Source organism: Tachypleus tridentatus, chromosome 6 (genome assembly GCF_004210375.1).
Source record: "Tachypleus tridentatus isolate NWPU-2018 chromosome 6, ASM421037v1, whole genome shotgun sequence".
Taxonomy (NCBI): domain Eukaryota; kingdom Metazoa; phylum Arthropoda; class Merostomata; order Xiphosura; family Limulidae; genus Tachypleus; species Tachypleus tridentatus.
In genome coordinates this window covers 58,283,275-58,405,170 of record NC_134830.1, presented here as the reverse complement: position 1 = coordinate 58,405,170, position 121,896 = coordinate 58,283,275, and the positions used below count along the sequence as shown (strand labels likewise).

Here is a 121,896-nt window from a genome sequence, read left to right as displayed (position 1 = left end):
GTTTAATTGTTGCTCTTGATACTAGATTTTTAACTTCGGAAACTCCCTTTTTAATGGAATGCGTACTATGTCAGTAAAAATAGTGTGTAGCGCTTTTATTCAATGTTATCATGTTTTTCAAGGGAGAAAGGCTGTTTGTGCTAGTAATTACTAATCGTACCATTCATATATCATTAAAAAAGTGAACATTTTCTATAAAAAAAAAAAGAAAGATTTTTTGAGGTAGTATTTCACTGGAAAAGTGTTAGGATTGTGCTGATATAAACTGTAAAGTTTTTCTGTATTATATTTTAATGTACAATAAGTTATTATATAATACACTAATAGTTTTTAAGAACTTCATTTTTGGTACTAGATGTAGGTGTGTTTTTTTTATAGCAAAGCCACATCAGGATATCTGCCGAGTCCACCGAGGAGAATCGAACCACTGATTTTAGTATTGTAAATCCGAGGGACTTTTGGTACTACATTTACAACTTTCACAAGGATTGTACGTGTGGGTTTGGTTATATCTTTATTGTTCTGTAAACTACGGTTATTTTACTAATTGCCTAGATCTTGAATATCTAAAATTGGAAAATGTTTAATGAATTTTTATTTGTCGTATCATTCAATAGATGGCGCTATATTAAATTTAGTTTTTCGTTCACATGCATAAATACATGCCATGTCCGTTATAAGAAGATAATCCGTTATATTTTGTTGCAACATACTTACGACTCGTAATTAATACTGCAACGAAACCTGATGGATTCAATCTTTTGTTAAAAATTTTAGTAACACAACATTTGTACCGTAACAATAGTTACAATGAAACTTTGTAATTTTCATAACATATATGTTATTTAACGATTAGGGGTAAGGCTTCATTTGTTTTGAAATTCGGTCAAAGACATACAAGACGATAGCCGCCCGTAACTTAGCAGTGATAGGCCATAGGGAAGACAACAACTAAACCCACCCACCGTCAACGCTTGGGCTAACGTTTTTACTAACGTATTGTTAATAAAACGTCTTCGAGCATATTCGGTGGCGTGGAGTCGAACTCCTAATCTCCAGACCATGTCAAATCGCAGAAGAAATAACCGCTATAAACAAACAAAAATATTTTTATGTTTTTAATATTTTATTATGCACACCTACAGGCACCATACATTCATTCAATTGTATCACCGCACACACAAAAATACTAACAGATTTTAGAACATCAGATACTTTTAAAATACAAAACTTAAATGGGGTGTAAAGTGTTTTTTATATATATGTCAACGTATGCGTGTATATATATATATATATATATACATGCGTTTAACATTAAAACCAGCTTCGGAAAACAATATTAATAATTTAGTACCGCTATTCTCATAACGAGTTGTTCTACATAACTATTTAATTTATCTACACACAAGTTTATTACTATACACGTCTAGAAGAAGCGTACATATTTTCCGCCTAAAATTTCCAGAAAGAACAGCTGTAAAATTTTACTCACGCTAAAAGTTTTCAACACTTCATACTTCTGTCAATATATCTAAACTACTTTCTAATAAATAATAATAATTAAGTTCAATTAGTGTGATCTTGCACAGTTAGTTCTTCCTGTTAATTAACAACTTCCTTTACATACGGGCATCAATTATAGGCAGATGTCAAAATAATTTTACTTGATTATATACTTTTTCCTTACTAATTTATTAATAAAATGGAAGCAACAGAAATAAAAAATACCAAAAAGTGTATGCGGGCTTTATTCACTTCAACTTATAACAAGTAATAATAGTTTCAAAAATAAATTTCAGCTTTTAAAAAGAAATTTAAATTTCCCAGCAAAGCCGCATACATACTTGTAATCAAGCATGGCAGTAATCTGATATGTCAGCAGTTTTTTGTTCCCGAGTAATACTTTACAGGCCTGTACTAGAATTTTCATTTTATTGTGTATTATTATTTGTATAAGGATATGTAAATATATGAGTAAAAAAAATAACCAAAAACACGTATAATATATAAAGCACAGAATTATTTGATCACGGTAATACTAAAATCGAGTCGAAAATATTAATTACAGATTGGATGAATTGGCAATACATAAATGCAGCGATAATAACAAGGTTAAAAACGCCACTTCTCTATGTTAGGAAATGTTTAAAATATGAGTAACACTTGTAACACAGATAAAAAATAATAAACCTAAAAAACATTCAGTTGTTAAAACATATTTTCATGTTTGCTGTTTTGTTTCATTTTACGCCTTTTTTAAATTTCCCTGGAAGTTGCCTCTAATGAAACACACATCACTGAAAAAAAGCATCAATGTTAGCTGGAAACGCTGAATGTTTAGGCACAAAAACGATAAATAAACCAAATAAAAACTTTCAAACCCGTTTTTACACTCTACACTTAACCAACTGATGAAATTTAAAATGCCAGTATAATTAAAATTACCCTACCCAAATAATTTTTATCATTCCAAGTTTGTAAAGTGATTTAAAATATAAAACGGTGGATAACAAGTGAAATACTATAGAACACGTACAACGATGAAGATTTTTTCAATATGTGTGTGAAAAATTCTAGAAAATAAGCGAAACCTTGTTTTAAATGTTATGCCATAACTTGTACAACACTTAAACTGACAAATGACAGTTTGTTTTCCAAGTTATAGGTTTGAAGTGGGCCTGATAGCTTTAATAACTTCTTTCCGAAACTTTCACATACAATACTGCTGTCAATATCGTGTAGCTGAAAAATGCTATTATATATACTATTATTAACAGAAACCTCAAACTAATAACGAATGAAACGACTGAAATAACTGTAAATGTATTTGTAACATTTTGTTTATATTTACTAACACAAAATAATTAATTTAGGATAGTATGCTCAAGTTAAATTCAAACATTTTTATCCTTTACTATTAAATATTATTGTGCATATAACAACTTGATATTGCAGAACACATTTCAAAATACTTACTAATGGATTACCGTTTTCACCGTGTATCAGTTACAATAGCTAATCAGTGCTAAAATCACAAAAACAACAACTTTTGATCACTGGAATTGTACCTCCACCAAATATACCTAATTTGAAGAACGTGTGAGTGAAGAAAAATGTACAACAACATATGAACTGAACAATATTTGTTATATCCAGTGCAAGTTACCCGATACCAAGCTCGTTCCATCAGCTGCAGGATACAACAGACATAGTAGTGATAGAGATATTATTTATATCGTCAAATTGAATAATTTTTATTTATTTGTTGTTAAGCATAAAGACTCACAATGTATTATCTGTGCTGTATACATCATGAGTATTAAAACCTGATACAAAGCATTTTAAAGCCCTAAGAATTACCAATGAGTCAATACAAAGTCATATTGCAGGAAAAACAGGTGTTATGCCATGAATAATGTTAAAAAAGGAGATGTTTTTATGAGCAATTTACAAATGGAATTATGCTAAGGAGTAACCACAGAATATTATTTATTTTAACATTAGCTATTTATTATTACTTGAATTAACTTCACTCATCATTCAATTATCATGTCCTTCTTGGAAAGGATTTAACATGTAACTGCAAACAGAAGACTTCTTTCCAAAAGCTATCAACTGATATTGTTATTCAGCCTAAAGAGTGTCATCCAGACACTAATATGACAAGATAATTTTATCAAGTTAGAAACTTTCTGATAGCCTGAAATATATCACTCTTCAAAATTACTGAAGGTTAATTCTATTTAAGCTCATAAGAATGAATATCTTCCTACGATATATGCCGAAATTCGTTGTATATGAGCTACGTATCGTTGATTCTAAATAATTTAAGTAGGTAAAAAATCATAACACAGTAAACTGCCTTCAATGTCAATAACCTGTATCAGTGCTAGTGTAAGCATATGGAAGTCATCTAACAAACTATACAAAAACCTCTATATCAAGAAAAAGGTATTGATTCTAAGTCCACATACACATTAAGTCAACTTGCCTACTTACTTTAATGTTATTGCTTATTAAATATGTGGAAAAACAAAATACGACCATGCAAGTTTCTTTAACACTTCATCAAATGTCTTAACACTAACTTATGTTCTCCTTCAAGTTAAAACATATACAGTACCATGATCAATAATAAGTAGACATTTGTTTGTAATCTGAGTGTTTGCTTGTTTTATATTTTAAGGTTGACTTTGTTTGCCTATGCAGCTGTGGCAGAAAACCCATATCTCAATAAGAAAGCTGAAAAAATGATGATGGTGGGGAATGTTGAGCATTCAATACAAGGGATGCATCTTTCACTAATGAATAACACATTAATAATTAGTGTGCACGAAATGCTGTTATAATTAAACCTGTTAACTGCCACAGAAATAGCTTCATTTAAAAAATAATTACAATCAACCCATGCTAAATACTTTTTAAAATAAAAAACATAGGTAAATAAAACAGAAAAAAAAGTGTTATTTGTAGTACATAAAGGGCTTTTGAATAATAAAACATGCACACAACATCCATTTAACCGTAAAGTGATTATATATGTGGTATTATGTTAGAGAAAATGAGGAACAAATAGTTTGCTACTTTAGAGAAGTACCTTTGTACATAAATTATTTATATCTGGTGCATTATACATAATATTTAATTAAAAAAACGCATATACTCCCTGTCCAGCAGGTTTAAAAGAATGGGCATTTCACTTCAGACCACTTTCTACACCATTGTGGACACTTTCAGAAAGGTTTGCAAAAGAAATATTTCTTGATTTCTTGTTAGATATTATCATCAGAGTATGCTATACAAAAGATATACAGGTACATATAACACTAAAACAGAAACAGCAAATAAAGCATTGATATTTTCATTAAAACTATCTCATTTCCAGTTACAAACCTGCATGAAGAATATTAAAACCACAATAAAGAAAAAACAAAAATTCTCTTATAAACAACTTTAGCTTAAACAGTCTATTGAAACAACTAAATTAAAAAAAACAAACTAAAAATAATTTTGTAAATTTAAAATGGTTATTGTCCATGAGCAGGGGCATAGATCCTGGGGGGGTATATGCCCCCCTTCATTTTAGGTGGGGGGTATGGTGCATACAATCATCCCATCCTTCCCTACAGTTTGGTCTGTTGAATTGTTTTATTGCATCACAGGCCTACAAATTGTGTGTTTGTTTTTGTGATTCTCATGTTCTTACCAATCGAATTACATAATTAGGCCTAGGTGTAGGCTTTTTCAGTAGCCAAAATGTACATCTTTAATATAGGCGTGCTTCTAAGTTTTTCAATCTAAGCGATAGTTCGTAAGTATCAGTCAGTAAGCCTAAGTATACATGCAAGTATCATGGCAACAAGATTACTCTGTGACTGCATGCTTACAGTTTTCAGATTCACATAATCAAAGATTACCAATTTGCAAATTGAACAGTCCACATAAATGGTTGCAAAAATCATCCTCCCCATCGAGTGTAAAAAATCTACGCCCTTGTCCATGAGATACATGTCCAAAAGTAAGAATCTCATGACACGTATTTCAACATATTTGAAAAACTTGTTGAAGTAATGTGCAAAATCAACATTTCCTGTGAAACTGTGAATAAAGAGAAATTAACAGGATTTGAAAAGCTCTTTGGTTCATTAAAACAAGTAACTTAACCTTAAATAAAATATTGTTAATCTTTTAAGAAAACAGTCAAAATTTCAGTCCACTTGATTTAACTAAGACAAAATGGTTTGACTAAAAAGTAACTTGTATTGTGCATCTTAATTTACCCTTTCTTTTAGCAATAGAATAGCACACATGCAACATATTTTTCATTATTTTGCTGAAGATTTCTTTTTTTATAGTTTGTCTTCATAAAGGAACATACATTCACATAAACATTTTATATTGTAGAAAAAACAAACAAATATAATACACTCTTATCTTCACGTTTAATTCATATAAGCAATTTTCTTTTAACCAGACAAAATTGGTTTGAGAGATTTCTCACCATGCCTATAAATTTTGTCAGGTCAGGCAAACATAATAATTGTTTAAATTTACATACAAATTTCACTTTAATTAAAAAGGTCATGCTAAACATTCCCTTTTATCACAATCCAATAAAATTTTATGGTCAATCTTTCTGAAATTTAATTTAATTTTTGTTATCCTTTTCAGGAGTTTAATGGTAATTATCATAGCACCATCTGATAAGTCTCATCTTGCAAATTAATCTCTTTGTTAACAAACTTTGCATTGTTAAGCAGAACATACTACAAAAAAAACAAAAAACAATCACATTCACAAAATTAACAATTCACACACTGTTTTGGGTGAAAGTTATTGTCTTCTAGTTAAATGAGTGCTTTCACTTCGTTTCGGAGGAGGTGGAGGTGCTTTCTTTTTTGCCATAGGAGTTTGCCTTGAGTGCCCATCTGTAGATTTATGGGAGTGATGATGATGATGGTGGTGGTGGTGGTGTTTTGGATGTTGACTGGTATGGCAGGAATCAGGGAAATCAAGAGGTGCATGGGTGACAGTAGAACTTTCAGGGGGCAAAAAACAAGGGTCTCTAAAACCCATTATTTGATGTGGAGTTGCTGTAAGATCAATTGATAATTGTTGGGCAACCTTCCACTTCTTTTCCATCACGCGTTGCAAATCACGTATAAAATATTCGGGAGGTGTAATAATTGGCTGTAGTTGTCCTTGCCCACTACAGCTACCCTTGAAATTAAAGCTTTGTCTACAGTTGGAGTCTGATGTGATAGTCTGGTGGTTTCACTTCTTATAGGAGGTTCTGGTTTTTGGTAAATGTTGGGTATCTGGGTAGGGCTGCTAATATCAGAATTTGGGAGCTGTGGTTGAGTATTACTTTGATAAAATGAAATACCTTTCTTCTGAGATCCATTTTTAAACCTTTTTGGACGTTCTAAAGACTGTTGCTGAGCTACAGCACTTGGTGAAATTCCACAAGAGCTAGTTTCAAAAGTGTCTTCCTTCTGTTGTGGCTTTTGGCTAGGTCGAAAAGAACTGTTACCTTGACCTTGCTGCTCATCTGCCAGGGCCTGAGGCAAAGAGGAGTAAGTACAATCTTCTACAGATGACCTATATTCTTTGCCATGTTGTTTAGGTTTTGGTGGTATAAGGGGAGCATTCTGTGAAGATTTTAAATCATCTTGACTTGTTGGATAATAACCCTCTTGGAGCAACACACTTTCTTCTGAGCTCTGTATATTTGCACTAGGAGGAGGGGGTAAAGAATTTATGCTGGATGTGCTTGGCCAACTAACCTGATCACCCAACTGAAGTGGTGGTGGGGGTGGGGGTAAGGAGTCCAAACTGAGAGTACTACCTTCACTGTTGAAAGCTTCTGGTGGAGGGGAAGGTAAAATACCTCTTGGGACAATTTCTTCCCTAGTTTCAAGCTCTGGAGGTGGTGGAGGAAGTGGCAGGTCATCAACATCACTGAAATTGTTAACTAGCATTTCTTTATAACTGTCAACAGAGGACATTTTGACACTAGCACCACTAGCAATTGCCTGAAGTTTCTCAACCTGCTTTGTCAAGGTGCCCGAATCAATGGAATGCTTTCTTTGAAAAACTTTTGACACATCATTCTCCTCAATTTTATCCTCAGTATGAGATCGTCGTAAGCTCATTCTGGTTATAGAATTTCGGCCAAGAGTGTTGTTCCCAGTGCTGTTACTTTCCTGAACTGTGTTCAAATTGACAACATTGTTACAAGAGTCATCAGACATGGACTGTTTGGCTATGGTGCGAGTTGTACTAGTAAGAGGAATTTTTGGTGCCATGCTTGGCTTACGTTTAATGGTCCCAACAGGAAAATCAGCTTCAAAGGCTATTTGGTCATTTGTAGGAGTACTTACACTAGAACATCCACTACTACTGCTACTGGCACTAGACTTAATAGAGTCTCGTCGAATGACCGAACTTCGGTGTGGGCGACGTTCAAAGGCTATGCGATTTGCTACCAAACCAGACCCTTGACTTTGTCTGAACTGTGAGTTTTTTCTGACTGATAAATGGGACGTTGTCTTTTGTTCAATAATTGAAGGCTCCCAACAATCAGGGACTTCCATTCCACTGGAGGTAATGGAGAGTGTTTTAGCCATAGAACTGACAGAAAAGCTGCGTGCATGAGCAAGTGTATCTAAGTCGTCTTCATCAATATCCCTTATTATACTGTCATAGTTTTCCTTCAGTTGGTGACCATACTACAGTAAAAAACAAAAAAGCTAGTATAACAAGCACCCACTTACTACCAATAAATGCCAAACATTTTGTTATTAAGCTAAATTCTAATTAATTAATATTATAATCCAAGATAATACCAGAATAAAAAAATGTTACAGTTAAAGAAATCCTCACAGCATTCATCTTTACTAGGCATTATGAAAGCTACTTTTTGTTGTTGTCATGCTCTAACATTTAAACTAACAGCAAAAGGCTTAAGAATAGTAGTATCCTTTTAAGATGTCATAAAAATTAAGGAGAACACATTTTAACATTTGTAAAGAGACAGAAAGCAGCTCCTTTACCTTAGCTATTCGTATTCCAGTCATCCAGAGCTTCAAAGTACGGGAATCTTCAGCACACAAAAACTTGATACTCCTGCAATATTTTATCTGGATTTCTGAATTCTAATGAATAAATTTAAAATATTGCAATACATTACAATTAATCTCAGTACAAACTTAGACACCACATTTTGTAATATACTACAAGCACTACTATCAGTTATAATAATTTGAAAAATACGAACAAAAAATTTACAAATGAAACAGCTAGTTTTTCTCATTTCACTAATCTGCTCTTTCTCACCCTTTGATCATAGAAGTAAATTTTGAAGGAGTGAGGAGGTACTAAAAATAAAAAAATTACAGTTACATTTATACTACACATAATGAGTAAAACATTGAACTGAACAAGTCTGATGTGTTAGAAAAACAAAACAAATCACCTTTATAGCAAATCCAAAGTCAGTGGGTGACTTGTATTTTTTTCTCCAATTAAAACCTCTGTACACATTGTTTTCTTCAAAACTTGTTAGACACACCAAGTCTTTGGAGAGCTATTCAAGAAGCCAACAAAATCATCACTAACACAATTAATAAGCATTTCAGAAAATCCTACTAAAATAAAATAGAGTGTAAAATGCAACAGGTAACTCAATGACAAAGTACTACAACTTCAGTGGTAAAGGGAAGTTTCACAATAAATAAATTACAATATTACTCAAACAAAAATAGAAAACATCTTCCTCCATAATTACAAATATTAAAAGATGCTGTTATCCTATATTAGAAAGAAATATTTATGGGACTATTCATTTAAATTTGATCAAAACTGATGATATTATTTTTTTATTATAATTATACAATGTATTAAAATAGGGAAAAATTCAAAACAAGGAAGTGGCTTTGGGCTACAGGAAGTGAGCTCACAAATCAAGTTCAAACAGGAAGTCCAAGATTTCATAACCTTAAACCCCCCTCATCATAATAATAATAATAATAAAACAAGCTAAAAGTCTAGCATTTCTGCAATATTTAGTTTATAACAGTTTTTTATTTTATCTGAACAAGCACTGTAAAGAAATTAGGTATCAGGAATTAGTGTTCACTAAGTAGCTTGACCTACATCCATGTAAGAGAATACCATTAGTTTGTTCTCTGTTAGAAAACTTACACTTCTTTTTGTATTCAGGAAGAAACCACTATCCTTAATCTTTCTAATACATATTTAGTTATGATAATTTTTTGGGTATCTTTAATTATATGTGTATTCAACGCTGCTTTTTTAATTAATCTTCAAACCTCACTTTTCATTTCACGTTATTAACACTTAAGTGTAGTTTCTCTTGACCTTTTTTTTTTTTTTTTTTTAAATACATTTTTGACTCCTATACACCTATAATTCTTGCTTCTGGAAGTACTGCACTGGAAATGAGATACAATTATAACAATATATCAAAAGTTACTCAAAAAAACTTCTGGAATTCCATGGTAACGTGCTTGATAACATTTAAACTTCGCTTAGTCTCACACTTTACACAGTCATTCCTAGTTAGCTTCTCAAAAAGAAATTTCCATCCTTCAAAATCATTCAGGTTATAGTTTTGTATTGTAGTTTTGACTCAAATTGATTTCTTGAATTTACTTCTTTTTCTAACATTATGTATACAAGTAAACTATGTATGCATATATGAAAACAGAAAAAAAATTGGTATAATACATAAGCAGTTTTATAAGAGTGTAGTGTTCTAATAGCAAAAATATTTATTAAAACATCATGTTTACAAAAGGCCAATAACTGCTAATTAACATGCAAGTGATCATTCGTTATTAATCCATGCTTGAAAGTTTCACTTCACAATGAACCATAACCTGATGCAAAAGTGTATAAATATATATATTGAAAAACAAATAAAATATGTGTGAATTCAGTAGATACAAACCATTTATTAATTTCAAAATCATCAATAATGTGCCAGCAGTAAAGTTTTAAACATAGCAATGTACATTTGTGGGAGATAACACCTACCTTTGATTTTCCTTTAGGATTATAATATAGTCCTGTTGCTCGCAAGACGAAAAAGTACTTTTTCCATGCTTTTTTCCCATCACTCTTTAAAAAGAGGCTGCCTTCTATCTCTGGAACTGCTATTCTAGTTGCTGAGAAAAATTCCTGCAAAAAATAACAAAAAACATGTTCTCATAGTTACATTTTTAAACTTCTTTCTCTTGGAAATATAATTATTTTGTCATTCTAAACTTGATTTAAAATATCAGGTTTTATGTCTAATTAATGTGTTTTTTTTCTTTTCTTTTAAAGTGATTATGTATTTATAATTCTCTCATTACTTCGCAGAAGAAAAATGTAAAACTTATTCAGAAATTTTTCATTTTGTTTATTGAAATTTGCACAAAGTACTTGTAGGCTACCTACACAAGCCATGTTTTAATTTAAGATAACAGACTAGAGGTAAGAGCAAGAGGTCAACATCACCCTCTGTCAACTTTTGGGCTATTCTTTACAAAATGAATAGTAGGAATGACTGTTACATTTAACAAAGGCACATACAGAATCACATTTTGAGTTTACTTTCAGATTAAGATCCTTATCACACAACTACAGATTTACATTATAAAATAATACACAAATATTTCTCAGAAGATTTATGGCAGAAAAGCTAATATCAATGAGTGGTATATCTTTCAAAATAAAACAAAATATTTTAAGAGATACTAAGTTTGCTACTTTAACCAAAATACTATATTTTACTAAGTAAATTAATTTTGGTAATTAGTAAACTAAAAAAAAAAGTAAAAGATAAACTTTTATAATTATAAACACAAAACACAAAATAATTTTTGTTGTTTTAATCTAACTTAGAAATTTTATTTATAACTAGTAATGGTATTTATGAATTGAAAAACCACTTGACTTTAAAGATATGTGAACCACTTGTAAAAACAAATAAATCAATGTGTTAATATACAATGCTAATAGCTTTCACTCAGAGAAAAAAAAATTCTATACAATTAAGAGAATTTAATTTTCTATGTTACAAAAATCGAAGCTTATAAACAGTGATGCATACATTGCTATAACTCATGAAATGTTTTAAATGTTACACAATGCCCTACCTCAAGTAACGTAGCCTTGCCTTCATCATCCATATCAGGACTTTTCTGTGATGATGTACCACCAAGAAGATAATCCTGGAAAACAAACATACTTTCATTGCTACTTTTGAAAAACTTTATGAAAAAAAAATATTAATTTGGTAAAATCCTACATGTGTATGAAAGATGTGCAGCAGTAGGAACTAAATACTGATGTTATATATATTTTAATTGTTTTAATTTAAATATGTGTTAGAAGAAATGTGAAACCAAGTCAGTTTATGAAGCATTAACTTCAGTTTTAGTTAGATGAATACCAGTAAAAGTAAAGTATTTACATTAGTATTAGTTATTATATATATTCTTTTCATTGATCAGTTAGCAATGCAATTGTACACATTTATTTTTACATTAGTGGATTAACTTGTGTTGAAAGTGAAAATGTTATTTGTTAACTAGGGCTTACAACTTGTGTCAAAGTTAACATGTGTTGTAACAAACACTAAGGAGGAAAGAAACTAATCAATTATAGTTAAGTGGAATGAGCATCGTATTATTTTCCCCAAAATATTAAAAAGAATTTCCACAATAAAATAATACATCGGAACAATACTTGTACAAATATTTTTTGTTGATCTATATTAATTACAAAATAATATCTTGAATACACTTAATAATAATAATATTTCATTCATATCCAATATTCCTCCTCCAGAACATAACTCTTGAAACTAAAATAGTTTCCATATTATTCCTATATTATTCTGAACTAGACAATTATAGTTTTAAATTCTATTTTGGGACAACTATAAAACCATAGAATTGGAAGGTCCTACAACACTAAAAGGTGTTTGATAATGCTCCAAATAACATTCAACCTTTGATTGGTTTATTTTGAATTTCGCACAAAGCTACACAAGGACTACCTGCACTAGCCGTCTCTAATTCAGCAGTGTAATACTAGAGGGAAGGCGGACAGTCATCACCACCCGCTGCCAACTCTTGGACTACTCTTTAACCAATGAATAGTGGGATTGACTGACACATTATAATGCACCCACGGCTAAAAGGGCAACCATATTTGGTGTGATGGGGATATGAACCCGTGACCTTCTGATTTCAAAGTTGAGTGCCTTAACCACCTGGCCATGTCGAGCCACAACCTTTGATAATAATGGGCACTTAATACAACTGCACATTTAAGCCAAATGCTGAATTACTACTAACAAAATACTTTAATTTCAATGTACTTAAATAATATTATTTCTATTTATTTTCTTAGAAGTTCATTTGTTTTTATTAATTCTTCAATTTAGAAATTCATGATTGAAATTATAAAATTTAATGATTTGTAACAATTTCTAACAATGCCTTCCACCATTAGATTTTTGCTTTTTAATTTTTACAATATCAGTAAGAAAATTCTGAACACCGTGTTTGTTTGTTTAGAATTAAGAACAAAAATACACAAGGGGTTATCTGTGCTCTACCCACCACATCTATCAAAACCCAGTTTATAGAGGTGCGAGTCCACAGACATACCACTGTGCCACTGGGGAGCAATTCTGAACATTTGTCTTCATTTATAAATAAAAATGACTAACTTTAAACCATATATAAATAATTTATTGCTTTTGTTTGTAATTAAACACAAAGTCACACAGTGGATTATCTGTGCTCTGCCCACCACTATGAGTATCAAAATCCAGTTTCTAGCATTATAAGCCTGTAGACATACCACTATGCTACTGAAAGGCAATTTAATGCAACTAACATTTTTGTTTATACTGTAACTAAGTCATAGTCAACCCACAAACTCAAAAGCACTTGTACATTTTAATGAAAACACAAGCCACAATGTTGGTCGGAATTAGTAATTTTGATATTTATTGACTTTAACTATTTATATGCAAGTGTTCAGTAATTTATCAGAATACATACCTCTGGATTTAAAAAAACCTCATATTTTTCTTCTTTCTTCAGAAACAGCAGTTTGTGTGTTGCATCTTGAGTCCACATTAATATGTTCTTCACCAAGTTTTCATGATCTTCATAGATTCGATCTACAAAAATTCATAAAATATGAAACATACAATCAAGTATTCTAACTTGAAACATTAATTCTTGAATAGTTCTTGAATGAAATAAGCTTTGTAGGTGACCCTAACCATGCTATGAAGAATTTTCACTCTGAGTATGGAATATCATATGCCTGATACCTACTGAAAAAAATAACAACACGAAAGTTTCGTGCAGTTCTAATTAACTATTTCTTTACTAAACAGTATATATCTGTGAAGGATAAATTTTCACAATGGGGTTTATTCAAACTGGATCAATTTCAGAGTTGGATTATTCATGTCTCAACTTCAGGGCCTTTGCTATTTATCATTTACATGAAGGATACCAATGAAAAAATATTTAATAAATTACCTAAATTTTCCTATTATATCAGCATCTTGGGTGTTGTTGTCCATGAGAAGAATGCTGCTGCTTTACTAAAGGATTATTTGGTTAAATGGGCAAATAAATGGCTTTTAATTATAGTAAATGTAATATGATGTGTGTTTATCATAATTTGGATTATAAGTATAATTTTAATGGGAATAAACTAAACAGAGTTATGAAAGGAAAATATTTTTGTGTTCTTGTTGGTCAGTCTCTTAAGTCATCCATGCAAGATGCTGTTGTTAGAGGTAGACCAAATTGGATTTTAGATTGTATCTACATAAATGTTGAATAGAAATCTAAAAAAAGATTATATTTCATTATAGAGGTTACTTCTTAAGATACATTTGTAATATTGTATTCAATCTTTAGCTCTTTACCTAACGAAGAATACTTAATTGTTAGACAGGGTTCAGAGAAGGGTTACTAGGATGAATGACAACTTGGATGAGAAGGTTATTATAAGTGGGATAGGTTAAGATCTCTGAAACTGTTTTTGAAAAAGAAAGATGAATTATGGGGACATGAATGAGATGTTCAAAACTGATAAGAGAACTAAGTGTGGATGCATCATCTTTTTCATATGTAATGGTGAGAACAGTAGGAATAGGGGGGGGGGGACAAATATAAATTTTTGCAGCATCCAGTTGGTCTTTCAAATGGGTTGCTTTCAAATGTAGTGTCAGTAACAGATGTAAAGGATTTTAAGAGAAGGCTTGAAAAACATGAGGGATGAGTTGTTTTTTTTTAAATAGTTCAGCTTATGGAATGAAACAACCTAGATGAACCAACAAGATCCTTATTGTCCTTAAATGTTATAACTGCTTTGTCTGCAAGCTAAAGATTGTATATCAAAACATATGCAGACTTTTGTTAGGTATTATATAAATAATGACTCAAACAATATTTGATTCATAGTATATGTACTGCCATCATGAATATGCTTATGACTGAATAAAGACACACACATGCCATAGGCAATTTCAAGGAAGAATATTGATGTACTGAGATTTACATAGATCCAAAGAATTCAATGTTCCTCAAAGAACTTAGAAAACCATGTATAGCAGCATATCTATGAAACCTTTCCATCCAGTTTCACTCAACTGTGAAATATTTTATGACTAAAACAATTTTTTTCTATCTATAATTATAATATAATAATAAATTAGTTGGTACAAAATATACAACTAAAGTCAGAAATATTTCTTTAGGGAATCAGTTTTTTTTGTTGTTTTTTTTTTTTGAGTTAGGGATATTATAATTTTGAATAAACAGTGTCATAAAAGTACATAAATAATTCTAGAATAATTTCTGAATGTCAAAAAAGTATAATAAAGAAAATTCCTGTTGTTAATTTACTGTTTAAATATGGAACTTCATATGTAATACTTTATCATGTGGAACAACCACCATAAACATTGTTATGCACAAGTGTTAGCTGATATGCAGTAAAAATATATTTATATATATAAAATATAAAATGACAAAAACATATACTTCAAAAACAGAAAGAATAAAATAGTGTTTACAGTAAATGTTCAAACTTATTTATTTCTGGTGCAAAACAAAGACCTTTAACTCAATGACAGCTGATTCGCCACATAGGATACAGTATGCATCTGACAGTTAAGTGTATGTTTATGTGCTGTATACAGTGTAAGGATCACAAAAAATTTCATGCACATTTAAAGTAGCCACGGTCAAGTAGTTAAATTCACATGCATATGGAACATTAAGGTACTCAATAATTCATGTGTTTAACATAAACTTGTGTATGATGACATTATCAGGTGGACAACAGCCCTCCATTAATAGGAGGCAACATAATCTACAAGCCCAAATACTGCTCCTGTGCCCTTGCACATGAGATAATTTCATTCCTAAAAGAAGCAAGAATAAAAAAGGGCTGCACCAAAAGTGGGGAGAACATGTGAGGCTGTGTGAGGAGGTATCTATTCAAAACACATATTCAAATTAGGAAAATATTAACTTCCAAGACAATATCTCATCTTTCCACACAAAATGCTAGAATCACACATTGAATTGATGGAGGGGCAGGTGCAAAATTTAAATCTAGATTAGCTTCTTTCAGAAAGTGCCCAATGGGAAAGCCCACAGAATGTGACACCTGCTGGTAGAGGTTCCATAGGAGCACACCAATAGGGGACTGCAACTCATTTTGATTAGGGAATACTCTTCACCCATAATGAAAAGGAGGGGTAAATGAAGAAGCCTGAAGTGTCACAGGGATATGCAGAATGCGACCATGAAGAAAAGAGTACCTACACACAAGTGGTCAGCAAGCCAATACATGTAGTGTGATTAGGGAGTTATAAAACCAAACTGTGTATGCTCACCTCAACTGAACAGGCTCTGATTGCAGAAGGAGGGCATATTAGCTGTTTGGAAGGATAATGCTTACTACAATGTCTGGGTGATCACTGCCTTACTTCTCATCATATTGTGCTATACCAAATTAGTGAGGATTCTTCATGGTCCACCTCTTCAGCAACTAAAAAACTGGTAACTGATAAAGGTCTCCTGTGTAACATTCAAATAAAATGGAGGAAAATAATTCATACTGGGGAGACCCAGAGAAATACTTAAATCCCCATCAGATGCTTGTTGAAAAGACCTTATACTTGAGGCAATGCAATGGGTGACTGGAAAACCCTATTTTAAAGAGGTGGCAAGTGCAAGTCAAAGAAATAGACAGATACTTTCCTGGTGCTGGTTTTTTCCATGACAGTCCAAGGAAATGGTATGGTCTGAATCAGACAATATAGTAAATATGTATATCACAAGGACACCTCTAGTAACCTTGTTGAACACTCTACCTCAACACTGTAAGAACCAGGACAGATAGGATGAGCCCATTCCATTACCCCTGGCCCAATGCAGGTTTTGGAAAGTAAGACAATGTTGAAAACAACACCAGCCACCTGCTGATATGCTGTTCAGCAGAAAAGACGAAATATACTTACCCTTCGTAAAGATAGTGTGAAGTCTGAAGGATAGTGATTGGAGAGAGACAGAACAGCCAGATAATGAAAATAATGAGAGGTGAACATATGCAGAATTACTCGCATGCCAGCCTGAAGGAACTTGTTCAAGGATCAGTTAATATAAAATGCAAGAGAATGAGAGAGAAAACTCCTTGAACCAGACAAGGAAGATGACCTAAATATGAGCAAGCACAGAGGTGAGAAAGATAAATGAAGGAGGTTAGAGGGAAAGTATGGGTATCTTCCCAAGTCACAGAAGTCTCATGAAAAAAGGCTCAGTTAGGATAGAGAAGCAAATTTGGTGAAAGAGAAGAAAAGAAGCATAGATGGCATAAGCAACTGAAAGGTAACAACTGGAGGCAAGAAGGAGAAGGAAGCATGGTCTGAGAGAAAGATAGTATAAAGAATAATAAAAAAAGCAACAGATCAAACTGGTCATGTGTTAGAGAGTAAAATCATACAAAGCACCCATTCACATATGGAAATCAATTGAAGAGTTTCATGAAAAACGAATGACAGGACCAATATGTAGATGAAAAGGGAAGAGAACACGAGGTGGTAAACAGGAAGAATGTAAAGGGAATAGCAAAGTTAGTCAATAACTAGTTATGGTAGAAGAATAACTAAGGATGGTGAAAGAATGTATGGGAAGTAGTGATGAAATGGATATACAACAGAAACCATGAGTGAAAAGAAAATACACCTTGAGAGACAAGTGGTATAAAGAACAAGAAGGGATGAAAACACATGAAGATTACGGTAATGCTTAGAAATTGGACAAGAGGCTTGAGGGAAGAAGGAAGGACTGAATCATTGTAGTCAGGAAGAGGGAATAAATATGTGGTTTATAAGCATGGTTGACAGTACTGCTCAACAACCAACAAAGGTTGAATAGCCAAATTAAACAGGCTGAAAGAGGGCAACAGAAACAGAAAGACAGCCCAGAAGGAGAAAGTTATGGATGAGCCAATGACAAAAAAATCAGCTGCCACTTTCAATAGACAAAGTTGACAGATGACAGGAATGGGATAAATAGTTACAAAATCAGAGAGTCCAATCTTGTGAATAATAGAATTTAAGAATCTCATGTGTGAAGAAGGGCAATCCTGGGAGAATTTTAGAAGGGAGTTAACTGAAGGCTAATGACAAGTCTCATAGACAGATGCATGAAGAAACAGGATTCTTCTAATAAATTTAATATCCATATTAGAGTGAGGAGTAATGTGGTTGTGAGAATACGGTTTGTTTAAGAAAACACAAATATTTCTGACTTTTATTTTATTAAAAAAATAGTTACTAAAACATAGTAGCACACTGACATGAGGAAAAAAGAAACTTACCTAATTGTAAATCAAAATTTCTTTCTACAACTGCCCACTGAGGATCCATTTTTGTATGGATTTTTTCAGAAAGAAGCCGACACACATGTGCCACTGTCATTCTTTCATCAACCAATAAACTTTTGGCACAGTCATCATCAGTATAAGCTTTGATGAATATCTGTAGAACATGAAAGGTTTGTCAGCATCATCAGTGTCTTATTACAGATAATGTTGATACTCTTACAACAAGTGGCTATTACCAGAAAGATTGTTTATTTTAGGATTTTGAGCAAAGTTACACATATCTATCTTAAATTTTTAACTGATAGACTAAAAGGAAGATAGCTAGTCAACAATACCCATTACCCACTCTTATATTCCCCTTGTATACTGAATAGTGAGTTTTGGCCATTGCTCTTATAGTGCACCTATTAAAAAGATGTATAGCACATTTTCAAGGGAGTGATATGTAAACCACATATGCAAACCATCAGACTAATGCTAGAAATGTTAACATGCAATTTTAGAATAAATTTATCCTATCGATTAGGACATGCAATAAAAATAAGTTAATATCTCTAGCTTCAAAAATCTTAAAAATTGCTTAATTTAGAGTAATGTACTCCAACTAAATAAAGGACAAAAAAATCATAAACTATTGTAACAATAACTAATACATTATTTGCAATTCATATAAGAATCAGTTTGAAAACTTCTAGAAATAGGATTAACCTGATGTTCATATATAATTTAAAAAAAGTATAAATACCTAATAGCCATTGTTTTACTATTACTTTCTTCATAATACAGTTATAATTTAATACTTGAATGATTTCATTGAAAAATAAATTTCTATTTTTTTGATATAATGTATTTATTTGATTTCTTCTTAACCACAGATGATTTACAATGCCAATCAATGCAAATAGATATTAAAGAATGCAACTGTAAATATTTTCACATAGTCTTTTTAAGGCATTTTTTGGAAAACAATTTAATGAGCAAATGCATGAAGACCATGAGAACTTACTTCTGAGTTCTTAGTAACAGTAATAAATAATATAAAATAATATCATACAGAAGATCAGTACGTTATATTAAAATGATTCTATACCCTCAACATATCATTACATTCCACATGTCATATCCAGTCATGTTCTAACTGATGGCCATGCATCTTAATAAAAGCTTTGCAATGCAGTTTCTATTGCAAAAAGTCTGTCATGTCAAAAATGCAATGATACTCCCTGCTTTCTATCTATAACTTAAACTAGTTAGAGCAAAAGGATTACAGTTTCCCAGTATCTGTTTTAATGACAACACCAGAAAGAGTGCAACAGGTGACCACAAAAAAACTATTTTCAAAATCAAACAGCCACTGATTTATTCAATCAAAGGGGCAGCAGGAATGGGCAGCATTCCTCTTCAGATTTATCCATGTAAATCCATGGGTTAGTGCAGTTCAGAATGAGCATATTAATGGAGCAAATATATTGTAAGGAAAAATCTACAAGCAGTTGGAACACCCCATTTCAGTAATGTGTGATATTACCCATGGGTATATATCTTGGTTATACAGGGAAGATTAGAGATATAAGAAGTACACCTGGACAGACAATGCTGGCTACTAAACAGAATCCAAATCATAAATGAGACATGTCCCTGGAGGAAAAAACAATTATATATATATATATAAACAAAAGATAACTTACCCAGTCACAGAAACAATTGGCAGGCAGCACCCCAACAATGAAGAAACAGCTATCCAATGAAGATAGGGGAAATGAATGTTTGAGTTGGAGGCCATATGCCTGACTGAAGAACTTCCTCTAATGGATGATGGAAATAAGTTTCCAATAAAATTGAAAACTGCTCCATTGCAGAGTTCACATGTGAATCCATAGAGTGCAAAACTTCCACAAAAAAAAACTGATGAAAAAATAAAGCCATCCTGAAGCCATTATTTTATCAGAAGGTAGATAAAGATAAAGCAGCAAAACTATATGTGAAAGGACAGAGCTGAGCTGAATACAATAATAGCACTAAAAAAGTGTAAGAATGAAAAGTTTATCCCAAAAAAAAACCCTCATAGGATTAGTGGAACACCTCAGAAAGGAGATATGTGTTGGACAAATACTGTAGAAAATCTACAAGGGTAAGACACAGATAAGAAAATGAACATGTGATAAATATACTCTTAAAAAAAAAAAAAAAACGCAAAAGGGATACTTTTTTTATTTTAAAGAGAAATATATACGTTACAAGCTAAGAGTATGTGATGTTACACGTGTTAAGGCACTGATTGTCAGACCAAAATGACAATAAAAGTTGTGCCCTTTGAAAACGGATTTGAAAACAACGGATTTTTCGCGAAAACACATTCGTGACCAATAAATTTGTTTGAGAGATCTGCATGTTCTGCAAGTGCAACATGTGCAAAATCCCTATAAAAGTGACGGGCTCTCGGTTTCCATAGCTCAGTGTTAAGCCACCGACACGCAATACAGTTATGCCAAGACTGACTGAAGCACAACGCAACAACGCCATTGGTCGCTTGGAAGCAGGCGAATCTTGATCAGATGTTGCCAGAGCTGTGAATGTCCACCCAAGCACCATCACAAGGCTATGAAATCGTCACCAACAACATGGATCAACTCGTGACCGTCCACGATCTGGCAGACCTCATGTGACCACGCCCGCACAAGATCGCTACATCCGGTTATGTCACCTTCGGGATAGGACCACCACTGCGACGTCTACTGCCTCAACCATACCAGGGCTGCATAGGATTTCCGATCAGACCGTACGCAACCGTCGACGAAATTCTTGGGCCCCATGTGCAACCCATCATGGTGAACGTCAGCGGCGTTTTCAACATGACAACGCCCGTCCTCACACAGGCCGACTCACCACTGTCTTCTTGAGACACCACAACATCAACGTTCTTCCCTGGCCCTCCGGATCACCAGATTTAAACCCCATCAAAGATCTTTGGCACGAGTTGGACCAACGTCTGCGACGGCGACAACCTCAACCGCAGACTCTACCTCAGCTTGCAGCAGCTTTGCAGGCTGAGTGGACAGCCATTCCACAGGATGTGATTCGTCATCTCATCCCTTCCATGGGCAGGAGATGCCAAGCAGTTATTGATGCTCACGGGGGGCATACTCCTTATTGACATTGAGTGACGTTAAACTTCAACTAGTGAGCGTGGACTTCGCCTTTGCAGACTTTGGATGTTCAGCAGTGAATGTGCAAAGTTTCACACATGTCATACAGAACTACCCGGAATAAACTTGTTAACAATTTGTCTCAAATTTTGCCTTTTGCGTTTCTTTTTTTTGAAGAGTATAGATAGGATTATAAAGGACAGTTTCACACATGAGCAAAAGTAATTCCCACCGTTCAAGAAAGGGTTAATCAGCTTTCTGATAAGTTAGAACACAATGGTCAGAAGTCCATGGAGGATGAAACATGCTGATATCAGCTTTCAACTAAGAAAGAAAATGCTCGGCATTAATCCTGATGTGAAGAAAAGGAAGGAAAACAAGAAACTGTGATGAAGGGCACCATGTAAACAAGAAAAGAAAAAAAGTATCACATGAAAAAGGTGTAAGTAATACAAAAGAACAACACCCAAGAAAGCTTATCCACAAAGGCAGAGTTAGGCCCAGTAGATTTCATAGGAGATACATGAGAAGGTACAGCATGAGAAAGAAGAAGAAAAAAAACTGTTAAAATTCCTCTCATCATGAACAGGTTTGGACAATGCAAAAAGAACCCAAATCTTGTCAGGAAAAAAGGGACATGTCATATAATGATCAAACTCCCAACAAACGGTAGAAGAAAAATCCTCAGTTGAGACTCCCAGACCTGATACCAGTAATGGCACTCAAAATAGCAGTACTAAAATTAGAACTTGTAAAATACAAACTTCTTAAACCACGAAGAAGTTGAAACTGCAAAGAATAATAAAAAAAGTAAGTTACTGAGGCACTCTAGTACAGAAAAATTAACTGTAGCAAAAGAATAAATTGTGAAAATCATTACTTCATAAAAAAATATAATAAAATAAACATGTGAAAAGAACACAAGTGAAAAATGTATGCACTCAATCACAGCCTAAAGAGAAGTGATAGTTTGATAGAATGGAGTTACATGCATCAGAAGGACATATTACACTCCTTTTGGTAGAGGGTTGTCTCATGCAATATGCAGTTGAGCAACATTGATTGTGGGGTAGGTGGAAGTTCAAGGCTTGTTGCATGTGAAAATATTTTTACATATTGGGTGCAGCACTGAACAGGAATAGCTCTTCATGTAAGGGGGGATAATATATCTTTGAACACAAAAGAATGTTTTCAATTAAGCATCAATGTGTGGGCTCTGTCAAATTGAATGGCAGCTTCTATCTGTGTCTATTAGGTTTTCAAGCAGTCTCTGATTGGTATTTGCTAGTTAATGGAAACTGTGTGTACACATACCTGGAACCATGCATATTAGCAAAATTCATTTGAACTTTAAGGTATCATAACACCAAATAAAAGAAGGTATGAACAATTATTCATGCACCTACACAATAAGAACCAAAAGTATTCACATTAATAATAAAATAATAAAATTTGGAAAAGAAAACACCAAAATGGTCAAATATGACAAAGTAATTACGGGAAAATAAGTAAAACTTAACAAATGATACAGTGTTATACTATATAGTGTAACAAGAACTTAAAAGTAACAGCTGGTAAAACTAATGGTGGTCACAGTATTACAGTATTATCTTAAATAATTAGCTACAAAATTTATATGCAGTAATGACAGTTTTGATGAGGCCTTGACATTCAGACCTATGTTATATTTCAATATGTAATTTCCACATATACTATACAACCTAAAAAATATCTGAATCCAATCAGATTTCAGGAGACAGACATTAAAAATCCAGCCATTTATCCCATTCCCTAATGAATACATATGTGATACTGACTTCTGTGGGATTCTAGGGCAATGGGTAAGTAATTTAATACAATGAAAAATAATTGTTGTTTTGAAATGTGAAGTACACTATCTCCTCTCAAGGAAATAGGAGGAGGACATATTCCTTTGCCCTGAATGTAAGCTACACCTACTTCTAATGTTTACATAGTTATTAGTAACTTGGAGGTTAAAATAAAAGTTAATATCACAAGAAACTCACTCTTTTGATATGAGATTCTTGAATCTTCTCCATAGCAAGCTTGATTTTCTCTGACTTTGTTCGAGCCTGATCATCCTTGAAGAACCAGTGCTAATTATTAATCAAATAATTTACACTCTTAACTATATGATTATTCTGAACAAGTTTACACTATTTCACATGATAAAATTAAATTTACTATGCAGCTTAGTGAAGTTCAATGTTAAAGAAAAAGTTTCACATGATAATGATAAACAAAAACACAAACAACCTGGTGTTTGGGACTGCTGTTAAAATCATTGCTGTTTTATCTTTTTTGTTTTAAAAGTGATTTATAAACAATGGTGATCTTGTATTGTTTTTAAATTGTTACAATAATGAACTCATGATGGATACCTTTCAGTGTTGAAGTTTTACTGAAATAAATGTTAATACCAAAATCAAGTCTTATAAGTTTCACTGAAAGATATTTATTGTTAGTGTACCTGAGTTGATACATCCCAATATTTCAGTTTTAATCAGTCACTGGAGAGATTTGTTACTTATGTTTCATATTACAATTTATATTAATGAAAGTTGAGAAAATTCAGGTATCTTGTTGGCATAAAGTAGTTTGTTTTTGGCTTCATTGTCATTTTGTTATTAGTGGTGTGTTGTATTTTCTCGTAAGTTTCAGGTGTGTGCCTCCAAGGTGAGGGTGGGGGGCACTGCTTTAAATAATGCAAGGTGTAAATATAAACTGCAATCATTGTGGTATATCAATTATGCAACAACTAATACAAATTTATGCAAAACAAACAAAGCAGATGTACATTATGGAAATGAATTTCAAGCACCTGAATATGTTTAACAAATGATTCTTTGTTGAATGTAATAATAGTTACAAAGTTACAAGTAATTATAATGCAGACACCTGCATACTCCATTTCCTTTAGTTTCATTACTTAGTTAATAAACTTATAAAATACTTTTGAATATCATTATTAAGGGTGTCTTTATCAAGGTTAATTTGTATTATTAGCTTGGCATATGGCTTTAATAGAAATAACTTAAATCTCCTAAGTAGGTTAAACCTCATAAGATATTAGGTATACAAGTCAAAATATTGTTCATTTATTAGTCACTCTTTAGTTCTGACACATAAATTTGCTTATTTAATATAAGAATGGTAAAATTAGGGGACACAAGGAAGAAGTCATCTTTAAGCAACACAGATTTATTTCTCTAAGATCTTAACCTCTGGAAAAGAATATCTTTGGATATGGTGGATGCAGATACTTTAAGGAAAGAAAGCTTGATAAATATTTGAATTCTTTTAAGAATTTAGTTTAATCTATCGGATACGAAAGAAAATAGACCCAAAGCTTCCTTGTTGTCCTTTTAATGTTACGTTATGAATAAAGCACAAACAGCTATCATCTCAAAAATTTTTATTTTGTAAGATTATAGAAAACAGCATTTTATCCTAAAATCTGACAGGAATTAAACTACATAAACATGGGATACTTTTGTGTAACAGAAAGAGATTGATGTTATTTTAAAAGTTGGTGTTTGACATTATTAAACTTTTCATATGACTAACAATTACACTCATTTCGCCTATGGTCACTTCACTTTTGGTAAAACTGCAGTGATTAGCTGTTATGTCTCATTCTTGTTTCTACAATTTATAATGCAGTCTATAACCAATAGAAAACTAAAGCATTTTTATACCATATCTTTATTTCATTAATGTTAAATTGGAAAATTTGTAACTAAATGTTGAAAACAAACTACACTTGTTATAATAATTATGAAGTAATCATAACTTTAAGGCCCAATATTTGGAAAACAGAAGAGAAATAACTTCTAATGAAACTTAAGATTTATCTGGACTTAAGTAGGTTTTCTTGTAAATTTTATGTTGTTTTTGAAGTTATTAAGAAGAGAACAAGAAATAAAAAAACTAAAATATACAACTTTTAAAAGTGAATTAGGTTACTTTAATGTTCCTATATTAGTATCAAGTAAAAGTTATGAACTTTGTGTTGGTTTTTGTTTCACAATGTAATAATTTGTTCACCTTTTTCCAGATTATAATGTTGTTATTTTTTAATTTATTCCTTTTAGGAAGTTTCCTACCCCCATAATTATGAGGCTGTTCTAAGATACACAAACTATATATAGATGTTTCTAACAGTTTCTTGCATATTAGTTCTAACTGTCTAAACTCTATAATAAGAGGTTTACCATCATGCTTGTAAATCTCATACCAGAAAATCCAATATTACATTGTGAAGTTAGAAGTTGATTAAGGAACCATTTGATGTCTACAAATGGTGACTTTTATGGAGTAAGTGAAGTGTTACTATACCATAAACACAACTTTATTGTTCAACTTGCATGAGATGTTGCAATAGTACTAGAGATATAAAAATACATTTACTAACAAGAATATTTATATCAAAATTAGGTTACATTTAATTATGCTTTGTTTAAACTATTTAACAATATAAATTATACAAGTGTTTACACTTAAATAGATATTTCATGAGAAAATTTCATTTCACTATAAAGCCAGATAAAACTAATTACCTGTGATAAGAGTGCAATCTGGGGTAGATGACCACTCCGGCCACAAATATTTTGACTAGTTACATCACTCCTGTTTACGCCAGCTCCTGAAGAGGCAGATGATTCTGAAGACAGCATTGAAACATTATCAGAGAAAGCTGAATCATTATCTGGACTATCTGTTCTGAGACCAAAATCTTGTTTCTGAGCTCGTCCCGTTTCATCTATCACATCTCCATGAGATCCTCCAATTTCATATTTTGTCTTAGTCCCCCCTGAACTAGAACGATTATGTCCAGAATGGCGAGAAATTTGTTGTGTGGCTCCCTGAATCTCTAGTGTTGCTCCAGAAACACAACTGGATAACCTCAAGCTATCACTACCTCCTGAAATGCTCCTTGCATGGCCTCGGTGCATTTCCTTGTCAAAGTGAGACCCAAGGGCACAAAGTTCTCCTAATATTGCATCAAGTTCTACATCCTGGCTGGCTAAAAGTTGGAAATTACACAAAGGCATTTGAATGCTACATCAGAATAAATCAAGCCAATAAACTTCTGCATCAAAACATCTCTAACAGTGTCCTTTTTTAATACTTTTTCAATTGTTATTTATTACTTTTTAATAAATATAACATATTAAAGAAATTCAAACTGAATACATTAAAAAGTTATAATTTGAAATAAATAAACTTCCATTAATGAATTCTGATTCTAAGGTATTTTAAATTATAAAGTTGACAGTCAATGCTGTGAACAATTATTTATAACAGATTTACCAATTATGTAACTAAGATCAGTATACAAATTTTCCTATTTTTCTGATTTTATCTTTCATTTTTCTTTGCCCAGTTAGCAACACAGATTTTAATAAAACTGTATTACTTCTCAAATGTAACTTCTAAGATCCTTCATCTAAGAACTTCTTTTTAGTTATGATAATGCTAATAAATCTGTAACTTTTCAAATTATCACAAATATTAACTCTTAAAGCATGTTACTGTGATTAATGAGTTGCTTCTATTAAATATTCATTTATGAGCAACAGTTGAATGACCAATCATTTGCACTTCTGATTACATGAATGACCATCAGACATCCACATCTGCTTAACTGTTAAATGAACAGGGTGACTGATGTTATTTTGCAAGGTTTTTTTTTTTTGTCTTACTGTAAATGTTACAAATTCAGACTACCCTTTAATCATTCAGTGTAGTATGCAATTTAAAAGGAAGTAGCAACATAAATTTATATTATACTAATTGTAAAACAGTGGTTCACAAGCATAATGGTTTTGTTTTAGGGAACATATAGTACATTTCCCAATATAAAACTCCATTCCTTATGCTTATGAATCATTGTTTGTCAATATAATATTATATTAGTATAATGTTCTTTCATATTCAACTATAAACCTTGTGTGTTCAATACCTACATTCTAGGTTGGCCATGGACAATCTGTAACTGTCCATTCTTGGGGAAGGCTTTGGAAGATTCTGTTTACCTGTTCCTGTACTCTTATGACCTGACTCATTATCCACACCCTGTAAAATACAAAAACGTGTATTTATATAAGTTTATCCTTATAAAGTCTAGCTTCAATTCAGCAAAAATGAGTTTAATATTTAATGGTCAAAAAACAACATATTTTAAGTGTCAATAGACTAACATTTTTTTTAAAATAAAAATAGAAAATGCTTTAAGTTTACAGTAAAATTCAGAGACAATTGCAAGTTATATCCAATACTTTGATTTTTTGCTTGTAAAATACAACTGTGTGAGTAAAAAAAACTACTAGTCTGCTAAAAACAGTCTGTGAAAACCTTATTCTGTTACAGGCATGAATGAAGTTTCCATTTTCACAGCATATCTCTGAAGTGAATTATTGATAACCAGTTATTACTATAGCATTATTCCATCTGTGGTGTTTTCCTTACTCATTAAATTGTTAGACTCTTATTAACATTAACAATAACAAATAGTTTTTTTGAGTATCTATTGCCAGGTTATTAAAACACTATGGAGTACTCTGGGAAAAAATTATGAAAAATTTGAATTTTTCAAAAAAAAGAGTGAAAATTTAAAATACAAAGATTATAAACTCCATAATTAAGGTATGATGCTGTGAAATAGCTACGCCTACTTTCATTTTGCTGTAGTCTTGTTGACAATTTCATTTGTTTTCCTTCTATCATTTAGTTCAATTACAAATTTTTAGTTATATCAAAGCATTAACTCACCCTCTAGGTAGATCATAATTTTTTGCATTATGTATTTATTATGAAACTGATGCAAGCTTCACCTAGTAATGACTTACTAAAGTTTTGAACAGTTATGCAAATTTATGGTAATAGATAATCACATGAGATGTAACCTCATGGTCTAACCACTAAATAAAAACTCTTCTTTGATCATAACAAGTTAGTTCATAAAATATTTTTCGAATTACTGCTCAATATTGTTAATAATCTTGAGAAATGGTTTAATTTTGGAACTTTTTTTGGAAATAATATTTTTTATAATTTCTTCATTTACTGAAACTAATAGCACTGAGATTTATGTTATATTGCTTATTAATATTCTTATTTAGTCCTAGCCTAACACAGATTTACTAATTAGTTTTTGTAAGAAATAAAATTTGGAAGTTTGTTTGAAACTCTTATTTTAAATTTCTGTTGTATTTTAATCAGTTGTTTTTGTTTGACCCCATTGAAGTTGAAGCAGCATTTTGTTTTAGGCTATTACAATATGATTTACAAACTGCATGTTAATTCAAAATACAAAGACTGTATAACAAATAACAAACTACACAGTAATTTAGAGTTGGATATGATTTACAACACGTCCATGCTAAGTTAGAATAGACTCTTTCATATAAACTTCTCAACTCAGGAATGATATAACCTACAACCCACATATTCAGATATTTTATGAAGAAAAACAGGCACTACCTGGTGAGCATTCTTTTTATTTCTTCAATATTTCACTTTATGCCTTTATCAAGAAGTAGACACCCAACAACAGTGCTTTCCAAACCTTTTCAGATCACAGCACATTTTTTGTGGCACATCAAGCATTTTGAAAATAATCAGTACTCAAATCACAAGAAATGACATTTATTTCAAATTGAAACATAAACAGACTACAGTTTCAATGTAAAATGTGAGCTTCTTTCAACAAACATAACTGTTTAATTTTTGAAATTTTATAAATGTATTAAACTGATGATAAATTTACATTACTAAATACAAATTAATTAATAACTGCAAAAATTCTGTGGCACACCTGAGGCCTTTCTGCAGCATGCAATTTGGAAAGCACTGCCCTACAGAACACAGAATACAAATGTTGACTGGATGTGTTCCATAGGATATCTACCTCTTGATAAGCCTGTAATATGAGAAGTTGAGGAATTAAAGAATTTTCACTGAGTACTAGCTGTTTCTTTTCCTACACCCAAGTATACTCTGTGCAACCTGAATTATTTTGAATGTTCAAGTACTGAAAAGATATTTAAGTACTCATGTTATAGGTTAAACACAAGTAAGTATGTTTATAACAATATAATGTTTCTTTCTTTTGCCATGAATATCAAATGTTCTAAAATCATAAAAGCCATTACTTGTTAGCATTAGAGGCAAGTGACATTTAAACTCTAGAATAAAATACCTCTTAAATATTGTGCTGTATAAATTCTTCATAAAGAATCTTCTAAATTAATAAAATTACTCAATTTTCCTTTCATTCCAATTATATTTGTTGTGTTATACCTATTTTAGTAATACACATGCTACTGACTACAGAAACTTAATAATAAGACTGATTACTGTTAATTAACTTTTTTTTTTTTCATTTTTCCACACACACACAGTATTCAAATATCTTCTTTACTAATCTAGTGAGCTGAAAGATGGCATCACAGTCCCTCCCCATACACATTATTACACTCAGACACACATAAATAAAAGCAACATAAGGTTTTGAAGAATTAAAGAAGATTAAATCATCCACAGTGCTTCTGGCACTAACACAAAAGGATGTTCAATCAAACTTATTATTCTGGGTAAACTGAAAACAATGCCATAATCTGAGACTAAATCAGAAGATAAAACAAAATCTCAGAGCATGCAGTATAAAAATATCAAAGACATACAGTACTCCATTCCTTTCCATAGGCTTTATTTCTAATTAAAGTAGCTGAAAGTTATTGAATCATGCAACAGAGAGCCTTTCAAATGTCTTTCACCCTCACTACAGATACAATTAGTTACACCTCACTACCACTCGACAGCACTACAGTGGACTTTTGTTCAACTCTTTATCAATAACTACTGAAGCATATACATAAGCCACCTTGATGCAATTACATCAACATTAAATTTATGGAGTATCTGAAATTCACTCTTTCATCTCATGTATTTGGAATACCTTTATAATATATATGCAAAATATTACTTTGTATCAATTGCTCTGTCATACAGTAAGTATTCACATCCTACCATACATGAATAAAAAATATCTGAAATTGATTTAAAAACAACAGTTCACTTCTGAAAATCATTACTTTTGTTAATTCTTTCCTAATTTAATCAGCCATAAGTATTATACAAACTTATATTAAAAACAGCAACAACAAGCTTACAGGAAAATCAATAAAATCACAGGATGAAATGTTCTCTATGACTTGGTCATATTAATTACAAAAATAAAAAAAATATTTTAATATTAATTATATATTAATAATTTTACATTTCTTTTAAATAACATCACTATTACAAAATTCAAGGTGAGAGAATGTTTAATATATAGTTATTGTTCATAGTTTTTGAAATGTTTTAGATATTATCATTTTGTGAATGTGTCTGCTGCTTACATTTTTAATTAATTTTTTTATTGGAGCAATTATTAAATATTACATAAAAGGAAATTTAGTATTATTGCTACTTACTCCTTATAAAATACTGTAATTCTCAAGAAAGTATAACTGAATGAAAAACCTAGCACAAATAGAGCTATAATGTACTACTTTACCTATGTTTTAAAATCACCACATCAATGCTGTTCTGACTGTTTCTGTTGTTGGCCAGGCTATTTAACAGAAACTTACAAACTGAATAGTTGGGAATAACAAAGTAACTAAATCATAGACTTAATTACCCAATGATTTACGTACTCATTCACTGACACTAGCTTAACACTATATGCATGCAAAACTTTGTATGGAGTGACATTCAACTTGATATTATGCATTTGATGTCAGGGCCATCATCATTTTTTGATGCCTCACATTGTTGATCTTGCAAAAGTCCATCTTGGAATACAGAAAATATTATATATATAATAATAATATGTAGGGATAATGAAAAAAACTTTAAATACACATTTATGATGTTGTAGAGGTTGCATAAATGCAATCTGAAAACTACACAATGGTCAAAAGTATTTTTATTCTTTACATGAACACTATTTTGCACTCCAACTAGTCAGAGTCTCAGCCAGACTGAATTTGGTGTTTCACAAATGTATCTTCAGTATAAAACTTTTAGTAATTCATCACATTTGTGCGTGTGTGTGTGTGTGTACAACAGACTTGTAGTGTTGACTAAAAGCTTTCCTCATTTCATGAAGATGCACTTCATGAATTTGAATTATATTCAACCTAACTACTGCAATACAGGACCGACCCCATGCAAATTCAGTTAACTTGTTTTTTATATCTTGATTAATCCCATTTCAAAACTTTGGAGAAAATATCAGATCTTAAATCAGATTTTTGCCACTGGGCTAAACATTATAAATATCTACATTATTTAAAAACATTGCCTACAACAGTATGCATAATTAGAGCCTCATCTTGATAACAGAATCAGCTCGAAAGTTAGGTTGAAAGGAGGGAGACACTTAGAAATTTTCTCGTATTTTGAAATTTTAGGGTTTATGGTCTGAATTACTGCATTTATATCAATGTTTTCAAGCAGTGGTGAAACAAGACTATTTGGTTCTTCAAGGCTGTTCTTCCACATTGATCCTTTAGATAGATACAGATTTTAATATATCCTCTATTTTCCAGGAAAGTATCAACTGCTTTTTAAACCCTTAAGAAATGCTGGTTTCATTACTGTCCACATAAACTCATTCCTGCTTGATAAATAAAAATGCCTTAACTGAAACCTAGTACTATCTTCAGAATACTGTAGAAAACAAAATCAGATACTTTTATCCAATTAATCTCAAGATAACCTTGTGAACTTCAATAAAATCACCTTTTACACAAATTTTTCAAGAGAAAATGAGTTTTCTTGGTGAAGGATTCGATCCCACAAGTTTATACGAAGTTTGGCCTTTGATAATTAGCTGCACAGAAATGGAGCTGAAAACTATAATTAAAAGGTGCACAGCCCATCTAAGCACTATAACAAAGAAAGGGAGAAAAACACTTAAAAAACAGGAGAAAGGGTATGGAGACATTACCATGCCAGAGCCCCTTCATTTTCAGCAAATTTAAAAATGCAGGTTTATAGCTTACAGATGAAAAATAATACTTCCAGATTCCGATACAGAAATAAAATCATTTCGTTCTTTTCCACATAAACACATAAAAAACGTGTTTTTTTTTTTGGAATGTCAATTTGCTTGACTCTCGACTGGCGCCGTTTCTTTTACTAATTTTCGATATATCTTTCTCTCAATTTGACATTTCAGGCCGTCGTTCCATTCACACCAATGAAACATTGCAATCATATCCAATAGAGTCGGGTATTTGTAAAGAAATAAGCGACTGGATGTCGACACATGGGGCAGCCAATCAAACCTTACTCGACTAATCATAAATTTATTTCTCTTTGACTAGTTATTCTGGCAGATGAATTGGTCAGTCATAAACGTGATACGTTGGGAAGATGGGAACGAATACCACCATACATATTTTTCAAACATGTATTCTACTTATCCATTAGTGACTTGATTATCTTCATCACCATAACCCACCCACTCTATTTTTTGTCACCCGTTTCACATAAGTCACGAAACCCGCCTATGTATGTTCAACAAGGTATAATTTCGTCGATAGACGAATCATCATAGCGTTTGTTAGCTTCTAGTAAAGCAGCAAAAAAGGGTACACCATAGTTCCTGAATGTTTTTGTGTTGGAATGTGAGTAATTACTTATTAAACCCTCAAATTCGAAATTGTTCTTAAACAGCTCGCTACCAGTGGATTCCATATCTTGAATCATATTAATTAATTTTAGTATTTTTCTTTTACTTTTTACGACATTCAGTGTGAAGAATTGACCAGAAAATTGGAATTTGTTTGTTTTAGGGCAAAGCGTACATGTCTTTTATAATAGGAAAGCCACATTGAGCAATCTGCTGTGTCCACCGAGAGGAATCGAACGACTGATTTTAGCATTGTAAATTCGAAGACTTGCCGTTGTTTCACCGGGGTACTAGGGCAAAGCTACATTGAACGATCTGCTGTATCATTGTCGGGAATCAAATCGAAGATTTTAGCATTTTAAGTCCATAAACCTACTGCTATCCAACCACGAGACCAAAAAATTGGGTGAAACTAGTATTTTTCTTATATATTATTTTTATTACTTTTCGTAAAATACATAGGAAACACTAGGACTAATTACCTACATTAATAGCAATATTTATAATATTTTTGTACTTTTCTTGTACAACTACTACTTTATTAGCAATCCTCTGGTTGGACCGGGCATGGCCAGGTGGTTAAGGCACTCGACTCGTAATCAGAAGGTCGCAGGTTCGAATCCCCGTCACACCAAACATCCTCGCCCTTTCAGCCGTGGAGGCGTTATAATGTGACGATCAATCCCACTTTCATCGGTAAAAGAGTAACCCGAGAGTTGGCGGTGGATAGTGATTACTAGGTGCCTTCCCTCTAGTTTTACACTGCAAAATTAAGGACGGCTAGCGCAGATAGCCCTCGTGTAACTTTGCGCGAAATTCAAAAACAAACAAACAAACACGAACAACCTTAAAAAATTATTTTACTACAATATAATAAACTTGTTTATTTGTAGCTTAATTGAATACAAGAAAACATCAGCGTTTTGACTTGGCAATAGTTTAGTTTCATTATATTGCATAGTATTTCGACATGGAACTGGTGTACCAGTTAAACAGCTGCTTTTCAGCAGGCAGGTGTTTGAACTTTGTAGTACTCTTCAAACAGCTGTCTACCTCAATGTTATTAGTTCGGGAGCCATACCCCAGACACCTGCTCCCCAAAATATTTAGAAATAATTTTTGTTTTTGAATTTCACGCAAAGCTACACGAGCACTATCTGCGCTAGCCGTGCCTATTTTACAGAGTAAGACTAGAGGGAAGACAGCTAGTCATCACCACCCGCCGCTAACTCTTGGGATACTTACTCATTTACCAACGAATACTAGAATTGACCGTGACTTATAACTCCCCCACGGCTGAAAGAGTGAGCATACTGTGACGGGGATTTGACCCCGCGATCCTCGGATTGCGAGTCAAGCGCTATAACCACCTGGCCATGCCGGGACCATTTAGGTATAAATCTCCCCTTTGATACATACTGATAATAAATATGGATGGTGCCAAAAGATCTGACCCTGCAAACATGGTCAAAATGTCGGAGATTCAGGATGGTATTAAAAGTAATTATTCTGATTTTTCTTTTTCATGTAACTTATAAAATAAAAACCTTCCAAACCAAAAGAAGTGTATTGCCATAATAAAGTGAGCTTTGCGCAGAGGCGATGTCGTAGCCAGTGAGGTTAATCCGAGGCGCGACTATTGCTAGTTGAACATGGCCAAGCGCGTAAGGCGTGCGACTCGTAATCCGAGGGTCGCGGGTTCGCGCCCGCGTCGCGCTAAACATGCTCGCCCTCCCAGCCGTGGGGGTGTATAATGTGACGGTCAATCCCACTATTCGTTGGTAAAAGAGTAGCCCAAGAGTTGGCGGTGGGTGGTGATGACTAGCTGCCTTCCCTCTAGTCTTACACTGCTAAATTAGGGACGGCTAGCACAGATAGCCCTCGAGTAGCTTTGTGCGAAATTCCCAAACAAACAAACAAAAGCCATAATAAAGGCATGTGACAACTTACGTCTCTCACTTCTGCATCTAAGGTTAGTGTCGGGATTTATCATTCTTCCCTCTTCAGGTGTATGATAAGTCAGTCTTGTCACATATCAAAGACGAAATTAAATTGTACAGATTATGTGGAACTATGTAACTTATTCTTATGACACGTTATTATTATTATTAAACATTGTTCCTCGTCTCTTTGTTTTACTCTATTTCATGCTCAGCTTTAGTTAGATTGTAAATTCACTGATCTTCTATCTGCTGATTTGTCATCTAATCTTTCTCAACATATAATTATCTTCTAAGTCCTTTAAACATTTACAGGCTCGACCAGCTCTACGACAGTAAGACTTGCATTACGAAATGTATCTGATTCCTTTTATACCTGAGGAATGAAAAATGTGTCTGGCCAAGATATTTTTAACCTTTTCTTTACCGACGAGTTTTCGTATTTCAATACTACTTTTTCATTGATGCTATTATCTACCAGCTTGTCTCTGGAAGAAATTCTTAAAATTGTCACATGAAACAGTGTACCATGTTTTACCTATTCTTGTATTTCTTCAAATGCGGGTTTATGTAAACACTTAGTTTTTCTTTCTATACTGGCAAATTTCTGATGTTACAAGAAAACTTGTAATATCCAGTGTTCACTGCAACTATACCGCCCTTTAGTGGCAGAGCAGTAATTCTGCGGATCATTAACGCTAAAACCGGGTTTCGATACCCGTGATGAGCACACAGTACAGATTGTGTAATTTTACGCTGAATAACTAACAAACAAAGCAGCTGTATAAATTGGTTTAGATTCATCATCTTCAATAATAATCACCAATTATGTATCATCTAATTTCTTGGCCTTCCGATATATTGTATCAAGCATCTCAGAGGCCTGTGCATTTGTATTTGTAATATATGATAAAGTTCCTAAGGCTATTTGCTGCCATCCTGAAATCCAGAATTCTACCAAAGGGACAAATTATGCTAAAAGTCTGTACAGATACCACAGTTTATCATATCCATATTTTTCTGGTAAATCGTCTTTACCATATATAAAAATAAAATAAAAATTATCTTATAACTAAAGGATACCTTCTTATACTTAAAAACAGAAGATGGTCCTCTTTCTTGTTGAATTTTCTCTGCCTTGTCTCTTTTGCATGTTCGTAAAGCACAAAAAATTCAGTTTAATTTAATTTTTTTTTAAATTTTGTTTCGTAATTTCAGTCTGTACATTATTCATGCTCTAAGCTTCTCTGCTGTTAAATCATAAATATCAATAAAAATTTGAGAATATGAACTCTTTCTATAATATAGATTTCTACGTCTTTTGATTCTCTTTGACACAAAATATGTTTCCAAATACTTGTTGAAACCTTAGTGTTTTTCTATTTGTTTTTCTTGAAGGATGTGGCAAATAAAGACTCCGTTTCTGCCAGGCTCTTCCTTACATGGTTATTTTGTGAAATAAAAAATAATGGGTCAACATATTCTCACCTGAATAAAATGAGTAAGAAATTGGAACTTCTGTGTGCCTATATTTTTCTAGGTCCCACACTGGTACAACGGTAAGTCTAGGAACTTATAACTGTTAAATTTCAAAATTGTTATGGCTGTAATTCATAATTAAAAGCATGCTTGATGATAAGTCAGTATTGTTGTAATATGTTTTTCTGTTGGGTAAGTACTTTTATATCGTCCAGTTAAAGTAATTTGAAGTTTAGTCCACGTAACCATAACAGATTAATTTATTTCTTCCTTAATGATTACCACAGTCTACTTTAGCTTATACAAAGCTGTTCGCCAAGCCAAAGTTCACAAATAACGTTTTCACTTTCAACATAAATGTAATCACAATGGTACTACGATTAACATAAAAACAAACTTACTGTTATAATTTCATTGAATATTCGCGATAACTAGCACTGACCCTATGTGGTTAAGACGCTTGACTCGTAATCTGAGAGTTGCGGGTTTAAATCCCCGTTATATCAAACGTCCTCGTCCTTTCAGCTGAGGGACGTTACAATGTATGGTCAATCTCACTATTTGTTGGTAAAAGAGTGACCCAATAGTTGGCGATAGGTGGTGATGACTAGCTGCCTTTTCTCTAGTCTTGAACTGCTAAATTAGGGACGGCTAGTGTATATAGCCCTCGTGTAGCTTTGCCCGAAATTAAAAAACAAACAAACAAACACTGACCTGAATACTTCACTAACTTCTCAATTACTGAACGGAGTGACACGGAAATCTTTGTATGCAGATATTTCGTCTTTCCATCATTAACATTTTAGAGTTACTTGCATATTAGTAGTCCTCTAGCAAGCTCCTAAATTAAAACATTAAAAGTATAGCTTATAACAATATTTAATGTTTCCTTTTCTTTTTTTCTTCCCTTTTTCTCTCTCTCCATTAATCCTAATCCAGCCCTTAACGTCCATGTTTTATGGGTGATTTACAACTAAAGAAAAAAACAAACAGTAACTGTGACAAATATTAACAACCTAATTTTACCGGCCATTTGGAATTTATGACACGGTCAGGTTTTTGGCATTATTAAGGTTCATAATCAACATGTTTCAAAGGTCTGATTTACACCCAAGTATACTGTGGAGAGATTGTGTTGGCTCGACCTTTATTTTGACCGAAGTTTGCAAAGTGTCTTCCAGACTATAACTGAAGTCAACTGGAAAAGAGCCAAAATATCCGACACACACCGTGTTAACTAAAACTTTCGTTCATGATGTCTATTGCTACTGTACACTGCAGTGTAATCATTGATTGGTACTATATTATCGCGCGAACGAATACCGTCGTAGTCCACATAACTGAGCGATATAAATGGGTCTTTGGTATAATCGAAAGGCCGACGGGTAACGAATTTAGTGTCTTGGTTATTAATCAACAAGTCAGTTTTAAATAGCTTGCAGCCTTGTTTTTAATACTAAATTATAATTCAATTGCATGGTAAACATGTTTATAGTCTTACTATAGATCGATGATACATATCTGTGCTTTGCTAGCCAAGTACTTAATATTATGATGAAAGGTTAAACGTCAAGACTAAAATCTACCACGAAAAAAATTAGTTACTCGTCAGGGTTATATAACAGATTTGTTAGGAAAAACAAAGTTTAAAAACATTAAAAGATCAAGAACTGTAAGTTTTGACATCTTGATTTTCTACAGATGCCATAACAATTTATATTAATGAAAAATGTGTGTGTATGTGTGTAAAAGTTTCTACATGATTATTTGACACACAGTACATCTTACTATGATGACAATTAAATGTTTCTCTGACAAATAGGGATCGTCTATTTGTTCTTTTTATTAATCATTTTATACCCTTTGTCAGCCTACAGCAAAAATGGCTGCGAGTGTTGTAATAAAACATTGGATATGTTACTAAACGTATAATTGCGCATTGTTTTGGGAAGTTTTTAAGTTTATTTGATTACCTAGTCAATAACAATCCTGTATAGCCATTGACACCCAATCGTTTTAATGTAGTCTGTGGTTTATGTGGAGCCTCATAATCTACTATATACATATGTATATATCTGTGTGCTAAATATCACAGTTTTTAGATACGGAGTCAAAATAGGAATTTGTAGTTTGAGGATATAATGTCAACGTTACGTCTCAAACCTTAAGTTTATTCGTTTAGTTCTTTTATTTTTGTAATGTTTTGAATGTTCCTATTCTCCATTTTTAATAATCCTGTATTATTACATCGTTAAAATTATGTATTAAGACAAATTAGAATTTTGTTAACAACAAAGGATGGATTATAAGAGTTTCAACCATCCATACTTGTCAAACAATTTTTTGTGATTTAAATTTAACGGTAATGACGTTTTATTGACATCTGACACACAGTTACATCACAGTTGGTAACATATTTGTTAACCCTGTAAGGTACGTTCATAAGCTCCACCCTTTTCACCCATGCGTCATACATGAATCGTAACAAATTAAAGATACGCTGGCAACTACGCGTTGATGAATTTTTAAAAAATGGCGGAAACGTATATTTGTGACGTTATTACTGTTAAAGATTCACTACCTTCTACATGCATTCTTTAATTATTTCTGAAAACACGTCAGTAAATAACAATTAAATTCAAAGGTGTTATAAATCAAGAAAAGAGAATTGGTGAGTTTGTATTATTTTATAATGAAACATACCGGCAGATACTTTACATGTTATTGAGATTAGAGCATTAGGCTAAGTATAAAACTAATATTAGTAACTGAACAGTCCTATCCTATTTTAAAACTAATAGAAACTAGGTAACGGCGTGTGGGAGCTAGCTACGTCGACTTCTCATAAACAGCGAAAAGCACAACATTAAAGGTCAGAAAAATTATCTCGGTTAAAGCAGAAAAACTAGTTTTAATACTTTTAAGTTCCATAACTTACGAGTATGAGAAGGGTTGATAACATTTTATCAAGGCGGAATTCGATTTAGTCTTATTTGTGTAAGAGAAGTTCAGAAGGTGAATTAGTCATTAGTTAGGAGATACCAAGTTGTAATTAGTTTAATGGCACTAGATAGCTATATCCTGTCTTACTGGTTTTCCAACACTGGATCTTTGGTGATAGAGGATAGAGCAGAACTTTTAAGCGAAAGAATAGGATATTTCGGTTTTCCGACGTACTTTATTTCCCAGACGAAAAAACTGTTTTAAATACCCTTAGTATTATTGTACTGTAAAACCACAAAGTACTTTACATACTGAGAATAATAAGAGTATACTCCATTTAAGTACATAAAATTTGAATAAACAAAAATGTATTTGGAACTATGGCAAGACATCATACTCGCAACGTCTAGATCTTCAGTTAATTTATATATATGAGTCACTGTTTTACAACTAGCAAAATGTACCGTGTTACGTTATGTGTACAAACAAGTCACTCTATTACTTTATCTGCTTTGAGTAAAACTTCTCATAGTCATATGGCAATCTATCAAAACATATTTTCCCAATATACTTGTCATATAACCACTTTTTTTAAATCTTCTGTTTTAATATTTCTTCAGTTCCTATTGGAACTTGAATGTTAGAATACCAGATATTCAGAAGAATTGCCTTTGCAGTATTATATTAAATAAACATACATAACCATGCTGTAATTAGTGCAGAAGCCCTAATGATTCATATCTGTATACCCTGGAGCTAAAACAATATATGTGAGGATAATTTGTGCCCTTATCTTAAGTGTATTTATACAGGTTATCTACCAAAGTATCCATCAGGATGCTACTATAAGATTTATGTAGATGACAGTTGTATTCCTTCAATAAGAAATTTCAAATTATCTATGTTAGAGAGTTACAATTTTGATTACTGGGAAAATGCCTTAATAAAGAAATGTCAGAAGAATGTATTATATATGCTTCTGTGCTCCTGTAATTTGAAGTACACCAACTCGTGAAACAGTATTTAACTGGTTCTTGGGAATGCTAGAGGTTGTGTGGACAAGTAGAGACCCTTCTAAAGACTTTGTTAATATCTGATGCAGAGAAATGGGAAGTTTTCAAGAACACAGAAGAAAACAATCAACCTTGTTTCTAAGAGAAATTTTTATTACCTCAAAGTTTCCAAAATTTTTATGATAAATGACAATTGATAAGTTAAAAGGTCACTCCAGGAAGTATGGTGTTAAGGGTTCCATCCCCTTGTTAAAAATAATACTCAAGGGCATTTCTACCATTTTTCATAACATTTCATAACCTCATTATCCCTCATAGTCTACACTATTCATGTGCTATTTCACTTGTTTTTAAATTTTGTTTAGTTGGTCAGTAATATTATTAACTGTTATTAAATCAAATAATGCATTTCATAACCTCATTATCCCTCATAGTCTACACTATTCATGTGCTATTTCTTGTTTTTAAATTTTGTTTAGTTGGTCAGTAATATTATTAACTGTTATTAAATCAAATAATACATTTCATAAAGTAATAGTTTAGCAGAACTTGTTTTTTTGTCCATGAAAATTAACTTTGAAATTTCTCTTGCTTTGCTGTATGGATGGACATCTTGAATGTTGGTACTTTATTTTGTACTAGGTTATATGTCATAAACAAATATTTTAAAAGACTTCTTTTTGAAAAAGACAAGGAAGAATTATGTTTAGGTGCATGGATATTAAAAGACTGTCAGATGCTACACATGTCTTCAAATTGTCTAGTGTATGCAAAACTAGTGGGGGAAAGATATTGTTAATGGTCACTTTGTGATAGATCTGGTCTGTTATCAAGTTACACCAAAACTATAAGTAATTGTAATTCTTCATATTTTGAAGGACTGCATACATATACTGGATTATGATATGAGATTCAGTATGAAACTTATTATCATTAAACATCAAACATACTTGCATTTGTTGAAACATATGCTAATAAGCAAGTTTCTTCTTATAGGTTTGATTATTTCTAAAGATGCCATGTAGTGTCTTTAACTTCAAGGGTGGTTCATTATTCAGAGTGTGTGTGTGTTTCTTATAGCAAAGCCACAATGGGCTATCTGCTGAGTCTACCGAGGGGAATCAAACCCCTGATTTTAATATTGTAAATCTGTAGATTTGCCACTGTACCCACAGAGAACTGTTCAGAGTGAATCTGAAATGCATTCTGTTGATGCTGAGACTCATTTACAACTGTTATATATGCTCATTTGTCTAAATGCTCAAGCACATTTCAGCCATTGTTCTCAAACGTGTGTTATCTAATGTTTGAAGCAACACTTGGTAGAAATGTTGAAGAAAATCAGAGAATGACAAAATAGTACAAGTTGATAAGTTGAAAAACAAAAATGTATTCATTCCCGAAGCTTAAGGATATACACCAAACACTAAAAAGACCCATCAAAGACACAATTAGAAAATGAAATCAATGGGAATCCTTATGGATAAAATTATATTTGGAATATAAAAACTGTTATCAAATATAGAACAATTTATTGAAATGTAAAATGGTCTTGTTCATATCTTATTTACATTTGCCAAAAACACGGGCTGAGAAATAAAATTACATTTTATAACGGACGGATTTGAAACAAAGGAATAGATATTGGAGTGCAACTAACAACCACTGGAAGAAGAAAGTTGTGTTAAGATTAAGACAAAATGTACTGCGGGGCATCCAAATTTTTCAGAAAAAGTCAACTCGTATGAAATGGAATTGTCATACCACATTTGGAAAATTACATAACATAAAAAGGAGAGAACCACATAATATACAACTTATGTTTACGGTAGCATTACTTTAGGCCAGAAACATTAAGACACTGATAAAATGAACATTCAGTTTAATATTTATATCGAAAATATGTCTTCAAGGGTAAGTGTTGTGATGCATTATTAAATCTGGTTATGGTAAATAGGTAATTCCACATAGATTAGTTAGTATTAAAGCGATGATTTTTCCTATGTAGGTTTAGACCTTCCCATTCCTTTACAAGGTAAAGTAATTATGTCAATTACGCATTTATTAGCTAGAAAAAAATGAACGTTACACATAGGTATTTTGGTAGGAGTTTATGTAAATTACAACATGGCATCTTCCTGAAGGAAAATAATATTTGCCCTCGGCAAGTTAAATATTTATAAAATAATTATTATTTTCATTACAGCTTGAATTTGCCAAAGATCACTCTGAGGTTAAATGCATGATTCTTTATTCTTCTCTTACAGTCATGTCCCATGTTTGTATTACAGGTTTAAATGACCATGTTTTTTCATATTTAAACGAAACACGATAATTTCATAACAAATTTACATATATATTTAATAAATTACAATTTATTACAAACTGTCATCATTATCCGTGTGTTTATTTGTGATCAGTTATTAGTTATATCGCATCTGTCAGTTTGGAAACTTAAGTTACTCTTGTAACATCTGAATATATTGGCAATTATTAAATTTAACTACTCATCGTTTTCTTTGCATAATGTGTGCTACAATTAAAGCTACCTACCAATAATTATGAAAAATAATGTAACTGATAACTCTTAGACTTATGGTTACATAAACCATGGCAGACATAACACTTATATTTCTGGACCTGCTAACATTAAATTTTGAAGCATAGTAATCCCTACTGGGGCAAGGAGTAAACAGCAAAAAATGTAAACGGACAAGGTAAAACTACTAATTATGTTTTATTTAATACTTACTAATTACAGCGTGCTACTGATTAATAGCCCTATAAGTAGCACTCTTGGCTTTCTTTAGGAAATCACCTGTAAGTTCGTGCTTAGGTTTCTGCTTGCTTTTAAACTTTTATTTTTGTTGGGGACGAAGCACAGCATTTTTGCGCTATTTTCCTCTCGAAAAATGGTCAGCGCACCCTGTATACTCCTTACAATAATATTTTTTAACAGACTATTTCGTGCGTTTGTAAGATCGAGACGGTGGGCGGTGAATTATTTCCAGGAAATTATTAGTAAAAAGAAAAGGTCGATAAAAAAAACAGCATTTCGCATAACATTTTAAAATAACACAACAATTCGTGAAGGGGTAAAATGAAAAATAAAATTAGAACAATTACACCTAAATTGTAAAAGTTGGCAGGTCAGTATTTGGTGCTTTTTTTTTTAAAAAAAAAGAGGCCTATATATTATTTGTTGCATTACATTTCTTGATGAAGTAGTTTTTATAATACCTTTATTATTTTGGAACTAAAAAGAATATACTTTGAGAAAAAGTTCCATTATGCCACAAAATAGTTATTAAAATGCTGACACCATTTTTTTTTTTGTAATTTCGCGCAAAGCTACACAAGGACTCTGCGCTAGCCGTTCCTAATTTGGTAGTGTAAGACTAGATGGAATGCAACTCTTAGACTGCTCATTTATCAACGAATAGTGAGATTGACCGTCAAATTATAACGCCCCCCACGAATGAAAAAGGCCTGGCATGGCCTAGCGCGTTAAGGCGTGCGCTTCGTAATCTGAGGGTTGCGGGTTCGTGCCCGCGTCGCGCTAAACATGCTCGTCCTCCCAGCCGTGGGGGCGTTATAATGTGACGGTCAATCCCACTATTCGTTGGTAAAAGAGTAGCCCAAGAGTTGGCGGTGGGTGGTGATGACTAGTTGCCTTCCCTCTAGTCTTACACTGCTAAATTAGGGACGGCTAGCACAGATAGCCCTCGAGTAGCTTTGTGCGAAATTCCAAACAAACAAACAAACAAACGAATGAAAAGGCGCGTATGTTTGGTGTGATAGGGAATTGAATCCGTGACCTTCAGATTACGAGTCGAGTGCCCTAACTACCTGGCCACGCGCTGACACTACATGACTACTTACAGCTTATATATTATGTATACTCACACGTATCAATCACATCGGAGAATAGCTGCTTTATTATTACTGAACAATTTTAGGGTGGAGGATTATGGCTATTATTTTTGTAATAATGGCTATTGGTGATGGTTGAGAAATTAAAATAAGTTTTGTTTTTCATTAATAATTATTTCTACTTTTGATTTTAATATAATATATTTTTCATTTTTTTGGATAACTAATATTTTAGGAGAGAAACTACCAATTCACAGTGTGCTAAAGACGGTGAGTGTTAGTGAGTTTAGGACGTTGTGGGCTCTAGATCTGAACCTTAGCCTCTTACTAATTTCTTGTGCATTTTGTCTTGTTTTTCATTGCTATATTTTGAATTGTATGTGATAGGCGAGATATCCTTCCTCCATTGATTTATTTATATTATGGCGTCTGGCGTTATTACTTTTACAGAATTGAAATAAAAACGCTGAAATTCTTGAACTCGTGAAAACGACTGTGAGAAATCAAGTCCAGGTCACTTAGAGTTACATCTACTAGCTTTATATTAATTAATTAATCTCACGTGACTTATTTTCTTTAATCGCATTGTGATTATCCTAAGCCATTCCAAATCATAGGGTCATCATAACGGTAAAGTGTATTGCTGTAAAACATCCCTGTATTTGTCAAACATCTTTCCAATAAGCCTAGAATTGTCTGAGAAGTCTGTTCTGCACTTATTATAAACAGAAATGTATATTTATCTGAATTTCATAGCATAATTGTCTCTCTTAACTATGTGGGACATGTCCACAGATCCATCACGTACATTTCTCTATTCATTATAAAGAAAACGGTTAGGTGTATTTTAGACCAACAGCTCACACGCTGGATTGCACTACGTATCTGGCCAGCTTGCAACTGTTATTTCTCTTTGTTCTCTAGGCAACATAACTTCATGCTTCATTTAAGAGTTGAATGTCTGAATGGGCAATCACAAACTTTAATAGTTATTATGTGTGTGTGATTGTGCTATTACATGAAACTGACATATCAAAAATAAGGTATTGTTAAGAAATATTACTATTACACTTTCTTTATAATGCAAGCCGGAAGGGGCCAGTAAAGAATGATCGTAGAGCTGAAAGTTTATGTTTAAATTAGATCATTCTTTACTGGCCCCTTCCGGCTTGCATTATAAAGAAAGTGTAATAGTAATATTTTCATGCACTATGACACGCTCAATCCCTTATAAAATTAAAAAAAAACCGACAAACATTACGTTATTTTTATAGACATTTCCAATTAAACTAAAGTGTGTTAGGTCTTTAGATGGACAATCCTACACAGTTTTTACCACTTAATTCTTTTTTTAAGAAATATTTAACTTAAATTTTGATTTATCGTACAAATAAAACGGTTAATTCATACAGATAGCTACTTTCACGCGCAAATTGTAACAGACAGTATAGTTTTGTGAACAAAGTTTTTTACTCATGCCATTCAAGAACATCTGTATTCTGAAACAACTTGCTGGTTAATTGTTATTCTCGCCTATCCTTTCTTAGGCAACCACAGAACGATGAAATCATTTTAAATCCTAAAGCTGTAACATTTTGTTGATTTTCATGTCAATGCTTTTCGTCAGTCCTTTTGTTGTCTCTGTTCAAACTAAATGTTCGCAACCGGTAATTGCAAAAAATAAATAAAAGTAGATTGCGCTTTGAACTTTTGGATCGTGGGTGCATTATATAAGTGTGAGGGTTAAATCATATTATTGGATTAGACTAGCCTAAGAGATAACAGTGGCTGGTGTTGACTAGCTGTCTTCCTATGGTTTATCAGCTCAAAATTGGTATCAACTAATGCAAATAGCCCTTGGGTGGTTTTGAGAGAATATCCGAAAAATAAAGCATTGGATATATTCGGTTCTTGTTTACACCACATCAAAATATAAGCCACACTAAAGATGTAGCACACCCGGTCAGCAGTAATTTTACGGGCGTGCAACTCCAAACCTGAGGATCGATTTCCTGCGGTGGAGAGAGCGCAGATAATTCATTGTTTAGCTTTGTGCTAAACATCATAAACATACCACAGTAAAATTGCAGCAGTGGCAAGATCCTGTAACGTACAGCACGAGAAATGCATATGACACCCTACTGTGATCTTACCATTTTAAATTTATCGGCGTTGTATGTGATGAATATACAATCAAGATAAAGTCTACTGAAACAAGTTCCAACCCAAACCAGTCGTCTGTTTTACTGGTTTGAAAAGTTCAACAATTTCGAGAAAATCTAATTAATTTCACTCGGTAATCTGACAGGGAAGAAGAATTAGAAACAGAGAGAGAAATGCTATTAAAATGGAACATAAGAGATAGATAATTTCGAGTCACAAAAGAGATAAATTATACAAACACAGAATACGAATAGCACAATGTAAGATTCATTTGAGTACACGAGCTCGCAGAAGCCGACGGCCACGCATAGAACCAGTACTCCAACAACGAAACTCAAAGGTGAACGAGCCAGAGTTAAAACTACTGTTGAAGCTATCTGGCGCCAAATTGATAGATATGGCGACGTTTGTTTTATTATTTTAAACGTGCCGGGAACTGACTGCTGTAACGAATGACATCTTGTTTTTTGTTTTAATTTACCCTATTCCTGTTAGACCCAGTGAAAAGTATAGGTTCGGAATTAACCCCAAGTCTTTTATGAAATAATGTGGGCCAACTTGTATCCTAAGATTATTTACATTTTCTCCTTTCAGTATGTCTTCTTTTGAACGCCACAGTTAGTTGAAGGGCGACCAGAACAGAATCAAATTCGTTAAAAATCTCTTGAATTATTTGATTGGTGACAAGTCCAACATAAAATCTAATGCAGTAACTTATTTCCGAGCAACTCCAAATGTAACATCAGAAGATTCAGCCAGAAACAGTGATCCAGAATAGCGTTTGTTTTGTTTGTTTGTTTTGGAATTTCGCACAAAGCTACTCGAGGGCTATCTGTGCTAGCCGTCCCTAATTTAGCAGTGTAAGACTAGAGGGAAGACAGCTAGTCATCCCCACCCACCGCCAACTCTTGGGCTACTCTTTTACCAACGAAAAGTGGGATTGACTGTCACATTATAACGCCCCCACGGCTGGGAGGGCGAGCATGTTTTGGCGCGACTCGGGCGCGAACTCGCGACCCTCAGATTACGAAGTGCACGCCTTAACGCGCTAGGCCACGCCAGGCCCCCAGAATAGCGTTACCAACTCGTTATAATCTGTTTATGTTTAGGTAATGAATGCCAAACTTCCTGTTTGCAATTATTTTAAAATGCTTGAATGAACCAAGACAGATGATTTTGTCTGCTAGCTTTGGTTTTTGATTATTTTTGGCACATTGAACGTGAAATATGACAATTTGGGTTGCATGCGTATACAAAAGTGTATAATCCTGAGAACCAATTACAAAATGATTTACACCATTACTGTCTACTGGCGGGTAGTAATAATAATACACTTACAGTGTTTGGTATTTTTTATTTCGCGCAAAGATTCATGAGCGCGGTCTTCGCTAACCGTCCCTAAATGTAACAGTGTAAGACTAGAAGGAAGACAGCTAGTCATTACCACTCACCGCCAACTCTTGGGCTACTCTTTTACTAACGAATAGTGAAATTGAGAGTAACATTAGAACGCCCCTACGGCTGAAAGAGCGAGCATGCCTGGTGCGACAAGGATTCGAATCTGCGACCCTCGGATTACGAGTCGAGTGCTTTAGCCACCTGGCCATGCTGGGCCTGTGTTGTAAGTTACATAGCCAGGATTAACTTGGCTTTGACATTTTTGGAAGTTAGAGAACTTGAAAACTGATACGTTTTTCGATCATTATAACCCCTCCCCCATCTGTATTTTTTTCTTTTTCTTTTCCGGTAACGTTGGTTTGAAAGTGAAATCTATCGTTTAAGAATATTCATTGCACCGTGTCCTGTCCGTCGGGAATCGAGTGATCTCCAGGGACGTGCATAGAGGGGGGGGGGCTCATCAACATAATGTACATGTTTTAATTTAATAACGGCATGAATATTAGTTAAGGTAAATCACCACGATTAAAAAAACAAAGTACGTGGAGGCTCGCTCCTGTTAATCTCACTTTTGTTATAAATTCACTGTATATAACCTGTCAGAGTTTATTTTCACCTCGTGCGTTAGCATTTTAAGTGTAAACGCTTTAATTGAGCTCAGAAGACCGTAAACTTAGAGTAAACAACTGGGAATAGCCCAGAGATAAAGAACTAATGTAACTGTTTGTGTGTGCGTATATGTTTGATTTAAACTAACCTTCACTGCTGTTGTAAAGCCTTGTAAGTGGTTAGATTCTGTTAAATTTCATTCGAATAACCATAGAAGGACGTCTTTGTGACACTTTCGTTTTTAACAACCCATAATTTCACCCTAAAATAGATACGATTAATAGAACTTTTACTAATAGTCAAATATATTAATGATGTTTTCCCTTGAAGTGTGCGACGCCTAATGTATACGTATCCATATTTACTAACCATGTCAAGTTTGATTTTTAGAAATTATGTAGTTTTATATAGGAACCTTTGAAAAATTCGACATGAATGCGTAATACCAGCTTTATAACAGTATTACAATAGTTTTAATGTTAAATTAAGTATTAATGCTGACAAATCTATCGTTTAAAAATAAACCATAATTTTACTTTCGTATTTATACAAGTGCTTTCAAAGCAAGACAGCTGTGCGTAACCATAGTGATGTTTTATTAGTTGGCTTTCAAACGTACAAAAGCAATAGGGATGTCAATATTTATGCCATTTCCACTTACAAAGAACAATGAATGCTGGGATATTTTGGACTTCTGGAGCTTTCAGCGGTAAAACTTAAAACTTTAATAGAAGTAATGTTTAAATTTACCTTTGATGGTTACTAAGGCGTGAATACCAGGGTGATACGTTCAGACATAATAAATAAACTGACATATAAAAATCACTTTGTTTGTAAATCTTACGGAAGTAATGCTTTGTTATAATTCTGCATATAAATAGTAGTAGAGGAATTTCTTATCCATTAAGCTAACATTTCTAAGTTAAAAATAACTTGTACGTGTACCATCTTTAAATAAAAGTAGTGGTCTTTTAATTTCACGCAAGGCTACACGAGGGCTATCTGCTCTAGCCGTCCATAATTTAGCAATGTAAGGCTAGAGGGAAGGCAGCTAGTCATCGCCACCCACCGCCAACTTTTGGGCTACTCTTTTACCAACGAATAGTGAGATTGACCGTAACATTATAACGCCCTCACGGCTGAAAGGGCGAGCATGTTTGGTGCGATGGGTATTCGAGTAAGGTCCTCAGTGTTTTTACTAATTTAGTCAATATTTTTATTATGTGAACTCCTTTTATAAAGTGTTTCGTAGTTTTCCCTTCTGAGGGCAAATGGTAATATATCGATTGTTTTGTATACAATAAAAACATCAATACATGTATAACATTTGAAAATAACTTGTTTATCAATTCATTATTTTAACGAGAATAAGATATGGATGATGGGCTTCCTTTTATTCGATGATATCGTCGACAAATACTGAAATTCATTGAACAGTTTTTTTTAAACTATACAAAACGTTACGTCATCATCGAAACTCGTTATTAGAAATTTGTAAACAGTTAATTATATTATTAATGATGAATTCCGCAGTAAAATGTTTGTTTGGTTAAGAAAGATGGGATATTGTACTCTTTATATGTACTTTTATCTATTAGTTAAAAAAAAACCTTGAACAAATGCGAGTCGCAGGTTCGAATTTCACCATACGTCCTTTTACGTCACCAGGTTAAAAGTAATATGCACATGTGTGAGTGTGTATATGAAATAAATAAAGTACAAAACAGAATAATTTTAATGGTTAATAATATGAAGAGAAACTGTCCGTTTCGTTTGTTGTCCAAATTGCACGTATAACTATTAATACGTTTAGTACGTATACCATATATGGGCTGTGTGGAAGCATATAATTATTGATACTACACATCAGTACAGTAGTGAATAAGCTATATACAGTGTGTTCGGAAAGTCACTGTGCAGTTTTGTAATCATATTTTATTCAGTCTATTTCAAGCCAGCAACTGATAGCGGTGTTTAGAAACAAAATAAGAAGGATCCAGGCCTGTATTGATGCCAACGGGGATCACTTTCTACATTGTTTATAATTGTCATTCATATTTATCTCCTGTATTCTATATTGAAACATGTCTGTTAATAAATATATAAGTGCACAGTGACTTTCCAAACACCCTGTACAACAGATTCTGTAGAGGCCTTACTGTCAGCCTCATTCTAGCCTTAAAGTAAAGGCAAATACATTTTGTTAAACAAAAACAAAACCGGCTTCCAAAAACGAATTACAAAATCAACACGTGAATGCTATTCTCGCATTGAAACAATTTTTATTTGTAATTAAATGAAGAGGCCTGGCATGGCCAAGCGTGTTAAGGCGTGCGACTCGTAATCTGAGGGTCGCGGGTTCGCATCCCCGTCGTGCCAAACATGCTCGCCCTCCCAGCCGTAGGGGCGTTATAATGTGATGGTCAATCCCTCTACTCGTTGGTAAAGAGTAGCCCAAGAGTTGGCGGTGGGTGGCGATGACTTACACTGCTAAATTAGGGGCGGCTAGCGCAGATAGCCCTCGAGTAGCTTTGTGCGAAATTCAAAAACAAACAAACAAATTAAATAAAGACAAGTCACATTTTAAAGGTGGCGCTTATTGGCAACTGTTAGATACAATAGCGTACACAGAGCTTTACACTTTAAAATATAGCAATGAAAATTTGTAAATGCATAAATTAGTGTTTAACCCTTCAGTAGAATTTAGCACAGTTTTGTTTTGTGTTTTTTTTTTCAATTAAGACGATCCACAGGATAACATACATACAAATATATGTGGTTCATTGGGTTGTTTACTGAATTTTTTGGTAGGGTGACCGGAAACTGTCCGATGGTGTAGATGGGCCTAGTACCTTCTATACTTTCTGCATGTTTGTTGTTGATAATTTCAAATAGATAACGGATCCAGTTTAGAAATAGTACATGTGTAAGTGTATATTTACAAGGGGGACGGGTCAAAATATATATAAGTAGTATTAGTATTAACGTAACCTTACATTTCTCTCCTCTAAGAAATTATATTTCAGGAATAGATTCTTACCATTAGAATCACAGTTTCGACATACTTATTTCTTTTAGTTTGGTTCTATAACGAACACACGAATATAAACTAACTCTAGTCACCAGTAAAACACCCTATCAATAATTCTGTAGTATTCATGTGCCTTGGACTGCTATAATAATAATTATAAAGTAACATGTAATAACATCATTCTAGTAAACTTCAACAAAAATTTAATCCCAAGTTATGAGGTATGAATTACTTATTATTTGAGGGGGAAGTGTTTAAAAATAGGGTCAGGTTTAATGCTACTGTTGGTTGGAACATGGAAGCGATAAATACTGGTTTATACTTGAACACATCGGATACTAAAAATAACAATATCTATTGGTAACTATAACGTTACCGAGTAGTACTGAATAAATATTAAGCCTAAAAACCCACCTGAATTATTAACAAACACCATTTATGTAGTGGTACTATTAGAGATCAATGAATTTCACTTTCTGCAGGAATATACTGCCACACAGGAAATTCAAATGCGCATGTGCTTTCTGTTCGTGTATTTTTTTATAATAATACTTGTACACAGAGAGAGAGAGTTGAGATTTCTGTCACTACGACATTCAACTCGTTGAGGTTAAGAAATCGAGACTCGTTTAAGTTCGTCAGCGGTCTCCATTACTGAAACTGTCGTCACACTTCCTTCTTTACGAACAATTCCTGCATAGAAACGAAGGAACTTCGTTTTTTAGCCCGGTATCACTAAAGAGATTAGGGTCGACTGTTTTCTAACTCTCCTAGCACCCAATATATAATTCTTTCGCTTTGATCTTTGTCTGATACCCATAATAGCCTCATTATTGGATAAGTGTAAGCAAAGGCGCGAGTTTAGTAGATATATGTCGTAGCAAGTAGGGCTTTTAGCAGAGACTGGAAGATTATTCGTGCAGACGAACTGAACCAACTTACGCTAAGTCAATGTGACCGTTACAACGCCATCACCCGGCTCTAAGTTAGTACGACACTACCCATGAGCGATAATAGAAACGGTATCTTATTTCCTTCATCTAAACGCACTAGTGGGTATTGTGTTGTTGTAACCACGGTAACAGAGGTGGCCTTAAGTATCCAATATTCTTTGGCACTTAGCGATTAAAGGAGACTTCTGTGGAGTAATTATGTCGTAATTATTAGTCGTTATTAAATTGACACAGTGAAAGACATCTTAAGACGAAAAAGACAATTATATTCTTTACGAAAAAGGTAAACGACTGTAAATGTTTTATCACTTTTTTTCATTGCACCAAACATAAAAAAAGGATGCTGACTTCATGAATTCTGGAAGCTACTAAAGTTCTGGATTATTTGTATTATTTAATTATCATGCACTGTTATTAAAAACATTTATTAAAAAACACTACACAATAAAGTGATTTAACTGTAATTTGTAATTATTTGTGACATTTCGTTTTTATTTCTAATGCATTACAAACCAACATGTTTGTGCTTTTGGTAAATCGTGTTTGTAACGCTCGAGAGGAGGTTGTTCCTCATTCCTGAATCATTATTTTTATCGTACAGAGATCCAGGGTTCGAACCACCGAACAATGATTACTCCATAAATATCGTGAAAGAGGCGTGCACTTTATTGGCACTCTTCGTACATAAATGTGCCATAAGTTTAATTACCTCACTGATCAGTCACTAACTGGCTAAAAGTGCAGATTTAATAACCTGTATAAAACAAACAGTTAAGGAGGAAAGTTTATAAGAACCAACTTAAGGTGTTTAAGAATCAATGAGTGAACGCAAAATGAAACAGTAACCAAACTAAATCTACCATACCTGTTGCCGTCGGGGCCCTTCCAAAAGTACAAGGACTAATCAAGCCGGCTGGGATACGATAAAGTAAAGGTCTAAGGTACTAGCCGCTGTATGTGTGTGTGTGTCTGACTTCAGTTTACATGAACAAATGTTAGGATATAAATCAAATCACGCAAGTTAATTGTAATTGTAATTAACTTCATTTAAGACGTTTACAAATCATTTTTAAGATAAAAATTAAAAACAGAACATTGTTTCATTTCAACACTATTTATCTTTAAAAATCGATAAAGATAACATCTGTAACAGGGAAGGTTACTACAAATGTAGCTGCAAACGTTGAAGTTAAGTCAGTCAGTCAGTGGAGTTTCCCTTTCAATACATGTTTCGTGTGCGCAAATTTTTGTTAAGAATATAATCAAAAGTTGATAATTATTTGAAAAAAAACAAAGGGTATATACAGGTATGATACGAAAACTCATGAATTAACTTTTGATGAATACTGTTTGCATAAAAACGTGAGGATATTATGAAACGTTACTTTACACGACGTACACACAATCGTTGATAACATTTTATGGAGTCTTGGGCCTGTTATTTCTGTAAAATTAGAAGTCAGTTAGTTTGACAATTAGAATACTAGCGGCATATTCACTAAAGGCAGAACTGTAATTAAGACTGTTCTATACCTGTACACGTTTGCTGAACTACATTAGGCTTAGGCGTATTGGGATTAATATATTCAAATTTGTATAAAAGTGTTACAATGATTTTTTTATAGTGAGCTCCGCAGAATGTATTGAGTTTTGTTACATCAGAGGATTGGTGAAGCGTACCATGATTTATAAGTAAATAATGTACAGTAAGACTGTCTGGGAGATAATATTAAACTGTTTGTTAAATACTTAACAGATTATGTTTTCATGGCTTAAAGGCGACTGTATAGTGTCAGTAGGCACACTCTAGTTGCTACTTGCGTATAAGCGATTGTTATAAACTAAATTGCAAAAATAAGTTGTTGTGTTTCGCCTATCAATGGTACTGTAGTAAAAGTTGACGCTAAATGTTTCGTCAGCTTGAAAGGTTTTCATGTTTGTTTGTTTTTTGTCATCAATATCTTCAGTTTTCTTGTTGCCCTGTACATGACACAGGTCACTTTCAAAATGATTTGTAAGGAAATTATTCAAGCTTAGCCAATTGTAGTAACTCTAGTTGTAACACCAGTGTGTGTGTGTGTTAATTTGTAATAAATTATAATAAGTCTAAACAAATAAAAAAAAACTGCACCAATCAAAAGGATCCCCAGGGATATAAAATGTGCCCTGGTTTTGAAGGTGACTGAAGAAGTAGGATCAACATTACGGTGGGGATACAGTGTATAAGTCTTAACCTCCGTTCGCCTGTCTCACATGAAGAAATTCATAAATAATAACGTAATTAAAATCAATAAGAAATTAGGAGAGCAAGATGAGCGGGTACTCAAGCCCATAAAGTCCCACATCCTTCACTGCTTGCAAACAGTTGTGGGAAGGTGACTGTTCTTCAAAGTAGGAAAGAAGAAATAATAGTAATAAGGTACTATCAGTTGGGGTATGATAAACGCACCTTTTGAAGTGGGCATTCTAGCCCATATTATGGTGGTACGGCACTAAGTAGCAGCCCAGTACACAAATTATACTAGTATGAAAGGCCCCAACCAGTTATCTAAACTAACTTACTAGTCCCAACCACCACCTATTAAGTACGCTGTAGTTTGCAATGTTCTCTAAACAAGCCTTTTTATGCACTAAGGTGTTTATCCACATAAAAGTAGTAGCCACAGCGTGAGGATTAATACACGAAGTTTCCTAAAAGTTGTTTGAAAGTACACAAAAATAATTCGAATTCCAACGGTGACACCTAAAATATTTGTTCCACCAGAAATTATTCAATTGCTACGTAACCGAGTTAAACAAGAGAACCGTACACAAACTATACGTTACGTACACTTCTGGGTCTTATTGTTTAAGACAACTTTTAAAAGACTAAAACACTACGAAGCTTAAAGAGACTTTAAGTATATTTACCAAAAATAGTGAAATGCTTCCTTTTTGTGTATTTTTTTTATAAAAATGCTAGAAAACACCCCGATCTTTTTCTTTTATTTCATCTTAAGTATATTTAGAATACGAAGTTAAAAGTGGATGTTGTCAAAAGCAATACATGAATTATGTTGCAGTACATAAAAATTCAAGCACAGTAAGTTTTTCTGTTATTTCGGTGTCACATCGTGGAACGTGCTTTTCATGATCACGTGGCAATAGACACGCGACTACTAGAGGCGGTTGTCATGGTAACTCGCCGTTCAGTAACCTCTTTCGATACACTAGGAGCTGAGAACATCTTCACCGTCAACGGAACGCGTGCGTGTGTATATACACACTAACACATACCCACACACATCGAACTTGAACGTCTGGGGACTCAGTCTATAGCTGGGAGAGAAACAAGTATATAAAAAAAAAAGAGAAAAATGATGAAACATGGGAACCGACAACACTAATGAAAGTCATGGTGGCCTTCAAGGCTTTAACGAGAAACTATGTGTTAAATAAACACAATATAGAGAGCAAAGTGCAATTTCTTTTTATTGATTAATCTGAGGAGAGGTTATTTTTGATGTGGATAGGGTGAAACACAACGGATCAGTCAGATATTTTTTACATAAGGTTTCATTAATTTAAGAAAAACCTTAGAATTAACGATAATCAAAACGTAATTGTTTCACACCATGGCCAAGAAGATGTGTGAACGTGAAACTTTCAGCTTAGCAACAGTAATAAAAGCCGTTTCAGCCTGTAGTTTGGAGTAATTTTCACGGTTACTAGGCCTATTTGTTTTCTGCTCTCGTAAGCCTAAGTAATTAAAGCACGTTGTTATCACACACATTTCTTATTTAGCGTAGCGAACTACAGAAATGAATATGTAATATTGAATATAGATACGGTTTATACGTTCGTCTCCTACCAGAATACAGTTCATTTTCATTAGTCAACTTAGTCACCCCTACCCCTGCGCCGAAAATTAGTCGTACCTCCGACATTCTTAACAGCACGTAGGAAGTTGAGTAAAATTTACAACACAGCTGTGGGTCAATAAATGAAACACCACATGGGCAACACTGGAAATGAATACTTGTTTAGGAAATCTAAAATGTGTTCTCTGACGAATATATTAAATTCATGTCTCTAGGCTTAGCAATCGAAATAGATTTGTCTCTAAACGATTATATTCTTTTGGTGTTAACTGTTACTTGACAAGAGTTAAATAATCCAACATCTCGTTTTATTATAAATGGACAGTAACGTTAGACAAGTACATAATTCAGATGTGTTAGAAATGAAGTTTTTACAAAAGTACTATAAACATCCTAATCACTACTTTAAAAGGAAAAAAAAAAAGGAATTGAGATTGACACGAACTTGTGAACTCGGCATGTCCACCCCATGGTTAAGTTGACAGTAGCGAGATTTTCACCTAAGTTGGTAACCATTAAATTGTAACCAGGCCTTCAGACTTTCTTAATTGTTCAGCTGCTTTTATTTGCTCTAAGCTTAAATAAACGTAAATACCAGAATGAACATAAACAGATCTCTAAGTGATAGATCGTTTGTGTTCAAGATGTTGACTTCTGTACATAAATCGTTATGTCTTTATCTACATGTCAACCTGTTTACTAAAGCTTTCTGTAACCTGCTGAACTTTCGTAGACCAACGAGCGACCCCTATGATTCCATCTTTATGGTTTTGCATTCTTTGCAAGCCTTGTCTGCTTTTTTTTTAATCAAAGTAAGATTTCAGGCGTGACCTAGACCCGGTCAATGTCTTACGTTTTAATCCAGGGATCTCCAAACCTTTTTGGACAAGGACCGGGATGTAGATTTTTTTTTAGGCTTCGCGAGCCGAAGGGATCGTGATAAAATTAGGTCGGGATGCATACATGATCAGAATACAACGTTACTAATGTATTTCTCATAAGAGCACGTATCGAAAATATTTAAGATACACGATCGTCTTTTTTAGCATTAGTAAGAAGCTTGAAAGTGATGTTTTTCTGACAATATTACACTTAGTTGACTTAAACACATACATGTATACTTGATTTATGGACGGCGGGAAAATATGTACAGGGGTAGTTATAGGCATTTTGCTACCCAAGGCAATATTTTAAAATCTTGTCCAGTCAGTAATATATACACACTTACTGTTAACTGACAAAACTATGTAACATTACATGAATAAAATGCCGCAATTTCAAGTAAAGTTTTACTTTATTCTGTTTATATTTAGAATAATTTGATTTTTCTTAGCTGCAAAGGCGTAAAAAGCTTTGTAAAGGTCTAGTTTCTTCAATTTAGTAGAAGCTTTGTTATATATCTTGTTTTCGAGTACGATTTCTCAGGCCAGTAGGACAGACAAATAATGTAAAGTGAGCGTGATGTAGTTGTTTCTATTAAAAAATAAAAACAGTACAACTTCGTGTGCTGACCAAGGTCTGGGCGATAAATTCTTACATTTTAACTTCCACGGTTTAGCAGAAGTTATAGTCGTAATTATTTTTGTTTTACTCTTTTCAGATATTAAAACAATATTTTATCTCCGTTTAATTTCAAGTTTCCCAGATTATACATTCCGTCTTACCTGCTTTTGTTTGATTTAGAATTTACATAATCTCTAAGCGCCATGCTTGTTTGTTGAAAAGCCAGACGCAAGACATCATATGCAGGCTACTAACAATAGCTTGTATATCTAAATAGACCGTACGTCACTTAGTGGTTAGCGTGTTTCGCACTTTCCACACTATGGTGCGTTATGAAGGTCATTATCAAATCCCACAATTCGGTTAAAAAACAAAACAAAAAAAAAAAAACAAACAGAAAAACACGTAAGAATTGCCAATGGGTGCTGTTGATCAGGGGCTGCTAACACAACGGCTTTCCGCGAACACCACAAAACAAACAAAAAGATATCTAAGTAATGGTAAATATTAAGATTTCAAATAACCAGAAAATTTAATTTTAATTCAGAAGTTAAATGAATATCGATATGTATCAAATTTATATTATTTGGCAACAAGATTGATACACAGAATTTCCTCATTAATACAAATGTACTTTAATAAAAAAAAAAGAATTTATAATAATGGTTATTACAAATATATAATGATTTATATACAAAAAAATACAAAAAATATTAAGTTCTCCATCTGGTCTGGTCCTTATCGACGGTTTACGAAAAACGAATTACTTTCGAGTTAATATGGGTGTAGTTCACTTAAGGGGTAGGCTAGCTAGCTCTATACTTGGCTGGTCTCCCGCCTATTACAAGCTGACTTTTCTCCGACGAAGGTATCTAATGTCCTCGTACAAATACTAACGACCGAAGTTAATTTAATGAAGTTAAACGATTTGTAGTGTTCGAAATCTATAAACGTTCAAATGTATGTAGTTTTTCTATTAATAAGCGTTATTAAAAGTTGTAACTTTTGAGATTTATGACGTACAAACTGTAGCAAACCAACAATATCAAAACTGCCCCTCGGCATGTTTGTTTATAAACGTTAAGATAATGTTTTAGAAATTTCAGTTTGCAACAATGTAAAACATATTGCTGATTCTTGCACTTGAGAATCTTCTACAAATTCAAAGAATAGGCAGGAATTTCACAAAACATATTTAACACTATAAGTTACATGCATTTCTAAATATATATTTAAACTAAAACAAGCATCGATATTGAAATAATTACATACTAGTAAATCTGTTACAGTAATTAAAATTAATTGTCAAAAAATATTTACGTTTCAGTAAGTCTTTAGGCTTACTAAGACTAGTGAGGATTATAGACATTTCATAAGTACAATGTTCGGTGTTAGTTCCATGGTGCTCTTCTAACTCTACTTCATCCATTGTTGATCATGCTCAGTGCGCTACCTTTGAAGACAAATCTCAGCATTCACTATACTAGGGTTATGTGAAGGGCAGTGAGGTCAGCTTTAGGCTACATATCTTGAAAAGGATTCCACTTGCTCTCTACTAGAGTGGCGTAGTCAACAATACAGTGTATAAACCCTTTCTTCTGCGCAAAAGTTATTAAATAAAACGGAATATATGGTGGAACATTTATACTTATTTAGAATATTGGGGTGGTCTTTTGACTCCTCCCTTGACTATGTTTCAGTACTGAATGCAAACTTCTATAAAACTACGTTTAAAAAAAACGAGAATAAAAACCAAAACAATCCAATAAAACTGCATACCAGGACTTGACAGGTATGTGGTCGAACGCTGTTGCTGAATTTCTATTTTTCTAACCATATTTCTCATGAATACAACTGCTGGTTGAGGCGGAGATTCGAAGTCTTGTGAGCTTTCATCAGTTCAACACCTTTACATTTTACTTTCTGTTAAATGTACCAAAAGCTATATCCAGCTTCACTGCAGCATTGGATCAGTGGACTCTCTTCCATAGCAACAGCATTAATTTTGTGTACGAGAGTACTACTCCGTAGTGACTCAGAATGTGATTTTGGGGCCCTTATTTGCTCTCCCATTGTGCGAGTTTTCCCAATCTATAGAAAAAGTGAAGGTACCCTTCTCTGAAACCATGTATGTATTAGCATTATATTATTTAACAATCGCGCTATATATATCGCAAAGAACTGCGGTAGCTTTCAGTTTTAAGCCTAACCGTGAAAACATCACACACTGAACAGTAGAGAATTCACCGTGACCCAGATTTGCTTTCTAAACATGCAGCCGTTGGTCACACGGCTCGCGCCTGCGACGATGTGCTGCTGTAATATAATATATAAATTGTTATTATAAAGTGTGATTGACCCTTTGTATGATGACACTAACCATAGGTATAGATTTTTTTATACATTCTCAGTGAAGAACATTCTAGACTGGTAAATTTCTGCTACGAGTCAAAGTAGTCTTTCAATTTCATTATAACAATGATGCCTGTTGGTCAAACTTATATTGTAATTGTAAAAATAACTAATAAATATTTATAATACAGGAAACGTGACAAACTTGGAGGACGAAAATAACGATAAGTAAAACATGATACTTCACCTTGGATAATTTAGAACTATTTGCACCTTTTAACGGAAGAAATAGTGTTTCATATGAATAATAGTTTTAATGTATACCAACAAAACATTTTCCCATAGAAAGTTAAAACCTCTGAATTAAGGAAATAATCAAGTATAATTTTAAAAACCTTTTTATGATAGTTGCATCTAATAAATATGGAGGGATCCAAATATAAGGGGTCCAACTAAAAATTTAACATCATAAGCTCTCGAGCTTACTACTGAGTTGCAGAGGGGGCATGCCTAAAAATAATTTGTTTGTTAAGCACAAAATAATGGGCTATTTGTGTTCTACCCACAGCGGGTATTAAACTCCGACATTTAGCGTTATAAGCCCTCAAGTTGAGAGACCGGAAGGGGATTTTTCGTTGGATCTTCCAAAATTTCACAAGCACAAATATAAATGTTTAATACTGATTGATCAAACAACACAACAATAACTCCAAACATCCTTATATATAATTTTCAAGTATTCGTCAGCCACCCTCTATTAAACAGTTCATCGGACTTTTTTTTTAAAGTGTTTTTTTTCTGAGTCATTTCAGTAGAAATGAGTTTATTTTGAAATTACGTCACTGTACCATCACGAAACACGTAGAGTGCATAAAATGTATAAACAAGTGTTGTCAACGTATGTTAGGAAGTCAACAAAATATATATGCTTTATTTTGATTACTTTTTCGTTCTAATATCTATCAATTTTTTAAACTTTTTTTTGAGAGACAGATGTCACTTAACAATGTTTATAGTGGCAAGATTCATCTCATTTAATGAAGTGACTGATACATCTATCACTGTGCAGCGAGATTTATTCGACGCCAGTAAGAAATGCTTTTTCAGAAGTTAAGAAAGACCGAACTTCTTCAAAGCAACGTTTCATTTCTCACACTTTAGGTAGTAGCTTAAATTAATCTATGCAATTTGTAACAAATTATTTAAAAGGTAAACAGAAATTAAAATAAGATTATAGTTTATGCCCACACTGTTATTAATAATAGCCATCGAATTCCATATAATATAATCTTGTAATGTTGTATAAGGTATAATCAGTTTAGTTAGTAAAATGTGTATTCTTATTGTAAAGGTTATCGTAAGTCACATCTATATAATGACCAATATTTGTAATGAAACTGCTTTTGGTCGTCTTGTAATGAAGGCAGATGGTTAACGTTACTATTTTTGTTAGCTGTTAGGCCTACTTAGAGCTCGTGGTGTTAAAGCCTTATTTACGGATTAGTCTGCTTGAACTTCACAAGTTCAATTTCAAGAAGAGATTATTAAATTAAAAGGTATCAGAACTTAGATCTTTTATTTGAAGTAACCATTTTGTTCAGAGGAACTACTTTTAGTAGGATCAAAAACTTCCAACTGCGAAACTAAAAGTACCGAGTTCAGTTACGTTTATAATTTAAGTTCTATAGGCCAAAATTTCAAATGTTAGCGATCTTCTAAATGTTCCTAATCTGCATAACAGTTTAGGTAGAGTGATAAAATTTAAAGTATGGAATTTACGAAAAAGATAATTATTATTTTTAGTGTAAAAGCTTATCCTTATTTGAAAGTATTATTTCTTTTTCTGAACCTTAAAGTTTTGATATGTAAAGGTGTACCGGTACCACTGGATGGATCAGAATTAGGAAAAATCGGGTCCTTCTGCATATTTATAACCTACGTTTCATATTTTAGAATTTATGTGTACTGCAAATAGCTTGTCGCATCTTCTGTGAGTTATGCTAAAGTATAAATATTGGAGATAATATTTTTTCCATCAAACAACGTACGTAGATCTAGACACCAACAGCTGGTCTGTTGTGACCTAGTATTGAGCTAACAATGGACACATGAAAGCTTGTTAGTCGATTGATTCCATGCACGTGTAACACAACAACGTATCGCAACGCTAAGTTCTGAGGGGAAGGGAGGTTGTTACTGTAAAACCAGGGGTTATTCTTTAGAGGAAATCGGGTTGGGATGCCCAGGAAATAACTACTTATTGAATCAAATTAAGAAAATGATAATGGTTGCTTGTAAATAGTGTTACAGTATTACCAGGAAAAAAACACACGGCCTAGTGGTATCAGAAATTAGAAGGAAGGAGTAACAATGAATTCTTACTACAACTCGATCAAAATTGTCTATGGCATAATACAATTCACAAACAAATGCGTAAATTACATACAAGTTTTCAAAGTTTCATTTTTCTCTGGAAGAAAAAGGAAAAAACGCTGAATAAACGATCTGAAATGAAGCACAGCATCTGATGACTTCACAAACAAACGCTGCTGTGTAGCGTTACATTACGTATAAAATAAGCTCTACGTGAAGTTACGTGACTTTGCATCACTACCCACCTTGCAGGACAACAAAAATATGAAGTTGCCAGATAGTCAAATTGATGAACAGAAAATTCACCAAAGCAGAAATTCGTTTTATTTTGAAATCATTATAAAGCAGTGATACATGGTACATAAACGGCTACTGATCGGTATACAGTCATGTCTAAAGCATTATCTGAACTATGCCAGCCGTTAACCACAGACGCGGGCCGTTTTTGGCAGAACAATGACAAATTATATTCAACGTATGTTGAAGTTCCATCGAAATCTGGTCATTTTTAATGTGTTAATAGCAAAAATAGTGTCAAACATCGATCCCCATGTTAACTTTTTTTTTAATTTTCGTGACCTTGACTTTCCAAAAACTAATCACTTTTAAGTTGTGTCTCAGTCCAAAATGTGTACCAATTTTCATTGAAATACATTAAGCCGTCTTTAAGAAACCTTGCTGAAAACAAACGAGTGAAAGCATAACCTCCATCCACCTTAAGTTGCAGTGGTAAATATAATACTGTTTGTTGGAACTTACCTTTTAGTGGTATGTGTGTGTTTAGTAATATAAATTTACGGGTGTGTTGGGCTAAAAGTTGTTTTACAGTAGGTGTCTGTGATTTGCTGGCAATAAATTAACAGTGCGCACTCCACTTGTTTTTAAAATACTATATGTATTTCGGAACAAGTTAAACAGATGTACAAAATTTGTACAATATGGTTATAATAGTTGTAGCTTAAACACTATACAGCCCTCTTACTGTTGTCAAAAGTCCACTTAGAGTCTTAGACCAATTCAATTGCTTGAAAATTCAGATGACAAGTTAAACTCTTTTTTCCACCTCCTATTTTATCGTAATATTATCCGTGTATAATTCACCTACGCTGTCGTGTGAGTTACCGCAGTTATATTCTGACCTTTTAATAACACTATGTAACAAAATGTTTACTTTTTCTTGTTCCTGGGCAGAAAGTGTTATTTCCCAATTGTTTATGCCTAAAGTAAATGGAAAAGGCCTATTTTTTCTCTTCAAACTTTGCCTTTGTGGTCTGGGTAATGAAAATTTTAAATTTACACATTTTCCAGAACATTCCAGGTAGATTCAGTGCTGAGTAACTGATAGAGAATTTTTCTCGAACTTACAAGAACTTTTTAGAATGTTGTAGAATTTACGAGAATTTTCAACAACCTTTTAGAATTTTCTAAAACTTTCCATAGTACTATATATGCAGGGGCTCACCACTCACCACCTCAGTTTAGTTCTAGCTGCCTAAGTGAACACAGAGACCTATCTGATTTTATCAGAGAAGACGTCAAGAAGCTGCAAACATTCTCCGGACGCATTCTGCTAGGTATGTGGCCAATTTATCAAGACAACAGCGAAGAAGTATTCTGTGACAGCATCTGCTAAAATGTGTGAAGCCTATAAGGCATATTTCGGCATGCCTGTCGGGGATCAAGACAAACCCTGGGTACCTCATTTTACCTGTGAGCACTGCAACAAAAGTCTAGAGGGTAAGATGGACAATTTTTGCTTGCTTGAATAGTAAGATTTTATATTATACAAATTTTTAGACCTTTTAAAATTTAAACATCTTTTGGTGCACCTCAAAGAGGAATACAACAGCGTCAAGACCTTGCTAGAAGTCTTGAAGTATGATGAGTATGGCTGAGAGGTTATCGAAGATTTCAAAATGGTGGCATTCTTGATGGGTCTTTAAGGAGGCTTTACCAAGTTTCCCTGTTATCTTTGCCTTTGGGACAGCAGGAACAACAGGAAGCACTGGCCACAACGAACCGAGTTCTCTGTGGGGAGGCATAATGTCAAGTGTGAGCCATTAGTGGACCTCCAGAAGGTGTTGTTCCCACCATTGCACATAAAATTGGGTCTTATGAAACAATTTGTCACAGCTCTTGATAAGGAGTCTGCAGCCTTCAAATACCTTCGAGACTTCTTCCTTAAGCTGCCTGAGCCAACGGTATCTTCGTTGGACCACAAATAAAGAAGATTCTGGAGTGCACAGAATTCCCCAAAAAAGCTCAGTAGGAAGGAAACAAAAAAGCTTGGGGCAGCTTTGTCGCAGTAGTTCGGGACTTCTCGGACAATCACAAGGTCGAAAATTATATGGAACTGGTTCAGGCTCTGGTGAAGAACTACGGGAATATAGGCTGCAGGATGTCCCTGAAAGTCCATATCCTTGACGCTCATCTTGATAAATTCAAGGAGAACATGGGAGCATACTCAGAGGAGCAAGGCAAGCGCTTACACCAAGATATACTGGACTTTGAACGCCGCTACCAAGGAGCGTAGAACGAAACATAATGGGAGACTGTATTTGGGGGCTGATACGTGAAAGTGATTTACATTACAGTCGCAAATCTCGAAAAACTACTCACTTCTAAACACTTTTGTTCATTTTTGTATAACTTTAGTATAAATACATGTACATCTTGATTCATGTATTGTTTTATTCAGACCTTATGTAAATGAAAATGTGCAAATTTTCCCGTTTTTACTTAGAAAATAGGTTAGTTTCTAAATTTCATTATCCAGGTCACAAAAGGAAAGTTTGAAGGGAATAATGGCCATTTCCTGTACTTTTACAACATAAGCAATTGAGAAATAACACATACTATCCAGGAACAAAATTTGTGTTGCATAGTGTAATCGTGTGCTTTTTTATCAAAATCCACACAGGCGGGTTCAGTCAGTTTAGAACACCTTTTGACGAGACAAATTATTCTCCTTATGCTTTTTTTTCAAACTGTTAATCTTACTCTAACATATCAACCATTAGGCCATTCCCTCCACAATGGTTAACTTTGTTTTCTTTCTCTAACTGAAGAGCTCTTTTCACAATACTTTTACTTTTTCTTCTCGTCTGGTCGCAGCTATTTATGTCCATCACTTAGGCCTTCTAGAAATCTCCATAGCCTCGACATCATTGAATTACAAACACAAAATAAATTAACTAATAATACTTCTTAACTAAACAGTCTTTTATGTCTGACACTACTATTCAATCACAAATTTTCCATTTCAGTACTCATTTAAATATATTTCAGGATTATGAAAGTAGTAGGAAATGACTCTTTCACTATAAATGAATTAATGTGTTTTACAAATTAGTTCAAAGCGAGGAGGTAAATTTGATAAGTGTATTTGAGTATGCAAATCTTAAACTGTAACGGAAGAGAGAGGTGCGATTATTTAGTTAGGTAAATAAAAGATACGAAACAGTTTCAGATCAAGTACATTGTTTCTAATGTAAAGTGCTGTGAGCAAAGTGATATTTTACTCAAGGAAAATTATTCAAGGATATAATAACAACATAAACGAAAAACTATTTTTGCATAGTGGTTCTCAACCTGCGAGAAAATTAAAAATAATATAAATCAACACCTCAAAATTGATGAGCAGTGTTTGTGAATTTCCAAAGTATTCCATTACCCAGCACTTAGTGTTTGTCTATGGCTGTATCATCCTTGACTTGTATCTTTTGTTAATATAAATTACTACATACGTTACTGGTTTAAAAGTTCTGACTGGGTGCGTGCATGGCCGGCATAAAAGGGTTTGGAATCACTGTTTCAGGTAACCAACTTCTGGTTCAGAACCTGTACCTGTACTTTGATCCCATAGAGAGCCAATATGAAATATTGTTGAAAAAATTAAATAATTTGTAGAGTGTGAGTATTAATATTAATAATGCTTGTTCCGATATTTTCTTTAAATAATAATTTCCAGAGAGAGCCACAGTCACTATAATTCGCCACCCAGATACTAAGGAACGGTAGTTATGAACCTCTGTTTAGAGATCACGACCCACAGGTTAAGAAATGCTGTTATAGAAGGTACGATTCCTCCTTTCTTTGATACTATACAGGGCGTTACAAAAGTAATAGTTCAGTTGCTTCATTTAGAACATTGAGTAACAGAACTTAAGGTAACTAATTAAATTGGTTTCGGTTGTTTTTCGTGATATTTCCTTTTGTACCAATCGTATATATAGACCAACTGTTGTAACTTTGGTCTCGCCTTGTATAACTTAAGTTGAGAATAGTTAAATCCTTTTATAATGTTAAAACTTATATATAGTGAGAGTGAATAGCAACTTATAAGAAGGGGATCCTATGTTCGATGTTGCCATTTCTCCATTCCTTATAGTACTCGCTATGATGGTCATTATTACGCACTGTAGCTTAACGTTGTGGCAAGATTTTCCAAAAGACCGTATGGTCGGCCTTAGGCCACAAATTTCATATTTAACGCTAAACAAAAACTGTGTAGTCCATAAGCGTGTAATCAGTTGGCTTCACAGGTCTGTGATAGAAACGCGTATCACGTGCACACTAGGTTACATTCTCCGTGGCTCGTAGAAACATAATTTGTGGCGCATTTCAATGTGACCAGCAATTTATGCAATTGAATATTCTCCTTGTAAGAACTGCAAGTTTAATGAATAACAGTTTTACATCTTATTCACCATATTGAAAAGCTCTTCATCGTTTTGTGATAACCCGTTTCACTCTTCGCTTTCATTCAACGTATTACACTCAGGCTTAGACACTTCCATCTCCAGCGAAGGAGATATAATTCTTGCAGTTTATCTGTGTCTTTAGAAGCAGTACGTGCCCCATGACTTATGAATCATTCAGAGGGCAAGGTCTTTGCGAATTATATATTGCACAGTTTTAACTAGGTAATAAGTTCAAATTGTAAGTTATCATTTTCTGGTTGATGTTCTATTGGATGATCATTCTGCGACCTTTAACCATGGTAACGGCAGTCCTACACACTGAGGTTTTTGAACTCTCACATGAGCTGATGTGCGGTTGTTATTCTTTGAAACTAGTGTACTCTTGGCATTGCATCTCTGATTTACGAAATATATTTATTCAGAAAGAACTATGATGGGACCACCATTTATAAGTCTATCCACAGCAGTATTTTACTGAAAAATGATTGGTAATTTACCATGAATCAAACATATATGTGCTAAACATATCACCCGTGGCGCCACTATACAGAAATATGCAAATATTTTAATAAACTTCGATTAATCATCCGCGTGATTGTATGTTGAAAAAATATAAGTTGAAAGCCTGCTTACCTATCAAGTCGTGATATGACATTCAGTTGAAATATTATACAACATTATAATCCAGGCCTATGGAATAAATAACAAAAAAACAACTTTCGACTGTTCAAGTGACTTATAAGGTGAAAGAAATAGATGTAAGCGGCTCGGGTTTTAAAGGATGTTGACCGTAACAGGCTTTCAACAAGACAACATTTCACACAACTAGTCAGGCTGGTGGTTCAGAATGTCTATTTTTCTTTTTTGATAAAAACCTATGATGTTGACAACTATAATCGTACTCGGTGTATAGTAGTTAATATTAATAGTGTATTTGTACATTCACAAAATGTTTAATTATATCACGTTAAGTGATATTGGTTCACTTATGAAATCACTAATACCACTTTTCTTTTTTGATTTTTTTTTATCATATAAAATTAGTCTGAAAATTCCGGTTTCTATGGGGTTGTTTATTTGTTTGTTTGTTTGTTTTTAATTTCGCGCAAAACTACTCGAGGGCTATCTGCGCTGGCCGTCCCTAAGTTAGCAGTGTAAGACTAGAGGGAAGGCAACTAGTCATCACCACCCACCGCCAATTCTTGGGCTACTCTTTTACCAACGAATAGTGGGATTGACCGTCACATTATAACGCCCCCATGTCTGAAAAGGCGAGCATGTTTGGTGCGAACGGGACTATGGGGTTGCTCACTAATTACATGAGACGTGTATTTTCAATTAAAAATATATGGTATAAATAAATCTTCCATCCGATACTAGATCGTGATTACAGTTATTTAGTGCTGGCCTGAGCAATCAGTAAGGGTAGTCATGACACAAATTATTAGTAAGTTGCACGCTAGTGAGAGGAGATAGTTTTATGGGAACCTGTCCCGATCAAAAAAATAAAGCTCAAACTAGATGCCTGACTGCTATTTTGAGAAATCAAGTGCAATGGCATAGCTTTAGTTTTTGGAATAGCACGAGATATCTCTAACAGTAAATTATTTTGCTAATGAGTGTTAGTTTAAAACTAGTGTTGTCGTACGTTTCGAAACCCTATTGACTAGTGTTTTAACCAAATCTAGCTAACACAAGAATTATATACTCTTTTGTTACTTAGATGTTATTTAGAACTGATGTACATACGTACGTCATACGTAAATGTAATATATTAATTATAGCTTATCCTGCCAGGTATAACTAATAGTGAAGTTATTTGAAGTACGCACCAGTTTCACCAATTCTAGAGAAATGTACAAAATTAAACAAAACAGACAGTGTCTCACCAAGAAATCAATATATCTTTCATAAGATCAGGGATAATATATATACTTTTGTTTCAAACGCAAAGTTATTCAATTGACTGTTTGTGTTATGTGACTTGTAGGGATTGAACCCCGAACTTCACCATTATAAGGCCACAAGATCACCGTTAAGCCATTGCGCGGAGGACCACCAAAAACTAACTATTAAGAATGTATTGTATTGACAGAGGAAAGCTTTCATCCATCTTTAGTCAAATGCTCTAATAATTTGTGTGTTCGTGTACACAATATATTTGATTAATGCCATAGATGTTCCCGTAGGAAGAAAAAAAAATCCCAAACTCTTTATAAATAAGCTGCGACCAACAAATTAACGTGTTAAGAGCTCATTATGTGTCCAGTGTCAGCGATATGTATGTTCTGCGTTTCTACAGCAGGTTACGTATAATATAATTACAGAATAGCGGTTCCGAGTGGCATTTATTAAAAAAAAAAGGAGGGGGGAGAGAGAGAGAGAGGCTGCAATTAAAAGCAGCTGGATTAGTAACAGAGCACTTGTATTTTGTCAAAATGGAGTGTGAAACTCGTGGAACGGTGGAGGAAAGAAAGAACTGTTTCGTGTAGCATATTCCTGACATGTTACAATATCTACTCTGTAGCAATTCAATGATGGAGGGATATCAAATCAACCTCCATAACAAGTGTATTTACTCGTAGCAGTCACTTCATACCCAGTATCCGTCTTTGGATGGAGTTTTAGGACATGTTTTCGCACTACCTTAATCAGCATGGCCAGGTGGTTTGATCACTTTACTCGCAAGCTGAGGGTTAAAATTCCCGTCACAGCAAACATGCTCGCCCTTTAAGCCATGGGGTCGTTATAATGTTAGGATGAATCTAACTGTTCACTGGTATATAAGTAGCTCAAGAGTTGGCGGTGTGTGGTGATGACTATCTTCCTTCCCTCTAGTCTTTCACTACTAATATAGAGGCGGATAGCCCAGATAGCCCTCGTGTAACTTTGCACGAAGTTCAAAATAACGCAAATTCTTTCTATCAAGAAGTATCACAGCTGATTCATCTTGCATGGCCAGTAGATAAACATTAAATCTATTCTTGGGCTATAGTTGTTTATAGGGTTCAAGTCTGAGAAAATGCGGTGGCGGTGGGTGTTGATGACTATCCGCTTTCCCTCTAGTCTTTCACTGTTAAATCATAATTCCTTTTCACTCCATCAGAAAACCTCATCGTTTGACTACCAGGCATTCGGCATATTATCCTAGAGGGTTCTGATAGATTAACACGTAAACAGAAACAGGCAGACAGTTTAACAAGAAAAAGGCTGATAAACGGGGATACTGATGGACGTTTGAAAGGATTACACACAAAATTATTAGATAGGCATAAAGCAGTATAAAAAATTAAAAAATGACGGATAGCAAACACTTGTATACAGAAGAACCAGCAGCTGGACGAACAGACTCGTGAAGTAACACACAGCTGGATTATGCCTAGATGTGAGAAGTGGATTACAGAAATATGTCTTTTCATGTGGTCATGTATTACAGGAATACGTGACAAGTAAAGTTACGAATAAATAAATGATAGCTCGCGTAAAAAAAAACCATAAAACGTATAAGGCACTTGACTTAACGTGAACTAACACAGATTGGACATGGTCGAACCCGATTAGGAGATGGGTGGAGGAAATTTTATATCTGTTGCACGTGACTGATGTTGTACTACCCGAGGTCATAGATGACAAACAAGGATCCAAACATTCTTATATCTGAAGGGTGAACGCAAGGTTAGATATAAATGTTATAAGGATGAGCGAATGAAACCGACATTCAGATCATTTTTAAAAGATATTACAGGAAGGATGTAAAAATTAAAATATTTAATATCTTATTTAGTCCCTTTAATATCATTTTGGGGAGAATACATGTAATTACTCATTCTGTCCTATAGACTGTAAAGGAAGGGTACAGAATCGAATCATTAGGGTAACTCTAACACCCTCTTTTGTGAAAACTGAAAGAACCAAATAATAAAGACATATGACTAGCATCCATATGAATAGGTATACTGAAAGAGTAACATACTTAATTTGTTCATGAGATGTTCATCTGCTTTTCTACGTAGGTACTAAATATAAATTTTTAATACAAAAGTTATTATCACTCGTTCGCCGTAAACACAATTAAAACTATATTTTGTAATGTTGTACCAGTAGTGTTGGCCAGGCATGGCCAGGTGGGTTAAGGCGTTCGACTCGTAATCCGAGGGTCGTGGGTTCGAATCCCCATTCGAATCCAAACATGCTCGCCATTTCAGCTGTGAGGGCGTTATAATATGACGGTTATTCCCACTATTCGTCGGTAAACGAGTAGTCCAAAAGTTGGCGGTGGGTGGTGATGACAAGCTGCCTTCCCTGTAGTCTTTACACTGCTAAATTAGAGACGGTTAGCGCAGATAGGCTTTGAGTAGCTTTGCGCGAAATTCAAAACAAATAAACAAACCATTAGTGTTTTAACAGATTAACGTAAAAAAAGAAACATCGAAATAAACTAGATATAAGAAAAATGAGTTTTCAGTAGGACTGGGAGCAATAACAGAAAACCTAAATCTTGTATTAAATCAATTAGTCTAATAACTACCGAATTAAATATAATTAATATTTGAGAACAGATTAAATTCGATTTGTCTCGTAGGTAAATGTGTACAACTACACAGAAATAGGGCTAAAAAGATAAATAACCGTTTCAAATTACAGAATATATATTAAGATACAAATTACGAGAATCATCAGAATGGGATAATAAACATCAGAGACCTGCGAATTTAAACTTCATACAAGTTATTTTGGTATTAACAACATTTTTTACATAGTTCGGTTACACAAAGTTCGATTTTTTTCTATCACATAATGATTTTTAACAAATAGGGAAGAAAAAACTATTACTGAGATCAAATTATTATCTTGTTTATCACAATGATCATTTTTGAAATTATGTTTAGGTTTCAGAACGATCGATAAGACTCGCGTCGCGATTGGTCTACAGAAATCTATTGCCAGAGGTTGTCAACATTTTAAACATAACAAAATGTAACCAGGCTTCAAAAAAATGGTTCATTTATGTAAAAGTAAATATAACATTCTCCAAATGATGGAGAACAATAGATATTTTCGGATTCAGCGTACAGGAACAACTACAGAACATATAAAAACTTCAAGACGATAACGCCATCACAGGCCTGTGTAATCAGGTAGAGAGGACGGAACAAGTTGAAACGTCGAACTGTTTTTTTTTTTATTGAGCACATATTGAATGGTAAGAGATGAATAGAAAAATTAAAAGTACAAGCAGCTACTTGGAGGGAAGAATGAATAGTAATGCACAACAAAGCGACAGACTGAAGAGCTGGCAGGTTGGGGACAAGCGAACGGCATATGCGTACAGGCTGAACCTAGAAACTAAACTGCAGAGAAAAACCTACTGTCAAAAATATAACATTGTTTTAACAGTTGTCTTACTTGTCTTTTCCAAAGGTCACGGACAGTATTACTTTTAAAACAGGGTGGTTGACTTTTGTAATGAACTGCTTTCGAGGATGGTGGAGGCAGAAAATTTAAGTGAGTTGAAGAAAAGATGAAATGCATACATGAGTAGTAAGTTGTAAGGGGTGATTACAGTTGGGAGCTGGAAGGGATATCCTTGATGGATTAATAAGCTTCTCTTTGCCCCTTTAAAATTTTGAATTTTATAAAAAGAAACGTCTTTATCTATATACAATCAGAGTCCTGTCGTTATATTATGCACAGAATGTAGCACAGAGAAATCGGAAGCCTCTATCCTGTCGATCCTCTGGCTAATCTGATGGACTTCAGTAAGATCACTTTTCTCACCCGCATATAAGAGATCTAAACCTGTCTGTGTAAGATAACCCTTGCATCCTCGTAATAATTCTAGTAGTCTTCGCTGAACGCATTCCAATAATTCAATATCCTTTATTGTAGATAAGAGGCTAAAACAGTATCAGTAGTCCTAGTGAGGCCCAACTGGTGATTTGTACTGAGATTACATCTTTTGAGCAATAAATCAATATGCCTATAAATAAACCATAGAACTCTATTAACTTTCTACTAGTCAGCACTGCCTCGACGGATTAAACCCACCATTATACACACACACACACACACACACACACATATACAATATATATGTATATATATACATGCACAAAAACAATTAAGTTTTTTTATATGTATACATTTTAATTGCATATACGTATAAACAGATAGATAGGAAGAGTTTATTTTAAAAATAAGTTTAGTTTTTACTAAATATGCACAAAACACGTCATAATTTAGATATTCTGCTTCTTATTCTTATGGTGTTTTTCTTTAATGTAAAGTTACACAATGGGCTATCTGTAATCTGCCCACTGAAATGAATCGAATCCCGGGTGTCAGCTTTATGAGTGTGTCCATTTACTGCTGAGCCACTGAGGGACCCGAAATATAATAAAAGTATATATTTTACGAAACTACAGGAAAACAATCTGGCAAAATGTTTATCGTAAAATAGATGCTTTCTCCAACAGGGGGCAAAATGTTGTCTGGAGGAGTCACCTGTTTTAAGCACTCGCACCAGTATATAGTAGTGTGTTGTGTGTCAGCCAGTAGATACTAAAATGACGTCACATAAGGGATGTTTGACGTTGCAATTTGTATTGTTGTGACGTCGCTAAGGGTGTGCATGTCATGGTAACGAGGATAATTATGCACTTTGTAGACTATAAGTTATAACACAGCATGACATACAATCTTCAAAAGAATGAAATAAACAGTTCAATTTAGTTCGCTTTTTCTCTCTCTCTCTAAAATAAATATTAAGAGTTAAACAAGATATGAAAAAGAGCTTATCTTGAGCAAATACCGTATCTGTTGTAATTTCTCCAAAACACTTAAAGTGTTGAAAATCTTCAGAATAACGTATAACAAATATGAAGTGACTATTCACTAGTGATGAAAATGCGTTTACTATCTAGTTGTAGTCCTAGTAGAGTTAAAAACAAACAAACCATGTTACGTAACATGACGCATGTGCACCGTGTTGAGCTGTAAACTGCAGTTTGGAAGCCTTAGCTGAGTTTCGTAAACTTAACTTTCAGGTGTCAAAATGTGCTTACAATAAAGCACTGGTGCTACGTTATTCAGTGCTGCATAATGTTGACCCTTAACATCAATCAAGGGGTGATATTCTGCCGGTACTCACCGATACTGAGTACCGGAATTTTTTTAAGGCGGTACTAGTTAGTGCCGAGGCTTATTTGAGTTGCTTTGTTGTTTGTTGTTTTTCTATGCTTACACAAAGTTTTTTTTTTTTTCAGAAACAGGTCCACTACAAACAGTTGAGTGCCTTTACTTTTTTTTAGAAATTCACTCCTGGTATCGATTATGTATGTGTATACATATACTTGGGGTGTTACACGTTACTACAGTTTCAAAATCAGGTCTTTTTTACCACTAGGAATCTACATACAAGCTACACTATCAATTGCCACTTAAGACTCAGTAACAGAACGAGGTGGCAACATTCCAAAACGTTATTTTTTTTTCTGTGGTTCTCTACACGCTGCTCAAACTCACAGGAGCCAATCAAATTACAATAAATTACGGACCAAATCGTCTATTTTTTTCGCTATCTAACACACGCCTGCAAAGTAGTAATTACCCGGTACGTTTACTTGGTTTTATGGGGGAACGTAGTGTAATTCTTACAAAATTTCTAGACTATCTTTAGAAGTAATGAACGTTTTAAGGGCGATGCAACTGAGAGTTGTCAGTAGTTTTTTAATGTTATTTTGTTTTTGTTTCAACTAGTTACAACATAAATATGTGTACTAAATACACACACATATTCATAACTACGTAAGAATGATACTACACATGAAGTGATACTATTCACGTGCGCGCGTGCTCGCTCTGTTAATCGATATGATCGTTCAATGGACCAGCAAAACAATATTTGAAACCTTTTAGTAACAAGCATACATTTCTGGACACTTACATTCACATTAGTATCATCCTCTACTTCAATTCCCGGATCAGATAGTAGTTCGTCATCGGTATCAGTTCTCAAGTCACGTATTTCATCTTCACTTTTCCCTCTCTCACAGGGCGAGGAAAGGGCTGCAGTTACGGCCGCCATGGTACGCTTGCCGAGAATGCAGCTTGTCGCAGAAGACACAGCTGAGTACTTTCCACGATTAGTCGTCGTACGAATTATCTTCACCTTGTGGCTATCTGCTTTACTATTCCTTGCCCGAACTCACGCACGGTTTCTTTTTTATATCACTGGTACACAAAGACTTAGATGTAGTGGTCAAGGAGGCTCAAATTCTTAACTAAAACTATGTCCAAGACAACTGTATTCAAAAACACGTTAAAATTCACTCTAACATAACACAGTATCTGAGTGCCAGTGATCAATACATGCTGCACTACTACTAGACTCGACACTAGATTAGCCCTGCCTGCATCAGTAGGTAATCGCTACAAATCAGTTGTAATAATCACAACTGAGATCAAATAAGGTAAAATTTTAGCAAGCAGTCTGGTATAAACATCCTTGTAAAGTCAGTTGTTCATAGCAATTATTGTGGAATTCAATTACCCCGATAAACCCGTCACTATTTTTACAGATAATCACAAACTAACCAGATATAGACACCCTAACGCATATTACTGCAGTTAATGTTAGAGAGTTAGAACAGAATAACTTGAACCGTTAATACTAATCACCTTAATAATAATATATCGGTTTCCGAAGTCTTCCCTCTGTAATATTCCTGACGAGAACAAGTTTAGGGGAAACACCAGAGCCTTCTTGCGACTTCTGACCGAACCAATTCTTTCCTCTCTTTTCCTAGTCCCCAGCACCGATATACTAATACCACATGCTTCACCACGCGTGCACTTACAACTGGGGCAGCTAGCAGGATGGCTGCTCCTCGGATGCATGTTCAGCCAAACCATTGGTCTATTATAACTAAGCTATACAGATGACTTCCATATGTCGACTGTGTGCATTTTTAAAAAAAAATATATCGTTTTTTTTTTTTTTTGTTTTGACAATATATATTTTTTCGAATAGAACTAAATACATCTAACACAGAAATATACTTTACATAATTGGAACAAAAGGTGCCATTTCTCAACGTGCAGAAAATGGTATGTAATGTTTCACTTTCAACCACAAATATCAAATAGTTACACCCACTTATGCAGAGTTTCCTAAACAGATCGATTTAGAAATCCAATCAATAAAAAGAACAAAAAACTTCTGGTTGGAATTAAGGTGCTATATACTATTATATACTATATAACAGCTATTATTAACTATTATTTCGTGTTACCAAACAGCATAATATAATGCGTTTTCTCTTATAGTGTTATATAGAATTTAAATAAACGTTAGAACCTAACGTTAATCATACGATTACACAGCAGTACATTACGTAATTGTACTTTATGCAAATACACAAACTGCTAAGTTTCTACCAAACTCTATCTCAACTAGATAATAAAATAAATGTGCTTGTAATTTTTACTAAAACTGTCATTCGCAACGTACATGTTAAATATCTGCTAAAGTTGTATACATTATTTTACCATATCTTGACTACAAATAAACTCTCAAACACAGACGCTATAGTATGTTTGGTTTACCGCGTTTGTTTTACCACTGGCATATGTCAATAGGGAGATAACAAGGTTTTTAAAGTCGTGATGTGACAGAGCAACAGCAAAGTGCTAGTTGAGCGTATGACCCCCACGCGCTCTACGTGTAACGGGTGCGATCGTCCCGCCACCTTGTGTAGACATGACGCACGCATCTTGAGCACAAAAGAGTCTGCACCAACTGAGGGTGTCAGGGCCAGGGAAAATTAGGAAAGAAGGGTTGTTGAACCATTACGTTCCACATTCTGTACGATTACTAGACGCCGTGCTGGCGTCAGACCTTCTTTCGTACAGACTTTCGTCACAGCAAGTCCTCGAGGTATGGACAACATGGGCGACACGAGCGCAAATCCACAGATTGAATCTTAACTGTTTTTTTAGAGATCAGTACATATTGTCCCGAACAAAATATGTTTCTGTTGTGTGTGAATTTTTTTCAATGATGCATCTTAATATCAGTCACCAAGTGCAAAACACAACGTGTAATTCCTTCAGTTACATAATTTTTCTTCAGTAACCAGTAACCATAAATACGTATCAACAACGAAAAGCTTTATATGACGTTGCAGTGACTGGAGAAACGTGCTCGTAAAGCATAATAGATTATTAATTCTAATTATTTTTATTTAACAGAAATAACAAAACATACCAATGTTCGAAGTAAATTTAATAATTAAAGTATTTTACACCAAATGATTCTACTTGTTGAATTTTATTTTAGTAGAAAGCTCAACAATCCAACCTTAAAATAAAGCGTTATTAGGCCCAACACTACCGCCAAGCAACCAAGTGAATTCAAATTAGTGCTTGTACAAACAAACCTACTAGATTTTTTAAAATTTCTTGCTCATTTCTGTGTTGGATTCGTTTTTAGGTCATCCAGGTGTTACGTATACTTAAAAGGAAAAAACAATAACATACATGATATATAAAACAGATAATTTCTAATAAGTCCAGATAATTTGTTCGGTATGAATGATTTTTCCGTTTTATTTATGCATGCATACATAGAAGTTTTGTTTGCTTGTTTGAAGTTAAACACTAAGCCACGCAATTGGCTATCTGTTCACCATGGGTTTTGAAACCCGGTTTGTAGCGTTATGAGCCCGCAGGCATACCGCTGCCACTGGGGCGTGGGGCACATTTTGTCAGCAATACTTACGCTAGATACGCTAACAGATGTTAAAAGACTTGAAAGCGGACAAAGGGCGACATCTATTTATTTTTCAAAGTTCAGAAGTGGAGAAAACATATCATTATTAAAACATGTTGCAGTTTATTACCATTTGTAAGAAAAATCGGGAAACAAGAATGTGGAAGAAACGTCAGGCTTCCAGGTTTCAATCATTTTAATATTTCTTTTCTAGGATTTATTGATGTGCTACAAGCACAGTGGAGAACAAAAGCGTACAAAATGAAAATGAAACCAGATATTATATGACAAAATTTCGCTATATGATAACAAATAAATTCTATTACACACAATAAATGTGCTGTTCCATTAGCTTAAGACATTACATGCATATCGCACTATTCCACCTAGGCAGGGCAGGTGGTTAGGGCGCTAGACTCGAAATCTTAGGGTCGCGGGTTCGAATCCCCATCACACCAAACATGCTCGCCCTTTCAGTCGTGAGGACGTTATAATGTTACGGTCAATCCCACTATTCGTTGGTAAAAGAGTAGCCCAAGAGTTGGCAGTGGGTGGTGATGACTGGCTGCCTTCCTTCTAGTCTTTCACTACTGATAAATTAGGGACAGCTAGCACAGATAGCTCTCGTGTAGCTTTGTGCGAAATTCGAAAGAAACGTACTGTTCTCGCATAAACGAGAAAAACAACAACAATTGAACAAATAAAATAATCTACTAAAAAATGTGGAGTAACATTCCATGGTAAAAAAGTTAGTCCGAAACAAATAAAGTTTTACTAAATAGGTCAGAGGTTAACCCAAGACAAGGAAAATTGCTTTGAGAATCCACAGCAAATGGCCAGTTTTGTTAACGCACCTGCCACCTTTGTTTAGTTTTAAATGGGGAGATAAGATTGCGAAGTGCGAGAGATATATAGAAAGAGGTGTCACGCCCTTCTCATGGGGGTCCAAGGGTATCCATCTAGCCGGAAAAAAAGTGAAAGTTCAGGACAAACTTAAGCATTCTGAGACATATAAAATATTAACTCACAACAGAACTCCTCCGGTGGGACAACGGTAAAGTTTAGGGACTTACAACACTGAAATTCGGGGTTCTGTTACCCGCGATGAACTCGCAGATAGACCAGTATGAGTTAGCTCTAAAATAAATCAATCAAACTTCAACAAATATCTCGCCTTATTTGTAAAATAATGTCAAGAATACGAATGTAAAAAATCTACAATAACACTTCTCATGTAAGACCTTGAAACGTGTGAATGACAATGTCTGCTTGGACAAAACGTGTAATTCATGGCACTAAAGTTAAATCAAAATCAGTGTAAAAAACCTTTTCGTCTTCTCATAATCCACCATGGACAATGTGGCATAATGAATTCATCATATCGCAACCGTGAACTCTGACACAGTTTCTTTGTGTGCCTTATTATACATGTATGATGGATATTAATATATTTTAAAACAGTCTTGCCTGACTTGTTAGAACTTTCGACTAAATAATTGTGATGCCACTAATAATGTGGCGCACCACTGTGGAACGCACAACGATCAACGTTCTGCACGTGCACAGGTATTAAAGACACAAGAAGCCGCGAATGTCAGTTAACGAAATTCTACTGTGTTCGTTCAATTCCATGACAAAGGGTGATGAAAATATAAAATTATCACAGAGAGGGTGGGGAGGTTGGACAAAATATTGGGTGAGTGCTGACGAAATAGAGAATTGAGGGGTTTTTGTTAGCGCAAGACAAAATAATATTTATAAAAAAACGGTCTTCTTAATAGTGACATACGGTTAGTTATATTGATAGAAGGTAAATAAAGCAGTCATACGAGTATTCATATAAAAGGAATACTTTTTAATCCAGGATCTATCATCAGTTTTGTAACTCTAAGGTAAAGAAAGTATTTGTATATATGTATCAAAAAAACGGATTTTTTTTTTAAATTCTGGATATTTGATCACTTTTGCTACTCCCAGAGCAACGAATAAAATTGATCCATCCATAAATGGTTTTATTTTTGTTCAATAAATAAAAAGATACGATGGATATCACGTGTAATTTTGTTAATATAGATCAAGGTCGCGCCTTCCTTTTAAAATGATCTGTTCTAAAAGGTAATATTATAAGCTATATTTTTCATGTTATAATTCAGATGTTTGCTTGAGGGCGCGTCACTTTAAGATCAAGTTATTGCTAGAATATTAATAAATAAGATACTCTGCGAAATACCTAGAACATGGATAAATACGGGAAGTCCAGACAATAAACTGAGTAAGCTTGTAGTGAAATAGTAATGCAGCAAGACAATGGAGTTGTTTTCTAGCCGGTATAGTGAATAAATTTACCATTTTAGATCTGTGTTAGCTATCGTAAATAATGAGTAACTGAGTACAAATAACTTGATTTTTTTACATTAGAGTAGTCCAGACAGCATGGTTGTAAACAATGGCCTACAACAAGTTACCAAGCTTGCATGCCTCTAAAGAAACGTAGGGAGGAAATAAAACTAATTAGTTAGTGTTACGTGAGCTGGACGTTGAATTATTTTCGCTAAATAATTAAACAGAATTTGCCAGTGTAAGAAAAAAGTCGCACAATAATAAATAAATACAACAATCACAATCGCACGTCAAATAAATCATAGGATAATAAATAAAACTTGCACATTTAGGCCAATTAGAGTTTGATTCTTTAATGGATGAATAATAATTCCTTTTAAATCTGAGAATGGTTATTACGAACATCCTTCAAGCAATTATACATCTAACAAAAAAAAAAGTTAAGGCATGCGCAGTATCACACAGTTCTCGTATTTTTGTGATTAGAAAACCCATTTACAGTTCTAACTTCTATAAGAAAAATTCAAACCGTTTCGAATATGATAATATTTTTCAGTTTATACACCATTCTTTAGTGATATTAAGTGGTGTAGTTTATAGTTTTATCAGTGTATATATTGCAACCATCTTGCTTATTCGATTGTTGTCATTCATCACGCGAATGTTATTGTGAGTACTAAAGTAAGTGCAGTTTGTTTGGAATTAAACACAGAGCTACACAATGGGCTGTTTGTGATTATTCACGTTATACTAAAATCATGTTGAAACTGGTACAGCACAAACCATTATTTAGCCATCGAAATAACTGAAAATTTAATATTGGTAAATATAGACTGTAGCAAAAATTAGTCTACACTTTGGACTTTTCGTTTGGTACTAAAATATTACCAAGACAATTGTAACCAGTTCAATTATTTTGTTTGAAACTAACAGAAATTAAACTAAATAATATAAGTTTGTAACATGCTGTTTATCAACCCAAGTGAAGGATGTTTAAAAAAAGTTTTAAGTACACGACGAATGAGTTGTACATGACAAACAAAATTTGTATAACAATTAACAATATTCCACTATACCTCAATCTTGTACGACCCTTTTTATTTATGTATTTAATCTTCAATATATTTTCAGAAGAAAGTATTACGATAGTTGATGTAATGAGACAGAAATGTGAGAAAAACGTAAGTAGAGAAATGATAGAAAAGCAATCTCCCTCATATGTTAAGTTTATATAAACATTTTGTAAAACTTGACCTTATAAAAACTCAGTATTTAGCGACTACAGAATCCTATAAATAGTGTTAATCTGCGAACAAAGGGCATGCACATTCATCATAACACGTCTATTAATTTCTTCAACAAAGTATTTCCACGTGTCTTCCACGTGGCCTAACTTGCCTCACTAGGGAATGTGATAAAAAAAAGAAAAAGTTACTTATAAAATAACTAAGACATAAACACGATTTTATGTAAGTTTCACTGAAAAATGTGAAAAAAAAAAAAGACTACCGAAAAATTTCATTAGAAATTGCAATATTAGAGTATGTGAAACTAACATTACTGTCCGTCACCACATGTGGCGTGCCAAGTGTGTTACTGGATCGTAACGGAAGGTGTTGAGTTCTAATGCGGTAGTATGAATGCGATTTACAATGTCTGTTCTGGGTGCAGCCGTTCGGTTAAGAGTAGAGGTTTTTCGCAGCCGGTCTTGTCGATTGGTTGTGAGCTCTAGCCCGCAGTTCAAAATTATGGACGACTATGCCTGTACTACTACTATTTCTGACTTGGTTGTTCAGCCTATTGTTTCCATTAGGTTTTGTCCATGTTAAGTACAATTATGATACACATCAAGAAATTTCATTTATTAACCCAAGGAAAATCCATTGTGTTTTAGTAAGACAAGAAGGCGTTTCTACTCACGTAATAAAAGTAAATAACTCGTTATGATGAGAAACCCTATTGAAGTAAAAATATATCTTTGAACAGCTGGTAAAAGTATTAATACCCATACCAGCCGTCTTGAGATACATAATTAAAATATGTTTGTTTTGGGTTCAAAACTCTCACATTCTTTGTCATGGTGAGTTTCAAGTAACCGTAATCATGTATCTAGGTTTACCTATTTAGTCTAATTAAAAGTTATTTTTTGGGAGATCAGTTCTACTATTTTGTAAGTAGAAAGATTATTTTCAATTACCAGTGGCGCTAGTGCATTAGATCCGCATGTGATGTATTCATAACGTCATATATGCGCCCTGAGAATGGAGAAAAATAAAATTCTCCCTGACGGGAAACGGAGGCGAAACGGGAAAATAGTGACCCAAATTGTAAATTTACATGCACACAGGATAAAAATTCGCTAAGTTAGGAGTTGCACATCGCGTAATAATAAAGTTTTTCCAGTATAATACCATATATCAAAAGTTTTTTATACTATGATACATGTGCACTTATGGAATCTCTTTGATACGAACATCTGAATGTAATGTAAGATGCCTATACACAAAACGCAATTTTTGCACTGTATTAAATTCATAGCTTCAAAACAACCAGAAATGCACATAATACAGAATTAGTAATCTGTAATTATCCATTCGACACAAGTGCCCAGGCATGGCATGGTCAGGTTGTTAAGGTAATCGACTCGTAATCCGCTAGTTCGAATCCCCGTCATACCAAACATGCTCGCCCTTTCAGCCGTTTAAGGGTTATAATGTGATGGTCAATCCCACTATTCGTTGGTAAAAGAGTAGCCCAAGAGTTGGCGGTGGGTGGTGATGACTAGCTGTCTTCCTTTTAGTCTTACACTGCTAAATTAGGGGTGGCTAGTGCAGATGGCCCTCGTGTAGCTTTGCGTGAAATTTAAAACAAACAAAAACAAATGTCCAATGATGTTCATAAAAATACTCCGAACTTCAAGAAATACAAGTTTGGACGAAAGAATACGAAACGTTTCAACATAAATTTTAAGAACGTGCAACAGAGTAGTGCACTTCTTCGCGTCAATGTTTGTTTGTTTGTTTTTTATTTTCGCGCATAGTTACTCGAGCTCTATCTGTGCTATCCGTCCCTAATTTAGCAGAGTAAGACTAAAAGGAAGACAGCTAGTCAGCCCCACCCACCGCCTACTCCTGGGGTACTCTTTACCAACGAATAGTGGGATTGACCGTCACATTATAACGCCTCCACGGCTGAAAGGGCGAACATGATTGGCGCGACGGGGATGTGAACCCGCGACCCTCAGATTACGAGTCGCACGCCTTAACACGCTTCGCCATGCCAGGCATCAAAGTACAAACCCAGAGTTTTCTCCCAATTGTTATATACCCCAACCAAGTCAATCTAAAAGTGAAAATCACCTATTGCTTAAACGAATGCAGCTGCGAATAAAAAAAGCTCTTTACTAATAGAACATTACACGATTCAACCAAACATCAAATATTTTGGAAAATAAAGCTTTAACTTAGACTTTTCATCCATATAATTTCTAAATGACTAACTAGCTGCATAAAGTCCACATTACCTTATTAAACAAATAACCTCACGTTGAGTTTCACAAATTTCACACCAGAAATTACGATAATTGAGTCATGTGATTAATACAGACACATAGTGTATCATTTTTATGGTAAGATTTTTTGTACTTATCAAAAATATTTTACAAACTTCTGACTGGGAGATTCAATAAGTATGGACTTCTAAAATAACACAATAATGCCGACGACCAAACTGTGGGATTAATCTATATTAACTGAGGATACCCGTGAACGAAGCAAAAACCAGGTAAAGGATATCGTTGTATAATGTTTCTCTTCCTTCTTTCTTTTGTTAGTAACTCCCTAATTACCTCATTAGATGCTAATTATATATCATACTTTGTGGAATATTATAATTGTCTCATTTTACTAAGTACTCGTGTCTCTAAATTAAAGGCTTAAAGTTTATAAAATAAATAAAGTGGAAATACGCCCTGTTTCAGGAGTTCACTTTTTATATATATATCTCCCTTGTAGAGCAAAAAATCCTAAAACAGAATATCCCACTTACACTATTCAACACCTTCCAGTTATCACACCAGAAATTACGATAATTGAGTCATGTGATTAATACAGACACATAGTGTATCATTTTTATGGTAAGATTTTTTGTACTTATCAAAAATATTTTACAAACTTCTGACTGGGAGATTCAATAAGTATTTATTAGTCAATACATAAAAAACACACCATTATCCAATTTATCTACTTTGTAATCACTATAGCGACTAAAGCTACTTCGCACATTAAAAAGTAACCGCGATCTGCTAATTCAGCGATAAAATCTTTTAAGAACCGGTTTGTTTGTAATTAAGCATGACGTTATACATTGTGCTATCTGTGCTCTGCTCCCTACGGGTATTGAAACCCGGTTTCTAGCGTTGTAAGTCCGCAAACATTGGGGATCTTAGCCGGCCTCGTGAAATTTGGTATTGACCCAAAGGCCTGGTTGGCTCTGGATATGCAGGTATAATGTGGTTGTTAACGTATATTTTGTTTGCTTTCACTCAATTTTTTTAGAATTGCTATGGGTTTCTACATTTAAGTTACTTTGTTAACTGATCTACTAATGTTCTTTTTTAATTTATTGGCACAAATACAATAATAACCCCTTTTTAAAATTACATTACAATTTAACTTAGTTTATAGACACATGTCTGTTTTAAATTTCATTACTCTAACATGTTTACACCTATGTAAATGAATTTAATTAAGTAAATAATAATCAATACTCAACAATCCTTAAGTGCCGATAAACTACAGCAATATTATCCCTCCCTCTTTCATTTACAGTACTGTCCTAAAATACTTGAATAGAAACTTACGAACTGATCAGCTTACGATAAGAGTCAGTAGCACAACACACTGAAAGCACTTACGTATAAATACCAACATAGGGTCGGAGAAAAAATGTGGCAGTTTAAGATTCCTCATAAATATTCCAACAAATTCACTTTTATAATGTATTTTTTCTTGGTCTCTTCGTGGATGATTGCAAAAAGAATTTTCTTTATAATGAATATTTGAATATTATAACTAAAAGTACACTGAAACGTTTATCATCACGGGGTACATTATGTTACAGGACCAAAGTTAACAATATTAAAATTATATATAACTTGAAGACAACAGTTTACACCGTGAAAGGTTAAAGACTCTAATCAACAATATTTTCCTATGGACCAAGTTGGTAGCTATGTAAATATTAGCCATATTGTATTTAACATGGCAGTTTTCAGTTTTTAAAGGAATAAAACATATAGCCAGAATTCATGAATATGACTCCTCTTTATTTTTTATTACGAGCAATTAGGCAAACCAGTAGTAATGACTTATCTCATGGTAAGACGAATAGTACAGGCATGTTATTTATCTGAGTCGTTTTGTTTCGAATATACTGTTGGTGTGATCGTGCTTTGTAGTCTCTGTGAGAAAAGTAGTGTCATTGGCCACTATTCACTTCTTCACATTATATGGTTAAACAATAATTGGTGTAACAAATAAACGTAGACTTCGAAATTTTCGAAAGTTTAAGTTTAAGGGAGGTTCAGTTCAGTCTACACTTTGATCAACATGTGTTATTGGGTTATACTAGTTATTACAATTTTCGGAATACTAAGTTTATTTATTAAATTGGTTCTTTTTCAGTATAGTGTCATTTATGATCAGTCACTAATAGCTTATCCAACAAGTATAAATTGTTTTGTGCCAGGGTCCAGTCAACATACCTGTGTCTAACCACTTACTAACAGCCTATCCAATTCGTGTAAATTGTTTTGTCAGTGATTGCTTTTGATACGGGATCTGTGATATGTCCTTTCAACTGTTTTCATTACAAGCATCAACTTCATAAACGAGATTTGTGTTGAGTCATTCTCAATAGACGCTTATTCCTCGCATTCCATTTCTCATTTTATAGTAAACTGCTGCTTTAGTAGTGTTGCTGGAAAAAGTGTAGCTAACAAAACTGATCATATCCCGATATTTACTTCCATCCAGATGTGGGTCAGTCGTTAGATGTAACCATTGAAGTGATTGGTCTAGGATAGCGTGTTTTAAAACGTCTCGAAAAGCAGTAAGATACGGTAATGTTATTAAGGTTATCTTTTATGGAGTTATGTGTGTGAAAAACGTTGTGAGAAAAAATATTACGTTCCACGCCCAGATGTTAGGCTAAATATATTACCTCTGGCACGTGCGAGCTATTATATTTCACGTTTCAAACTGCAGTCGCACGTTGAACATCGCACATGCCACGTGCATATGGCGCTTCTACGTTACACTTGGCTTTCTTAGCTTCGCTCTTTATCCAAATCACCTGCAATAGCTCGTTTAACTTAAGTCACGTGCTTAATAGAGGCAGATGTGAGATGATAATCAGTTGAAGATACAGTCTCAAAATGCACCTGGATTCAAGTTTTTAAAAAGGAATTAAAAAAAAATTGGCACGAATCTATAATAACAGTCTCGTGCATCCCCCCTTTTCGTGAACATTTAATTGATGGCTATTGAATGTGGAGAGGAATATGATTGGACAGAGACTGAAAACATTTTGCTATAGTTCTTAAATAACTATATAAATATTATAAGATAATGATCTCACTCCTTTCAGAAACATTTTCCGTGCTGTCGTACATTCTAGGGCACCTAAAAATTGGTCTAAATCCATGAAATGTATAAAACTGGTTTGATTTTGAAAATGTACACACAAAGTAGCGACATCTGCTGCACTAATTTCACAAAAAACTTCTCAACACTATACTTACTAAAATATGTTGAATATTTCTGGACTTCTGTTTCTATGTGTCTGTGTGTTTAGTTTACTTTGCATTTACACGAAAATCAACGATTTTTGTCTTAAGACAGAAAAAGAATCCATTCAGTGAATCAAATGCATCTATAGTATAAACTAAATCTTGTTTACCTATTTCTGTCATTCCCTGTGACGGCTAGGTGGGTTAAGGATTACCCTCATAATCTGAGGGTCGCAAGTTCGAATCCCTGTCACACAAAACATGTTCGCCCTTTCAGCATTATAATGTTTCAGTCAGTTCCACTATTCGTTGGTAAAAGAGAGTAGCCCAAGAGTTGGCGGTGGGTGGTGATGACTAGCTGCCTTCCCTCGAGTTTTACACTGCTAAATTAGGGATGGCTAGCGCAAATAGCCCTCGTGTAGCTTTGTGCGAAATTCAAAAACAAACATTTTCTCTAGATGTTATTTTGTTCTACTTTCTTTATATCTCATATTTCCAAAGGCTGTCTACAGACAAACGAGGTATAAGAATTAAAATCTTCTGAAGTAACATGCTACACGTCTCATTTTGTCATGAAGTGTCCCAAAAAGCTGTCCTTAAAGAAAGTGTTTTTCTCGCGAGTTCCTCGATGTTTCAGTCTTTGAAAGTAGTTTTTCTGTGGCACGGTGTTTATATAATTATGAACTTAATCATGTATGGCAGTGACAGCGCTAGGCATAAACAGACTAAGCAACTGCTTAAAGACTATGAGTAGCTCAATGGCCCACATTGGACGTTTATAAAAATTGTAGCAACAAGACATTGTGAGGCCCACATACACTGATTAGTTGCGCTATACACACATTTTGATGATGTAAGAAATATGCTAATGAAATGATGTTAATTCGGCGATTCCCACATTTTCTTCAGTGCCGACCCCATTTCAGGCATCCGGAATCAGAGTGACCCCATCTGTTTGAAAATGTATTTAATTTAACTTCGTTTACTACATGACGTGTTTTTTTTCTTCTGACAATTGTACTCGTGATCCCACTGTCATCTCCAGCTTTGGGAGCAGTTGTGTTAATGTGAGAGTAAGAATGACATTTAACAAACATATTTGGTTTATGGAAATATTTTAGTTAATATTCTTAGGGGGTGTATGGGGTGGGAGCAGAAATATTCCTGTTATGAGCTAGAGTTTGTTTGTTTTAATTTCGCGCAAAGCTACACGAGGGCTATCTGTGGTGCTAGCTGTCCCTAATTTAGCAGTATAAGACTAGAGGGAAGGCAGCTAGTCATCACCACCCACCGCCAACTCTTGGGCTACTATTTTACCAACGAATAGTATGATTGACCGTAACTTTATAACGCCCCCGCGGCTGAAAGGGCGAGCATGTTTGGTGCGATGGGGATGCGAACCCGCGACCCTCAGGTTACGAGTCGAACGCCTTAACCCACCTGGACATGCCGGCCTAGGTTATGAACTAGAGTTGCTCCCGATGTCAAACTTTGTTTCCCAACCCGCATGAATATTCAGGTATGGAAACTTTACTAAAACATTTCGTCAAATACAATATCTAAGTGTGTTGATGTTGAAACATGTTATTTTGTGTTTAATGTTGTGATAAAATAACCCTGCAATAAAGAGTAAAGTTTCTTCAATCTGTATGTGTTTAAAATTAATCTAACATCTTTGTTATGTATTAATCTTGGCCTTTTCAAAAGGATTCTTTCAAGTCTGAGAAAGGGTTAGTTTATTTATTATTCAAGTTATATGTTTCTTTCGAGAAATACAAACATCTCCCCTGTGCGTAATAAAAAAAAATACCGACGTCAACAAATTACCAAATCTCCAGTCCATCTCGGGCTACTTTTACTCTCATTCAAACAGCTTGGAATTTAAGGCCCTCAATTGTTCCAAAGATGAATGTGAATAACCTCGTTCTCATTGCTAAACCTGCTTGCTCAGGGAAGGTATCAGATCAGCAGCTTTGTCCAAAGAATAATACCCAATACTATACACTTTACTTGTGTAACTTAACACGTGGTCTTCTTTTGTATAAAATATTAATAAAACCTGTCATTTCAACGTTTATGTTTTGTAACAGATAAGTACAAAGAAAGAAAAGATTGATGCTACAAAACACATTACTGTATTATGTTTTACTCTGGTAATTAGGAAACGGACTGTTGTATTAAGACAGCAAAATTTGAGATTGGAAGAAATGCCAACAGAATTAACTTTGACTCACCCACTTCAATACAAAAAAGGGAGCATAATTGTTTATTATAATAAAACCAAAACTTTACTTCGTATAAAAAAGTTCGATGATATAAACATGATTTTAATCAATAGCGAACTTCTTTGTTTCTCTAAACTAGTAACCAGGGACTGTACCTCTGTGGACGTCACTGGAAGTGAATGAGACAAAGACAGTTCAAGGCTTCAAGCACCGTTGATACTTTCAGGAGGTCTTGTCACGCACACACAGTAGAGCAGTTTCATTACTATTTCTGCACATGTCCAGTGGGTCAGGCATCGCCACAAAGGAATTGGCGACATGCAAACCGACATAAAACCTCTTTGCAGCGTGTAGCAGCCCAGGGGCAAGATTAAATGTTCCTCACAGCATGGTACATCCTGTCTACTTTAGAATGTCTAACCAAACACAGAGAAACTTTCACCTAAACATACTTGAGTAAAGATGTATTTGTTTTCTGTGTTTTTGTTGAAGACTACGAAACGACTGAATCTATAAGTGTTTTCTTCTGTTTTTAGAAGATATTCCTGACCCAGAGCATTTTTGGAAAATACTAAAATTATTGGTATAATAAGTTAAAATGTAATGGGAGATCGTTATGTAAATTGTTAAAAAATAGATTGAATTTGATTCAACAGGCATGCTCATGTAAAGTGGAAATGGAAAACCAAAAACCAAACCTAAAAAGAATTTTAAGATTTTAGAAAAGATACACGAGGCCCAAGTTAAAACAGCTTAGTTTTTCTAACACATACATATATCAGGAAAAAACAAAACTATATGCCACTATCACTAAATAACGCCTCCTAGTGGCACAGCGGCATGTCTGCGGACTTACAACGATAAAACGGGGTTTCGATACCCGTGGTGGGAAGAGCACAGATAGCCCTTTGTGTAGCTTTATGTTTAATTCAAAACAACAATCACTACATAATAAAAATTCTAGCGCACTATATGTTCCATCAAACATTTATGAATGTGTTTAGTAATTCAGTATTTCTACATGTTGGGTAAAAGGGCGCAACCGTTTATTAGAACAGAGGCAATTCCATCAAGGCACAAGATATAGTTACTTTTTTCCTGTTCCTGTTTCACAGACGTCAGTTTAAGAACCATTATATTATGCTATGTTCAATCCCAAGAATTAGTGTAGTCAGAGCTGATTAGGCCTATTTAATAACGAAAGTTTAAAGTTTGTAGTGTAAACTGGAGAGCTGTATTAACTGTCAAAAAAATAAGTAAAACACGACCTATCACTACAGAAAATATAAATGGTTTTATTTAAGCCAAAGTTAACGCCATTACAGCTTCACTGGTGCAGATAAGACATTTGCTAACCGGTGTCGCTTAATAACAAGTCTTGTTTTATTCTTTTAACTCATTGGTTATTTGAACATTGTATTCACCTTGAATAAAATATGTCTAAATATCTCAGGTGGCTCCATAGGGCATTTCTATGCCTCTATAACATCTATAGACTAAAATTCTTTAACAGAATGTGTATAGTTAATAATTTTTAGAACTTCTCTTAACCTAATTATAAAAAAAGCATATATCGCCCTAGTCAACACGAAACAAATGTTATTTATTGCGAATTTATAAAAAAAATTATACAGTTTTTTAACATACCCACTAGAAAAAAAACAATAATTAACTCAACAAGCCGTGAACGTGCTATTCGTGTCTATACATTGTTACGCACTTTTACGAGAATTAGCTCGTGCATGATTATTATTTCGAACTCACGATTCCAGCTTCGAATCAAGAACTGTTATTCGCCGTACATGTAAAATAAAGTACAAACACTGAGACAGCGTTTCTTGTTACTTGGTGTAGGATTTAATATGTTACGAGGGATGGGAAAAGAATTTAGGCGAGGGTTAAAAATGGAGATAAAGGAAATACCTGAGCTCTTAGGTAATGGTAGGAATGATTTATGGTTTATATATTATTTACTTTTCAAGTGAACACGTTAGTAAATATAAAGTTGCGTCTGTACCAGACAAAAAAACACACTACATGTGCCCGTAACTGTTAAACTTAAGGAACGTGAATAATAAAAGGCAGTTAGCTACATTACATCACATAGTATTTTTTTGTTTTTCAAAATTTGTAGTGCATACTGGAGATATTTACACATTTTTGATAAAATATGAGAGCAAAAAAAAAAAAAACATTTACACTCAAGATAAATATAAAATAATATACCGGTAGTTTTATTTAAACCAACCTTTCGCCTTTGCGGCTTCTTAACTCTGCACTTAGAACGTTTACTAGGAGTGTAGTGGTAAGCTTGAATGATCATAACAATAAAATTCGAGTTCGATCCTTGATATGTGTACTATGCAGATACCCCATTGTTGAGCTTTGAACTTAACACCAAAACAAATAACCATAGTCAGACAAATGTGAGAATTAAAAGTATATTCACGTCTACTTTCAGAGTAACAGTTGCCATCCAAGTTTTATCTCACATCGTTATGTCAGTTATATCCTATTTCAGACAAGTTTCTTTGTGTGAAGCCACAATACCAAAGCTAATATAAATCTACTACTGTCTTGTTTTTTGCAGTCTTGGCAGTATATGTAGTGTATCTAAAGCATGAGTCTATTTTCAAGACTAAAGAATATCAAAACAAGGAACAGTTATTACACGAAAATCAAGCTAGCAACTCAGGACAATCGGTAACTTTTTCACACGATGACTCAGTTGATTAAAATATGTTTTAAACCTCAGATTGTTTTCAGTCTTCCAATGCAGAATTTCTCCTGTGTGATTTTTTTTTTTCAGCAGGTAAGCGCGTGGTGATTGCGGGTCATGTTTTATGTTGATCGCAAAAACATTTCCCACCGTTTCCAGCAGATCTCATGTGTATAACGTTTATTTCGTGATGTCCCATTTGGACAAACCGCGTTTCTCGAACTGTCACACAGAACATATTATCATTAAAAATGAGCCAATCAGAATAGAATTAAAGAAACTTAAAAATATGCACAACATTACCTACAACGACAGATACTGACTGTTACTTTACCGCATAAAACGTTTAAAAGTTTATGAAAAGTCTAAAAAATTATATAGGCAAATTTAAGAATAATTTCAGAGTTTATTTCAACAACAATAATATATATTTTACGTAAACAGAATTGCGGTCAACAGTATTTGCTTTATGAAAACGATTAGTACATATCGGTGTAATGTTTAAATTTACTAAAGCTCATAACGCAAAGTGAAACGAAAACAGGAGCGCTTATTTTGTTTAATCCTACTTATTTTCAACGACTTGTTTCATAATTTCTTGTTAAACCTCTTCCTATTTATTTAACATTTGAAGTCAATTCGTATCTAACATGCTCACCCTTTCAGTCGTGGGGACATTATAATTTTACGGCCAGTCCCACTATTCGTTAGTAAACGAGTAGTAAAAGAGTAGCACAAGAGTTAGCGGTGGGTGATGGTGACTAGTTGCCTTTCCACTAGTCTTACACTGCTAAATTAGGGACGGCTAGCGCAGATAGCCCTCTAGTAGCTTTGCGTGAAATTAAAAAAAAAATTCGTATCTAACTTTGACTTTCTTAAGTCCTCTTATTGTTAACAAATGTCATTAACCCCCGTAATAATGCTTCTGTTGTCACTGGTTTTACGGCATTGTCAATCTGCGATTAAATTTCAAAGAATATTCTTTAAGATGTAACAACCGAATACACTCACACATAATTAAACAGTTGAAATCACTTTAAAGGGAGCGTTAAGCAATAATAATTTTATTCCATATAATTACTTAGAGCGTGTTAATAAGAGTTGCTACTAGAGAAATAGTTTCAAATCGTAAATAATGGAATGTAACCAACCAAACTTTATAATTACTGGTGTGTACGATGTTTCTGTAAGTACCACTACAAACTGAATTCACATTGGTTTACAACACTTCTTTGAAAATTTTAAATCGTACTTCGTTTTCGCAATACGTAAAATCACTAATCGTAACTGAATATTGTTCGTAATATCCAGTTATTTTTTCCATCCACAACACACACAATCGATTTTATGCGTAAAAGTGTCTAATTTATCAACGTTTTGTTATATTTTCATCATCAACACCACAGGGTGGCCCGTAAGTCCCTACCCATCCATATGTTATTATAAACAACGTTATAAAACTAATGATGAGTTGAAGGCAGCTGTTACCGCGGCATTTGGAACAATAACCCCTGCTATTAAGGGAAAATGTCTCACAGAACATGGCGTCGTATAATATTATGCAGCGAGAATGAGGGACAGCACACAGATACACTGGATACATATGGATGGGTAGGGACTTACGGGCCACCCTGTATTATTGATTGCAGGAAATCAGAGAACCTAGGCGTGAAACTAAAGAGACTGTCGGAGTTTAACCAAATCCTCCTGCCACTGGTTCAAATTCTTCCTGATTTTAAAGACAACAGAACAAAAACGAAGTTGACCAGTTTACTTGGCTAAGTTAATCAAAGGGTGACAAAGAAAAGAGTACATGCTTCATTGAAATTATTGTTGACCTTTACGAACAATGACCATTTACTCTCGTCTACATGCGCTTTACAGTTAAACGGTCGGAATTTGGTGGGAAACAGGTAAGGTTTGTTCTCCCATTCTTTCTCATTGCATTACGGGGCAACGTCACAGTGAAAAGCTAGCTAACTATACATGTAAAGCATATCCTAATAACGTTTTAAATCTGAACTTTAATATATTATTAGTATATGTGTATATATATTTATGACTTTTGCTTCGTGCAAATATTATCCAAGATGAAGATCTATTAGGTTTACTTGACACAAATGTTCTTATAAATTATAAGTAACACTAAACAAATAACATTGCGAATAGCAGATGGTAGTCAAACAAATTAACATATGTATGATTTCAGAGGAAACATTAATAATCGTAGTACCTGAAACCAGTACCAGGGGACTTGATGAAGCCCTAACATAGTTGTCACGTTGCAAGGTGAGATGATTTCCTACGTGCTTGGTCCAATTTCCTTTTCGTTTGTTGTTGTTGTTTGTTTTTTTCACAATAGGTTTATTATGTTCATAATATTTTGAAACGTATCACACAATGTTAGAGATTATAAAAACTTTTTTTTTGTAAAAATTCTTAGTTAGGTATAGCTACTAAGCCTAATTTATTTTATTTGGCCAATCAGCGAGACCAAGCTATCTAAAACCAGAAGGATGTTACAGTAGTTCTGTTCGAGTAGCCAACGTCTCAATGACCAGGTGCACCCAGGCGGAGCTATCGGCTCTTTTTGTTTTTCTTCACGTGCTTTTGCAAACCAATGAGGCTAAGGCAGACCAGCAGGTGTGCAAGACCTCCAAAATGACTGTAAGCATGCACGTTTACGTTCAAGAAGTATACTTCTTTTACCGCGCGTACTAACCCCCCCCCCTCTCCCTTTACAAGTTTATACGAGCTTTTGTCTAGAAACGTTTGTCTTTCATTGAACCAGATGGTGAAATAGAAAATCAAATCACGACACGTACAGGAAAGCAAAAGGCCCTCGAAAGCTTCGTCTCCTTAGAACTGCTATAAACCGGATTCATTTGTTGAATTTCGCATGAAACTGTTCTAAGATTATATACGATAGCCTACTTTAATTTTGAAGAGATCGATTAGATAGTAGACAACTAGTTAACATCACTCATCGCCAATTTTTGGGCTTCTTTTTGTCAACGAATAGAAGACTGATTGTAGCAGTATAATAACCTGACAGCTGAAAAGACGAGCATACTCGCTGACGGGTTTTGACTTGTAAATTGTGAATCAAGCGTCCTAACCACCAAACTCCAATAAACCAGATTTAGTGTTTAGTAATATACCAAGTAAATGTTGACTAAAAATTTGATTACGTGCAAATTACATGTTAAATGTTAAAGAGAAGGCGCGATCACGTGTATAGTTAAAAAACTGAAATAAATCATAGAATATGAAACAGTACACTTTTGCTTAAACATAGAGCTATCCATCTTTGTTATTCAAAAGAATCTCAACAAAAAGCTCAATTTTTTGCTATGTTTTTAACTTACATTCAGAGATTTAGAATAGTTTTAGCAGTTAAAATGCGAGTTAGGCTAGACTAGCTTACTATTAATTATTACGCTTGTTAGTTGTTTTTTTTTTAATTTCGCGTAAAACCACTCGAGGGCTATCTGCGCTAGCCGTCCCTAATTTGGCAGTGTAAGACTAGATGGAAGGCAGCTAGTCATCACCACTCACCGCCAACTCTTGGGCTACTCTTTTTACCAACGAATAGTGGGATTGACTGTCACATTATAACGCCCACACGGCTGAAAGGGCGGGCATGTTTGGTGCGACTGGGATGCGAACCCGCGACCCTCGGATTACGAGTCGAACGCCTTAACACGCTTGGCCATGCCGGGCCTACGCTTGTTAGTAAGTTACACTGAATGTGAAGTAATGAGTTATTATTTGATTGAGTTTGTTGGTCAACTAGTAATTTGATGGAATATTCATTTTTTTTTTCTCTACGAGCTCTCCATTGGCACAGCTGTGTACCTACGGGCTTAAAATGCTAAAAACCAGATTTCGATACACGTAATGGACAGAACACAAATAGTCCATTGTACAGCTTTGTGCTTAATTTTTGATCAAACAAATTCGACAAGGAAATTAAGAGGCACATCATACGTTGTTTAAAGTGCAAGAAATTAGTAAGTACAGTGAATTGTTCTATTTACATCTATTATGATCTTAGGTCTATTGCTAAACATCAGTTAAACTAAGTTATAGGATTTATATTCGAAGAAATAAGAAACTTTTGTTAACCCTAGAATTACCAATGACCCCATTTATTTATCTTTTTAAATATATCTTCATGGAATATTTATACCTAACTACTAGCGGGTATGTTTGTAGTTAGGCGCCAAGCTGCACAATTAGTTGTATATGTTCTGTCTACTACCAGTATCAAAACCCGCTGCTTGTGGAATTTCTTCATTTGTTGTTAAGTGCAAAGTTATACAATAGGCTATCTGCGCTGTGCCTACAGTGGGCATTGAACTTCAGTTTGTAGCGTTATAGGCCTTCAAGCTTACCGCCAAACCACCGGGCGTGTGGGTTTATTAGTTGTTTAGTAACAAAAAGGTAAAATAAAACAAAGTAAACAAAATAGTTTCGGCCGTTTCTTTTCACTGAGTTTTATAAAAAGACAAAAACATAAAATTAATCAGTATAATGTGTGCGCTACACCTACAGTGAACATAAAAACAAAACAGATGTTATTTTGATATATTTTACTTATCTACAGTAGTTCCTGTATACACTGAATCCGAAACAGATGTTATTTTGATATATTTTACTTATCTACAGTAGTTCCTGTATACACTGAATCCGAAACAGATGTTATTTTGATATATTTTACTTATCTACAGTAGTTCCTGTATACACTGAACTGAAACAGATGTTATTTTGATATATTTTACTTATCTACAGTAGTTCCTGTATACACTGAATCCGAAACAGATGTTATTTTGATATATTTTACTTATCTACAGTAGTTCCTGTATACACTGAATCCGAAACAGATGTTATTTTGATATATTTTACTTATCTACAGTAATTCCTGTATACACTGAATCCGAAACAGATGTTATTTTGATATATTTTACTTATCTACAGTAATTCCTGTATACACTGAATCCGAAACAGATGTTATTTTGATATATTTTACTTATCTACAGTAATTCCTGTATACACTGAATCCGAAACAGATGTTATTTTGATATATTTTACTTATCTACAGTAATTCCTGTATACACTGAATCCTGAAACAGATGTTATTTTGATATATTTTACTTATCTACAGTAATTCCTGTATACACTGAATCTGAAACAGATGTTATTTTGATATATTTTACTTATCTACAGTAGTTCCTGTATACACTGAATCTGAAACAGATGTTATTTTGATATATTTTACTTATCTACAGTAGTTCCTGTATACACTGAATCTGAAACAGATGTTATTTTGATATATTTTACTTATCTACAGTAGTTCCTGTATACACTGAATGAAACAGATGTTATTTTGATATATTTTACTTATCTACAGTAGTTCCTGTATACACTGAATCCGAAACAGATGTTATTTTGATATATTTTACTTATCTACAGTAGTTCCTGTATACACTGAATCCGAAACAGATGTTATTTTGATATATTTTACTTATCTACAGTAGTTCCTGTATACACTGAATCCGAAACAGATGTTATTTTGATATATTTTACTTATCTACAGTAATTCCTGTATACACTGAATCCGAAAATGATATCCATTTTTTCTACATCACGTACAGATTTTTCACGAAACGTCCTATCTGCTTTTACGTGAGTTATTTTCACTGAAATATGGTTGCATTTTTTTTATATTTAAAATGTTGACACCCTCTGGCTATAGATTTCTCTAGACTAATCGCGACGTGAATCTTATCGATCGTTCTGGAACTGAAACATAATAATGAAAAAAAAATGTTCATTGTGGTAAAGGAAATAATAATTTGATCTAAGCAAGAGTTTTATCTTCCTGATTTGTAAATATTCCTTTTGTGATTAAAAAAAAAGATATTATTTTCTAAATCCGAGTAGCTGAATTATGGAAAAATCTGTTATTAAAACCAAAATAACTTTTAAAGTTTAAATTCGTAGGCTTTGTAATCACATCTCAGGGTTAATGAAGTTCATGATACCTCAGGATACATATCGATCAAAATTACAACGAATAAAAGAGGCTCGGCATGACCAGGTGGTTAATGGTACTCGACTCGCAATCTGAGTCACACCAAACATGCTCGCCCGCTCAGCCATGGGGCGTTATAATATTACAATTAATCCCATTATTCGTTGGTAACCAACAGCCCATGAATTAGAAGTGGGTGATTTTCACAAGCTGTCATTCTTCTAATTTTCATCTCTAAATTAGGAACGCTTAGCGCAGATAGTCCTCGTGTAGCTTTGCGCAAATAAAAAACAAAGGAATATTATAATTGCCTGAATTTTCCTCTCAAGTGTCAACAGTTATGAATGTTTTATTTTTGGAAATTCTACGTGTGCGTTTATTTATTTGTTGTTCAACGTAAAGTTACTTCATTAGTTGTCCGTGCCGTTCCCACCAGAGTATCAAACCCCGATGTTAAGTGTTATAATTATGATTGTGAAACACCTTTAAAGAGCCGTACTATAAGATTACGTCAGCAGGTTATTATATCATTCCAGCCTGTTCTGAATCCATGCCTCGGGTTCAGAGTCGAATTCAATACGTTCTGGTGCAGATCCACCACTCGATATTTTAAAGAAAGAAAATAAAGGCAGGAGAAAGGTTCGTCTTCATTGGAGGTAAGGTATTTCAAGTGTACCCACATATTATGTATAAACAAATACTTCAAAAGTATCCCTATAGGGGTTCTTTCTTTAGAATTGCAAACATTCAAGTCTTGTTTGTTTTCAGCGTAAAGCTACACAATGGGGATATCTGTGTTCTGTCCACGACGGGGAATCAAATTTTATATTTTTATTTAGCATCTTAAGTATGTTAACTTGCCACTAACCCATTGAAAACAACACTGAACACATACGTACGTCAGAAAAAAAAAAAAAAAAATCCTGACAAACATTAGTCATCGAACTCTAAGGCTGAATAAGATATTAAAAGGAATCTTCAATATGCGACACAGCATCGTCTTCCTCATCTGGGTAGTACTAATGTTAGTTTAACAACGTTTCTATAACCATTATAAAAAAACAAAGTCACAGTAGAATAGAACTGAATGTATCATTATTACATTTTTTTTTACATTGTTTGCTATTTTTAGGTAGGAATGCTACCAAAAATTGACCATTTTGGGCAATGGTATGTAACAGCCCTTTCCGACGCAAGATGTTAATTTTTTCAGGTCACACACACACACACGAAATTGTTTAGATTGGGATTTAGAATTTCCAAAACGGGGATATCCTTTGTTCTTAATTGCACTTAAATACAATGGAATTTGGATCAGTTTGGGGCACCAAGATTATTCAGAAAAGAAATTCTTCAACAAGTCATATCCAAGTCATGCTAAGTAAGTGCAGCATTTTGAAGCAGGTGAAATTTTACGAAATCAGAGTTCGTTGGAAGTAACTGTACACATACCCCAGGGAATAGTGTGCAGAAAATCAAGAAGGATCTCTGTCGGGAAAAGTGACAAAAGTAACGTGTATATATATAGAGATAGGTTGCTTCCACGAAAACCATAGTATACCTCAAGCAGTAAACGAAACAAGTATTCGTACTATTCCATATGAAGATATATCGGTCAAGTTGTTGGATGCAACACCTATGGATTTTTGAGCGTTTGGGCTGTTTAAACGGGCGCTGGAAAACTATTGTTCACTAGATGCCTTAAAGAAAGGATAATGGAGGAGCAGTGTGCTTCAGACATGACAACTATATGACGTAGCCTTTTGAAATGGAAACTATGCTGCAGAGCTGTTGTCGACACTATTAACATTCGTTAGAGCATTAATGAATGTGGTGGTAAGGCCTGTAACAAAGTGTTGAGGCTCCAAAATCGTTTTTAACTTAACGTACTCAACTTCTGTGATGCCAGGAACCCATGAAAGGAGTTTGAATATAACGCTAATACATTCCATAATAGTACTCTTTTCATATTATTGAAAGCTCAATGAAAGAATTAACTTTGTATCAAAATATTTACATCGAGCTACATTTTTTCGAAAGGTAAATGAGGTATTTTTGGTATTTCTGAAAGCTTGTATATTAAAACCGAATTTCGATACCCGCGGTGGGCACAAAACGTATACCTCATTGCCAAACTTTGCGCTTAGCAACGAAACAAACATTAATGATGAGACACTTTTGAGCCCTTGAGCCATTTTGTCCTTTATTAATCATCATACAAACTTGTCAATCTAATAACCAACAACGTAAGAATAAGAGCATTCGATTCCCTTCGGTGGACACAACAGATATCACAATGCGGCTTTGCTTTTTTTTTTTTTATAAACAAATAAACAATGTATTTGTTTTACATTATAATGAAGACCTAATGATAACGATTAGCAGAAGGAATAATGTTTTTATGGAAGACTCCTTTTCAAATATTTCTCAAAAGCGCAACATTTCTTAAGAAGTACGTACACAAATAAATGTGTGATTTTATAACAAACTGTTTGTTTTTTATTTAAGCATAATACTACACAATGAGCTATCGATGCTTTGTCAATGATGGGTTTTGAAACTCGATTTCTCGCGTTGTAAGTCATAGACTTATCGCTGTGTCAGTGAGGGACAACAATTACTATTATTATGCTAAATATGCATCAAAAGCTTCGAGTTTTAACTAATTTCAAAATAATTAATGGTGTAAATGTAAATTAATTTTGTACTTTATTATTAGGAATTACCAAATGAATTCGAATTAATTTTGTACTTTATTATTATGAATTATCAAATTAATTGCAAGCCATGTTACGTGATAAAATCCCTTGATGCACTGCCATTCACAATAAAAATAAAAACATCTGAATCTTTGTAACAAATTTCAAATAAACGTTTCGCATGTGCAGAGTACGTATGTTTGAACGTATATTAGAATTAAAGAATTACGCCCCGCTTGCCCAGGTGGGTTAAGGCGTTCGACTCGTAATCCGAGGGTCACGGGTTCGAATCTTCGTCGCACCAAACATGTCTGCCCTTTCAGCCGTGGGTACGTTATAATGTCACGGTCAATCCCACTATTCGTTGGTAAAAGTGTAGCCCAAGAGTTGGCGGTGAGTGGTGATGACTAGCTGCCTTCCCTCTAGCTTTATACTGCAAAATTAGGGACGGCTAGCGCAGACAGCCCTCGTGCAGCTTTGTGCGAAATTAAAAAAACAAACGATAAAGAATATACACAGTCAAATGACGCACGTGAGGGAATCAACAACCTTGAGTATTATCAAATTCACTTCCAAAACTTTCAACTCCTTCGAATTATGTCATGTTTCATAGACATTGTAGACATAAGAAAATAAAGGATTGTAACGATCAGGTGTATGTGTGAAGATTAGATAAGATTATAATATTTAATGTAAATCCAAAAACTATAAAACAACCACTCATTTTATATCTCACATTCCAGAAATTCTTAAATTTTCGTCAACACTGTTTGCCGTCAATAAATAAAAATAATAATTTTTTACAGCAAAATACTAATTAGAAACATTATTATATTTTGGAGTAAAAATACAGCTTCTTACAAAAATAATTGTTGAACTGTGCACCCTATTCAGACTGACTATATTGATTTTTTTTCTAAATTACTTAAAAGCTACTGAAAGGTATTTGTTTCGGAAGAAAATGTTCAGTTTATATTTGCATTAGTTTACTTGAAATCACATTAATGGTAAATATTTCAAAATTATTCGCATTAGTTATATTGACATATGAATGTCTGAAAAATAGAACTTTTAGTTAAATGTTTTTAATTGCAAATATTTCATGAAAATGCTTTTATTTTTAGAACACGGTCAGAAATTGTTAAATTATTAACTTCGCTCATTAAATGTTCTTTAATAGTTTACTATAGATGCCCATAAACAAGAGTTATCAACTGCGAAATATTCTCGCTTTGGCATTGCTTAGTTACGAGTACTTTAAAAAACTAATTGGCGGCCTCTATATTTTACTGCACATACAAGTTATTAAAACTTAAGTTTTAAATTTACTTGACTGATTTTCCCAAGCTGAGTCACCCGGCATGGCCAGGTCGGTTAAGGCGTTCGACTCGTAATCCGATGGTCGCGAGTTCGAATCCCCGTCGAACCAAACATGGTTGCCCTTTCAGCCGTGGAGGCGTTATAATGTGACGGTCAATCACACTATTCGTTAGCAAAAAAGTAGCCCAAGAGGTGGCGATGGGTGGTGATGACTAGCTGCTGTCCCTCTAGTCTTACACTGCAAAATTAGGGACGGCTAGCGCAGATAACCCTCTAGTAGCTTTGCGTGAAATTAAAAACAAAACAAAAAAACAAACCAAGCAGTACAGAACGAACGCTGCTACCAACACACAACGCGTCGATTAAACAAAAACTCGCATTTACGCTCAGGTAGCACAGGCACAGAAATACAGAAAAACAAAACGCAAGCTAACGAAGCAAAGAAAACAGAACCCACAGTAAACGTAACACAGCAACCACAAGAGGAAAACAGTCGGGAACAATCGTTAAAACCAATCATTGAAGCAGCAGAAGAAACAGAAAACATTTTACGATTTCATTACTGAATACGGAACATACAAAAAGACTATGTCACACCAATCAAAAACTGAGCCAAACAACACTTCATACCACTAATCCCATACATAATACAACAGTTCATGAACTTTACAACACAGATGTACAAGACACAACAATACGCCCTCCCCCCGTCCCCCTAGTGGCACATCGGTATGTCTGCGGACCAACAACGCTAGTAGCTTCGCGCTTAATTAAAAAATGACACAACAATACAAGAAAGAAAATAATGCCTGTACACTTAACACAACAGAAACAATAACATTAGATGGACATGGTCCTGAAAAGGAGATAAATAAGCGAACAATATTGAAACATACAACAGCCAACACACTAGACCGATAAGAAGGAATTATGTTACAACAGCGAAGGAAAAAGGAAGGAGTCATTTTAAATCTGACCCTACCAGGATTTTCAAAACCTAAATATCGACGCTGAAAGAAGTGAAATTTTTTACAAGAGATGGGGTGTCCCCATGGGACGATTTTCCTCAAATCTGGCCTGGATCCGGATCACTTTGAAACATTTTTATAATGGAGATATAGGCCTTTTTTTTTTTTAGTTTGTTGATAATAGCTGTGTAAAGAGTGATCGGATTAGGACCGAATTATAGGCGCTTATCGAAACCAGAAATCACAAAATTTGTGGCGGGACAAGAGTACGCAATCTCTGTGATTGATCGCGTTATTATTTGCATACTGCGTTTATGAACAAGTGGGACGATTTCTGTTAAGATTATAATTTATGCTTAATTAAGGTGTATAAAATAATATCACATAAAAGTTATTCTAAATTACATTTTAACCTTTATTATCCAAAGTTTGATTGTTTTTTGAATTTCACGCAAAGCTACAAGAGGGCTATCTGCGCTAGCCGTCCCTAATTTAGTAGTGTAAGAGTAGAGGGAAGGCAGCTAGTCAAAACCACACACCGCCAACTCTTAGGCTACTCTTTTACCAACAGATATTGAAATTGACCCTCACATTATAAAGTCCCCACGGCTGAAAGGGCGACCATGTTTGGTGCGACGGGGATTCGAACCCGCGACCCTCAGATTACGAGTCGAACGCCTTAACATTCCAAGGTTTGTTTAAAAGACCTTTAACTTTTATTAGTTACACGTGTTATTTCACTTTAAGTAACTGCTGAAGACTGAATCTGTCAATAAATACCCCACCACCACCACCAGTGGATCAGCGGTAGATTTAGGGGCTCACGAGACTGAAACCTCGTGGTGAATACAGCACAGGTAGACTATAGTGTGGCTTTGCGCTTAACAACAAACCAAATTTCCAGAAGACAAAAATATAACGAAAGTGCTGTAAATGCTAAATGTTTTTTTTCTTTCTGATATTGTTTAAAATTTAATAGTTTACACTCGTAAGTACGTATGATATGTTAAAACGCCACCTAGTGTTTACGCGTAAATTTAAGTGGAAGAAGATTTTACTTATTTTGTTTTTCTTTTTTTACGCACTTTAAATACCAAACCAGTCGTAAACTGGTAACTCTTGTAACGTTCATATTTCTTATTTAACACTGAAGTGCCCTCTAGTGGCACAGCGGCATGCCTGTGAACTTACAACACGGAAACTGGGTTTCGATACCCGTGGTGGGCACAGATAACTCTTTGTGTAGCTTTGCGCTTCACTACAAAAGTACGCTGAAGCTCTCGTGTTTACATTGCTATTTATTTAGAAGACAACACTGTTGCTTATGTTCACAGTGGCAATTGCAAAGGTAGAACGAAGTTTTTGTTACTATCGTCACGAGTCAGTGCGTTCTAGACTGGATTTTGCTAGTTCTAACTGGTAAATCCAATAGATTCGTGGCGTCACTCAACGGATAAAAAATTAACGAACGTTTTTATGTCATTTCTCTTAAACAATATAACAGCAACAACAGAAATTGCTTTCCCTCTTTAAACAAACTGACAATGAAAATATAAATATAATTAAACGCTTATAACACGTTAGCTCATCTAATTAATTTTTAAACGTTTAATTTCCTCATAAAAGTGCTTCCTGGTGGGTGGATTTGCAATGTTAAAATACGGGGTCTTGATTCCTTGTGAATGCAGGGCAAATGTCTGTTTGTTTAGCTTTTCGGTAACATAAATAACACAAGCCTGCGATAGTTTTATTGACTTCAAATTTTTACATATTCTTCCATAATATGTTATACTGAATCCGGTTTGTTTTGAATTTCGCGCAAAACAACTCGAGGGCTATCAGCGCTAGCCGTTCCTAATTTAGCAGTGTAAGACTAGAGGGAAGGCAGCTAGTCATCACCCTTCACCGCCAGCTCTTGGGCTACTCTTTTACCAACAAATATTGGGATTGACCGTCACATTATAACGCCCCCACGGCTGAAAGGGCCAGCAAGTACGGTGTGACGGGGATTCGAACCCATGATCCTCGGATTACGAGTCGAGTGCCTTAATTACCTGTCCATGCCGGGCCTCCCTCTGAATTCTTACCACGATTATACACTTTCGAAATACTAAATGTTTGTAGCCGGGAGTGACCAGTTAGTAGCTTGACCGGCCTGAGAATACAAAATTTGTGTATTAGTGTGTCTATGTTTTTAATTACAACGCTACATCGGGTTATCTGCTGTGTCCACCGAGAGGAATCTAACCCCTGATTTTAGCGTTGCAAATTCAAACATTTAACACTCTCCCATCGGGGGATTTTATAATATTAGATACCGTACGTAAGCGATTTAAGGTGCTACACGATAGTTGTCATAATGTAGGAAAAAAACTGTCACATTATTCATTTCGTCAAATTATTCCATAATTTATGTTGAAACTTCTTTAGACGAATATCATTCTATTAAAATGTATCCAAATCAGCTCGTGTTATTCCAAACGTCACTGAAACCAAACCGAAGACAAATATTTGTTTTCACTACTGGATTCGAAAATAAATATAAACCAAAGCCATAACGTATACATCTTTGTATTTAAGGAAATTACAAATGGTATCTGCCGCCAACCACAATCCACACTGAAGGATTGACTGTCCTACAACGTGTTATGTGGATTGGGAGATATTTTGCGATATCGCAAAGATTCGGGATACTCTTTGATCAACTGATTAGTGGGATTGACCGTTACATTATAACACCCCCACGGAATATTACACATTTTATTTCATTAGAGGTGATTAAACTTTGGAATATTACAGATCCTTGTTTCATTAGAGGTATTTAAACTTTGGAATATTACAGTTCCTTGTTTCATTACAGGTGATTAAACTTTGGAATATTACAGTTCCTTGTTTCATTATGGGTGATTAAACTTTGGAATATTACAGATCCTTGTTTCATTAGACGTGATTAAACTTTGGAATATTACAGTTCCTTGTTTCATTATAGGTGATTAAACTTTGGAATATTACAGATCCTTGTTTCATTAGACGTGATTAAACTTTGGAATATTACAGATAAATCATAGTGTAAAATTAATTCGAGATACAATAACTAACCATGGTGTAAAAGTAGTCCATGTTACAATAGCTAGTTTTGACTTATGATGATATCCAGTTGATTTCTATGGCGTCACTGAACTTTGTGTGAGAATAGTCCGTGGTACTACAACTGACCATGGCTGCTGGTGATACCCAGTTGATTACTATGGCGTCACTAAACTAGGTGTGAGAATAGTCCATGGTACTATAACTGACCATGGCTGCTGGTGATACCCAGTTAATTACTATGGCGTCACTAAACTTTGTGTGACAATAGTCCATAGTACTACAACTGACCATGGCTGCTGGTGATACCCAGTTGATTACTATGGCGTCACTAAACTTGGTGTAAGAAGGGGGGCTTTTCTTATAGCAAAGCCACAACGGCTATCTGCTGAGTCCACCAAGGGGAATCGAACCCCTGATTTTAGCGTTGTAAATCCGAAGACATACCGCTGTACTAGCGGGGGACTAGTGTGAGAATAGTCCACCGTATTACAACTGACCATGGCTGCTGGTGATACCCAGTTGATTACTATGACGTCACTAAACTTGGTGTGAAAATAGTCCACCGTACTACAACTGACCATGGCTGCTGGTGATACCCAATTAATTACTATGCCGTTACTAAACTTGGTGTGAGAGTTGCCAATGGACTATCTGTACTCTTTCCACCACAGATGAAGAAACTCGATTTTTTAGCATCGTATGCCTGAAGACCTACCACTGAACAACTGCGCTGTCGTCTTTTTTTAATATCTTTTTTATTTTCAAACCAGAAACAATGTTTTTTGTATGTTTTAATATTTTACGCACTTATTAATACTCATTTATACCTGAATATATTGTTATTATTTTCAGAATTGTCGTATTTCACCCATATTTTCCATAGACACGACTCTGTTATCGGACTGAAAACAATCTTTTAAATTACATTTTTTTTTTCGGTCAAAGAATTCTAGATAAAAAATGTGGGTAAATTTAAAAGTGCCTAAGCATCTTCCAGAGTATGAGTCGGGTACGTCTGACATAAAACAAGATTAAATATACTTATTACTTACTAAATCATCCCCCCTTATTGCACAGCGGCATGTCTGCGAACTTACAACGCTAGAAACCCGGTTTCGATACCTGTGGTGAGCAGAGCATAAATATCCAAGCGTGTAGCTTTGTGCTTAACTACAAACAAACAAATACTATATCAAAATGCAGTGGCAAATTCAACATGTTATAAGTGACTAGCAATAATTGATTTTAGCATTATAAATAAGTTCTATTATAATTTCTTTACGATACTAACAATATTGACTTCTGTCAAATGCAGGTGAAGTAATAGAATCGACGGAGGAAAAGAACCAGCCGTGTAGCTATGAATGGGCTCCAGGAGGAAGGTACCCACTACAATTTTTTATAGTACAACTTACATTTATATTAATGTCAGTAATCACCGATAATAAAATGTGATAAGCAATACGTCCTTATACTTACATATAGACACCGGGGAAACGCATCCCCTAAGAATTTAGTTTTTGTTTTTTATACTACAATTTACATTCATTAATCTTAGTAATAATCGATAATGAAATTTGCTACGGAATACATCCATATGCCTACATACAGGCAACGGGGAAGGACGTATTCCCCCAAAATTTAGTTATTGTTTTTATATTACAGCTTACTTTATTATTTTCTGTAATTGTCGATAATAACAGGAGTATTTCCCAATGCTTTTGAATTAGGACTATGATCCCCGACCAAAATTCCCAGTGAAGCCAATGATGAATAAATACACATACAGTGACAGCTAACCCAATGAATAAGTACGTATTAGTTAATACCCGCAAGCAGTAAGATATGCAACACTTCCGTACAGAAACTAGCACGTGATGTTTCATGGTAAAAGTAGCTGTTTCGTGTCTGACGAATACAGAATTGTTGCAGTAACGAATTATGAGCATATAATTAAAATCATGTGATATCAGTTTAGCTCAATACAAAAAACTAAAGGTAGTGTTATCGCTACTTTTAGTCTCTCGTTGGTACAGCGGTAAGTATACAGATTTACAACGTTAAAATCAGGGGTTCGATTCCCCTCGGTGGACTCAGCAGATAGCCCGATGTGGCTTTGCTGTAAGAAAACATACACACACACACACAGTTACTTTTAAACTTTTACTCTGCGGTAGGAGTGTCGTATTACAAACCATGTTCCACTTAAACTTTGATGTCATGATGTGCCCTCTCTCAATAAACATGTTTCAGTTTTCCAGATGTTTGTTCTTTGCCGTATATGCTTTTGTATGTGTGCGTACGTGGGTGAGATACAATATGTGTTAATAAGCTTCAAACTTCTGTGAAACGTGTCTCCATTTTCTCTGGCACGTACTCCATATTTTTCACTTACCTGATTTCTCAGGCTCCAGGGGAATCCAGACAAGTACAGGGAACCCCCCTCCCGCTAGACTTCAATTAACACGACCTAGTCTTTCTACGGTCTGGTTAACAAACACCTACGCATATTTATTATTTATAAGTTTTATAAATACGGTTGAGAAGTCAGTGCTAGCCCCTAGCCCCCTAGCAAATTACACAAAACATAGGAAGTAATTAGAGGCTAACACTAATAAAAGATATGTAAAAATGACATTTGTGAATTCGATTAAAAATTAATCTTATGAGGTTTATACACCGTTAATAATTTAATATTTTTTTCTTGCAGATTTTGTATAACAATTAACTAACTATAATAACATAAATACCAATAATCAACAATTTAACGAGTAAAACCAATAAATTATGGCAATGTTCCTTTCGTGTATTATGTACATTGAAGCCAAAACAAATTGACAGTCTCGCAAACACAGCAAATTTCACTAAAACATAATAAGGCTACATTATTATTCAACCTATATGTTTTAATTTGAGATCACTAGTTTACTTGGTCGAACTGTTACCTCTAATAAATTAAAAACTAATAAACCGAAAAAAAGTTAATATTTGCAATGTTCGTCAGAATGCCCACCCCTCCTGCTAAAACTGGAAGAACCAGCATTCTAACGTATATTCGGTAATATTGGGGAAATTGTAGCTCCTAATTCATTAAAAACGAGTTCAGTTGCAGTATTTTTGGAAGTTCAATACGTCTTAATATATTTTGTCAGGTACACATAAGAATGTTTCAATTAATGTTAAAATTCGATAAGTGCAAGCTTTTTTCGTACTTAAGAGCTATGATACGGGCACGAGCACTTATTTTACTGTTGGAGTAAGTAACTGTCGTAATAAGAAGAAAAGCTGCTGTAGAGTTATTGTTATGTGACATTGTTAGAGCATGATACACAATATTATTGTAGTAATACTTAAGATAATTATCTTAAAGCCTACAACAGTTACTACCTCTGTCGGTATTTAAACAAAGAAAGCTGTGGAAGTGGGATAACATATTTCTGCACGATTGGAAGTAGAAGCGTGATTAATGTTTACGTGTTAAGGACACTACAAAGCTTAAAAGTGATAAAACTGATTTGAACAAGAGATTTTTAGTATCAACTGATAAAAGGCTAGGGGTTGAAGCGTTCTTGAATAAGACACCTTCAAGATTAATTTTATTTTACTTTTTTTTTTTAATAACTTAAACAAGTTTTAGTTTGTATAGCGCGTCGCTAGGTGGCTTGAAAGATTCGAGGCTAGGGTCATTAGTGCGATTTTTGGGCATTTTACTATGTATGATATGATATGTGTGTGTGTCTTTCTTATAACAAAGCCACATTGGGCTATCTGCTGAGTCCACCGAGGGGAATCGAACCCCTAATTTTAGCGTTGTAAATCCGTAGACTTACCGTTGTACCAGCGGGGAATATGATATGAATCGCGTAACGACACCTCTGAGCGAAGGTATCAGAAGTTTGCAATATAAGGCTTGGGAAGACCTGTAGAAGTTTTAAACAATGATGTAAAAATTTGTTTTCGTGGTGCATTATCAGTCTTAGAGTTTCTTAGCACCATGATGATTAGTAAAGGAATGACTTTTACCTTCCTAGTTTTATTGTTTTTTCAATAGAAAGTTATTAAAATCTGGGAATTGACTCCCCGTTGTATGTTTATATTTATTATGCTATTCACGAGGCGTGGATGACAGGTTCAGCTCAACCCAAGTGCACTTTTGAAATGCATGTAAATCAATTTTACTGACTGATATAGATGAGACAGACAGCTCATATACAAACGTTAAGCCTTCTTTAAAATAAAGGTTCAGACATTGTATTACCATACTGAATAGTTTTCTATGGAATCACCCAACAGAAGGTGGGAATAATTAAAACAGTTCCGCATTATTTACAAGTACGTATATCATTAATAACATTTTATTTCAGTTTTTAAGAGGTTCCACCTTTGAGCCAACCATACTTATTTATAGTCCAGTTTTCTTTAACGCATATGTAACTTTTCTTTCATCAGATAATTGTTTTGTTTTTCAATCATAGATGAACACTTTAGAAGAGGAAATACAAACTATCAGTTTTTAGATTGGTTATGTTAGGGTTACGTATCAAATAAAACACATTATTAATTATCTGAGGTGTAACATGTGAAACTGAAAACATGTGGGTTTTGTATATAATTAAATGTTGTTTTTTTTAGGATCTGATATCTTTTCTGACTGGATGCTCCCCAGGTTATAAGAATTTCACTCACGACATTACATATAATGCGAATATTAAATTATTATTATTATTATTCAGGATTAATTTCAAAACATGATATCGAAGTTCTACTTTACTTGAATACATGAAATCAGCCGAAACTCCTCTGGATTCTTGTTTGTTTGTGTTTTGAATTTCGCGCAAAGCTACTCAATGGCTATCTGCGCTAGCCGTCCCTAATTTAGCAGTGTAAGACGAGAGGGAAAGCAGCTAGTCATCACTACCCACCGCCAACTCTTGGGATACTCTTTCACCAACGAACAGTTACCGTCACATTATAACTCCCTCACGGCTGAAAGGGCGAGCATGTTTGGTGTGACGGAGTTTCGAACCCACGTCTCTTAGATTACGAGTCGAGTGCCTTAATCACCTGGCCATGCCGGCCCTCAATGTTTTGTATCCAGGTGACTCAGCTGTAATTTTGAAGGCTTATGATACTAAAATTCGGGGTTTTATTTCTGCCATGAGCACAGCGAAAGTAACCCACTGGAACTTTTTTCTCTTAAAACAAACACTTTGTTAAATTTGTCTTCTGAAAAACGAAAGTGTTTAATATTACTTGTTGTTGATGTGTTAAATTCCTAAAGTGAATATTATAATAGTTTAATTTTTCTTCGAAATTTTTGCGCAAGGCTAGGCAAAGAACTATTTAGCTGTCCAAAAATTTGAAATTATAGAGTAGTTAATAAATAACACTCACAGCCAACTCTCGGGCTGATCTCGTCTGGCTGCATAATGCAATTTGACTGTCACTCTTAACAGTACACCTATGATTTACTTGCAATAAGACACATGTCCAAAATCTTCAGATTCACAGCCCATGCACACCATAACTGTGCCATACTCGGCCATGACAAATTAATGTAGTGGATATACGTACTGATTACACAGGCCTGCGAATTTAAACTTTATCAAAATTCTTTTGGTTCTAATAACAGATTCTCCGTAATTCAACCAAGCAGATTTCGAAAATAATATTAATTTATTTCTATCACGTAAGGACAGTTTACAAAGCGGAAAGAAAAAAACCTACTAAGATCAAATTATTATTTCGTTTATCACAACGAACATTTATTATTATTACGTTTGTTAACAAATATACGAACAAACTGAAGAAAATGGAAGAACGTTGATGTCAAACGAAAAAACATCCTCATTCATCCTGATGTATTTTGTGAAAGTCTTTTAGTCTCAACACTGTTCATGCGTTCTTTCTTTTATGTATTGCGTTATGACGTTTTGTGAAAAATCTGTAGGAGATGGAAAAAAATCATGGCCAGGTACTTAAGGCACTCAACTCGTAATACGAGGGTCGCGGGTTCGAATTCTCGTCTCTAATGAAACAAGGATCTGTAATATTCAAAAGTTGAATTTCCTCTTATGAAACAAGGATTCGTAATATACCAAAGTTTAATTACCTCTAATGAAACAAGGATCCGTAATATACCAAAGTTTAATTACCTCTAATGAAACAAGGATGTGTAATATTCCAAAGTTGAATTACCTGTAACGAAACAAGGATTCGTAATATTCCAAAGTTTAATGATTTCTAATGAAATAAGGATCTTTAATATTCCAAAGTTTAATCATCTCTAATGAAACAAGGATCTGTAATATTCCAAAGTTTAATTACCTCTCATGAAATAATAATTTACTGTTTCAGTTGCTTCATTTTATATTAATGTCAGTACGGCACGTTGCTTTGGAACAGTGAACAGCCACTATCCAGAAAAACAAAAAAAAAGAGTGAGAAAACATTTCCAGTTTTTACCATGACGGATTAGATCTACGTTGAAAAGTCACAAAAAGTAGAGCAAAATACACAACGTGGCGGCTATGTCGCCCCCTCCTTGTATTTACTGTACAGCTCGCGTGCTGATGCAGATCCCCACTGTAACCTATTTGTCTAGATATTGTTTGTACATGGCATTTTCTCTTGTTAATTGTTGACACTACGTTTCTTAACAATATTTGAATAACAGTTTTAAAAAAATTCCGTTATTTGTTTTTTTAATTTGTACTTCAGATGTAATTTATGTGCTCCTGTAGTCAGAGTTGTGTACTCACCTTCAGATTTTTTGCTCCTTCTTGGGGGTGTCATATTCATTCACCTTTTAGTGACACCAACTAGGTCTATTCGTCTTGAGATGTATTACATCCATGCAAGTGTATACGTTACAGGCATCTGGTATTTACATTTTTCGTGGGATGAATACTGGGACTTCATCAAAATTCCCTCTTTGATTTTCTGGAATAGTGAGGAGGGTTTGTTTGTTTGCTTTTGAATTTCGCGCAAAGCTACTCGAAGGCTATCCGCGTTAACAGTCCCTAATTTAGCAGTGTCAGACTAGAGGGAAGGCAGCTAGGTATAACCACCCACTGTCAACACTTGGGTTACTCTGTTACTAACGAATAATGGGATTGACCGAAACTTAATTAAAGCTTCCACGGCTGAAAGGGCGAACATGTTTGGTGTGACAGAGATTCGAACCCGCTATCCTCGGATTACGAGTCGAATGCCTTAACCACCTGGCCATGCCGAGCCCATGGAGAGGGAAACTTCTTGTACACATGAAAGCATATTTGATTTGTTGTTGTTTCTGAATTCACCACAAAGCTACGGAATGAGCTATCTGCGATCTGCCCATCACGGATATCGAAACCAGGTTTTTAGTGGTGTGAGTCCACAGACACTTCGCTGTACCACTGGGGGGGGGCATTGATCTATTTGTTGTTGTTTTTACTCTCGATATATCATGCTTATACTTCGATATACATTAGCAGAAGTAAAAGTAACTTTCGTCGGAGAAATCCTAAGATTAATCGTGAAACATTTGTGAAAACACAATCTATAACTACATGTGCTAGTAAACTTGGCAATATTCCTAGAATGCATTGGATGTGTAGCCTTGATATGGCAACGGACAGATTATACGACATGTCTAGTATAAATCACTCATACAGTTACCGTACTATAGGCCCTACAGCACAACGCAACGAAAGGTACAATTAGAAAACAACTCTTTATGGTAAAAACATAAGAATTATTATCTTTAATATCTAGAATTGTTGATGAATACCGATTTAACAACAGTTCATTAAAAGCGACTCACTCAGACTAATATAGATTAACATGTTTGCTTAGAAAACCGTAATATCCGTTTAACACATTGAAGTTATTTCAAATCGTTTTGTTATCACAATGTTTAGTAAGATTGGATTCTTTGATTGTTCTAAGAAAGCAGAATCACGTACTTTAGAAAATTTTCAATAAGTTTAAAATGGATTTATGCATACAAAAATAAAAATGGGGGCTGGTAGTTAAGGCACTCGCTCCTAAAATGCGGGTCGCGAGATCGAATCCCGTCACCAATCATACTCTGCCCTTTCGGGTTATTACTAGTTTTCGTTGCTCAATATTAGTCCAAGAGTTAAGCTGTTAAACCTATATTAAGGCCAACCAGCGCAGTAGCTCTCGAGTATTTTTAGCGAAATTCAGCAAACAAACAATCTGATTATAAGTTGTTTTTTTCAGATTTTTTTAACCTTTGGTAAACATACTAATGTTATTATTATTTTACACTAATAAAAACTTTAACCAGTGAATTTTAAATATTAGTTTGTTATTTGGCTTCTAACATCTGACCTACGGAACGAACATGTCGGACACTGAACCGGATATACAACCTTACAACCCTAATAAATATACTGTTAATGAAAAATAATAATAAATAAATAACTTTTTTGGTCACACAACAATCGAATCACGCCCAAATACACTGGAAACAGGGAGTGCTGGGCTTGCAGTACCTGTAGGTGGCGTTAGAAGATCAATTATCCTTAGAAGATAGAATTATCCCAAGTTATTGATTGTTTAGTTTCCGGACTGTCAAGACAACAACATTTGGTTCAGGATGTCTGACATTATCTTGTTCTAGTCACTTCAACCCTTTGTTCTTTCCTTAAATAACTCAGTGATAATTTAGTGTTCTCTTGGATTAAAGCTGAACTCGATGAAACTAGAATCACCTTTGCTGGCCCAACTCTGTCACGAACTAAAACTGATAGCTAGCCATTGCTGTAAGGAAATGAATGTCATAAGGTGAAATCGCACACTGGACAAAAAAAGCAAGTTGATGTTCGAAACCAAAGCATTCTTTCTTTCACCATTTCTACTTAACTTTCATTGTGACTGGATCGACAGAGATAGAAAGCTGGCAAATTGATCACTGATCCAGTGGAGGCTGTTGTTTACTTGTCTACACAGACACGTACTCTGCTTTTTATACTGTGTCTAAGTTACAGTTGTTTGCATTATTGTTTAAATGAGTTCGTTGAGCTTATTTCTTATGCAATTCAAAATGCAGTCAAAACACTCCTCTTATTTCCTGATAGAATCTACTGATATTTGTAGGCTTAACTGTTTGACACGTCGGGAAATCAGTTTACCTGAAAATACTAAATACGCTTGCTTTTAACATTCTTTGTTAAGCTTGTTAAGATTGTATCGAAGACAACGGTTAAAAACTGTTTCTATTTAAGTGGATAAATATCTGTCGATGCTATTTTTTGTTAATATGTTTTAATACGATAGCACGAAATGTGGAGTGTATATTACAAACAGAGATAAATCTTTTATTCAATGGTTGTTTTCATTACTCCCATTGTAGAAATCGTTTCAGCGTTAATGAACATACCCTAACAAATAGTATTATTATATTTTTTATAAATAAGTAGTTACAGAAGTACTATTATATTTATATAGATAAGTAGTTAAGACAATACTATTATATTTTATATAGATAAGTAGCTACATGGACATACAACAGACAGTACTATTATATTTATATAGATTAGTAGTTACATGAACATATAACAGACAGTACTATTATAGTTATATATATTAGTAGTTACATTGACATACAACAGACAATATTATTATATTTATATAGACTAGTTTATTTTTTATGTTTCTACTGGAAGTTCTCAATAAAAATATTTTGGAATTTTTGTCAAAATAGAGCGTCTGGTTTTGAAGGCTCTCCTGAACAGTTATGATCTGAATAATGTGTTTCCCGCTGGTTCAGTGGTAAGTTTACGGATTCACAACGCTAAAATTAGGAGCTCGATTCCTTTCGGTGGATTCAGCAGATAGCCTGATGTGACTGCGCTATAAGAAAACACACACACTGAATAAGATAGTAAAGGTAATTTGTATAGTGTATAGTTGACTACTGAGAAGGGGTACATATAGAACGTGTGAAAAAATCGCACAAAACATGGAATATAGTTTTTCAAGTCATTCAGTAAATAACTTAAATTTGTGTCATTAAAATACATTATAACAAAATTTCAAAGATGAAGGAAATAGTCACGTCTAGAGTTTTAATTATGGTTCATTAGAACCATTTATATGAAAATAAAATAACACTTTTCTGGGTACGTGGCTATGTAGTTGTACCAGCAGAATATTTAGTCAACATTGTAGTAAAGTTTGCATTATTAAACGAACCAAACTTACAAAGTTACCGTCTGGTAATTCTAGCTTTATAATACATGTTGAAATAACATTTTGGTAGATTTTCGCTTTTACATGCAAAAACTGACTTTGTATTACTGCAGGCACTTCTTTTTTAATGTAGAATTTTGTATTGTTTATGGCTAGAGGGGAGTTTTTAACATCACGTGATGTGTGCGTGGCTTAATAACGAACTTTGTTGAAAGTGCATAAGACGATTTCAAACGAATTGTCTGTTTTAGTGCAAAGCAATACAATAGGCTATCGATCCTCTGTGTACCTCGGAGAAACGAACCCTGAGGTTTTAAGTAAATAGACTTACTTCTGACCCACTGGGGAACATTTAAGTTGGATAAAAGTAGATGCGAGTTAAATTGTTGATTGATTAATAAGTCTGGTAGTTGGTTTATCTGTTACATGAATATTGAATTATATTTCTAATAAGATTCAACAAGTACCGCACTTTTGGGGAAAGTTAGCAAGGAACTATTTAGCGTTATTTTTCAAATTAGGCCTATTGTTAGTTTATGAAACTGTGAATTATAAAACTTATAGTCGAAAGAATAAAATGCTTTGTCATTAAGTAGACTGACCTTTGCATCCATTTTTTAAACAAATAATCTAAATATAAATTATTACACAATATTTTTACTGATAAATAAAACAGCTTCTTGCTAAACCTCAATACACTGTGTAAAAACGTGACATTGTCTGGTTTACTCCTTAAATATTACAGTAAAGTGTTTAGCTTTGTTTGTTTTTGAATTTCGCGCAAAGCTACTCAAGGGCTATCTGCGCAAGCCGTCCCTAATTTATGAGTGTAAGACTAGAGGAAAGGCAGATGGTCATCACCACCCACCGCCAACTCTTGGGCTACTCTTTTACCAACGAATAGTAGGATTAACCGTCACTTCATAGCGCCCCACGGCTGAAAGGGCGAGTATGTTTGGTGCGACTGGGATTCGAACCCACGAACCTAGGATTACGAGTCGAACGCCTTAACCCACCTGGCCATGCCGGGCATAAGTGTTTAGCAAATGATATCATACATCACCTGAAATGTATAGATGTAACGCCATCTACACGTAGAAAGTGGTAGACCAAAGCTTGTTTTTCACTACATACAAATGATTAGAATTTTGTTGCCTACGACCAACCGCCATATATATATATACACACACATACATTAGCAAATTTGGTTATATCTTTTGCGAATTTTCCAACGCTTCGTGATCTGATATCCTGTATTTTAGAAGTTTTAGACAGCAGATGTTGCATGAAAAGATATTTAGAGAAAATTGTGCCAAGTTATTGCCTTTCGCTAATTTTCTATACTACAAGTGGCACAAGAGTGATTTATTTCCTGATCCCTCAAGCTATCTTTTTTTTTAACAATATTAGTGGCATAGTTACTGCTATCAACTTCATTTTCTTTTACAGGTGACTGACAGACTTGTATGCGAGTCAAGACTCCCTTACAGTTAAATTCAGTTAGGGCGGGTTATAGACACTTTGCTACCTTAGGGATCGTAAATTCACTTAAGGCAGATAAACCTATTCTTATAATTGGGACAGAGAGCACTAGAGGCATACAAACTAATACTGGCGCCTAGTGATGTACGATAGCTACAATTTAGACTCACGTGTTATTAGTGATAACAAAATAAAAAAACACGCCGTCCGATATCTAACCGTTTGTTACCAATAGTAGAATATGGGATGCTTAATTTCTTGTCTAAAGGTTACGACATATATTAATAATGTAAATCATGTAGCACCTAACTGATATAACTATGTTCATTTTTTAATTGGATAATTTACAGATTTTTGCACTTACGGTTTATCTCTATTGGCTTGAAACGAAAGGAAATTCTCAATAGCTGCAGCATTTGAAATTATTTTGGGCAGGCTTAGAGTAATCTAATCTATGAAACTTTTTTACTCTTTTTATTAACTATATTTTTGTGCGCCAGCAATACCAAGTGTGAAGCGCGTGTATACCTGATCGATTTTTTACTTCTTACGATCTTTATCAACCTACCCTCAAATTGAAAATCTTTTAGGCAAGATTAGAGTAAATTAATCTGCGAGACCTTAAGCGTCGTCAAATACATCAATGGATAGGGTTTAACCTCGTTTACTTCGTCCAAAATTGTAATAGAAATCGGTAAAGAGATGGCGGGGCTATGAGATAAAAGTTTGTACATGAAAAACTCAGAGCCATTATGCCGCGGCTAAAATCAGAAGTGAAGCAGAGTCATTGTTTTGAAATCGCATTGATATTGTAATTAAATGCTTCTTATAACTATAAATTGAGTTTATGCTCGTATTAATAACATTATTTTACTGTGTATGAGGAGTATAGCTTACAATAACCTCGAAATAATTTGATAAAACACGAGAACTAAAGATAAAATAAAAATAATCTTCATTTATATTGTTCATGCAAACACCCTATAATGAGAATGAACATTAAAAAATATTAATCATAATTATAACAGAAACTAAAAAGTTCATTTTGGCTTCACTTGTGGTTTTTGTTCAAAACGCCACTGATCCCATCTTTACCTGTTTCCATTTGATACAAGTAAGTGAAACGGAAAGTTATAAAAAAAACAAAATATTAATACTGCCAAACTTTTCACATAATTAATTTACTGAATTTTTACATAACTCTTTATTTATAACTTTCTGGACGAATGAAAATTTAAAGTTCTGTGATATAAAAATAAACAGCGACAAACGAGTTAATACAGACAATCCAGGAGGTGAACAGTTAAAAGAAACGGCATAGCAAAATATCTCATTTTGAATATCTGAAAGTCGGCCTAGCATTAAGTGACAGTTTTGGTGACATTTATTTACCATATGTAAAGGAGAGAGCTGTCTAGATTATTTATAAATTTATTTTTACCCAAATTATTCTTGAACTATGTAGTTGAACTAGTTACGAGTCTGTCTAACAATAATGGGATATTAGAGTATTTATGTAGAAAAGTAATAGTTATTGTAACGTGGTATTCTGTAAGATTTTGTTAGAACGTAATTTTGTAATTACAAGACACGTGCTTTATAAAGTTTAGTCATGCTGGTGAAGTATATTCGATGACAGGATATGTTTTGTATATTCTAAGAATGTTGTCTGTCGATGTTCCTTCGTTATCTTCAGCTAGATCCCTGATTAGGCTAGCTCTTTGCCATGCTTTTGTTCTGACACTTTTAATATGTTAAAACCAGACTGTTTTGGATTCGCATATTAATCTTTGGAAGTCAGATGATGCTGCTCCCTGAAATAGAATTCCATATAAATTTAGTTTTGATTTTTGTGAAAAGCATTAGTTTATTTTCTACATTTTGTACCTTTGCTATTTAAGGTCATTGTCCTACACACTGTCAAAAGCTTTCTCGACATCGAGAATGCAGCTGGCAGCAACCACCTTGGTGAAACTATCAGTTTCAGTAAAGCGTATTACGTAATCAGTTACCTAGTACAGTATCTCTAAAATTTCGCGCAAAGCTACTCAAGAGCTATCTGCGCTAGCCGTCCCGAATTTAGCAGTGTAAGACAAGAGGGAAGGCAACTAGTCATTACCACCCACCGCCAACTCTTGGGCTAATCTTTTACCAACGAATTGTAGGATTGATTGTATAATTATAACGTTCCCGCGGCTGAAAGGGCGAGCATGTTTGGTGTGACAGGGATTCGAACCCACGAACCCGGGTTGGCGAAGAAGGAAGTTTTGAATTTGTAATAATTGTGACGTAATTTCCGGATATGCCAGAAGTCTTTTCCTTATATATTTTTTTCCTCATACGTTTCCTCAGCAGGTGGTTAAGATGATTGGTCTCCATTTTTCTGGATTATTCTCTGATTTTCCATCCTTTGGAAATATAAAACAATTCAATGCTTAAAAGGTAAAAAGGTTGGTATACAGCGTGATTGTAGTGAGAAGTTAAACAAAGCTCTGATGTGTAAATATATGTGATAATTCGCGAGTTATTTATTTAATTGTCGCGCAATGTTGGTCGAGGGCTATCTGCGCTACCTGTCCCTAATCTTGAAGTAATAGACAAAAAGGAAACCAATTAGTGTTTAAGCTGCTCACCGCTAATCCTTGGGCTAATCTTTACCCATAAATAGTGGGATTAATCGAAACATTAATTTACCAAATATTTTGTTTTAATATAGTGTTAATTACCGAACATTGGCGTCCACCAACTTATAAAGACAAGCCTTTAACGTTTGCCACAGAAAGTAATGAGTTCACCAAAAAACATTAGTGTTGATTTGTTAATAAAGAGATACTTTTTAGTCATTAATTGCTTTCATAATGCTGACGATATATATTAAGTTACTGATACTTTGAAAACTAAGGAAAATCTAAAGAGCATAACCCTTAGAGTAACATTAACAGTATCTGATTCTGTAAATATTTAAAAAGGCAAGAAACTGGATTTTTTTAGAAATACTATTCCTATAGGTGCTATGAGATTAAATACAATTTTATATGAAATATAACTTAAACAATTGTGTAGCTATTAACATAAAATCCATCCAATGAAAAGACAATTATCATTTTGTTGTAACACTACCAAGTTAAGCTTAAGTTATCATAAATGTGTAGTTTTATTATAGTAAAGTATTGTACTATCCACATACAGAGTAGTTGGTAATTAAGTTATATTAGTAACTCAAACAACTCTGTACAACAATAGTATATTAGTATGTATGCACCATTGAAATAACATGTTAGCATGCTCCATTCTTCTGAGAACTTGCATATATGTTTATATGTGTTATAAAGATTACATATCAAAGCTAGACACTCAATCTTCAGATTGTGTACACCTCAGATGAATATTCACTATTTTTCTTACATCACAAAAATAGGGGGTTTATAGCCATGTGTGTTGTTATTTGTTGTAATTATTGCTCAATGTAATTAGGTTCAAATGCTTTACTGGAGCAACTGTGTTTACTAGAATGCTTAAAAATGAGCAAGTAAAGTTTCCATAAAAATTATTTCACCATTAGTCATTTCCACAACTTACATCTGTATAGTGTGCAATTATAACCAGACTACTTAATACCTTTTTATTACAGTTTTATTTTGCAGTGAAATGTTACATTTAGTGTACTGTACTGAAAACATCATGGGATAATTCAGTTTACATATTTTAACAGTAAAATTAGTAATTATTTTAAACACCAGATTTAACTTTGAA

The 121,896-nt window shown here is 34.2% G+C and overlaps 1 protein-coding gene, 1 long non-coding RNA gene and 1 pseudogene across 8 annotated transcripts; 2 read left to right on the top strand and 1 right to left on the bottom strand.

The window, feature by feature from the left end:
* Positions 1-1,107: 1,107 nt before the first annotated feature.
* Positions 1,108-95,008, bottom strand: LOC143252606 (uncharacterized). 7 transcript variants are annotated; one of them, XM_076504982.1, is made up of 12 exons: positions 94,578-95,008; positions 75,445-75,731; positions 27,584-27,692; positions 26,174-26,640; positions 23,621-23,710; positions 18,442-18,601; positions 13,587-13,708; positions 11,667-11,741; positions 10,561-10,704; positions 8,978-9,088; positions 8,556-8,657; positions 1,108-8,231 (listed from the first exon to the last, which is right to left on the bottom strand). In XM_076504982.1, the coding sequence occupies exons 2-12, from the start codon at positions 75,583-75,585 to the stop codon at positions 6,642-6,644; spliced, it is 3,111 nt and encodes a 1,036-aa protein (XP_076361097.1). In that variant the 5' UTR covers positions 75,586-75,731; positions 94,578-95,008; the 3' UTR covers positions 1,108-6,641. The 7 variants fall into 7 exon arrangements, with proteins under 7 accessions (XP_076361097.1, XP_076361099.1, XP_076361096.1 ...); XM_076504984.1 differs by lacking the exon at positions 75,445-75,731; XM_076504981.1 differs by lacking the exon at positions 94,578-95,008 and having other exon boundaries at positions 75,445-76,437.
* Positions 34,892-34,960, top strand: LOC143254670 (U4 spliceosomal RNA; annotated as a pseudogene).
* LOC143252608 (uncharacterized) lies at positions 39,212-114,758 on the top strand. Its single transcript, XR_013029075.1, has 5 exons — positions 39,212-39,396; positions 89,765-90,016; positions 98,918-99,037; positions 107,774-107,840; positions 111,091-114,758. It is a non-coding gene; the product is annotated as an uncharacterized LOC143252608 (long non-coding RNA).
* The last annotated feature ends 7,138 nt before the right edge of the window (positions 114,759-121,896 follow it).

Excerpts from the sequence above, each read along its gene's own strand:
- LOC143252606 (XM_076504982.1), bottom strand. The coding sequence starts at position 75,585 with ATGGCGGCCGTAACTGCAGCCCTTTCCTCGCCCTGTGAGAGAGGGAAA. Across the intron at positions 11,742-13,586 it reads AGGTTTTTTTAAATCCAGAG|GATTATCTTCTTGGTGGTAC; the intron begins GTATGTATTCTG and ends TTTGTTTTCCAG. Across the intron at positions 8,232-8,555 it reads CTGGAATACGAATAGCTAAG|TATGGTCACCAACTGAAGGA; the intron begins GTAAAGGAGCTG and ends TTTTTACTGTAG.